At 40.7% G+C, this 127,454-nt stretch overlaps 2 protein-coding genes across 2 annotated transcripts; one reads left to right on the top strand and one right to left on the bottom strand.

Moving 5' to 3' along the window:
• Window positions 1-7,898: 7,898 nt before the first annotated feature.
• rfng (RFNG O-fucosylpeptide 3-beta-N-acetylglucosaminyltransferase) lies at window positions 7,899-50,749 on the bottom strand. The gene is made up of 8 exons (XM_078570979.1): window positions 50,006-50,749; window positions 29,812-29,860; window positions 27,535-27,637; window positions 24,685-24,838; window positions 23,490-23,575; window positions 17,606-17,771; window positions 15,222-15,307; window positions 7,899-11,575 (listed from the first exon to the last, which is right to left on the bottom strand). The coding sequence occupies exons 1-8, from the start codon at window positions 50,552-50,554 to the stop codon at window positions 11,512-11,514; spliced, it is 1,257 nt and encodes a 418-aa protein (XP_078427105.1). The 5' UTR covers window positions 50,555-50,749; the 3' UTR covers window positions 7,899-11,511.
• Window positions 50,750-62,156: 11,407 nt separating this feature from the next.
• Window positions 62,157-126,677, top strand: gps1 (G protein pathway suppressor 1). Its single transcript, XM_078570978.1, has 14 exons — window positions 62,157-62,264; window positions 76,334-76,426; window positions 78,247-78,428; window positions 79,499-79,663; window positions 81,134-81,269; window positions 83,383-83,460; window positions 86,953-87,013; window positions 92,312-92,397; window positions 98,401-98,495; window positions 103,512-103,617; window positions 107,648-107,728; window positions 109,114-109,251; window positions 116,782-116,916; window positions 124,803-126,677. Exons 1-14 carry the CDS (start codon window positions 62,220-62,222, stop codon window positions 124,875-124,877), a joined length of 1,476 nt encoding a protein of 491 aa, XP_078427104.1. The 5' UTR covers window positions 62,157-62,219; the 3' UTR covers window positions 124,878-126,677.
• The last annotated feature ends 777 nt before the right edge of the window (window positions 126,678-127,454 follow it).

Here is a 127,454-nt window from a genome sequence, read left to right as displayed (position 1 = left end):
TGCTCTAGAACCTTATTCGTCAGGCAAATTGAAGTCCAAATGCTTGTTTTAACTTCACTTTATATTTCCAAAAATTTGAAATGGAGATGGAGAGACTGTCTTATAAAGACAAAATAAAAAAGCATGTTTTTCTTGCTGCCATACACCCATGGAAATGAATCGTGCAAAGTAATCATTGACTATTGCTTTGAGAAATTGTGTCCTATAAGAGAAAAGTTCTTGATGATCAGCTCAACTCTCAAATCTGCACAGTTCTATACATAACAGCTAGCGTCTTTGGTAACTTCCTTCATGCAGACTGCATCTGCAGTTATCTAAATTGGAACAGGAGGTATTTGATAAGCACAGAAGAAATGCAAATGAAAAGAAGCATTGCTGCCATGCTCGGTGCACTCCCAATTCACTAATCTTACCCAAGTCACTAACATTTTGTGCAAATAAATTATTATGGTTATGTACAGGTGGATTTATCAGTGAAAGAAAGAATAAATTCTGGGAATTAATAAGACAAGGATCTTTGGACTGTTCTATAAGCTATTTATGGCAGAAATGAAGGCATAATACAGACTAATCCACCGACATATTTGCTTTTGGGAAAATAGAAAACTTAAGCTTTTGCTGGATGTTCACTTCAGGCGCAGCCACATTGATATGATTGGGGTTGGGCTCCTAGTTTATCTGCCCACGCAGGCAACGCAGAGGCATCAAAGTGCCACCAAGGACATTCCTGTAGATGACCGAGAACTAGTGTCGCCGAAGACTGCACATGTCTAGGGAACTTATCACTCACATCTGCCAATTGCTGCAGGATTTGGTGCCATGGGGACATGGAGGGCAGCCACTGCCAGTGCCTGTGAAAGTGACTGCGGTATTCAATTTCTATGCCAGTGGCTCCTTTCAGGGCTCCACAGGTGACCTCTGTTGGATCTCTCAAGCCTCCACCAAAACTGCATCCATGAGGTCATGGATGCCATCTTCATGAGGGCACACAACTTTGTGCATTTTGCCCGGGACCAGGACAGCCAGGATGCAAGAGCAATTGGATTCACCCTGATCTCGGGATTCCCACAGGTGCAGGGTGTGATTGACTGCACTCGTGTGGCACTCAGATCTCCATCACAACACACAGTGAACTACATCAAATGCAAGGGCAAGGGCCACCAGATACGCATCCTGCAGGTGTGTGCATGGTTTCTAGGGAGTGTGCACGAAGCTTACATCCTCAGTTGGTCACAGATCCCTGGAATCTTCCAAGGTCCATAGAAGCTACAGGGATGGCTCCTCGGGGACAAGAGCTACCCACAGAGGCCGTGGCTGATGACACCTGTGTGGCGGCCTCAGACTGCAGCAGAGTAACGGTATAATGAGGCTCATGCTGCAACTCGCACCTTGGTGGAGCAAACCATTGGAATGCTGAAGATGAGGTTCTGGTGCCTGGACCGGTCTGGTGGAGCCCTGCAATACAGTCTGCAGAGGGTGTCATGCATCATTGTCGTCTGCTGCACCCTTTACCTGGCGCTCCAACAGGGAGACGAACTGACTGAGGAGGGGATGGAGAAGCTGCACATCTCCTCTGATGAGGAGGATGCCGACGGAGATGAGGCTGAGGAGATCCTCAGAGGCGTTGACGGGGATGAGGCCCTTGCACTGGCTAGACGAGGCAGGTGTGTTTGGGAGGCCCTGATAGCTGCTAGATTTGTGGAGGATGATGACGACATGCAGTGAGGTGAGTCCATAGTTCCTCATTTCGCACTTGTGAACGTTTGACTCCAGTCCGGCTTATGGCAGCGCGAATACCCTCTGTGAGAATGCTCCTGTCATAGAGATGCAGTGGAGGGCCTAATAGTCACTCGAATGCAGGAGGATGATGACAACACACATTGAAGCCACTGCATAGATCTTCACACAGCCGCCGAGTGTCTGACTCCTGTCGGGCTGAGGGCAGTTCACTTGCGCTCCTTGATCAGGGTCATAAAATAGAGACGCAGCCATGAAACTTTAGAAGCACCCAATGCTTTGTCCACCTTCAGTACCTGAGCCCTTCAGGAGCTGGAGCACAGCATAAATGGTCACAGATGCTGAAGAGATGGGGGCCAGCCCTTCCTTAAAGGTGATGAAAGCACACCGAGAGAACTCTGTGGTGCCTGCCCATTACATTCTTGCAGCTATGACAAGCACCGCCAAGGTGCAGGCATCAGTAATGTGTCCAGGAAGTGTGAGGCCGGACCATCACTTTGGTCTGAAGGCTGCACAGAGCACAGGGAAGAGGCCCTGGACTGAGACACCTGCCTTTATCTTGTGCACATCTGAGTAACAAGAACATTGCTCCTCAGAACAAGGAGGCATAGGCAGGGAGAGATTCTTGGGAGTTTATTGACAATAATGAACATCATGTACAAGTGATTAACACCCATGTCTAGGCTTTGTAAATAATTTCTTTAACTGTCCTAATCCTTCCGCTATGTCTTGGTGCTCCCTGGACATCCACAGCAGAGGTGGAGGCAGCCTGCTGACTGTGACGCCCTGTTTATGATGACTTTGGCGGGCAGCCTCTAGAGGGCCAAGACTTGGAGAGCCCCGGCCTGCTTTCAGGGTCCTGCTGTGTGGCAGTGGCACCATCCTTGGCCTGTGGAGTTGGAGCTGCTGAGATCACAGGAAGAGGGTATTTGGTTGGACAAGACACTCCTGGAGTCACCTGGATGGATGGGCCCAGAGTATGCACCTGCGGATCCTCTTTCCCATGGGTGCCTGGGGGCCCCAGGCACACTCCTTGAGGAGCAGGGGTAGCTGGACTGAGATGGAGCTGCCCGGCACCACTTTCACGTACACACTGTTGGAGGCCAACTATGGCATCAGTGATGGAGTTGAGTCTGCGCAGCAATGCAGGAGTGAAGTCCTAGACCAAGGTCTCCATGGTGGCTGCCATCCTACTAGTGTTGACCTCGGTGCGTTGGCATGCCGGCACTATCTGCCTTCAGTCTGAAGGTGGATGGACTGCTCCATTGTGCCTTGCAATCTGAAGAGTGCAGTGGACATCCCTTCCTGATGTTCCTGAGCTTGCCTTTGCAGCTCTGGCAACTGTGACATGACCGAGTCCGGAGGCTCATCATCTGACTCGGACTCAGCAAATTTCTGGCCTCCAGCAGTCCTCCGAATGCTGGACACCTGGGAAGTCCCTGCTGCTGTCTGCAGTGGATCAGACAGTGCGGTGTGCTCACCAGATTGAGATCCCGGGGCTACTCTAAAGCTAGGTCCCACCAAGGTGTGTGTCTCTGTGCTGGTGGAGGGTGTAGGTGAGCGCCGTGATGGGACGTTAGGGATGGTGCCTCCAGACTCCTCGACAGAGGTTTATTCGGGACTTGATTGGAGGCCCTGCATCATGGACTCTGTTGGCTGTTTGGCAGATATGCCTGTGAAAGCAAGGGGAGATAATTAGTGCATGGCAGAGGGCTGTGAAACAGGACACATCACTCATGGCATGATTGGCTGATGGACGTTGCGCTGCTGGATCCTCACTTGGTAGAGCAGCGCCGACCTCACCGTCAGCACAGGACCGGTCCAGATCCTCGCCGGCCAGCTGGATTGCTCCATTTTCAAAGTCCGTGAGGACCTTGATTTCAGGCATTCTGCCGCCGGTCTGTGACCTCGCTCTCTTGTTGAGTGCCAGCTTGTCCTGCATGGATAGAGATGGAGAAAGTGTAAGCAGGACGCCTGCCAGGCCAGATGATAAATGTGCCTGGCCTGTGCCGGTGGTGAGTGGTCCCATGGACGGGATGAGGACAATGACAGCGAGCATGAGAGTGTGAATGGTGATGATGTCCCTTGTACTGGCAGTGAGCAATGGCCCTGTGGATGTGTGCTGGGTTTGAGAGTGTGCGAGTTGGGAGTGAAGAAGAGTGACTTACCCTGGCGAAAAGGAGATCATTCATCCTCTTGCGGCACTGAGTGGCTGTCCTCTTCTGAAGGGCGTTGGTGCTGACCACCACTGCCACAACCTCCCAAGCCAGATTGGTCACGTTGCTGCCCATCCTGTGGCCAGAACGGTGGTATAGGACATCAGGGCGGGCCTTGATGGCATCCAGCAGTCGCTCGAGGAACCCGTCATCAGTGGTGAGCTGAAAGCAGTGGGCGCTGTGCTTGCGGCTGCCCTTTAAACATGGCACCTGGCGTGATGCAAATACAGGGTAGTGGCGGGCAGGCGAACGAAGACCCCGCCTGCCATGGAAACGACGTGTTTCCCAGGACTGCATAAGTAATGAGGCGGATTCGGGACGATATGGTGTGAAAGCCCTGCATCACCGTTGGTGGGTAAAACGTTGTTTTACCTGCCTACTATCGCACTTAGTGCAAACCTGGGAAAATTCTGCCCATTGTTTCATGAGTCCAGAATCAAAGTCCAATGGTGTATTCCTTCACAGAGGTCGGCAGGCCTAAAACTGATGCTGAATAATTAACTTTTCCAGTTGAGACAACTTCCACAATGAGATAGGCACGCAGAGATGAGTTGGTCTTGTAGGCAATAGTATAGAAGCTCAGAAGTTCCAGTAGAAAGAGTATAGATGGGGCCAGGTATGCAAACCTGTACACAGCCCCTTTTCTGTGTTGCTGCTTGGTAGATGGAAAATGGCAGACTGCTTCTCCCAGCCGGAGGGTCATATCACATGATTCCCACTTCTCCACTTTGGCTTTGACAAAGGTTGTATATTCCTTTGTCTGGGTTGCTGAGATTGTTAATGTTCCAACCATTAAGAATTTGAAAAGGTTGCAGAGCTCTTTTGTCCTAACAGATGACTCAGCTCCAGTTGGCCAGGCCTGGCTTATGAAATGGAGATGGTCTTTGTATAATTCCCTTTGAATTTGGTCCACAGGGATTGTTAGTGTCTCGTCAGAGACAACCAGGTGCAAGTTTCTGTGATATTGCCAAATAGCTCTTATTGTTCGAAGGTCACAGCTAGACATGGTTACAGTCATTTTAAATGGTCATTGTCCAGTTTTACATTTCAGGAATTAGCCATGAGAATATATATATTTCATAAAAATGTAGTGTGAGGTCTTAGCCCAGTTACAGCAGACATTATAGTGAGTAGGTTAATGGATTTTAAAGTTGCAGTAATCTTCATTCAGTATTATGTACAAAAGTCTTTACTGTCTTCCAGTCGATCCATTCCTAACAATGGCCTTAGGATTCAGGCAAAACATAAGACAAGTCACTTGAAAACTCCCATTAAAGATAACTTTGAGGTTTAACTAAATATGACAAAGATACTGAGAGTGTTTAAATGTAATCATTTAATTCAACTTTTTTTTTTCCTTTTAACAACTGTCTACATTTTAGTGCAGCAAACTACTGGCAGTCCTGGTTCCAAACCAGTCTCCCCCGCATGCTTATTACCACTTGCATTATTTTGAATTTATAAATTTAAACAAACTAGGTGTATAAAAGGATACTCCAGTTTTAAAGAATCTGAGTTGTTATATCCTTGGCATTTAAAAATAACTTTGGCCTTTCCAGCTGAATGTAAACATACATGTTTATAACATAGTATAACACTGTTTATTAATGAGTGATTCTCCAACCTCACTGAGCATTTTTCAGTCTTTGTAATGGTATTGCACATGCTCAGTTGAACTGTTGCGAAAGTCCATCTGTGACCAATTCACGTTTTTTTCAGGATTGACCTTTTTAACGATGCTCACCAGCCTGGAGAGCAGTTGTTCAATTCACCCCTAAAGTCAGTTCTTCTGGTGGTGATTGTACCACATTGTACATCAATAACAGTGACTACTTCATTCCACTGTCTGCATACCAAAGTGATTACGTTTGTTGTAGAGTCCATTGCAATGGCCTGTTCATCCTCAGCAGGCTCTTTAAATTCTATTGAAACTGTTGAATTACAGTCAAAAAAGTGGTTACATTTGTTTTTCTAAAGAAAAAAAAATCAACTGTGCTGTCACAGAATCATACAAAATTTCAGAGTTGACATATAAGATTGGATCAACAATCTAGAAGAGACACATTATTATGCCTCTTCTTGAAAAACTGCGATAACAGAACAAACAATTTAGATTTACAATCTTCTTGGCTTCGGCACACTATAAGGCATAATCTACTAATGTCTACAAATATTTATGTGTTAACATATTTAAAAAGCGTTAATTTCTGAAAACACCCAGTTTTTTGTCATTTTTAGACTGAAAATTTATTTGTACTACTCATTAAGCATCTAAAAGCAGTTGAAATTCCTGGGGAAGAATCCTAATGGTTTACATCAGAATTTGCCCATTGGTACCTTGCAGTGCAGTTCCTGTGGGGCTTCACTTCACTCAGCTTTACAAGTTTCCATTGATACAGAGCTCATGCTATGAAAGCCCCCACCTCTGGCTCTGCCCCCTTGTTGTTGCTTGTCTTGTCAGGGGCATTTGGAGGTTTAAAATTAAGCAAGGAGTCAGGAGGGCTAAAAGGGGTCATGAAAAGTCATTGACAACCAGGATTAAGGAAAATCCCAAGATCTTTTATACATATGTAAAAAGCAAGAGGGTTGCCAGGGAAAGGGTAGGCCCACTCAGGGACAGAGGTGGGAATCTGTGTGTGGAGCCAGAAAAAATGGGAGAGATACTAAATGAGTACTGCTTATCAGTATTCACCAAAGAGAAGGACTTAGCGGTCGATTTGTCTAGGGAAGAGTGTGTAGATAGCCTGGATCATGTTGAGATCAAAAAAGAGGCGCTAGGCGTCTTGAAGAATATTAAGTTGGATAAGTCCCCAGGGCCAGATGGGATCTATCCCAGAGTACTGAGGAAGGCAAGGGAGGAGATTGCTGGGGCCTTGACAGAAATCTTTGTATCCTCACTGGCTACGGGTGAGGTCCCAGAGGACTGGAGAATGGCCAATGTTGTTCCATTGTTTAAGAAGGGTAGCAGGGATAATCCAGGAAATTACAGGATGGTGAGCCTTACGTCAGTGGTAGGGAAATTATTGGAGAAGATTCTTCGTGACAGGATTTACTACCATTTGGAAGCAAATGGGCGTATTAGTGAGAGGCAGCATGGTTTTGTGAAGGGGAGGTCGTGTCTCACTAACTTGATCGAGTTTTTCGAGGAACTGACAAAGATGATCGACGATGGAAGGGCAGTGGATTTAAACTACATGGATTTCAGTAAGACCTTTGACAAGGTCCCTCATGGCAGACTGGTACAGAAGATAAAGTCGCATGGGATCAGAGGTGAGCTGGCAAAATGGCAGAATTGGCTTGGTCATAGAAGAGGGTAGCAGTGGAAGGGTGCTTTTCTGAATGGAGAGCTGTGACTAGTGGTGTTCCGCAGGGATCAGTGCTGGGACCTTTGCTGTTTGTAGTATACGTAAATGATTTGGAGGAAAATGTAACTGGGCTAATTACTAAGTTTGCAGACCACACTAAGGTGGGAGGAGTTGCAGATAATGAAGAGGATTGTCAAAGGATACAACGGGATATAGATCGGTTGGAGACTTGGGCGGAGAAATGGCAGATGGAGTTTAATCCGGACAAATGTGAGGTAATGCATTTTGGAAGGTCTAATACAGGTAGGAATTATACAGTAAATGGCAGAACCCTTAAGTGCATCGACGGGCAGAGGGATCTGGGTGTACAGGTCCACAGGTCACTGAAAGTGGCAATAAGGTAGTCAGGAAGGCATATGGCATGCTTGCCTTCATTGGCAGGGGTATTGAGTATAAAAGCTGGGAAGTCATACTGCAGCTGTATAGAACCTTGGTTAGGCCACACTTGGAATATTGCGTGCAATTCTGATTGCTACATTACCAGAAGGATATGGAGGCGTTGGAGAGGGTGCAGAGGAGGTTTACCAGGATGCTGCCTGCTCTGGAGGTTATTAGCTATGAGGAGAGGTTGGAGAAACTCGGATTGTTCTCACTAGAGCGGCGGAGATTGAGGGGTGACTTGATAGAAGTTTACAAAATTATGAGTGGTATGGACAGAGTAGATAGTCAGAAGCTTTTTCCCAGGATGGAAGAGTCAATTACTTGGGGACATAGATTTAAGGTGAGCGGAGAAAACTTTAGAGGAGATGTGCGGGGCAAGTTTTTTACGCAGAGGGTAGTGAGTGTCTGGAATTCTCTGCCAGAGGAGGTGGTGGAAGCAGGTACGATAGTGGTGTTTAAGAGGCAGCTTGACAAATACATGAATAGGATGGGAATAGAGGGATATGGACCCCGGAAGTGCAAAATGTTTTAGTTTGACAGGCAATATGATCAGCGCAGGCTTGGAGGGCCACAGTTCCTGTGCTGCACATTTCATTGTTTTGCTCCTTGCAGCTCAACAGGAAATTCTTGGAGATGACCAAGAACTAGTGTAACCGAGTCTCCATAATTTTCATGGAAGTTCCACTGGCTCTGTCAGGAGACTGAGGAATATTGGGACCTACATTTTTACCTTCTCATTTATCACTTGCCATTCTTTGTTAAGTTTACACGATGCACATTCACTACATCCTCTTTCACGCTTTACAATTTCCCACAAAACTTTAGCTGAAAATTTGAATTGTGTGTGCTAATCAGACTTTAACAAAACACACTACTGGTAATTGAACATTGTCTCACTAGTCTTCAATTACAGGCAAGTCCATCATCTCTCAAATTTCTTAGCTTACAGTGGAAAAGCTAAGGCCTCATAGGATGAACAATTCTGGGAGGCAAAAAAGTCGTGAACAGAAGACCAAACCATATAATTAGGTCACTATTATCCAGTACAATATTCACATTTGTTTAGAATTACTTGATAATGATTATAAAAAAGAGAGTTAACAGTTACTAATTTAAAGCAGGTGTTTTAACTGTATACTGGGACAACCGAGCAGAAATTAAAGATTCAAATCCATGTGCTATAATATAACACACACTGAGCAATCTCTGGAAAAACCTTTGTTTGTATGTGCAGCCAGCGTTCCCACTGGGAGTGTTATGTGCAAACAATTCCAGTATAACCAAATTTATGGGGCCATGTGATGTATGCACATGCGACTAGAAGTGGAATTTTCTCTCTATTCTAACAATGTCAGCTTAGCACTCTAGCCTCCAATTCATGGACTTGTGCCCCACTCCTAGACACACGTAATCCAGGCTGAACGTTAGTGAATATCTCAATACCCATTCCTTGAGGTCGGTATATTTATGTGCTACAAACCAGGCAAGAGGCATGCTTGTCAAAATTCTTGGTATCAGTAATTGAGTATAGCATACAAGAAGAAGAACTGATAACCAAACTGACTTTTGGTTAATTCCAGGAAAATGTAAATCTCCACTACCCCAGCTATATAACCCTCTGGATCCCAACTTTGGGAGTTCTTTTTCTGGTGCAAACCAAACTGGCATTAGTTATTTATGGGGAGGTGGTGGCATAATGGTAATGTCACCAGCCTAGTGCTGTAGGGACATGGGCTTGAATCCCATCACGGCAGCTGGTGGATTTAAATCCAGTTAATAAATCTGGAACTAAAAAGCTAGTCTTAGTAATAGTGACCAATTATTGTGAAAGCCCAGCTGGTTCATTAATGTCCCTTAGCGAAGGAAATCTGTCATCCTTACCTGGCCTACGTGTGACTCCAGACCCACAGCAATGTGGCTGACTCTTATATGCCCAAAAATGGTCTAGCAAGCCACTCAGTTGTATCAAAATCGCTACAAAGTCTACCTGCACCACATGCAGCAGTTCAAGAAGGCAGCTTACTACTACTTTCTCAAGGGCAAGTAAAATGCCGGTCTTGCTAGCGATGCCCACATCCCGTGAAAGAGAAAAAAAATTAATGGGGAGGAAGCAGAGTCAGCATTAGTCACCCTGTGAAGGAAACAAGGCCAAATCAACACTTGTGAGATGTAGTTCTTTCAAACATGGCTGTCACTTTGGAGCATCAGAATCGTTCTGGACATGCCAAAAGAACCACCAAGGCAGCCCACAGTTACATTATTTTTGAGTTAGCACTTTGCAGAGTACTATTAAAAAAAAAATCACAAAATCCTGTCTAGAATAGCAGCAAATGTTGACTACTCCAAAAAGATAAATTGGTGACCGAGGTAACTGGTATACAAAGTTACATTTGTATTGGCGATGTTGGAAATTTTTGTTTGTAAAATTGAGACTATATATCCCTTCTGGACATTCATTCCAGGTCGAGTCAAGCCAGTTTATTGACCATCTCAAACTAGAAGATATGCAGTTATTTCACATGCAGTTCTGGTAGTTGTAATTTATCTAAAAAAAATGAAAATCAATTTAGATGACTTATCAGCTTGCATGGAGTTGGTTGCGTACTACAGACAACTTGGTTCTTCAAATATTGTGCAACAGAAATTGATAACACTGCTGCAGTAAAGTGAGTACCAAAACTTGTTTTAGTCTCTGTCTCACCAGATAGACTTTTGATGAAAGTTAATGCAATAGAACTAGATGAATTATTTAGCATGGCAATGTTAATATAATACTATACAGGTAATGCGAACTCATTTAATTAGGAAGTCAGACCATTTCACGATGATTTTGTTTGACCAAGAATGCAATCAAAGCATTTCAATAACCAATCGACATTCAATTACCAAAATAACAGCACTAATTTCAGTCTGGTTCAAATTCAGAAAATCAAGAATGTGACTCTACATGGTCAGTCAGTGCACATTTCAATGATTCAGTGGCAAATGTCCCAAAATCATATTATATGTCACTATAGAGCCACAGTGATATACATCTATAGAAAATCACGCCATCTCACAGAGATGTAAGTGTCAATTGCTACATTAAGGAACGAGACGTCTCTGTAAGAAAGCACAGAGTTTCACTGTTGACTGTCTAGAACTGCATAACAACCATCGACAATCTGCCAACGTGTTACTCCTAGAACTGAATTGCACACACTAAACGCATTTACACCAGATATGTATAGAGGACTCCAAGTTACCAGGATGGCACCATCCCATAACCATCCATTAGTATTTTGCCAAAGATCTTTGTATGCACAGGAACTATAAGTACGAGAAATGTCATTTTTGAGCGACTCCAAGTCTCTGCTTGTATCGAGCCAACTTATGGTTTAATTTACCACCCCAAACTATAAAGCAGAAGAGAAGATTAAATTTAGAAGAGGTAACGTTAGCACTTTGGCAGTCAGCTTTGACACAAATTAATTGCAGACCCACTCCAGTGAATCCTGTTATAACAGGCACACCTAAGGTAAAGGGTCAGGGATGTGAATGTCAGTTCAACTAAGACTTGAAATTTTCACTAGGGCAGCTAAAGAGTTGGTTTCTGCTTCCATTTGCAGAACACATGTAGTTGTTTTGGACCCACCAAAAAAACGTGACGTATGGTTGTGTAGGGATAATGTACACCAAGCAGTTCTTCATTTTGTTTTGGACCTTCACAGTCTTACTCTTCCTTGTTATTATAAAGATCCTTTCTGGCTCACTTGGAGTTGTTCAAAAGGAATGCAGCTGATGGAGAAAGGGTTCAGAATGGTTTTCATTAGTCAGTGTCTGTCTTTGGCAGGACACCAGGCATCATGATAGAGGAGGCAATGTATAGACTTGAACCTGCAGGAAAACAGGATGATATTAAGAATAGAATCTGATTTGAGCCATTCTATTTATTTATATACATACTTTAAGCAGGAAGACAGTAGGTTTGATCTTCAGATATGGGTACAGTACATGCCAAAATGGTTTGAAATGCTGGCCCAAAGTTCCTTTTACATTAAATTTTCATGGTCAGCTGATCATCATAATTACATGTAGCTCTAGGTGCTGATCCAGACACATGGAAGGAGTGCATCAGTGGTGAGAGTGGAACTTTCTGCATGTAATATTTATAGGGAAATGTCAAAAACCAAAGGGTAACCATTCTTACAGTGTTAGGAAATGCTCATAAGGCATTACAGTTCACTGGTAGCCTTTGCAGAAATTGAAAAGGAAGACGGCAAAAAAGTGAAAAAAAATGAAGGGAAAGGTAATCCAAGGTACAGGCATGAGTCCACAGGCAAGTGACCCTGGAGCCCAACAGCTGACCCCTGTTTTGACGCGACTGAAGTGGAGTTAGTTCTGCATATAATGGTTGCCAGAAGGGTGGCCCATTTTGCCATTCAATGGCAGCGTGCCCGTAAGGAGCTGGATTTCATATCGCAGCTGAGATTTACAATCACAAGCTGATCCAGCCCCATGCTGCATGGAAGTGACAGATCTCCTAGCAGCAGCTCTAAACCAGCTCATTACTGTCTTATCAACCTCCTGCTAATCATCAGCAGTGCCATCAAGTGGCATGATTAACATATTACTCGAAACACTCACTCCAGATCTCATCACGTCTTGCGACGTAACTTTGTTTTGTTTCGCAACAAAAATCCCGGTGCAACATTTAGTCTTTCCTTGTTCTCCTGTGTCAGCAACATCTATATACAGCAGGATGTGGAGAATGGAGCAAAGCTACTGTCATCTTAGTTTTTCACTCTACTGCCAGAAAAATGGAGATGAATTTAGCAATTGAGTCCCCTGGATTCTGAACTAAACTAAACATTAGTTTATAAAGAGCCAGAGACAATGGGCTGAGCACTCCTGGGGGTGGGTTGGAGGCATAAAATTGAGTGCAATGCCCAATAGGTCATATAATGGAATTAGATATTTACATTAGAAATGTTTTGTCCAACTCTTCCAGAAAGTATCACATCTCCAAGTACTAAGCAAATCCTTTGAAAATAATATTTATATTACACAACATTTATTTTCTTAATGTTGTGTGCGTTTGTTCTCATCTAAACAACCTCTTGGATGTTTTAAACTGATCACTTGGCTCCTTCTGTCAAAGATTTTCAAATTGACCCTTTCTGCCTTTTAGTTTTCCAAACTGCATTCTAAATGGAATAGCTCCTTTTATTTCCCAGGAAAGTGTTATTGGAAGCTCCTAGATTTTGAATGATTGATCACTCAAATTTAAAAAAGGCATTGTCAATTATGACCAATCATACAGACTTATTTGAGTTTGCGTTATTCCACTCTGAAGCCTGTAACCAACTAAGCTTGTAAATACTGAATTGCAACATGATGTGTCATCCCTGGGATGGCAGGATTGCCTTCTGAGGAGAGATGAGGAAACTGGGTCTGTATTCTCTAGAGTTTCAAAGAATGTGATGTGATTGCATTAAAACGTACAAAATTCTTACAGGGCATGACAAGGTAGATGTGGATAGGATATTTCCCTTGGATGGTGAGTCTAGAACCAGGGAACACAGTCTCAGAATAAAGGACAGGCCACTTAAGATTGAGATGAGGGGCAATTTCTTCACTTAGAGGGTGGTGAAACTTTGGCATTTTCTACCCTAGAGGGCTGTGGAAGCTCAGTCATTTTTCTGTCTTGAACATGCTCATCAATAGATTTCTGGATACGAATGACATCAAGGGATATGGGGATAGCAGAGAAAAATGGTGTAGAGGCAGGTGATCAGCCATGATCTGCTTGAATGGTAGAGCAGGCTTGACAGGCTGAATGCCCTACTCCTGCTCCCATTTCCTATGTTCCTAAGATTTCACTTTTAAGACGTTTACTGTAACAGACTAAAAGCACTATTGATTAAATACTATTTTTGTAGGCAGCTTATACTTTAAACTACAGAACTGAACTTTTAACACAGCCAAAAGAAAACACTATCAGGTATATATTGCACTGTTCTTTAAGTAGACATTCAATTCTCCCAGAATCAGTCCAAAATCACTCTTGGCTCCTGAGGGTTCACTTCCAATCTTTACCTTTCCTAGCCTGGAAACTTTTAATTCCAGAAATGTCTTTCACTGTGCGAGTTTTCCTGGAGATGTCTCCCTTTAGCTAAAGCTAGGCACATCTTCCAGCCTCATTTTAACTCTCCACAAATTTGGTCTTTTCAATCGAAGCATGAACTTCCAACCCGCATTCAGCCCCTAGCAGCTCCCTCAACCCCCATCCCTGGCAGACTAACTGTGTTTAAGTTTTCAGGGATAAGTCAGAAATCTTTCCCCTCTCAAAGTCCAATTCCATGGCAACGTGAATCACATGGGCTTTGTATCCAAGTAGAGATGCTGATTAGCATGGATAATGGGGAGGCGATGGCGCGTAGAGGTATTGTCGCTGGACTAATAATCCAGAGACCCATGGTAATGCCCCGAGGACCTGGGTTCGAATCCCGCCATTGCAAATGGTGGAATTTTAATTCATTAAAAATCTAGAATTAAAAGTCCAATGATGACCATGAAACCATTGTCGATTGTTTTAAAAAGCCCCACCCGGTTCACTAATGTCCTTTAGGGGAGAGAATCTGCCGTCCTTATCTGGTTTGGCCTACATGTGACTCCAGACCCACAGCAATGTGGTTGACTCTTAAATTCCCTCTAAACAAGGGCAATCCAGGATGGGCAATAATGCAGGCCTAGCCAGTGATGCCCACATCCCATGAATGAATAATTTTTTAAAAAGCTATCCTTGAAGGCCCAATTCTCTTCATCCTGGAACTAAATGGACAGCTAAAAGCACAACTGTTTACAACCTGATGTTCTCAACACTTGAGAGTTGGAAGACTCATGATATACCCTTATAAGACTCCACTGTTAGTACACATGCTGCTGCCATTGTCTCCAAGCATAAACACCTTGCACCTTCTTCCTAGTCAAACAACCTAGGCCCCCTTTAATCTTTAACAATCAAACCAACCAGGCTTGCTGTCAGGCAGACTTCAGAACAGGTCACTTGACCCCCTTCATTTTACCTTACAGACAGACACAGTCCTAAACGTTATTTTATAAACTTCATAATTGTAACATTTGCCAGAATTTTCCAGCCCTCCCCACTGCAGCGAGCCATTGAAATCTCCATTTACATCGGCGGGATCGGAAGATCCCATCGGCATGAGGGGTTGGAAAATTCCGGCCATTGCGTTTAAAGGAAGGGCCACCAACCAACTTGACAAAAATACTTTCTTTTTGTTAAAGACTCATTCTTAAACTGTTTCTGAAATGTCTTGCATTTAAGATGCCTAACCATGATGCTTTATAGATTCATGACATTTTTACTGTAGAAGTATACTTACTGCAAACTTTGAAACTTTTATAACTAGCAGCTCCTATGTACATCAGTTGATTGACAAGAAATCATTCCAGGTATCGGCAAATAACGTGATCAATTTGTCTTTAGTAGGTAAAAATGAAAAATATGTCACTGTACCGTGAAGGATCCTCCGCTAGACTGAAAGGTCCTTGGACTCTCAGTATGTTCCGCTTGATTTCTGAACTTCCATAACTTAAGGTGACCTAAAACATTTCCAATTAATACCTTAGGTACTGCATTCAGTCATTATTCAGAAAACTCAGAACATTGTGTTTCATTATGAATACAGCAAGAAAGTACATAATATTAAATACGTCATAGCCCTGAAATGCATATGCCTGCTTCAATGTGGGCCATTCTGCAAAGCTCCACTCCTGAGTATCAAGGGTCGAGGTGGCGGGGGATGGCATTAATTAATTTGAATAAATGTGATGGATTCCCACATCACTATGGTTGAACTTTTAGGGCCTTAATTTTTCAGGTGGCGGGCGGGCTCGGCGGAAGCGGGTGAGGGAGGTCGGCGATTGGCTCCACACCGCCATTTTACGGGGCGGGCCTATTAAGGCCCACCCAGTGTAATATGCGAACCATAGCACTCAGCGCTACCTGTGCAGGTGGGGGGAGGAGGGAGAGTCAGGGCACAGAGCTGCCTCAGGGAAATTGAATCGCTATTGAAATTATTAAATAAATAGTTTAAAAATTTAATTAAACATGTCCCCTCATGTCACATGAGATGGGACATGTTTTTATATTTAGGAAATTTAAAAAATTTTATTAATAAAAGCTTTAGGAAACCTCATCCCACTCATGGATAAGGTTTCCTAAAAAACGTGAAGGCCACTTGGCCTTTTCGCCTGCCCGCCAACCTTAAGGTTGGACGGGCAGCGTTAACAATTACATTAATAACTTCCTTGATGGCCTTAATAGGCCGTTTACATTTCGGCAGGCGTGCAGCCGACTCTGGCGCGTGCCCGCCAAACGAAACATTGTGAGACAGCACGATGATGTCGGGATGCATGCCCGATGCCATCATGCGTCAGCATGTTGGGCCCGCCTCCGCACGCCGACTGAAGAATCCTACCCGGGGTGTCTATCAGAGCAGGAAAAGTAGTTCCAGCAAGTTACTTGTTCATCTGCAGATGTCACTGTCCAGGGAATTTAATTTAATAGTGTCTGACTGGCATCTTCTGCCTTCCTCTACCCCCAACTCTAGAAGGTTGGCCATTTTACAGCAAGAGGCAGTAGTGTGATTAGGGCTCCAAGCCAAAACTCAGGACTGGATCCCATTTCAGCTGCTAAGTACGTATTTCTTCTTAGTAATCAGGGTGCTCAGCGATAGGGAGGCAAGATGTGGGGGAAATTCCGAGCATTGGAATTTCCTGTACTTGGTCTTACAGTCTCGAAGCCAGGAGTCATATGTCACATTTGAGAAGGGTAGAATTCTGCCTAAACAAGCCCCTGCTCAAATTAGCAGTCAGTTTATGGATTCATTGTAATACAAAAGCAATATACTGCGGATGCTGGAAATCTGAAACAAAAACAAAAATTGCTGGAAAAGCTCAGCAGGCCTGACAACATCTGTGGAGAGAAAGACAGAGTTAACGTTTTGAGTCCGTATGACTCTTCTTCAGAACCGGTTCTGAAGAAGAGTCATACGGACTCGAAACGTTAACTCTGTCTTTCTCTCCACAGATGTTGTCAGGCCTGCTGAGTTTTTCCAGCAATTTTTGTTTTGTTATGGATTCATTGTAACTGGTCCTTGTCAATTATTGCTTGTCGGTTGACTTACGCCAAGAGTTCACACTGGTTCTCAAGCAATTAAGAACCCCCTGTTAAGGTGAATTTTTTTCGCAAGCAGGTCCAGTTGGTTATGCCAGAAACACACCCACAGGTGCTTCTCCATGCTGACCCTGCTTGAGTCAATGCTGCTGCACCTAATAGTCTGATGAACAGAAGGGCCTCTTTGGGTGCAGCTTTGGTGCATGCCCACCTGTGTGCCCAGAAACTTAGGCCTCCATTTATCCATGGGGGTGGATTGGAGGTAATGCTTCAATATCCCAATAAGTATATGCACTATGTCCATGATACTGGGCCTTATAAACCACAAGGCCCAAAGTCTGACTCCTGGACTATGTCTAGTGGCAACTAGGGTAGTTGGGGGGGGGGGGGGGGGGGGGGGGGGGGAGGAGATGTGTGTGTGTGTGGTGTGTGTGGAAAGAGGTGGGGAACCTTAGCATTAGTTTTATTGCCTCTTGGTGGGGGAGAGCAGAAACATGTGATCTATAACCTATGACCTCACACTTTGCCGGAAAATGTGGATGTTTGCTAAAGCAAGGACAACATTGAAGTCAGTTGTCAGCTGACGAACAGTCAAATAATCTGTTATCATTCAAAGTCTAAGCTCAGGTGATGATTGATGATGTGGATGAGGTATTGGAGTACTGCTGGCACACACACACCAGTGATTGTTAGCAAAGTACGGGCAATTCTAAAAGCCTGACCTGTCTGGGGATAATAGGTGGTGGGATCTGCTGCAGGTTCTCTAGGTGTGAGTGGAACAGATCACTGTGAATCATCTTCACCTCCAGTAGACCTTCAATGATGTAGCCAATTGTACAATCGTCAGGGAGACGGATCTTCTCTGCCGTACTTATAAAGTTCCCAAAGCTGTTAACAAAAATTAAACAAAGGTGATATTTATACAAAATGGGAGTTTTGCACCATCCTGACAATGATGACACATTTGACTTTAGAGGGAACCTGATATAACCTTAGCTCCCAATACTGTTCCTTCACTCTAATAAGAGGAAAGAAGTAGTTATTAAGGGGCATAAGTAGTATGCTGGAAGGCACAAGGGCAAACTAACAAAAAGCAAGGAGGATGGCACCTATTATTCATATATAGAATTAACTTCCAGCAACTGTAAACATCTAGGAGGTTTGAATCAAGAGAAGCAAAGGGAAAAACAGCAGGAGGCATAAAGAGCTAAAGAAAGAACAGAAGAAAAGAAACACAAATGGCAAAGTGAAGAGATGGATTGGAGGGACAGAAACAATCTGAGCACAGACAGCAGGTTATAAATTAAACTATAGCCTTGTGCAAAAAAAAAAATCCACAGAGGGAAAAATTGTAAAGTACAATAGCAGTTTAAAGACTTCAATGCAAGTCAAAGGATAACCTTAAATGAAAAGTTTAAGTTATAATAAAACTTAACATTGAAGGTTACAATAATACTATTTTTCCTTTATGAGATGTGGGTGTCGCTGGCAGGGCCAGCATTTGATGCCCATCCCTAATTCCCCTTGAACTGAGTGGTTTGCTCGGCCATTTCAGTGGGCAGTTAAGAGTCAGCCACGTTGCTGTGGGTCTGGAGTCACATGTAGGCCAGACCAGGTAAGGACAGTAGATTTTCTTCCCTAAGGGACATTAGTGAGCCAGATGGGTTTTTACAACAACCCATGATAGTTTCATGGTCACCATTACTGAGACTAGCATTTTATTCCAGACTTATTCATTGAATTTAAATTTTACCAGCTGCCATAATGGGATTTGAATCAATGCCCTCGGAGCATCTAGATTATTAGTTCAGTACCACTACACCACTCTCTCTCCCTAAATAGTGGCTGACATCTTATTACATGTTGACCACTGGAATGCTGTAATTAATTCAGGGTTAGGAATGTGATATTGGGAAGCAAAGCATGTGCAAGTGTATATCCTGTGAGATGTGTCCATCTACTTCAGATGGTGTCCAAGTGCTTCCTTGGAAAACTGTAATAGTTGTGATAAATTTCTGATCATTTAAAATAATGTCAGTCAGAAAATCTAGACAGGGCATCTTGTTCAGTGCTCCATTAGAGATTTGGTTCAGAAAATAATCAAATTAGATTCTTTGAAGGACAAGAGGTATTTCAACTGTTTCAATCTCAGACAGAATTGTGCTTTTCAATCAACCTGGTATGTCAAAAGCAGACTATTCAGGCTCCAGGAAGTCTTAGTTCAAACGGACTCCAATTTGTCTACCGAAGTATTAAAAAGACGTAACTTTTTGATTGCCCGAATATTGACAAGAAATTGTTTCATCTTCAAGGAAGATGAAACCCTTATGAATCTCATGATCTTTGGCCTCCTACTTTGCCTAATGATTACAACGATTATGGATAAAAACTGGGTGATTATCAGTGATTGTGTTACAGGTTTGCATTTTGCAGTCAACAGAGAAGCAAAGGCACTTTGCTGCTGACATTTAAGAAAGCCACCCACAGAGAACAAGCAATCAAAGGGATGTCCTAGCGTGCTGCATCAGTGATGTCAGCATGCAGTTAAGCAGGCAATCACATTGACGTATTCACACAGCAAACAAGGAAGTTTACCCTTTACTGTTAACACACATTTCCAGATAGGAAATTAAATGATGTTGATTGGTTTATGATATTAAAATAAACAAACTTTATAAAAAATATACATTTTAAAACAATATGTGGAATTTATCAGAGAAATTTCCATTCCACACATATAAAATTAGCTTCTCAGGGCCTTTGAGGGCATTTAGCAATAATTATGAAGCTCATACGCCGTTAAAAAGTCAGTTACACCTCATTCAACAAGGTGATACCTTTTCAAGGGTTTTTATTGTGAGACTAACTTTGTAAGAATGGAAGCTCTTTTCAATTCAATAGATTTCCCACTGATTGCAGCCTAGGGGTGGTCTCAACAGCGCACCCTCTGGAGAAGCATAGAATCACTGACAGCAGGTCAGAGGTTAGGGATCGTGTGACAAGTAACTCATCTCCCGACTCCCCAAAGCCTGTCCGACATCCCTCCTGACTCCCCAAAGTCAGTCCACCATCTACATGGCACAAGTCAGGAGTGTGATGGAATACTCCCCACTTGCCTGGATGAGTGCAGCTCCCACAACACTCAAGAAGCTGGACACTGTCCAGGACAAAGCTACCTGCTTGATTGGCGCCACATCCACAAACATTCACTCCCTCCACCACCAACGCACAGTAGCAGCAGTGTGTACCATCTACAAGATGCATGGCAGGAATTCACCAAGGCTCCTTAGACAGCATTTTCCAAACCTACGACCATTACCGCCCAGAAGGACAAGGGCAGCAGATGGATGGGAACTCCACCACCTGGAGGTTCCCCTCCAAGTAACTCACTATCCGGACTTGGAAATATATCGCCATTCCTTCACTGTGGCTGGGTCAAAATCCTGGAACTCCCTTCCTAACAGCACTATGTGTGTACCTACACCACATGGACTGCAACGGTTCAAGAAGGCAGCTCACCACCACCTTCTCAATGGCAACTAGGGATGGGCAATAAATACTGGCCCAGCCAGCGAAGCCCACATCCTGTGAATGAATTTAAAAATAGAATCAGCCCAGCAGCTGTTGACTCCAGAAGTGAAGATATAACTCGTCAGTCAACATCTTTAAATCGTCTCGTAAGTGGTTTGCGATTATTTTAATTGGCAAGAGTCAACATGGAATATGTACAAAAATTGTTTGCTGCAGCAAAGATCCATAAATATTGACCAATGCCATTTATTTGCAATGTGGAGAAAATGTTGGTACAGTAATTGAGCTAATGAAAACAGTAAACTTTCAAATAAGTGTGATGATTGTAAATTATCTGCCCTCAATATTATTTTGTCTTTATTTCCTGAGAAACATATGTCATTGCCCAACCATTTTCATCTGCTTCATCAATGACCTTCCCTCCAGAATCCACAAAGACCATCCAATCCAGTCCGAAATCATCTAAGTCATCCAATTTAAAGATCCGTATACAACTGGCCTCTTTTGGACTCTTAACCTATCCTCCCACTTTGTAGCTAACTTGTGTGTGCATGTGTGGACTCTCGAATGCATGTGCATGACAGAATCGGAGCATTTCTATTATTTGTATTTAGATCTGGTGTTAAGCATAATAAATACTAGTTTTCTTTTAAAAATTTACAAGAAAACCAACGTGTGTTTTTTTTTACAGTCATAGCACTTAAACAGTTAAACACTCACTAAATTGGCAAGTGTATTAATTTTAAAAACACCTGTTGTGGTCAATCGAGGAGTGAAAAAAGCAGGGAACCTATCCACCATTCTCACCTGACCGTAACACTGAGCCACTGAATGGGATGTGAACCAGTTGGCTGTAAAGGTCTAGAAACAGAGTGGAGCAGCAAAATTCAGTTGAGAGCAAGAGAAGTTTTTGGATATGGTAACCAGACGGCAGAATGACCTGCAAGGAAGTAGTTGTAGCCAGCAGGAAAAACAGGCCTACGTTAGTTTGTTTTTATAGTACACATAGTCTAAAAGCTGAGTGAATGCAGCTGTGAATTCAAACAAGCTGTTTGTGTGTGGGCAGCCTCATATGTTGTTCAGTTTTCAGTAGCTTTGGCCAAGCTCAACAAGTTTTTATGCAATTTATGAATCTGCACTCTGTCTTTTACCATCACCTGCTTTAATTCTCTATGGAGTGATTGAGGCAGGGTGTTGAATACTTTCAAGTTGTACACACAGTGACCAAATAGTAAGTAGTAGTCATACATTTGAGTTTTTAAGATTGTGTAGCAAGTGGCACTGGGGATTTTAAAAAAATTCTTGTTAATCCGGTGTAGAAAATTTTAATTGGCAAGAGTAAACATGGAATATGTACAAAAATTGTTGCAAAGATCCATAAATATTGACCGATGCCATTTATTTGCAATGTGGAGAAAATGTTGGTACAGTAATTGAGCTAAAGAAAACAGTAACCTTTCAAATAAGTGTGATGATTGTAAATTATCTGCCCTTAATGTTATTTTGCCTTTATTTCCTGAGAAACATATGTCCTTACCCAACCATTTTCAGCTGCTTCATCAATGGCCTTCCCTCCATCATAAGGTCAGAAGTGGGGATATTCACTGATGATTGCACAATGTTCGGTACCATTCACAACTCCTCAGACACTGAAGCAGTCAGTGCCCACATGAAGCAAGGCCCGGACAATATTCAAGTTTAGGCAGGTAAATGGCAAATAACATTTGTGCCACACAAGTGTAAGGCAATGGCCATCTCCAATAAGAGAGAATCTAAGTATCTCCCTTGACGTTTACCAGCATTACTATTGCTGAATTCCCCTATCATCAATATCCTAGGGGTTACCTTTGACCAGAAACTTAACAGGGCCAGCCATATAAACACTGCAACCACAAGAGCAGGTCAGAGGCTCAGCACCCACTAGAACAAAGCAGCTAAAACAAAAACAGAATTATCTGGAAAAACTCAGCAGGTCTGGCAGCATCGGCGGAGAAGAAAAGAGCTGATGTTTCGAGTCCTCATGACCCTTCAGCAGACAAAGCAGCTGTTTGATTAGGCACCCCATCCACCACCTTAAACATTCACTCCTTCCACCCCCACTGCACTGTGGCAGCAGTGTGTATCATTTACACAATGCACCACAGCAACTTGCCATGGCATCTTCAACAGCACCCTCCCAATCTGACCTCTAAGGCCTAGAGGGACAAGTGCAGCAGATGCATGGGAACACCACCACCTGGAAGTTCCCATTCAAGTCACACACCATCCGGACTTGGAACTATATCACCACTCCTTCACTGTCACTGAACTCCCTTCCTAACAGCACTGTGGTTGAACTACACCACATGGACTGCAGTAGTTCAAGGTGGTGATTCACCACATTCTCAAGGGCAATTAGAGATGAACAATAAATGCTGCCTTGCCAGTGATGCTTGCATCCCATGAACAAATAAAATTCCTTAAGTATGTAGACCGGACATACAAAAATGCTGTGATAATAACCAAGTGGATCCCTGCAGAGTGCAGCTCAAATCCAGGTTTGACATGAGTGTAATTCTGTTCCTAGCAATTTGATAGCAAGGGAGGAATTAACACAAAACATGTAAACTAAATATATTGATACCAGTGCTAGGTACAGAGCAAAAGAAAATCTCAGAGTTCAAACAGGCTTTTTAGCCCATTAAGCTAGCTCTATTGTGAAGACCTGGAGTGAGCAGACAGGGCCTTCACTTTACATTCCATCTGAAGGACAGCACGACCAAAGACGCAGCACTCCCTCAGTACTGCAAGGAGATACGATCCGAAATATGTGTTCCAAGCTAAACTCATAGGTTTCAGCCTCAAAGCTGAATGATAACAACTGAACCGAGCTGACACCAACTCCACAGTGAACACCTTCCTGGCATTGGTAGATTTTATCTACTTCACTTCTTTGTCCACTAAGCAGATATAAAAAAGATCTTCAAACACAAGTGAAATAAATAGTCACCCAGAATTGAGGGGAAGCACATACAGCAAAAGTATTAATTGATTAATGCAGTTAACTAGAAGTTAGCGTATATCGAAAAAAGGTACCTGGCCCACGGACTCATCTTTAGTGCCAGTCCACGGCTGATACAGAACCCAGCTCCTCCTGTAGCAAACCAGAACTTCACGGATGTCTGAAGGACACAAACAAGACCATGTTTCTACTATACCATTTATAACAAATACAGAGCTAAACTGGTACAACTTGTCTGGTCAGGCAGTTCCAAGTTACATTTTTAATTTGAAAATTTCAAGCATCTGAGTCTGGATTTCTTCAGGGCCAGAATTCGAGGTGGAATTGTGACAGGGTCAGCCCAGGGAGCCAATTGTCAGAACTCAGACAGAAAATGGCAAATACAGACCGGACAGCTTGACACATCAGTATGTGGCTCAACTTCCTGCCATTAAAGAAACGTAACAGTAATTTTGACATTGGCATATGGATTCTTCTACCGAATTCTTACACAGGTCGAGAATCTGTTATCCGAAATGCTTGGGGCCGATCGCGTTTCAGATAATTTGGTTTTTGGATACCATATATAGGACTAGGCATACTTACAATAGCCTAAAGCCTAGGCTGGCTATAGTCTAAAATAAAGACGAGAAGATGAGAGCAAACAGAAAATAACAAGACAAAGAAAAGCTGGCAACGCCCAGTTCAAGTGTTTCAGGTACTCATACTGGAACTGGTGGAGATCCTATCCTAAAGTTTGTCTATTGCAAAATATATGAATTGTTTCAGGGAAATCATTTTGTATTGTACGCAGCATGGTTTCTGTTTCATAATATATTTTATATCATCCGATAAATGCTTACTGACAGATTAGGGAGCCTTTGAACTTTTATAACAAATGTCATTCTGTTTAGCATCCCCACACACCAACCTGTTTAAGTTCTTGTGCTTTAACTTTAATTGGTTGCCGAGGTTTGTGTTGGCTCAGTCAGGGGCTTCCTGTGCTAAAGGTCGGGTGTGGTCGACGAGGTTCGTGTTGGCTTGGGTCAGGGTCTTCCTGCGCTAAAGGTAGGGTGCGGTCAGTGAGGTTCGTGTTGGCTTGGGTCAGGGTCTTCCTGCGCTAAAGGTAGGGTGCGGTCAGTGAGGTTCGTGTTGGCTTGGGCCATGTCAGCTCAGTCAGGGACTTTCCACACTAAAGGTTGATGAAGTTCAAAAAAAGTGCGGTTTTTGAATGTTTTTGGATTTATGGATAATGGATACTCAACCTGTGTACTCATGTGCTACACTTACCGACCCATCACTCTTCACCCTCTCTGCAGCCTCCACCGGATGATCAAGACTTGGTCTACCAATATAAATATCTTGTGTGTGCGAGTATGCAGATAACAGGTAGACCAGACTGCGAATATTTACATAATTATCATCGTCAACATGGCAAAACCACCTAGAAAACAATGTTTAAATAGAAAGGGCTTAATATTTAAGACAATACACCGCTATAGGGATGAGTTTTATGAAATTGGAATAAAAAAATTCTAACTTTGATTTATTACAAAATAAATTAATCTGTTTGCAAAATTAAAAAAATGGAGACCTAGCAAGCTCCAACATGTTTCGCAGAATAAAAGTTGGGTTTTTACAAGAATTTAACAGCTTCATTATTACTTTTACACATACCAGCCTTTTGTTTTAATTTAGAGATTTCTTTCAAATTCTCAAACTGCGATGGTGCGATTTAAATTAATGTTCTCTGGGTTATTAGTCTATGCTCTGGATTACTGGCCCAGTAACATAAACAGTACACTAACACGCCCTTTTTAGCAGTATTATGGCGCAGCCAATAGTAAATGCTGAGTTGTTCAAAACTCAGAGGGAAACTTGAAACAACTACCACAACTAATTTTGCAATTTGTATGTTTTGAGATGCAGGCTTTGAATTCAGTAGTAATAAGACCAACTAATCTTATAGGTTTTTCCAAAACTAGATTAAACATTTATTGACAAGAAAAATGATTTTTAAGCACATACTTATGTCTACAAATTACTACTATAACAACCACTAAATCCCCTAATTAATCTGACTCCCAGTTACAACTCCTTTGAGGCATCATTAAGACACATAGATTTTAAAAGACTCAGGCAATGAAACATGATACCCTGAACAATCCAATTCAAAGTGAGTTTTCTTAACTTCAGTTCTTTGTAGACAGCAGCTTGAGGTGTAGATGCTGAAGGCTTTTCACACTTGTTAGATCTTAGAATGCTTACACTTACACCCAGCCTTCGCTCCTTTATACATATTTTCCCCTTTGAATGCAAATTCCCATCGTTTCACTATGTCTTTGGACTTAGCCTTTCTAATAATAAAAATCTCTCATAGTACTAAGTTTACCAGTAATCTTTGAGAAAAATAAACACACTGGGCAGAATTTTCCCCCCATCGGGAGGGAAGTTGATGGGCTGGCACATGCAGACGCACTTCCGATCGGTGCCCCCGATCGGAGGTGCGGCACCATTTTACGTGGGTGACCCATAAAGGCCCGCCCAGTGTGACGTCCGCAGGGAAGCGCTATGCGCTCCCTGCGCGGGCAGGGGAGGGGGGGGAAGAGAACCCCTAAAATCAAGAATGCGCTCTTTCGCGCACGTGCACGAAAGAGCGCACTCATCTCCCTGAGGCTAAGTGCTGCCTCAGGGAGATCGGCTCTACTTTCAACAATATTAAAAATAGAGAAAAAAAAAATTCCCTTACATGTCACCTAACGTAACAATGTCACATGAGTTGGGACATGTTCATAATTTCCATAACAACTTCATTAAAATTTTTAAAACCCTACATGAAACCTCATCCCGCTGGTGGATGAGGTTTCATGTTCTTTCTCCTGGCCAAGGCTCCTGGCCTGCCCGCCAACCTTAAGGTTGGACGGGCAGGTCCTTTAATTGCTTAATTGATCCTGTCAATGGCCACATTTCAAACCTAGTTCATCTTCTAATACATCAAAGCCTTCAGACCAGCTGCCTTTAGTCCAATCAAGTCTCACACACACACACATATATAGACACAGATACCACATGACAATAAATTCTAATAACATTATTACATCTTCCCGACAGCAGTCAACATTCCCATCTTTTGTGGAACAGTGCGTTGTAGTTTCAAGCATTTTATTCCTGTATCTCTTAGCTACAAACTGTTAATAAGAAAAGGAAACAACTAGCTTCCCTGATTGAGTAAGCAGGAAACATGCTAAATTAGTTTTGAGGTTGTTGGCCATTAGAATCTTTAAAAAAAAATGATTCTAGTCAACTAAACCACAAATCTTCCAAAGTAATTTGTCTGAGCTAAAGAAAACCAAGAGAAAACATATTTTGTTTGCAACAGACTATTTCCGAAACTGGAGTTATTAGATTCCTAAAAATTACACAGTGCATTTTCATAATGAAAACCCTTTTTCATCTATTCTTTTCCAGAACAGAGTTTTGTACCAGAGTTGTTTAACGCTTAATATGCCATTTCTTCAATTTAATTTTTTTTACAAAGGCTTTGTCACAATACAGCACTTTGGTATAATAGACCACTACAGTAAACCATGAAGGATGATAATAAGAGCCTCTGGAATAAAAACATTAGGTTGTCTAAATCTTTTAAAGCTAACTTAAATAAACTTGCAAAATCTGTCAACGTGTCTTTAGCTGGTTGAATAGCATCAGAAGCCACATAGCTCACAAGGCAAACACGAACGTCTAACTCACTCTGTCACTTTATTTTTCTATGAACTTTAAAGTCCTGTTGTTTATTCCTGTGGTTTTCAAACTTTCCTGTATTGGGAAGGAGTGGGGGTGCGTTTGAGAAAGGGGATCCACTAGGACAGCTCCCCTATCCCCCACAGCCAACATCTACCGCCCCCCGGGCCCCTAATTTGATGTCAGATAAGCATCGCCTACCCAAGAGATTGCAGGAAATATATATATTTTTTTAAATTGTACAGTAACAGAAAATACACTTGTAAGCCAATATTCACAGAAAAAAAATCAAACATGGATAATGTCAGGGCCTCCTGGAAGAGACCCCAGTCTGAAAACCAATAGTGCATCCTATTAGTTGGACACAAGCGTACAGTATAACTTTCTAAACATGCTTACTTTTTTTTGGATTCAATGAACTTGTCATATTCAACAGACATCTTACAACAAAGTGCTTGGCGTGTATGTGCAGCAGAGCAGTTTGTGTTAATCATGCGATCTCCTAAACAAAGAGAAAACAGAAAGAAAAAGTGATTAGTTCATCATTTGAACAACATCCAAAATTACTCTCATCCGGCTCAATCTGCTTTTAGTTGAACTCGTTGGATTAAAAAATTTTCTTCCTCTATTTCTAAAATATATACTTATTATTTACAATCATATACCACAAACACATTCTATTTGAAAAAAATAAATATTTGCTTTTTGAAAATAGTGGTGATTATAACTCAGTAAATTCATTAGCCTTTCCCCTCTTCATTTACAAGACTGTCTTGAAAGAACAGGCTCCCCATTATGAGCCTTTCCAACACACCATGACCTCCAATCCAAAATGCATGTTCTTTAAGGCACCTTGAGCAATACAGAATTGATATAAAACTGTACATTATGTTACCTTTTAAAATAACTCCCAAGATAGCTTTGCAAGAAAGAAAAAGAACTCGTGTTAATATAATGCCTTCACATTTTCTTAAAGTACTTCGCAGTCCAAGAAGTCACATGTTCACGGTTGTTATGTAGGCAAATAGCAGGGTCAGTTGTTTAAATATGATCAGATTTATGCTGAAATCAAACTGATGTTGCTACATTTAAAAAAATAAAGTACTGCAAGTACATCATTTTATAAAACAATCACCATTTTATGGAGCACAATGCTCAGCAAGTTCTTTAGCTGTTTTTGACATGGTAACTTAATTAACCTTTTTCTCACATAAAGAACCTACATGCAGCCATATGCAGTAGGGTAGAAGCAGATAGGATGGTACAAGCAATCAATTTCTCTATAACTGTTACTATCATCACAAGTAACTACCAGCAGTGGTTGAGTTATGGACCCAAAGTCTTCACCTTTGGACCCTTTCCAGACTGTTCCAAAGGATGAGGCATGTTGAAACTGAAACTGCTTTCCTTTGATGATTACTCAATGGGTTAACAAACATACAGAAACACTGCTTCCAATCTCTGTCTTACTGTGTCTTTGTTTGTTGTTGTGTATTATATATTCAAGCAATGCACTTAATAGCCCTTAACAGACCTGTGATGTTGCTCGTTCCTTGGCAACTAGGAAGCAGAGCCACAGTCATTTCATTGTGCCTGCTTAGTAAGCATTCCTTTCCTAAGGAGCATTGTGTGCATGGATTCGACTTGATGACTTCAGGGTAGGTTAGTGGGGGAGGGGAAGCATGCAGCACCACAATCATTGAGTAAACACTTAACTAATTGTGGAGGTCTACAGGTCAATGATAAGACTGGCAATGTCAGCGCCAGATGAGAATACTTCCCCACCTGCAGAAATACACTTCCACCATGAAACACTTCATCTGTAGCCTGTTGCAGAAATGATAAAATTTATCACTTCATAACTTGGGCACCAGTGATCTTCAGATTAAAAATTATGACTCTCCAATATATGATGGGAAGATTTATTGATATTAGAGTGTGTCTCAAATCCTTAGAAATCGTGTATGACAGTAATGAAGTCACTAGTTTTCAGACCACTCCATTATGCTCAACAAGGGAAAGTGTCTATACTGAGGATTGAGGTACCTGTCCAGGCACTACTCCATGAGAGAACTGAGACATGCCAGGTCAGATATAGATATACAAGTCTCATGCAAAGCACAGTTCCCTCTTCCCATCAGCAATAAGAAAAAGGCATGTAAGGCCAGTTAAAACCGTCTTCCAAGTAATATCTCTTTAATTTGTTTATGAGATAATTACTCAACCATCTGTTCTAGGAAGGTTATAGGATTCTTTTAATATTATTTCAAAATGTTTTTAAAGACTGTAAAAAATGGAAATAGGTCAGTTTGTGTGTACAAAATTTGAGCTATTTTTATTTTTTACGCAAAGATTAATTACACTTTCACATTGCCAGGCAATTTACAAATGAAATGCACTCAGGACAGATGTAAATGAAGAATAATTTATCATTTTTTTTACATCAAATCTCATCAGTGGCAGTTGCAGAACACAAACTGTAAGTGGTTTATTGAAAGTTTCTAGAGAATTTCAGCTAATCTGTGAAGGAAGTCAATGAATGGGGCTACTGAAATACTTGAAGGAACTAGGTTATACAGCTGAACAGCAGCCAATCCACTTCCCAGTGGAGTAAGGACAGCAGGCTTCTTCACCAGTTGGTAAAGTTCCAGGATAAATTCTTGCTTCTCTACTTACCAGCCTTTTCTCGCAATTCTTTGTCTTCCCCATCTGTGAATATGAATGTCTAGGAGAGAAAAAGAGTAGTATTAAGGGACCTTCTGGTCATCCCTGTTGAATTATTTAGCATTACCAAAGTCAACTATGTGATGATACAGACAGCACTGCAATTGATATTAAGAGTTAAACTCACATATGCCCATCTCAAGTGAACTGAAATTTAAGGATATCCGTCTCCATTGAAATGATCAATTGATCGACCTATAAACAGAGGTGAGCCAAACCACAAATACAAGGGCCTGGACTTTACATGGGATCTTAACAGGGAACTGCGTACGCCAGTATTATCCCCTGGAACTGACCGTAACTTCAGAATTTAGCACCAAGTGCAGATTAACGAGGAAATCCTGCAGTTTGTGGTCTGTCACTTACTGCTCCAGGGCATGCCACGCTGTAGTTTCCCCCTGCCGCATCCCCCCCATGACCCACCAGAGCCAGGAAATCAGTTGATATTGAGAGAGCTTCACCATTTCTGCTCTCAATCACTGTTTGGCATCCCATAAAACGTTACATCTTGTTCAATCAGTGTAACTAGGCTTTTAGCAACAATCAGAATTATAATAGATCTGAACACTGTATCTAGCCCTGAGAAAATTTTTTATATTTATGGACTGTTGTTGTGTCATCAGCAAAATTAATTACTAGATTTTTAAACAATCTTGGAAGGTTCTCTGTAATATTTCAGCTTCTACTGTCACCCAAGGTGCACATCCCAATCTTTATTTTGCTGCACGTACAATTTTTAAAAAGTTATTTAATTATTATTGCTTTTCATTTCCTGGCGGCTGTCTATTAGAATTCTTTAATGTGGTTGGCTGCCTCAGCAGCTTGGTGACATCACTGCAGCTCCACGCTGGGAATCCCCAGCATAGAACGCTGCGGTCTACTGCACGGTGAGAAGAGTAAAGTTCTCACCATGGGGGCTGCTCGTGTCTCTGTGAGGCTTTCTTCAAGGTCAGCAGTGAGCATCCTTGTTTCGCTGCTGACCACAAAATCCAAACCTACATTGTAATCTTTCTAGTCTACCTGTGGTACCCATGATTTGGTGATATCTTGATATGGAGACTGAATCCAGATCTGGTCAGTGTATTTAATGCTTAGTGGAACAGGATGAGAGGTTTTTTTTTCAATAAAGTAATTTGGACTTTTTTCCCCCCACTTCCCTTTCATCCATTGCATCACGAATAATAAAGGAACCACTTAGAAGTCCGCCACTAGTGAACTTTGACCTCTGGCAGTTTTATTCCTTCTGCCACCAATAGAATTATTTCTTTTCTTTGATTCCACAATTACCAAAATTCATCTGAAATAAATGCGATAATATATCACTACTACGTAAAAGCTGTGACCAATTTCAATTACAGGGCAATGTACAGTTTTATACAACACACACTTTAAGCATCACTCTGGGAATATTGCAAAACTTATGGTGGTTGGTTATAAATGGCAAAGGCTTTAACCCTTTTACAAATGAGGAACAATATTTCTCCGTAATGCAGGTTCTCCCTGTTTTTCTAGATGTTTGTTTTGTAAGAAGTAATGTCAATGTTCTCATAGACAAAATAAAATGGAGGAATGAGGTATAAAAGTAGTATAGTGGTTACTTTTTCAAAACCAAAAGTCTAAGCAAAAGCCTTCTTAGGAATGAACACCCTTGCAAATCTACCCAATTATACAAATGTTATTTAAAAATAGGTTACCAGAAATTCAGCTATGGTTACAGTAAGCGGTTTGCCTATGTTTAGACTGAGTCAACCTAATCCCCAATCTTGAGGGAGTTGAAGGATTTAACTGTGGATCATAAACTACTGCACATTTTTTTTAAAGAAAACGATGGCTCAAGCTAACCCTGAACAGCAAATAATTAAAATTTAGAGCCATTAATATTTGGTCATGTATCATATAGCTTATTTAATATTAGGTTGCTCCTCCTGGTTTTGGCCTCAAATCATATAACTAAAGTTCAAGGTTAGATGCACGGATAACACTATGTCTGTTCAAAACTCCACGCACCAACAATTATGCTCTGCTGCACAACATTTCCTCAGTACTGCGCTATATATTTATCTTTTACACATGACTTTCTGTAATGGTCACACTCCCACAATTCTTTGCTAGGATAAATATTGTACTTGGCAACAGAAAGCAAACATCTACATCACATGGCACATATCCCTGCCATGTTTAACTTGCAGAGTCTTAGCAGATGTAAAACTAACCATCCACTAGGCTTCCACGTGGAGCACTGAACAAATGTTTATGTTAACCCAAGGACTGCTAACTTCCCTTGCACTTCTAAAAGATGTACATTTGTTGGATGGTATTGTGGCATAGGACGATTAATGCACCAATTCACAATGCCACAGAATGGTAGGATGTGGATTTTTATTTACAGTGATCTCCTGACCTCGGCTGCAGCGGGATGGTGCTGGGCAGACAATAGTCAGAAAGAAAAGAAATAAAAAGGAAAGTTTTTTTTTTCAAAAATATACTTTATTCATAAAATATCTAAAAGAACATAATGTCCTAGAGGCCCTGTAGGAAAAGGAGATGGTGGATCCTGTCAGAGCAGACTATCAAAGTCATTTGGCAGAATGCCTCATCGCCAGAACTTTCAAACAAACACCAAGACATAGCTTGGCTGGTGGTGAGAAAGGCCCTGTCAGATCCTTCCTACATGCTCAGAGTCCTATCCCCTCTGAACATTGCCCTTGAGGTGCCTGTGATGGGGAAGAAGCTGTTGTTCACCTCCTTCTGGAATATGCCTTTGCAAAGAAGGTCTGGAGAGAGAGGTTTTGTTGAGGTTCATCCCGAGCAGTTCTGTGATGCAGGTCTCGGTGCTCTATGAACTGGTCCCAGGAACGCACACTGAAACAAACATCAACTGCAGCTGAGGGATCATCGACACAGTGAAAGACGCTCTTTGGTCTGCCCAAAACGTGTTGGTCTTCCGATGCAAAGAGTTGTCCTCGACCGAGTGTTGCAAACTGGCACATTCTAAGGTTCACGGCTACGCGCTGAGGGACGCACTAAAGCTTGGGGCAGGAACAATGGGAAAAGGTCACTTTCTAAGACCTTTCAGCCAAAGTGCACTAAAGGGCTGGAAATTGTATAGAATCCCACAGGCTGTATGGCTCACATTGAATGTATACAGTAAATATTATATGTATCATAATTGTATTGAAGCATATCAGAGTGCAACATGTTCTACGTAGAAAATTTGAATATCATTGCACTTTCTGTAATGACTATTTTGAAATGTTTTGTAATGTTCTTTTAGATAAAAAGGGGAAGTTTTTAATTTGACCATTTATGCATAATTCCTGGCACTTAGTCCAAAGTACCAGCGGCTAGGATGTGGTAAGCCTTTCTTAACTTAGGGGTTGGTTGCCCAAGAAGGACTAAAGTAACAGAAGAATATTTGAGATGGATAGAAGAAAGTTCAATTTTCTTTTAAACAAAGCTTCCATTAAAGTTTAAAAAACACAGCTTTTAATATCTCTTTTTAAAAGCTTGACATTCATTTTTTTCCAATTTAGCTTCTGTGAAGCATACTGGGATTTCTTTGTGTAAATACAAACTGTCATCCAAAATTCAGTCCCAACATCGCTCCCCTTTTGACTTAGTTTCACTCTATTTTTGTTATAATTTCTGTTCTTATTTTTCCTTACTTTCTCTTGTGTCACTATTTGGCCTTTTTATTCTCCTGTTCCCCATGTTTGTTTTTTTCAGCCTCTCTTTGTTCAGAGGAAGCAGTTGGAATGAACTTGCCTGGAGGAAGATGCTCCCCTGCAAGATAAACTCAGTACGATATAGGAAAACTAGGGAAAATCGGAAAGAACTTCAGTTTATGTGGCTTTCATCCTTTCCTTTCATGAAACCAACGACTAAAATTAAGTGTTGTGTGTGAATTTTCCAGTGAATATTAATCACAATCTTATTGTCACCTGCAATCTTTTTGATGTTGTTGAGCATGGATTCTGGCACAAGTATGTTATCATAAGGCCATAAGACATAGGAGCAGAAGTAGGCCATTCGGCCCATCAAGTCTGCTCCGCCATTCAATGAGGTCATGGCTGATCTGCTAATCCTCAACTCCACTTTCCTGCCTTTTCCCCATAACCCTTGATTGCCTTACTGATTAAAAACCTGTCGATCTCAGCCTTGAATATACTTAACAACCCAGCCTCCACAGCCCTTATGGTAAAGAATTCCACAGATTGACTAACCTCTGAGAGAATAAATTCCTCCTCATCTCTGTGTTAAATGGGCGCCCCCTTGCTCTGAGATTATGCTCTCTGGTCCTAGACTCTCCCACAGGGGAAACAACCTCTCAGCATCTACCCTGTCAAGCCCCTTAAGAATCTTATGTGTTTCGATAAGGTCACCTCTCATTCTCCTAAACTGTCATCTGTACGACACTGCTCTGCGAGTCCAGAAACAAGAGACGGATTACCTCCACACCATATTAAAATCGACTTCAGTACTTCACAAAGTGTAGCTGACAGTGGAAGCAATTAAAAATGAGCTTGCCTTAAGATCCTTAGCTTGGAAAACACTCCTGTGTATCCACTTACAACAAAATACTGTTTGGTTGGTAAACTCACATGTATTCAGTTTGCATTTCCCATCAGTGGGTATTGTGGCAGTCATAACTCTCCATACAGTTCATGAATGATGCTTTCTGCATTAATAATTGCTGACTTGGCGAATTACCACAGAGGGCTGCAGACTCCTGTGGAATTATACCCCTGGGTGAACCACTTGCCTGAGGACAGGAGAAAATTGGCAGGAACAAAAACTCAAATCCCTGGAGTTGTTCATTAAGCACTTTGGTGTGCAGCCAGTATTCTCACTGGGTTGGCTATTCCATAAAGTTCCCTAGGTCAGAAAAGAGCCCCCTTGAATAATCTAACTTGCAGCCCTCCCTAAGCATTTCCAGACTTTAAAAAAAAACATAGGAATAGCGCATGAGCGAACCCATCATTAGTCCCATGAATACACAAATAACTGTAGAATTAATTTTTTAATCCAATCATGACATTGATATTTTACATTTATAAAAATATAGTCTGGACTGGTTTCAACTCTCCTTCTTTTCCTTCCTTTTTTTTGTATAAACAAATGCTGGGCATCTCTCTCCCTCGTTAGCAACCTGCACTGACAGAGCCAACCAGGAAATTGCATTTGCCACCATGGTATTTTTAAAAAAATCATTAAATCATCCTTAAAAAAAAGCTTACACTGAGTAACCAAGGAGTAGGAGTGAGCCACAGTGCAGGATATACCAAAATTGAAACAAATAAAACAGCAGGCAATCTTAATTGGAAAGTAAAGATAAGGTAACAAGAGGTTTGGGTTTTAAAAGCACGCAGATTGTAGGATGAAAGAATGAAATGCCACCGTCTGGGGCTCATGGGACAGAATGAGTTCAAGTAGGGTTTCTGGATTTCAATAGGGTAGGGATATAGAGAGGAGAAAGAATTTTCCCAGGTATGGGAGCAGCATTCACTTTTTTTTGGCTTCATCCAGAGTTATCGAAAGAAAAAGCAGCTTTTGGCAAATAAAAAAGGGGAAACTGCTTCAAGGAGACATTGGCAGTGCTGACCAAAGGCCAGAGGAGGTACTGAAGTTTAGAATATCAATAGATGAAGCAGGACTAAGGGTGTAACCATCCAGCAAAAAGACGAGTTTGTTAGACTTGTGACAGATGTGTCTTTGAGATGCCCATTATTGAAGATCATGAAAGAGACAAGGTGTATAGATTCAGCCATGGTACTGCAAAAAGGACAGGTTGTGCAATGTAAAGGAGTTAATAAATTTAGAGTTCGATTATTAGCAAGACTGGATAGGATTGAAAGGATAAAAGCAGATGCTGGAAACCTGAAATAGGATTGAAAGGAGGTCATTGTCATGATGGGACAGATAGTGATAAATGGTTGTTCTTCAGATTGGAGGAAGGTTTGTAGTGGAGTTCCCCAGGGGGTCAATGTTGGGACCCTTGCTCTTCCTAATATATATTAATGACCTAGTGTGCAGGGCATGATTTCAAAATTTGCAGATGATATGAAGATTGGAAATGTTGTCAGCTGTGATGGGGATAGTCTCGATCTTCAAAAAGACATAGACATCTTGGTGGATTGGGAAAACAAGTGGCAGATGAACTTCAATTCAGAGAAGTGTGGGTGATTAGTTTTGGTAGGAAAGATATGGTGAGACAGTATAAAATAAAGGGAGAGCCTCTAAAGGAGGTGCAGAAACAGAGGGACCTCGATGTATACGTATATAGGTCATTGAAGATGGCAGGGCATGTTGAGAGAGCAGTTAATAAAGTATATAGTATCTTAGGCTTTATTAATAGGAGCATGGAGTACAAGGGTAAGGAGGTCATGTTGAACTTGTATAAGACACTAGTTAAACCTCATCTGGAGTACTGCATCCAGTTCTGGGCACCATACTTGAGGAAGGATGTGAAGGCATTGGCGAGAGTACAGAGGAGATTCACATGAATGATTCCCGGAATGAAGAACTGTAGCTATGAGGATAGATTGGAGAGGTTGGAACTGTTTTCCTTGGAGAAAAGGTGGCTCAGAGGAGATTAGATAGAGGTATTCGAGATCCTGAGGGGTGTGGACAGGGTAAATAGTGAGAAACTGCTCCCACTCAAGAGGGCACAGATTCAAAATAATTGTCAAAAAGAGTAAATGTGATGTAAGGAAAAATTTTTTCTCCCAGAGGGTGGTTAGAGTCTGGAACAAACTTCTTGAAAGGGTGGTTGAGGCAGGTTCAATCAAGATATTCAAAAGGGAATTGGATTGCTACCTGAAAAGAGAGAATGTGCAAGGTTACAGGGATAAGGCAGGGGAGTGAGACTAGGTCGGATGCTCTTTTAGAGAGCCAGTGCAGACTTGATGGGCCAAATGGCTTCCTTATGCACTATAAAGATACTGTGATACATAGTGGGAAGGAAGGCAAAACCCTACAGAATCTCTAGAGGTTAATGCAGAGTCAGTAAATAAGCAATCAGCTTCAGGATAGATAGATAAGTAAAGGCAGATAGTTAAGATAGTGATCTGAAAGGAAACCAGAAAGTCCATGAATGTAGTTTTAATAGAAAGTTACATAACAATAAATTATTTAGAAGTGTTTAAATCTTTGGAGATGTCAGAAGTAAAGGTCGATAATTTTACAATTATTAACCACAAAAATTATGAGACAGGCAAAGCAGTGATGATAAGGAATGGTCGTAAGGATGATAAAAATGTTTTTATCTGCGTATATAAAAGCTTTTAGTAGTTTTGTCCGTTAAAATCAAAATCAATTATTCTTTCATCTACTAAAACCATATTGAAATAGGTAATCTATGTTCATCAGTATTCACAACCTGTTATCCTCAAGTTTTATTTTTAATCTGAATATCCCCATTCACTGTTTCAAATCCATTACCATGGCAACTTATCCATCTACTTTATAAAAGGCATCTTGTATGTTTACACTAGATTCAGCCTTGAATTCAACTCTGAATGTGCCGCAGCCTCCAAAACACACAGTTAGACACCCTAGATTTCCAAGCCTCCAGCTTTCATGGTGCAGCTTTGTTTGTTAGTTTGCAATCGCTTTGCGTCAGCCGATGTTGAAAGAGCCAACAACAAGTGATAATAATGAAAGCTTCCTTTCCTATAAAGTGCATGTTTCTTTTGCAGTTGTTATGGAATTAGGGATCTGAAGCACTGGAGTCAGAGCAATCATTTTTAATAAGACCTGTAGTCACAGAATTGAAATTGTATTAAACTAGCAGTCCAGCCAAGTATGGATGAACACTGGATCACAGGGATTTAAATAATTCAGCTACAGCAGTAACATACTCAGTGACTGTAATAAGTTTGGGATGAATAATTAGCTAAAGTACAGGTGAATATTACCTCTTTTTTAAAAATGAAATGGTCATTTAACAATTCATTTTAGTGAAAATGTAGTGGTATTGGTGAATATAGGGAAATGTGCTTAAAGTTGGGTGTTGCCCACCTTTGGATGCCCCGAGTTCTGTCACGTTTCATGGATCCTGAGGCCAATTTTAAAGACAGAAACATACTATCCCAAAGATACTTCATTCCTGCAGCATATCTAACTGAAAAAGGTCGTGAGCTCTTTGCTTTAAAAAGAAACTCATTAATGGACAGTATGACAGAGGCACAAGTACAAATTCCAGACTTGACAGACACAAGTCCTCTCCTAGGGATCAGGTTTGCCAATCTTAAATTGTAATTGATACTACTTCAAATCAGTTCAATGGATCAAATGGTTTGCAATCTCTATTTCCTGTACTAGAGTTTCAAACAAATTGTTAACCTTAGTTCAGGGGGAACTTCTCTTGCTCGTGAACCAAACTCTGTCTCCTGACATACTGAACCAAACATTGGCATGAACTACTACCCTGAAACTCCAAAGAATGGCTATCTAATTCCCTGAACTGAAGAACACAGGATCAACTGGAGAACTAAAAAACAAGGGGAAATATTGAGAAACATTTGTTTTTAAATAAGTGATTACTAGGCAGTGAGTCTCATCAGGTGGTTCAGGCGATATCATGTACTGTGCAGTATAATTCAACTAGTTTAACCATCATCAAACCCATCCACACCCGCAGAGATGAGATTACAGCCTGGTGTCACTCTGTATATCAAGAAACACAAGAAATAGATGTAGGAGTAGACCATATGGCCTGTTGAGCCTGCTCCTCTATTCCGTACGATCATGGCTGATTTTGGGCTTCAACTCCATTTTCCTGTCAATTCCCATATCCCTGGATTCCCTGAAAGACCAAAAATCTGTCCATCAAGTATCCAGTAAAAAAGAAACTGTTGGATTGGTAAACAGAAATGTATTCAGTGTTTATTTTCTACAGTGGGCATTGCAGCAGTCATAGCTCTCCATACAGCTCTTACATGATGTCTTCCTCGTTAATAATTGCTGATGTGGTGAGGGACCCATACCACAGAGAACTGCGGACTCCTGTGGTTGCCCTGAGGACAGCAGAAAATCGGCGGAAGAGAAAACCTTCTCCCAGGAGTTATTCATAAATGAGTCTGGCATGCAGCCTGGATTCTGACTGGATTGGCCATTCCAAAATCATTCCCTGGGTCAGAAATACTGAATACACTAATACACTGAATATTGTATATTGTATCAAAGTTGTCAGACAGGTAAGGAAGTATTGCCCAGTGAAAATTCTAAGATTTTGGTATGTTTCTTTTTATTTTTATTTCTAATTCCGACAGTTCAAATTTCATCCATGTAAGCAAAATACACTGGGCACTTGTCATGCTGTTAACGCTCTCGGACGTTCACGTGTGCACAGTACCGGGTTCTTTGAGGCCTTATTAAAAGTAGCTTTTAAAAGTCCTGATGTTTTAGCTGAAATCCGAGAACGTGCAAAAAGAAATGCTTTAAGGAAAATATCCAGGTTGATTGCTGAGCCAGTCTAAACATCTCTACAGCTCAGCGCAATAAAAGTCTATTTTTCCCCTCTCTCAAGTAGATTTCTACTGGACAAAGAAGCACTCACAAGCTACTGAAAAACAGGCAGAGCTGCTGTGTTCAGCCAGGGCAACTCATAAGACAATAGCACAAGAAACAAATAAGTGAGGTAGCTTTGAAAACTGGTGAAAAAATTTGTTTACTGGATAATTTCCTTTCGCTAATTCATACAAGCATTTGTACCACCATTTGGACAGTTTAATAATTTGCCTGGTCTCTGCTTCAGAACCTTTGCAGGTCCCTTTTTGGACAGGTACCTGGAGAAATTGCAGTCAAGGTCACTCGAGCCCAACTGCAAGGTGTGCAATACATTAAAAATACAGAGCCCACAATCTCATTGTGCAGGATCTTAGGCAGAACAGCAACATTGTGAGGTCACATCACCGTCAGCCTTGTTACCTGGTGACAAGCAGAGGGTGCCGTCAACTGGTCTGGTGACTGGACACAACAATGCAACGTATACTACAGAACATAGATGTAAGATGCCAGTAACGTGTTCACCGTTGTACAGGCACGGTATGCAGCTTAGTAAGACTTAAGATCCCAGCTGATGTTACTACTAGACAAGTCAGATCCCAGGGTGGAACTTGACTTGATAGATCCTAACTTTTATTTTTTGTTTAGAAACATGGAGGGCAGCTACTGAACAGAGTCACAGGAGTCAGCTGATGAACTTTTACCAAAAGAATGAAACATATATTAAACAAGAAAAGATGAACTATATTACAATACTCCTTCACCCACGCCTATACCTTAACAGATATATTCAGATTCGTAAGGATAACAAGTTACAAAAGCTATCTTATACTCTAATGTTCACAGTAAGTACACAGTCCATGTAAACCAATAGGTGACCTGTGGTCAGGCACACCACACTCTGAAACCAAGTGACAGATGCCACCCTGAAAAGACGCTATGGATCTCATCAACTCCCCCCAGACACTTGTTACACCGTGAGCCAACCAATCTCACTGAACTCCATCTTGCACCCGAGGGTTTCCAATCACCACTCTCAAAGAACCCGCTTTGGAATCTTCTCCCAAACGATGCTTTCTCTTAGACGCCTTCCACAAGGGTCCACCTCCAGGGTTTCGAACTCTCCTTCCAATGTTCCCCTCCCCTGGATTGCCACGTGCATTCAAGCTTCACCTTCTACGCACTCTCTCTCAGATACTCAGTCGTACCCACAGAACACCATTGCTTCACATGCCTCGAGTAAAAAGATTTACAGGCCTTCGGCTGTCTCCTTGGACCTTCTGGCTTCTCGTAAACCTATGTTGCTTTAAGTCTGCTTCTGACAGCTTTCTTCTCTTTAATTTAGAGCCCTTGCCTCTGCCCCTTGCTTTCAAGTCCACTGAACAGGATCTTGTTCCAGATTCCTGTCCTTGTCCTTTGACTTAACTTAAAGGGCTTCTTGGGTCCTTTCTCCTTTTTCCTTAGCAGCTGCTCCCTGCAGTTCCCTCTTCCAATAGATTGCTGACAACTTGGTGTAACTTTAAAGCAACTCGTCTAAGATTCTTAGATTTATTTTCCTCAGCAATCTGCTAGTATGTCCAGCTAGAGAGAGACTTAAACTGCTTCCTCCACCTTGGAGCATAATCACCAATTGAAGTCAAACGGCTTTTCTGTTTCTCCCTGTGTGTGGGGCTCCTGTTGCTAGGCAGCAGCCCAGTTTTTCTACCTTATGTTTGTTTTAACTCCCCTTCAAGAGTCATAAAACCTTATTAAAATGCAGGCACCTTTTAAAATTAAACTAAAACTCAAGATCCCCCCTTTCTTAACACACAAATACAGCAATACAAACCAAACAAACTTAAAACTAAACTCAGTCCTAGTACACGTAAAGATAGATACAACTGACTTAAAACTCTCTCTATTTCCTAGCAAAAGAGGCGAACAGTGTCTATAAAAATGGACTCATCATGACTCCAACATGTATTAGATGTAAATATACTTTCTCCAATGCCAATTCAAAAAGCTAGCAGACTGGTACAAAAAATAATTTAAAGGACTCTTGGAATGTTAGCCTTCATCTCAAGAGGGCTAGAATACAAAGGAGTGGAAGTTATGCTACAGTTGTAGAAACCTCTGGTTAGGTCACATCTGCAATACTGCATTCAGTTTTGGGCCCCACATCTCACCTCAGGAGGTGTATACTGGTCTTGGAGGGAGTGCAGCACAGATTCATAAGAGTTAAATTATGAGGCCAGGTTGAATGTCTATTCAATTTGTATTCCCTGGTATTGAAGGCCAATGGATGATCTAATTGATATTATTAAAATGATTAAAGGAGTTGATAGGTTATGTGGAAACTATTACTACTGGTTGGACAATTCATATCTTGGAGGCATAACCATTCAGGAGTGATGCCAACATGCAACTCTTCATACAAAAGGGTTAGTGGAAATCTGGAACTCTCTGCCTCAAAAAAACCTGTTGATTCTAGGTCAGCTGAAGAATTCAGAGCTGAGATTGATAAATTTACATTCAACAAAAGTATTAAGAGATATGGAACAAAGGTAGCTACCAACACAACTCCTCCTTCATAATTGCAAGACGAGTAACCGACCTCTCCAGTGCTATGTTACTTACTTGTGTTAGTGAGTTACTCATCGCTATAGTCCCTTTGAATTATCAATTTAGACCACTCACTTGGTACACATACCATATCTGACAGCTCTTTGTCCCCATTGCATTCAAATATAGGCAGTAACACAAGCTGGCAAAGCTGGTGTGTATTTTTCTTTTCAAAAGAAACACTGCCAATAGTACTCTGTAATTAGCCAAGTGAGATGGTCGGGTATGACTCTCTCCCCCACTGATTTTCATTCCCTTCCTGCAGACAAGCAGCTGGCTCTGCTCTTTACCTCCTCTCCCTCAAATTTCTAGTTTCAATCAGAAACTTGATATGTAGAGCATCAAGGATGAGAATTCATGCCATGTCTCTCTGTGATGCAATGCACTGACACACCAAACTGCTGTACCTCTGGCCTACGCACAGTTTAAGGCTCCTAAGGCAAGGCACTTAGCAAATGATTAAAATAATACAATTGGCAGGAAATCCTTGTTTACTGCAGTCACAGTCGGTTCAGCAATCCTGGAAGTGAGTGGATAGGGATGTGCGGTTTTGGCGATGAGGTAAACTCAGGGAAAAAAAATATTAGTAGGTACCCTTTTTTAGGCCTTATGGCATCGGTATGATCAACTTACACCAAAAAATATCTGGCATATATCATTTGCTGAAAAGAGGTTTCCCAGTGTCAGGCTCTTATTTCCCTGCTGTATAAATCAGTCAGATGTAAAAATGTTGCCAGGAGAGGAAGCAGCTTCTTTCAAAAAAAATTATTCAATTCACAGTACAGGAAAGGGCCATTTGGCCCTTGCATCAAATTACTTGATCTCTGGCCTATCTCCAGTGCATGGCACATAAAGGCTAGTGCTCACTCTTCAAATGCAGCCGTCTTCTCAACTCCCATTTCCCTATTCTTACCCTGTATCCTTTTAAATTCTCCCTTTTCAGGTAGGTTTCCTCCACTGCTCTTTTGAATGAAGTTATTGTCAAGGCCTCAATAACTGCTTGTCTGAAGAATTCCATGTTCTTTACATGTGAGTTTTTACAACAATCTGGCAGCTCCATAGTCTATTTTTTGTCGCTAGCCTACAAGTTACAGATCTGAATTCATTTTCACAATTTGCCATGATGGATTTTGAATGCCTAATATTATAGAAACAGAGTGGTTACAGCACAGAAGGCAGCCAATTGGCTTGTCACGTCTGTACTGGCTTTCTGAAGAAGCAATTCACCTAGTGCCACTCCCCGCCTTCTCCCTGTAGCCCTGCAGATAATTATGCAATTTCCTTTTAAATGCCTCAATTGAATTTGCCTCCACCACAATATTAGGCAGTACATTCCAGATCCTAACCACTCGCTGGGTAAAAGATTTTCCTCATGTCGCCATGGTTCCTTTTGCTAATTACCTTAAATCTGTGCCCTCTGGTTCTCGATCCTTTTACCAATGGGAAAAGGATCTCTCTACCTACTCTGTCCAGACCCCTCATGAGTTTGAATACCTCTTATTAAATCTCCTCTCAATGTTCTCCTCTACAAGAACAGTCCCAACTTCTCCAACCTATCCACGTAACTGTTCCTCATCCCTGGAATCATTCTCATGAATCTTTTCTACACCCTCTCTAATGCTGTCACATCCTTCTTGAAGTGTGGTCCGCAGAACTGGATGCAATACTCCAGTTGAAGCTGAACCAGTTTTTTTTAATACAGATTTAAAATCTTGCTTTTGTACTCTATTGATAAAGCCCAGGATACTGTATGCTTTATTAGCTGCTCTCTCAACCTATCCTGCCACCTTCAATGAATTATGCGCATATACATCCTGGTCCCTCTGCTCCTGCACCCCCCTTAAAATTGTACTCTATTTTATATTGTCTCTCCATATCCTTCCTACCAAAAAGAATCACTTTACACTTCTCTGCATTAAATTTCACCTGCCAATTGTCTGCCCATTCCACCAACCTGTCTATGTCCTTTTGAAGTTCTACACTATCCTCCTCACAGTTCACGATACTTCTAAGTTTTGTATCATCCACAAATTTTGAAATTGCGTCCTGTACACCAAGATCTATGTCATTAATATATACGAGGAATAGCAGGGATCCTACCACCAATCCCTGGGGAACCCTGCTATGAATCTTCCAGTCCAAAAAACAACTGTTAACCACTACTCTCTGTTTCCTGTCACTCAGCCAATTCCGTATTCATGTTCCCTTTATTCCATGAGCTCTAACTTTGCTCACAAGTCTGTTGTGTGGCACTTTATCCAATGCCTTTTGGAAGACTATATATACCACATCAACAGCATTACCCTCATCAACCTTCTCTGTTACTTCATCAAAAAGCTCAAGCAAGGTAGCTAAACATGATGTGTCTTTAACAAATCTATTCTGGCTTTCCTTAATTAACCTGCACTTATCTATATGACTATTAATTTTAACCCAAATATCATTTCTAGAAGCTTGCCTACCACCAAGTTAAACTGAATGGCCTGTAGTTGCTGGGCTTATCTGTGCACCCTTTTTTGAACAAGGGTGTAACCATTTCTAACTCTCCAGTCCTCTGGCACCAACCCTGAGTCTAACGAAGACTGAAAAATTATGGCCATTGCCTCCACAATCTCTCTCTCTATTTTATCCACCGCTGCTGCTATCTCCAATCAGGTCGGTGCCCTTCTCTCGCTCTCCCTTTCTCTATCTCTCTCTCCCCCTTTTATCCACTGCTGCTGCTGACTCAATCAGGTCTGCACTCTGCTCCACACTGATGGAATTTTCGTTCACTCTCCCTCTTAGCCTTGCAATCTTTTTTTTTTTACTTTTATAATCATTCCTGCAGTTTTCTTCTATATTATCTCCTGCATATTAATTGCATGCTTTTTAAAATTTATTTTTTGCCCTAATGTCTCTATTTATCTCCAAACCCCACCACCCGCTGCCTTTTACTCCTGGTCAGAACGTTTTTAACATATATCTATCTATTTTGTATTTAAATATCTCCCATTGCTGGTCCATTGTTTGGTCTGGCACTTAAGCAGGTAACCCAGGTTAAATCAGCTTTCATCCCACTGAAATTGTCTATTTTACTTTGGACTTCTTTCCATTTTCAATAGGAATCCAATTAGGTGATTATTGTTGGATACTGTTTAGTAGGTTTTAATGACGTCTTCATAGTCTTAAGTAGGTCAAGTGTATGTATTTCTTAACTATGAGAACTGTGCATATATACGGTAAAGGGTTCAAGCTAGGAGCTGTCTCCATGCTTGCTTGTACACACAGCTCTTTCCAATGCTAGACTGACCCCTAGGTACAGGTCATGTGTTTTCTTACATCTCTGTGTAGGTGGGGCTGTACTCAGTCCCACATTAGCCCTATATGTGCCAGACTCTTATACTACAATTATGGTCATAAAACATAAATATTAAATGTTGGAAATACTCAGCAGGTCTGGCAGTATCTGTGAAGAAAGAGGCAGTTAATGTTTCAGGTCTCTGACCTTTCATCAAACCCTGCGCTTGCCATTTCTGCAAGGGAATTACCACTGGCTCTGTTTAGATGAAATTCACCCTGTCTCAGGGCTTCTGCACTCCAAAATTTGTCCAATGCCCTTGAAATCTGAAATATTCCCCTCCACACCATCTATCAAGGCATGGGTATAATCTACTTGTCACCAACTGGCTGGGCTGTGGAAGTGGGAGGACCTGCTTTCAATCTGATATCTAATTAGATCTTAAATCTAATATCATGCTCCTCAAAATCCCTTTGCAAGACTATAATCTTGTTCTTTCCTATAACATTGCTTCCAAAGTGAAAAAGTTACTTTGGTTGCTCTCTCTCCCTCCGCAGAATTCTCTCCATCCACTCTATTATGTCCTTTACATTCAAACTTGAGAGGAAACAGACTATTCAGGACTCCTCGTCAATGTTGCAGAAAAGGCTCTTGCTCTATCCTTCCACTTCTGGAGGATTATATCAATTGTTTTTCCTTGACACCATCACATCTTCCTCACCTACCCCATTGCCTCCCCCACCCCCCAGCAACTCTAGCTAATTATTTACTATATGGTAGTGTTATTCTGCTCATGACTTTGCTCCTTGCAATCGCAGTCAAAAAAGTCTCAACTTAATAGTAATGAGCATAGCAAAGTAAACAAATTATTAATTACACAAGAGATTTTTCATTAAGATTGCTGCATAAAATTTAGAGCGTGCTACGCTGAAATCGAAAAGCAGATTGTAATAATATAGGCATGTATCTCAAAGGGTTCTGATGAAGAGATGAACCCAAAATGTTAACCTCTTCTCTTTCAGATGGCGATTTATCTACTATGCAATTCCAGGATTTTCCTTTCAGGTTTCCAACATTCACAGCTTTTCTTTTTATCTCATATCATTTAATCTAACCAACAGTTCTGGAATGCCACTTCACTGATTGACACTGCAGCTACAGATTCTAAATCACCCTAGAGCTTATTTAGGGCAACTCTTCTTTAAATTTCCCTTTTGCTCTATAATATTTGGAAGTTCCACTGCATGTGATCAGAACGCACCACTCTGCTACAAATCTGTGACTCTTTACCTGTTGACACAATTCTTGCACTTCACTTTTCAGCATCGGGTGTAATGTATCTAGAATGTTAATGTTGAAATTGTGTTGCACTAGAATACATGCTTTAAGTTGGTTATTAAGCACAGCTGTCCCCAATTGGGAAAGGATTAGGAATCATTGCAAGAGTATATAAACCAGATCGAGGTGTCAGCTGTGGCTCAGTTCATAGCACCCTCGCCTTTGAATCAGAGGGTTGTGGGTTCATGTCCCACTCCCGGAAACCAAGAACTGTGATTGTACTCAAAAGAGTTGCAATCTGTGACTGTTGATAACTCGAAAGAGTTTCAAACATCTGAGTGTCTGGGAGAGTCCGTGACTTTGCTTTGCTGTCTTGGAAATAAATCTGTATCAGAGAGGAATTGGGAGAGTCTGTGACTTTATCATCTTGTTTTAAGATACATGATAGCTTCAGGCTCATTCTTCCCCTCATTGAAATTAACACTAAACCCCTTTCATTGTGGATTGTCAAATTCACATGAACACCCTGTTATCGTTACATCCTAATTTTGTTCTTTTTGGACTTACAAACGAACAAAAACAAATCAAGGGATCACTAATATTTCTTCTCTTAGTAAAAAAGGTTATTTAAACATTCAACCCCGTCACAAATCTATCCATCCATGTTCTGAGATTTGGAAGTGTCTGACTAAATTAGGATTGTGTTCATCTTCCTGCAAAGAAGAATTAACAGTTTGTGACCACGTACCTGCCTCACTGTGGTTATGGAGGGAGATCTCCTCACAGAAACAACACAAAAGTTTAATATGCTTCTCTATCTGACAGTCCTCAGCATTAACTAACATCTGGCATTCATTTAAAAGAAAGGAACCAGCAGGGGATGGGGGAAGGGGAGAGAGAGGAAGGTACAGAAACAGAACAAAGAAAAACAAATTTAAAACAATGAGGCATTTTGAAAATCACTTCTTGCACAGACTAGGGCTTTAGATTCCGTTCAAAAACAAGTGAGTGATTGATAACACTCAAAGGGGGCTTAGGACGCTTCATATTAAAAACAGCAGAGAACCTCCTGTGAAGCTACAGCTTTGATTTTCCATGTGTTTTACTCTCAATTATATATTTTCTGAGAACACAGCACTCTGAATTTTTTTTATTTTATTCCCCTTCTTTCAGCAGGGTACAATGATCTGATATTATATGGTACTGCAACAACACATAGTTCAAACCATAGTTTGTTCAATTTGGAGTCTTTATCTGCTGAAAACAAATAAAATAAAACCTGAGAGTCGAGGTCTATGGGAAAAAAATGCTGCGAGTGACACTACTGTTCACTCCTGAACTCTTGTATATGACCAACATCAAATCTCCAGGGGTTAAAACAATTCTCAAAATCAATTGAAACATTCAAACTATAGTTTATATTAAATCGGTTGGCTATTTTTCTGTAAATATGGTTGATCTAGCTTTTTGTGTAATTAAAAAAGGAGAATTCTAACGGGTTATCCAGCCTAATAGGCCAGCGCTGAACTGACAACTTCTCCAAGTTGTGGCAAAGAGGGTCAATCCTACACATCCAGCTTGTAACTGTTGTATTTAAATTATGGTCTAAAATATTTTATGGTGGATTTGGGTTGAATGATATTGGGTTTCTCCACATCTCCTTTAGATTTCTATATAACTGCAAAAGGATGGAATTATCATGAAGTGACCAGAATGTAAATGGACATTATGCAAACACAAGCATTTCTTCAACGTTGTTCATGCCTAAACATGGGCAGGTAGATCGGTTCTGCTGATGATTGCTGTAAGGGATTAAATTATGTGTTTCTCAAATCAGCTTTTGCATATATTCTAGTTGAAAGATGTTCTCTTGGAGATTAAATTTTTGAACATTAAGGAAAGAAGAGCTCCCTGAACCTTTCTGAAAGTATTTTACCAGTTTGCTACCTGTGACATTATGAAGAACTTCCATATCAGGCACAGCAAGAGCCATATGCAGCATGTGTTGTCAAGACCTCCTGGCTCCAAGTGGCTGCTGAAATAGCAGCTATAGTGAGGGTTGCAGATAATTCACAGCATCTGCAAACCAGTCATGATGATGACTATACTTGTTTATAATGACCTTCTCCTAAGGGTGGAACAAATAGTTCCTAACTCATCCTTTAGTAAAACAAATAAATCCAGTGTTAATAGCCAACCTTCATATAAAAAACTAAGCAATCGGCTAACTGAAATCAAAATGCATGAGACTCAGACAGATCATTCATTGTTAAAGCAGTTAGTGTATTTCAAAAGCCTGCTAGTTGCTTTGTGCCAAAAAAGACTTACAGTAAGAAGAAAAATCTTTGGCTAATCATGAAATGTAAATGCCATGGTACAAATTTAACCAGGCAAACAACAAGAATTAGATCTAGGGTCACAAGGATTTTGTTCGTCTCATCATACTAAAAGCACTAAAAATATCAATGGCTCAGTTTTGTCCATTACTCTCCTGTATAATGATAATGTACTTTTAAAATGATCTTAACACACTATTGCTTCCTGGAGGAAGAGTGCCACCCCTAGGAAATAAACAACAGCATTATTAATACTCCACAATATCAATTAGAATTGGCTTAGCAATTCTGACACTCAAGAGACACTCAATGGAGAGTGCCTGCCAATACCATTGTATAAATGTTAAAAACCATTTCAGGGGCAAGGAAAGACACGATGAAAGATATGATATATAAGAGCATATTTTCCAAGTACCTCTCTGCTCATTGGGAATGTTTTGTATGATTTGGAACAAGCGTTTTGGTTTGACCAGGAGTAGTAACTTGGAAACACTACAGGATGGTCAAACAAACATTTGGATAGGGTTAGAAGCAAAGAGGTTTTTATATTGTACCCAACTCATCATGCACATTGGCAACTTTCTTCCAACTTGATTCTGTAGCAAGGTTCAACCATTAACTTTTGCCTTAACTAAATTAAATGGGAAGCTGCTGCAAGCTGTATACTGAATAAAGGTCTTAACTCTGTTTCCTGTGCCATCTGAAAAGCAATGTGGAATTGAGCATAAAGGTCCAAGTTTGGTTCTTGGTCTATGCTGACTAAGCGGATGTGAGCAAAGATGCCAGCAGAATGATTTCAAGTAGTCTCAATATCCCTGAGCTAGGGCGAGGGAAATCGATTAGGATATCCACTCTTTATCAAAGATCCCGGCCGGAATATGTGTGTCTGAGGATGTTAGTTGATGATAGGATCAAGGACAGTTGTGATCGCCTCCACAATCATGCAGCCTTCCCAGGATTCACAGTCTAGATCACATAAAGAATGATTCACTGAGACCAGATACAGCACATAAGTTGTGGCTGTGGAATGGACACAGTCAGCACCTTCGAGAGGGGGGGTTTGGGGGGGCTAGTAAATTCTGGAGAAGCAAAACAAAATCTGAACTGTCTGGACTGTATCTGTACGGCTTCCAAGCAAAGCACTCACCTGTTCCTGTACCAGTGAGATCCAGGTCTGAAAGAGCAGATCCAGTCTGGCTTTGTGATACTTCCGAGTCGTTTTCACAGCAATAAAAATGTCACTGAGTTGCATTTTATGCTTGCTGTGCAGGGGGGCGTCCCACAGCAGCGCTGCAGCTTTCTCCTCGGATCCAGGACCAAACTGAGCAGTCACTGTCGGGCTCTCCGCAAAACCCTGCAGCTCTTTCTCATTGACACGAGTCCGAAGAAGTTTGGCTGGTTTTGTAACTTGGTGCCGGCTAGACTCCCTTTCTATTGCGCTGCTGGAGTCAGTCATGAACCTCCCGGCTGAGGGACGTCTGGCGGTTCCTGTTCGTGCCTCCAGCTCGGAGATGCTTCTATCCTCGGTTGCATTGCCAGGAGTTTTGGGGGATTGTCTCAAGGGCCGCAGGGGTCGCGAGAGCTGCAGATCCGAGGGTCCCCACTGCTGGAGTCCCATCAGGAGCAGAAGAGAGGCGCAGAGAGTCAGGGAGAGCAGGAAACAGAGTTTACTGTTTGCACTCCCACGTAAACGCATCGTCTGTGCTCAGGTCTCAGCCCCCGGGGGCAGAGGATCTGCGCTGGGGCAGGTCCAGGACCGCTCCCATGTCTGGTGGGACCCCTGAGCACCTTCTCTCCCCAATCTCGCACAGCCTGCTGTCACAACCGCAAACCCTCAGCCAGACTAGTTCGCTGGCAGCAGTGTTTGTTTCCAACTCCGAGGATCAACAAGCAGACAGCGAACATGCAAGAGCTCACAACAGCTGGGTAAGTGCTGCCCTTCCTTTGAACTGATCGCCACCTCACGTGGAGGACTAGTCTGCTTCCAAATCTAATTTACACAAGTCAAAACTGCATCCCCCCCCCCCCTCCCCCCTTTGTTATAGTTACTGGTTTCAGGACACAACTTTGCTCCAAATTATTCAGCTTTTCACGTTTTGTATTTTTCTCCATAAAGTGAAAAAAATCAAAAGTATTGAAAAATTGAAGCATGATGTTTTGCTAAATAATTGGGAGGGGACGGTTTGGGGAATCAGTTCCTCCTGGTTGAGACCAGTGCAGTCTATTCAATCCTCTTTTGTCCAGGGTAATGGTAATACCATCAAGTAAGCCATCACCACTGAGTTGGAGGCAGTGGCATAGTGATAATGTCACTGAACAAGCTGTCCAGAGGCCCAGGCTATTGGTAGCACCACCACTGACCAAGCTGGCAGACTCCTAAAGGACATAGCTGCTAGACTGGGTCTGTGATTGGTAGTGAGGGAACCAGCAAGAGGGAAAAACCTACTTGACCTTGTCTTCACCAATCTGCTTGTTGCAGATGTATCTGTCCATGACAATGTTGGTAGGAGCTAGTGACCACCTCACAATCCTTATGGAGATGAAGTCCCAACTTCATATTGAGGATACCCTCCATGGTTTTGTTGGCACTACCACTGTGCCAAATGGGATCGAGTTCAAACAGATCTAGCAACTCAAAACTGGGCAGCTATTAGGTGATGTAGGTCATCATCAGCAGCAGAACTGAATACAACCACAATCTGTAACCTCGGGGCCCAGCATATCCCCCACTCCACCGTTATCATCAAGCTGGGAGATTGACCCTGGTTCAATGTAGAGTGCAGGAGGGCATGCCAGGAGCAGCAGAGGCATACCTAAAATTGAGGCGTCAACCTCAATTGAACAATACAACACAGGACTACTTGCATACCAAACAGCAGAAGTAGCATGCAGTAGACAGAACTAAGCAATCCCCAACCAACGGATCAGATTTAAGTTTTGCATCCTGCCATATCCAGTCATGGATGGCGGTGGACGATTAACTAACCGAAAGAGGAGGCTACACAAATTTCCCCATTGTCAATGATGGTGGAGCCCAGCATATCAGCACAAAAGACAAGGCTGAAGCATTTGCAACCATTTTCAGTCAGAAGTGCAGAACGGATTATCCATCTCAGCCTCCTCCTGAGGTTCCCAGCATCACAGATGCCAGTCTTCAGCCAATTTGATTCATTCCATGTGATATCAAGAAACAGCTGAAGGCACTGTATACTGCAAAGGCCCTGACAGCATTTTGGCAATAGTTCTGAAGATTTATGCTCCAGAACTAGCCACGCCTCTAGCCAAACTGTTCAGTATAGCTACAACATTGGCACCTAGCAATGTAGAAAAATGGCCAGGTATGTCCTGTCCACAAAAAGCAGGACAAATCCAACCCGGCCAATTACTGCTCCATCAGCCTACTCTCGAGCATCAATAAAGAATGGAAGGTGTTGTCGACAGTGCCATCAAATAGCACTTACTCAGTAATAACCTGCTCACTGATGCTCAGTTTGGGTTCTGCCAGAGTCATTCAGCTCCTGACCTCATTACAGCCTTGGTCCCAACATGGACAAAAGAACAGAACTCTTGGACAAAACATGGACAAAAGAGGTGAGGGGAGAGTGACTGTCCTTGTCATCAAGGCAGCATTTGACTGAGTGTGGCATCAAGGAACCCTAGCAAAATTGGAGTCAATGGGAATTAGGGGGAAAACTGTCCACTGGTTGCAGTCATACTTAGTACAAAGGAAGATGGTTGTGGTTTTTGGAGGTCAGTCATCTCAGTCCCAGGACATCACTGCAGGAGTTCCTCAGAGTAGTGTCCTAGGCTCAACCATCTTCATCAATGACCTTCTCTCCATCATAAGGTCAGAAGTGGGATGTTTGTGGGTAATTGCGCAATATTCAGCACCATTTGCGAATCCTTAGATACTGAAGCAGTCCATGACCATATGCAGCAAAACCTGGATAACATTCAGGCTTGGGTTGATAAGTAGCAAGTAACATTCACACGACATAAATGCCAGACAATGACCATCTCCAACAAAAGAGAATCCAACCATCTGCCCTTGACATTCAGTTGGATTACCATTGCTGAATCCCCCACTACCAACATCCTGGGAGTTACGATTGACCAGAAACTAAACCGGCCATATATTTACTGTGGAAACAAAAGCAGGTCAGAGGCTGGGAATTCTGTGGCGAGTAATTCATCTCCAGACTCCCCAAAGCCTGTCCACCATCTATAAGATTCTAGTAAGGAGTGTGTTGGAATATCCTCCACTTGCCTGGATGAGTGGAGTTCCAACAACACTCAGAAGCTTGATATCATCCAGGGAAAAAACAGCCTGCTTGATTGGCACCCCATCCGCCACCTTCAACATTCAGTCCCTCCACCACCGACGCACAGTAGCAGCAGTGTGTACCATCTATAAAATGCACTGTAGCAACTCACCAAGGCTCCTTTGACAGCACCTTCCAAACCCACGACCTCTACCACCTGGAAGGACAAGGGCAGCAGATGCATGGGATCACCACCACTTTCAAGTTCCCCTCCAAGTCACTCACCATCCTGACCTGGAAATATATTGCCGTTCCTTCACTGTCACTGGGTCAAAATCCTGGAACTCCCTCCCTGTACCTACCCCACATGGACTGCAGCAGTTCAAGAAGGTGGCTCATCACCATTTTCTCAAGGGCAATTAGGGATGGGCAATTGGCTAGTGATGCCCATATCCTGTGAAAGAAAAATAAATCACCTGGGCCCCAAGTACCCCTTTACAAATGTGGCCCATTTAAAAAAAAATGTTCAGACTGAAAAAAAATGTGAGAATGCATTTTTTTTTTGTTGAATTTTGGAAGTTTGGCCCACTAAAGCTGTCAAGATTTGCTATACCAGTCTTGGGCAAGTCCTGCTCAGAAAATTCTGTTGTCAGTGATGTGCCCTCACTCACAGATGTTAAACCTTAAATCTGCTGATGAGGGAACAGTGCTGAGAACAGATTTTTCCAAGTTGCCAGTTTCACAAAGCCCAAACAGGTGAAAACCAGTGGCATACAAAAGTAACAAAGTAGAAATGAATGGAGCAGTGAATTCAAACAGTTCTGTCAAATTAATTTGTAACTCAATCTGCAAGAGAGGGAAAGTATTTATGTCATTAATTTAAATTATTAATTTTTAATCTAGAAGAGATGGTTAGTTGGTCACAATGGATCTGTAATGGCCTGAACCCTGGAAAACATATTTTGGATGTGGTCTTTGGCACTCAACAAATTGATGTACTAAAACAAAATATTTGGATGCAGTTTTCATGTAGGATATCTAGAATAGTTTAAAAATCTTGCAACTAGCATACACTTCCTGTTTGTCAGACTTGGAGGATCTCTACGTTAGTGTCACATGTCTTTGGCATGCTATAAATCACTTAAACAAATACTTATGTATACCTTTGATTGGCTGGTTCTTCCAGTGTGACCTCTGATCCTCTTGGCTATATTTTTACTGTTTTCAACCATCAGCTGGCCCTTGCAAGTTCTCAGTCAGGATGAATGTGTAATTTATTTTGCAGCTAAGTCGACCTTGCCCCTAGGTTTGAAGAGTATTCAAACATTTTTCATTTGGCTGAGCAGACCTTTGCCCCCAGGTTCCTGCCGTAGCAGTGATTTTGCATTTACGTTTCACAAGTTTAGCATTGATGCAAAATGGACATGGCTTTGCACCATTATTAAACTTATATGTAAATAAGATATGAAAGTCTTAATTGACACCAAGGCAGAATGAAATAATCTCCTCTAGGGCATCTCATTCCATTTAATTCCAGAGTCAGGCCGCCTGCCAACAGATTCATCCTACATATATGCTACAACTGCAGCAAATCAATACTATGGTTGGAGTGCAAATGCATATTCATTTTGTATTTAGCCGTGGCCTCAGAAGAATATTTCAATTTTTATTTTTATTAAACATTTGATGCCTCACTGCTAGTCACTATCTGGGAACAGAATATAGATACTTTTTGTCTATGAACTATCCTCTCCTCTAGGTTCCTAGTCCTGCGCAAGTGGAGTCTGACACTGTGTTTAAAGTTCATTTTTCGGTCGCAAGGCTGCCTATGCTCCAGGTTCCTGGCAGTGTATAAAATGTATTGTTTCCTTGTTCAGAATGCCTCCTGGAGTGCTGTTAATAGACGTTTGTAAAACAATTTTTTCTCTATCTGGTATTGTAACTATGAAATGCTTTGGTTCATTATCTCGAGTGTAATGGGCTGATGGTTGGAAATGATGTCATTTTCTTTTGTTTCTTTAAGTCGCACTCTATTATTTGTGTATATAAATCTCACTGTGGTGTTTTTTAAATCTCGCTTCACTGCTTCCAAATCACTGCTTCCAAATTCCATTCTTCAGTTCTCCCTGCTCTCATTACTTCACATCCTGGTCTTTTTTCTCTTCCCAGTGCTCGAACAACCCATTCTATCTCCCCATTCTACCCCAGTATTGCAACATCCCACAACTTCTTTTCCCAATACTCCCAGACTACCAAATCAAATTTTTGGATTCCATATCCCCACTATACTCCCCCACATTCCAGCTCCCCACCAATTTTCACAGACACACACATCACTGCCATATCTGTACTATACTCAGAAATATCATTTATATTTCTTTCTTTCTAACCCCTTCCCAAATCCCAGGATTCCTCTCTCTGTTCTCATCAAAATATTTTTTCAAACTTTTCTTCCGGTGCAGACACGATGGGCCGAATGGTCTCCTTCTGCACCATAACAGTTCTGTGATTCATATGTTTTCCTTCATCATTTTATTTCATTGAATTACTCTACCTCCGTGCTTTCCACTCATCTGATCCCTCTAACAGGATGGAATAGAAGGTTATACTCATAGGGTTAGATGAAGTGAGAGGAAGCCCATGTGGAACTTAAACACTGGCATGGATCAGCTGTCTACATTCTGTACCATACATTTTGTTCTAGTTCTAGTCATTATATAAACTAGACAATCTCCTGTGACATTACATACAGGGAGTCAGGCGACAAAACCAATGAAGTACTTTTTAAGTACAGTTAATGTGGGATACAGATCAGTCAATTTGCACACAATCCTACAAAAAGCAATGAATTAATGACCAGATAATGTTTTGCTTCCAGCAGTATCACAAGGTATTTTATGTTCATTTGAAAGGGCAAACGAGACCTCAATCTCATCTTGTGTCATCATTAATACATTCTCCCATAGTCACATAATTTTCATAATATATTCAAATAATATATTATCCATTACATCATATAATCTTTCTCTTCCTCTCCTTATGCATTTCCATTTGAATATAATATTTCCTTTCCCGTCATAAAATAGCAAAATTGCTGATTCGCTGTGAGCAATACCATTGGACATCTGCTAGTAATGTATTACAAATCCTAAGACTGTGCATAATTTCTGTGTTATTTTTCCATTTTCCATTTCCACGTCCACATTTAGATTAAAAATAGCTCTGGAAATTTGTCATGCTGTAATTAAACGCTTTCACTGATTGTTTCCCTGAAAAAAGGTAGGGCTCTCCATGCGTATCAGAACCATTGATGAATGAATGCCCTCTGCAGCTTTAAAATAATGCAAATTTTCTAACATCAACTTGGAAGTGTAAAACATCTTTTAATGTAGGAAAATAGCCCAAAGTGTTTCAGAGAAGTGAAATCAGACAACAATTGTCATGAAGATGAAGGATATATCAGGATGGGTAAATAAAAGCTTGATCAATGATGCAAGTTTTAAGTTGGGTCTTAATGGATGAGAGAGAGCTGGAAAGACCGGGAAGTTTAGGGAGGAATTCCAGAACTTGGGACCAACAGCTGCAAGCATAACCGCTAATGGTGGAGTGAAGGGAGATGGACAAGTGTAAGAGGTCAGAGTTGGAGGAACGTAGAATTCTCGGAGGGTGAAAGGTCTAGAGGATGTTACAGAGACAGGGAGGAGCAAGGCCAAGAAGAGATTTGAAAACAAGGTTCAGAATTTTCAAAAAGAATGTGTTGGTCAACTGGGAGCCAATATAGGTCAGCAAAGACGTGATGGGTGGGTGGGATTTGGTACGGATTAGGATATGGGTATTAGAGTTTAGGATGGTCTCAAGTTTGTGCAAGCTGCAGGATGAGAGGTCAGCCAGAAGACCATTGGAACAGTCAAGTCTGGAGGTGAAAGAAGTAATTAAATGAATTTCAGCAGCGTACAAGATGAGGCAGGCAATTTTATGGAGGGGGAAGTAGAAAGTTTTTGTGATGAGAGGATATGGGATCAGTAGCTTAGCATGTGATCAAAATAAGACAGCGAGCTTGTGAAATGTTTAGTTCAGCCTGAGACTGTGGCTGGGAGTAGTAATGGAAGAAGTTTAAAGGGAATAAACTTGTGATGGGGGTCAAAGATAAAGTGTTCCTAGTGTTTAACACAAGGAAGTTGTTGCAGGCTGACAACACAGAGGCAGTGAATGGGTTGAGAGAGGTGATGGAGCTGGGTGTCATCAGAATACATGTAGAACCCAAAATCATATCTTTGGAAGATGTCGCTGAGGGGCAGCATTTGGACGAGGAATCAGAGGGTGCCAAGGATAGATGCTTGGTGACCTGCAGAGGGAACAGTGAAGGTGCAGGAAGAGAAACCTTTGCTAGAAATGATCAAGCTATGATTGGTTAGATAAGAGTGGAACTATCTTAGCTGGACAACAGAGGAGAGGCACTGGAGGTAGATGGTGTGGTTAACTGCCTTAAAGACTGTAGATAGGTCAGAGATGAGGAAGGATAGTACACCGTGGTCACTATCTCAGAGGATGTAATTTGCAACTTTGAGTAAGGTGCAGATATGGCAGGCAAATTTAAGGGCTTTGGAGAGGAAAGGGAGGTTGGATTTGGAACAAAAGCAAAATACAGTGGATTCTGGAAATCTGAATTTTAGACTGTAGTTTTTAAGGGCAGAGGGTTCGAGAGTGAGATATTTTGTGGAGTGGGGTGATGATGGCTGTTTTCAAAAGGGGGCAAAGAGTACCTGAGAAGAGGGAACTGTTACAGTGTCAGCTAGAATATGGGCCAGGAAGGACGTTGGGTGGTCAATTATTTAGTGAGAACAGGTCAAGAGAGCAGGTTAGCCTCGTGGGCAAGGTGAGCTCAGAGAAGGCATGAGGGGAGATAGGAGATCAACTAAATAAGGCCATGGTTTCAGAGCTATGGAAGGGGGCAACATTGGGGGGAATTTGGGTTGATGGGCAATGTGAAGGAGGAAGAGAAATGTGGCAGGTGATATTGAACAGATGGTCTTTTTCTTGGTGGCAAAGAAGTCCATTAGCTCCCCATACTTATTGGAGGTGAGGATTGGCAGGGGCATGCTTGGAGGGTTTAAGACTTAATGTCCTGTAGAAAAGCCAGGAGTTATCATTGTGTTCTAGGATGATCCTGGAATAATGAGCCGTTTTGGCAGAGGAGAGCTGGGCTCGATAATACTCAATGTGATCTTGACAGATCCTGGCTACATCTGCTTTTTACCCGTCTACACTGCTTTTTTTTTAAACCATATAACATCTGGAAAAATTGTTTGCTATAAATCTGCAACACTGACTCTTATAAGATAGAGAAGCCAGAGCTGCGTTTCTGTGTTCAGTGAATAGTTAAAATACATTTTGCATCCTGGTTTATATTCCATTTTGCTCCATTAATAACTAGGGATCGTTTGCATAAATACACATTTATTCAGGCATACTTTTCTTCAGCATTTACCAATTCTCAGTGTAAATCAAAAAAAACCAAATTGTATTGATTTATACATCTCCATTTTCATCCCCAGTCTCCTTTGTCTTCACAATACTTTCTTCTTATTTAAGTTTAGTCTTTTTTTTACGTTATTTTTCTTTGCTTCGATTCTCATGTATAGTATTCAGTTCAGAGGTTGAGACATTCCAGCACTTCTACGGTTGTTATCAATATTCATTAGCCAACAGAAACTAGATTTGTAATGAGATGGGTGGCCAGCTGTTTTCATCCATTAGGTGGAAGATCCTGCTTCTGAGAAACACTCCATCTAGTGTGCTGTCTGAGAGCTGGACAAAGCTCAAATTTATTTTTATTATATAGGTTAAAACCAAAAAAAAAAATTGAATAAAGAATGTCTATTGAACTGTCAAAACTTGGAGTTTGCCTATCATGGGCTCTGATTACTTATTTAAACTGAAGGATGGAATGAAGCATTCAAGAAGGTGAGGCTTTATGAAATTTCAGAATGGCAACCTAACCTCACAACCTACATTTTTCAGCCCTGACCAACAGGATTCTACAAATGTCATTTTCCATGTCCCCAGAAGAACAGGAACCATTTGTGTTCCATAGTATTCAATCGTCTGCATCTGTAAATCAGACCAACAACAATAATTATGATGTTTTTTAAAATTGAATTTGTGGGGTGTGAATGTCGCTGGCAAGGCAAGCATTTATTGTCTATCCTTAATTCCTCGTGAGAAGGTGGTGGTGAGCCACCTTCTTGAACTGCTGCAATCCATCTGGTGTAAGTACACCCATAGTACTATTAGGGAAGGAGTTCCAGGATTTTGATCCAGCAGCAGTGAAGGAATAGCGACATAGTTCCAAGTCAAGATGGTTTGTGACTTGGAGGGGAACTTGCAGATGCTGGTGTTCCCGCGTGTCTGATGTCCTTGTTCTTCTAGGTCGCAAGGGTCACAGGTTTGGAAGGCAACGTTGAAGGAGCTTTGGTAAGTTGCTGCAGTGCATCTTGTGGATGGTGCACACTGCTGCTACTATGCACCACTAGTGGAAGGAGTGAACGTTTAAGCTGGTGAATGGGTTGCTGATGGGCTGGTTTGTCCTGGAAGGTGTTGAAGTGTTGAGTGATGCTGAAGCTGCACTCATCCATGCAAATGAAGAGTATTCCAGCACACTCCTGACTTATGCCCCTAGATAGCAGACAGGTTTTGGGGAGTCAGGAAATGAGTTACTCTCTGCAGAATTTCCAGCCCTTGACCTGCTCTTGTAGCCACCGAATTTATGTGGCTGGTCCATTTAAGTTTCTGACCAATGGTGAGCCTTAGGATGTTGATGGTGGGGGATTCAGCAATGGTAATGCCATTGAAAGTCCAGGGGAGATGGTTCAATTCTCTCATGTTGGCAATGGTCATTGCCTGGAAATTGTGTGGCGTGAATGCCACTTGTTACTTTTCAGCCCAAGCCAAAATGTTGTCCAAATCTTGCTGCATGCGGACGTCTTCAGTATCTGAGGAGCTGTGAATGGTACTGAAACTGTGCAATCATCCACGAACATCCCTACTTCAGACCTCATTTTGGAGGGAAGGTCATTGATGAAGCAGCTGAAGATGGTTGGGCCTAGGACACTATCCTGAGGAAATGCTGCAGTGCTTTCCTGGGACTGAGGTGATTGACCTCCAACAACCACAACCATCTGTCACTGCTCTAGATATGACTCCAACTAGAGGAGAGTTTTCTGATTCCCTTTAACTTCAACTTTGCTAGGGATCCTTGATGCCACACTTGGTCAAATGCTGCCTAGATATCAAGGGCAGTCACTTTCACCACACTTGTGAAATTCAGCTCTTTTGTCCATGTTTGGACGAAAGCTGTAATGATGTTTAGAGCTGAGTGGCCCTGGCGGAACCCAAAATGAGCATCGGTGAGCAGCTGACTTGATAGCACTGTCAATAACGCCTTCCATCACTTTGAATGATTTACAGTAGACTGGTGGGATGGTAATTGGTTGTGTTGGATTTGTTCTGCTTTTTGTGGACAGGACATACCAAGTTTTCACATTGTTGGGTAGGTGTCAGGGTTGTAGCTGTACTGGAGCATCCTGAATAAGTCTTCAGTACTGCTGCTGGGAGGTTGTCAAGGTCCATTGCCTTTGCTATATGCAGTGCATTCACCCATTTCTTGATATCATGTGGAGTGATTCAATTTGCCTGAAGGCTGGCATCTGTGATGCTAAGCATCTTAGAAAGAGGCTGAGATGGATCATCTACTCACCACTTTCGGCTGAAGGTTGCAAATACTTTAGCCCTGTCTCTTGTGCTGACATGCTGGACTCTGCCATCATTTAGGATGGGGATCTTCATCAAGGCTCCTCCTTTGGTTAGTTTAATTGCCCACCACCATTCACGACCAGATGTGGCAGGAGTGCAGAGTTTTGATCTGCTGGTTGTGGGACCGCTTAGCTCTGTCTACAGCATGCTGCTTGCATTGTTTAGCATGCACGTAGTCCTGTGTTGCAACTTCACTAGGTTGGCACCTTATTTTTAGGTATGCCTGGTGCTGGTCCTGGCACGCTCTCCTACACCCCTCATAGAACCAGGTTTGAACTAGGTTTCCTGGTTCAATGGTAATGGTAGAATGAGGGATATGCCTGGCCATGAGGTTACAGATTCTGGTTAAATACAATTCTGCTGCTGATGCCCCATGGTGTCTCATGGATACCCAATTTTGAGCTGCTAGAACTTTTCTGAATCTATCCCATTTAGCATGGTGATAATGCCACACAACACAATACAGGGCATCCTCAGTGTGGAGACTGGACTTCGTCTGTGCGGTGGTAACTCCTACCCATATTGTCATGAACAGATGCATCTGCAACAGGTAGATTGGTGATGACATCAACTAGGTTTTTCCCACTTGTTAGTTCTCTTTTCCCCAGTGACAAATTTCATATGTGCTGCTAACTACTTATTTTTATTTCTGTTCCTGAATCAATAGTGCCTTACCCACATAACTATTTTAAAATTGACATATTTAGGTTACCACACTTCAAAAATAATTAATTAGGTGCAAAATGTTTTCAGACGCCCTAAAAATTGTCCCTTTGAAACGTGTCAGCTAACCAAAACCAATTGTAGAAAATGTTTTCAAAAGTTTCGGTGCACAAATGCAAAATGAAACCTAACGACAGATTGACGGCGATTCTGATTATTCCTCTGACCTCCTGAGAACGCCTCACATACCCAATAGTTATGAATTCTTGTATTTTGATTATGTACACCTATAATGAGTAAACGAGAACCAGTTATATGCCCTTTATGATTCCAAACCCGATCTTTTTCTGAAACCGTTTTAAATCCTCTTTTATTTTATTGCAACTGGCTCGCGTATAAAATGCTGAAACCGCAAAATTAAGGATGCAGGTTTACCAACCTGGAGCGCTGGTCAGAAAAATAGGGCTGCGCCGCCATGTTTGTGCGGGGCATCGTTCCAAAGACACGCAGACGTTTCTGGGGCCAAAGACGTCATGACGCGCGGGCGTGCTTCCATTGACCTTTCACCCCGGTGATGAGAGTGCCCGGATGCGGAGCTGCTCTGTGGCTGCTGAGAGTTGCTGAATGAGGGAGAAGATGCCACTTCCCGTTCAAGTGTTAAATTTTCAGGTAAAAAGCCCCGCTGCCGTCCGATCAAAGGGTAGATTATAGTGCGGTGGGAAGAGGAAAGGAGGGTCTCCATGTGAAGTAATAAGAAGGGATTGTGCCGTGGCGAACGATGCTGAACTGAGGGGAACATGACAGTTGGTTGCTGGCTGATAGAGCCAGAATGAACCTGTTACCAAGGCACCTTTTGCTGTTTCTGCGCTGTGGATGCGCACGGTTTTGCTCTGAGTCCCGAACCTGAGTGCTTGAGACCCCAGAATCTAGTTTTGGTTCGTCTTAACCTGCTTTACCAGATAGAGCCTGGAGAAAGTGTTGCCTGAGAATGGGCCTAAAGGTACAGGCTTCCTGGCTGAGCTCCTGCATCCTGGAATAGAACCTTAAAGCTACGGTATTTCTTGTCCACAGTTTTATATGGCTTAGTGTTCAATGTAATTTAAGAAAGACGGTGATGTAGTGGTAATGTCACTGGACTGCTGGCTAAGGCTGTGGGGGCACAGGATCAAATCCCTCTGTTACAGCTGGTGGAATTTAAATTCAATTAATAAATTCAATTGATTAATAAAAAATTCTGGAATTAAATAGCTAGTCTGATAATGGTGAACATGAAACTATCATTAATTGTTGTAAAAACCTAGCTGGTTCACTAATGTCCTACCTGGCCTGGCCTACATGTGACTCTAGATCCAGAGCAACATGGTTGACTCTTAACTGCCCTTTGAAATGGCCTAACAAAGACTAGTGACCAGTTCCAGGCCAATTAAGGATGGGTGACAAATGCTGACCTTGTCAGCGACGCCCACACCTCATGAATCTATTTGAAAAAACTAATTGCCCTTTTTTTGTTTTCTCTGTTTAAGAGACGCTAAATATTATGACTCATGTAAGGTATCCTAGATCATGGAAGTCCCCTGCGAAATGCCTAGTAAAATCCATGAAATATTTTGTAATGTGGGATAATTGACTGAGGAATGTGCTAAGTGTGATTACATTTTCTGACATAAGATTACCTAAATATGCCCACTTGTGTCATTTGGCATTGTGCCCTTATTAAATTAGTTCTATGCTGAGAATTTCTTTTAACACAATTTCAAAACCTCTCTTTATAATGTAAACAATGTGCATGGTTGTCACTGAAATGCAAAAACAATTGTATTTTTGGCTTTGTAATTTAAACTGTGAATATCTTTATATTTAATGAGACTGCCGTGTTTTGCATCTATATTTTTGGGCTAAGGTGTTTAACCTGTTTAACAAAGCTCTCTTACTTCCCCACTTTGCTGTTGAATTTATGAAGAACAAGTAGGTAGTTGAAAAGGGGATCCTGCTACTCAAAATGGAGCAAACTGCAAGCCTATCTGGAGTTTGAATATAAATTTTCAGTCAGGCTTTATTCTTGGAATTTGTTGCTAATATCGTGTAGTGGTATTGAAGTGAAAACTTTTGTCCTGGACAGTTTTTATTGGATAAGCAACTATTTCTCCTAATTATTCTGTTGAACAGGGATGGAAGGAATTGTTTGTTTTTTAATAAATGCAACTCTCTCGTTATATGTCTAGAAATAAAGTCAGTGTTAAAATATTTTGTAGGAATGTGTAGCCGTTTTACTTCCCATCGCATCTAATAGGTCTCTGCTATGTCGGTGTGTCACTGTCTTCCAGTTCCATACCTTTCTCTGCCAAAACTTCCCATTCAAATCCCTCCAGCTTGGGCCTTGCCAATGTCATGAATGACATCATCTGTTACTGAGATACCTTTTCCTCTAGTGTTTAATATGGTTAATAAGGCCAACCATTAATGTGTGTTTTCCACATCCAGCTCCACGGAAGTCCCATGGTTCCATTCCTATCAATCCAACTGCAGTCAGTGCATCTCTAGCAATTACTTTTCTTCCCTCCCTCATATTGCCACCTTTGAGGCCCCTAACAATCCATCTTTGGTTCTCTCATTGTCCTTTTCTAAACACTGGGCCTTGGTAATATCATCCATAGGCAAAGCATCAGCTTTCACATAGAAGTTGATGATAGCAAGATCTACCCCTAGTGTACTTCTCTCGACTGTCTCCATGCCGTCTGACATCCAGGATTAATCATTATTTCCTTTAGCTCAACTTTAAGAAGACTGAAGCCATTAGTTATAGCCCCCACCACAAATTCTACATGCTTGCCATTGATTATGGCAATGTTTGCTATCTACTATGGTTAGTGTCTCAGGCTGAAGCAGCAGGACCACTTTTTCTACCGGCTACCTGCTTGCAGGCCTGTGATTTTGTTTGTCACGGACTTTTGTTTTAAATTAAAGTTTTTTTTCTATCATCTAGGGTACTTACTTTCATCTCCACAATATTAAATCATGCTATGATCTGGGCCCACTACCTAATCCAACACGATATTTGAAACTCTTTGAAACCCCTTCCCTAAACCTTGGCCTTTGCACTTCTCTCAAATCATCTTTTCGACGGACCTTGTTCTTCCCTCCTATCTCTTCCTTCTGTTCTCAGTGACTTTTCTCATTTTATTTATTTGTGAAGGGTGTGGTTTTTTCACATTAACTTGATATTATGGCTGTTCAGATGCCTCATGATTTAAAGTGGGATATATTGTAGAGAAAGTTTATTGCAACGTTCTCAGAAGGAAACCATAGACAACTAATGTTTAATGCTACTGAAGTGGGGTCTTGAACAACTTTAGTGACTATCTCAACAGTTTAGCTACTAAACATTTAACAGCACAGCATATTGTGTAAGAGTGACAAGAATACCTCTTGAATTTGTGGTTGTCTACCCCTCTAACTAGTACTATCAGATATTAAATGAAAAAAAGGTTATTTTAAAAAATGGCAATTCTCGCTCCTTATATGGCATGTAAAGAGTGATCATCAAATCAACTTATGTTTATATAACACCTTTACTGTAATGAAAGGTCCCAAAGCGCTTCAGAGGAGCTTTATAAAACAAAGTGTGACACTGAGCCATATAAAGAGATATTAGGTCGATGACCAAAAGGTTAGTCAAAGAGGTATGTTTTAAGGAGTTTCCTAAAGAAGGAAAATGAAGTAGAGAGGCAGAGTGGTGTAGGGAAGGTATTCCAGAGCTTGGGGCCTAGGCAACTGGAGGCATGGCCACCAATGATGGAAGGAGCATAATTGGGAATACATGAGAGGCCAGAATTTGGGGAATGCAGATATTGTGGATGGTTATGGGGCTGGAGGAGATTAGAGAGGTAGGGAGGAGTATGGCCAAGGAGGGATTTGGAAACGAGTGAGAATTTTAAAATCAAGATGCTGCTTGATCGGGCACAAATGTAGGTCAGCGAGCTCAGGGGTGATCGGGGACTGGGACTTGCGGGTTTATACACGGGAAGCAGAGTTTTGGATGGCCTCAAGTTTATGGGAGCTAGAATGTGGGAGACCTGCCAGAAATGCATTGGAATAGCCAAGTCTAGAAGTAACAAAGGCACAAATAAGGGTCTCAGCAGATGAGCTGAGACAGGAGCAAAGTCAGGCAATGATATGGGAGTAGAAATTGGCAGCATTAGTGATGACATGAAGATGAGGACGGAAGCTCATCTTGGGATCAAATGTGGTGATGAACAGATTGGCTTAATCTCAGACTGTTTGCCAGGGTAGCCAGGGAATGTATTTTGGAGGAACTGAAAACAATGGCTTCAGTCTTCCCTATATTTAATTGGAGGAAATTTCTGCTCATCCAGTACTATGTGGTGGATAAGCGGTCTTGTAATTTAGCAACAGTGGAGGAGTCGAGAGAGATGGTGGTGAGGTAGAGCTGGTGTCATCAGCGTACATGTGAAAATTAACGCTATGCCTTTGGATGCTGCCACTGAGGGTGGAAAGTGTAGAACAGAGACTATATTTGATATAAATGAAGATTTAAACCTACTTCAAACTTAATTATTGAATATATTTTGTTTCTATGGTTTTAGAGGGGGAGGCAGTGGCAAAGTGGTAACGTCACTAGACTAGTAATCCAGAGACCCAGGCTAGCACTCTGGGACATGCGTTCAAGTTCCACCATGGCAGCTGGTGGAATTTAAATTCAAATCTGGAATTAAAAAGCTAGTTTAATAGTGACCATGAAACCATTGTTGATTGTCGTAAACACCCATCTGGTTCACTAATGTCCTTCAGGGAAGGAAATGGCTGCCCTTACCTGGTCTGGCCTACGTGTGACTGCAGATCCACAGCAATGTAGTTGACTCTTAAATGCCCTCTGAAATGGCCTACACAAGCTACAAAGTCTAAAAGGAATAATGCAACTGGGTGGACTGCCTGACATTGACCTAGGCACCGAAAATGACAACAGCCCTGTCGACACTGTAAAGTCTCAGAAATGACCTAGTAAGTCACTCAGTTGTATCATACTGCTACAGAGAAGTGAGAAAGGAAAGAAACCAGACAGATGACAAGGAATTAAACTAGGCACCGGAAATGACAATGGCAAACCCAACCCTGTCAACCCTGCAAAGTCCTTCTTACTAACACCTGGGGGCTTGTGCCAAAATTGGGAGAGCTGTCTCCTAGACTACTCAAGCAACAGCCTGACGTAGTCATACTCATGGAATCATATTTTACAGACAATATCCCAGGCATCACTATCCCTGGAATGCCATGTCCCAATGACAGGACAGACACACCAGAGGTGGCAGCACAGTTGGGGAGGAGTTGCCCTGGCGGTTCTCAACATCGTCTCTGGACCCCATGAAGTCTCATGGCATCGGGTCAAACATGGGCAAGGAAACTTCCTGTTGATTACCACCTACCGCGCCCCCATCTGATGAATCAGTAGCCCTCCGTGTTGAGCGCCACTTGGAGGAGGCAGCGAGGGTGGCTAGGGCACAGGATGCGCTCTGGGCGGGGGACTTCAATGTCCATCACCGAGAGTAGCTTGGTAGTGTCACTACTGACAGAGTTGGCCGAGTCCTTAAGGGCATAAATGCTAGACTGGGTCTTCAGGTGGTTAGGGAACCAACAAGAGGGAAAAGTATACTTGACCTCACCCTCACCAATCTACCTGTCATGGATGCATCTGCCCATGACAGCTCATGGGCGTGACCACCACACAGCCCTCGTGGAAACGAAGTCCCTTCTTCACATTGAGGATACCCTCCATGTTGTGTAGCACAATGCCATGCTAAATGGGATAGATTTCAAATAGATATGACAACACAAAATTGAGTAACAGTGATGTGCTGGGGGCCATCAAAAGCAGCAGAATTGTATACAAACACAGTCTGTAACCTCAAGGCTCAGCATAACCCCACTCTACTGTTACTATTAAGCCTGGGTTGATCAGCCCTGGTTCAGTAAAATGTGCAGGAGGGCATGCCAGCAGCAGCACTAAGCATACCTAAAATTGAGGTGCTAATCTGGTGAGGCTATAATACAGGATTACTTGCATGCCAGACAGCGGAAGCAGCATGCAATAAACAGAGCTAAGCGATCCTATACCAACGGATCAGATCCAAGCTCTGCAGCCCTGCCACATCCAGTCGTGAATGGTGGTGGACAATTAAACAACTAACTAGAGGAGGAAGCTCCACAAATATCCCCATCCTCAATGGTGGGGGAGCCCAGCACATCAGTGCAAAAGAGAAGGCTGAAGCATTTGCAGCCATCTTCAGCCAGAAGTGCCGAGTGGCTGATTCATCTCAGCCTCCTCCTGTGATCCCCAGCATCACAGTTGCCAGTCTTCGACCAATTCAATTCACACCACATGATATCAAGATATGACTGAAGGTACTGGATACTCTAAAGGCCCTCGCAACATTCCGACAATAGTACTGAAGATTTGTGCTCCAGAACCAGCTGCGCCCTAAGCCAAGCTGTTCCGGTACAGCAACAGCACTGACTTCTACCTGGCAATGAGGAAAATTGCCCAGGTATGTCCTGTCCACAAAAAAAATACCAGGACAAATCCAATCTGGCCATTTACTGCGCCATCAGCCTACTCTCCATTATCAACAAAGTGATGGAAAGAGCCGCTGACAATATTATCAAGTGACATTTACTCAGCAATACAAAAACAGAATTACCTGGAAAAACTCAGCAGGTCTGGCAGCATCGGTGGAGAAGAAAACAGTTGACGTATCGAGTCCTCATGACCCTTCGGCAGAACTGAAGTATAGTTAGGAGAGAGGTGAAATATAAGCTGGTCTAAGGTGGGGGGGCGGGGGGAGAGAGAAGTTGAGGGTGGGGTGGTTGTAGGGATAAGCAAGCAGTGATAGGAGCAGATAATCAAAAGATGTCACAGACAAAAGGATCAAAGAGGTGTTGAAGGTGGTGATATTATCTAAGAAAAGTGCTAATTAAGAATGGATGGCAGGATACTCAAGGTACAGCTCTAGTGGGGGTGGGGTGGAAAGACTAACAAAGTATTAGTTGTAGATTTAAAAATAATGGAAATAGGTGGGAAAAGAAGAATCTATATAAATTATTGAAGAAAAAAAAGGGAGGGGGAAGAAACGGGGTGGGGATGGGGGGAGGGGGAGTTTAAGATCTAAAGTTGTTGAATTCAATATTCAGCCCGGAAGGCTGTAAAGTGCCTAGTCGGAAGATGAGGTGCTGTTCCTCCAGTTTGCGTTGGGCTTCACTGGAACAATGCAGCAAGCCAAGGACAGACATGTGGGCAAGAGAACAGGGTGGAGTGTTAAAATGGCAAGCGACAGGGAGGTTTGGGTCTTTCTTGCAGACAGACCGCAGGTGTTCCGCAAAGCGGTCGCCCAGTTTGCGTTTGGTCTCCCCAATGTAGAGGAGACCGCATTGGGAGCAACGAATGCAGTAGACTAAGTTAGGGGAAATGCAAGTGAAATGCTGCTTCACTTGAAAGGAGTGTTTGGGCCCTTGGACGGTGAGGAGAGAGGAAGTGAAGGGGCAGGTGTTGCATCTTCTGCGTGGGCATGGGGAGGTACCATAGGTGGGGGTTGAGGAGTATGGGGTGATGGAGGAGTGGACCAGGGTGTCCCGGAGGGAACGATCCCTACGGAATGCCGCCAGGGGGGTTGAAGGGAAGATGTGTTTGGTGGTGGCATCATGCTGGAGTTGGCGGAAATGGCGGAGGATGATCCTTTGAATGCGGAGGCTGGTGGGGTGATAAGTGAGGACAAGGGGGACCCTATCATGTTTCTGGGAAGGAGGAGAAGGCGTGAGCTTTTTGTTTTTACTCAGCAATAACTTGCTCACAGATGCTCAGTTTCAGCTCCGCCAGGGCCACTCAGCTTCTGACCTCATTACAGCCTTAGTCCAAACATGGACAAAATAGCTGAACTCAAGAAGTGAGGTGAGAGTGACTGCCCTTAATATCAAGGCAGTATTTGAAGCCTGAATAAAACTGAAGTCAATGAGAATCAGGGGGGAAACTCTTCACTGGTTGGAGTCATACCTAGCACAGAGGAACATGGTTGTGGTTGTTGGAGGTCAATCGTCTCAGTCCCAGGACATCACTGCAGGAGTTCCTCAGGGTAGTGTCCTAGGGCCAACCATCTTCAGCTGCTTCATCAATGACCTTCCTTCCATCATAAGGTCAGAAGCGGGGATGTTCAGATGTGATTGAATAATGTTCAGCACCATTCGTGGTAGAACACTGTTCACTTGCCTGGATGAGTGCAGCTCCAACAACGCTCAAGAAGCTTGACACATCCAGGATAAAGCAGCCTGGTTGATTAGCACCCAATCCAGCATCTTCAATATTCACTCCCTCCACCACCAATGCACAGTGGCAGCAGTGTGTACAATCTACAAGATGCACTTCAGCAACTCACCAAGGCTCCTTTAACAGCACCTTTGAAACCCTTGACCTCTACCACCTAGCAGGACAAGGACAGCAGATGCATGGGAACACCACCACCTGCTAGTACCCTTTCAAGCCATGCACCATCCTAACTTGGAACTATATCGCAATTTCTTCACTGTCACTGGGTCAGAATCCTGGAACCCCACCCCTCAACAGCACTGTGGACTGCAGTGGTTCAAGAAAGTTGCACACCACCACCACTTTCTCAAGGTCTGTTAAGGATGGGCGATAAATGCTGGCCTAGCCAGCGAGATCCACATTCCATGAATGAATAATAAAATAAAGTTCTGGCTGACCTCACAGCCATATAATTGAAGGCTATTAATTTATGCCTTTCAAAATTAAATATTTCCTCATCACTGTGCTGTAATATGATTGAGACCATGTCTTGATATTTGTAGTTGAAAATTTTGATTACTGTCAAATAAACAGATGAAGGGCTATGCTCACAACTAACAAGGGAGTGAGTCTGAATGACGGGTGGCCAGCTTTGAAAGTTGTTCACAATAATTATCAGACTTATGTTCAAAGTGCAGCGACAACCAACACATCTGGTAAATGCTCAGAGTTTGTCTCATCGACTAGTGCTATTTTCAATCAGAAATTTGTTTAGCATCAGACTCGTGAACTCCTACAGTGTCAATGAAAGTTCAGTGCTTGCCAATGAACTGTCTTGTATAAAAGGAACAAGAAGTACCTTTTTGGCTTTTTATTATGTCAGAGTGAAGTTTATAGTGATTTTTCACAAGCTATCTGCTTCCTAGTGGTTCTTTGGGCTTCTTAATTCATACCCATTTCAGGAGTTTGAGTTTGAGAAGTTGAGGTTTCATGCTTTGGTGCACATTATGATGTAATGACAACAGTTGTACTAACTATTTTAAAGCAGTTATAGTATAGATTCAGTATCGGTACATAAATAAAGGGCAAAGTCCCTTAAGTTTTCTTCGCCTCGGTACATTAGCTAATAAATTAAATGCTAGTTATCAATATCAATGTTGCAATCATTGTGGTGAGATTGGTGCAGTCTTAACTGAGTGATGTGCTGTGCCTGTATCATTTAGTTAAATAATATTAGTTGTATGTTTGTCTACTTAAAGAAACAGTCTTTAGAGTTTTTGCAAATTGCTTTCCAAATTTTACATATGGAATCAAGACTTCTTTGTTATTTTTTGATATTACGCCTTTTGCTATCAAATAATTCACATGTCTGCAGCAGAATGCATTCTTTCAATTGTCATATTCATGCTGCTGACTTCTATCCTTTCTCCTGAGTTCTGGCAATTTGATTGACAACAACTTGAATATATTGAGTGGGGGTTAGTTATGTGAATACACCAACCATACCTTTCCAATCATGGCCTTCTCTGTTGCTGGCTGTTGCACGGTATCTGAAAGACGATGGAAAATTTAATTTTTAATAAGTAGCAGATTTCATATTTAATTGGAGGATATGCTATTTTGTAACAATAGAAATGTAATGGAGAAAGTTACAAGGAGCAAATATATTTGCATGAAGTGCATACTATATGCAAGTCATTTAATATATGAATGGATAATGGATTTTATGTTGTAAATAATATAGTTGCAATTGTGTACATTGTAGCTTTATAATGCTAGATAACTTGAATTTGAATTGCTATAGCTGGATTATATTTGAATTCTGAGCACAAGTGTAGAACTGTAGTAACTGAGAATTTCATTCCTCTTTCCCAGGCAAGCACTGTTTCAGGGGCAGGGAATGCAGATAGTCAGGAAGGGTGTCGAGATAGCTCCACTCCCAGCTCAGCCACCTCTTCGCTGTCAGACCTTTACCTGACACCTCACAGCAGTAGATCAGACTTGTTTCTACATAGCACGGCAGGAGATTTCAGCCTTAGCGCCAGCTTGTCAGCCTGCACTCTGCTCTATGAGGTACCTCGATCACCAGGAAAGTTGATGAAGAAAGCACACAGCTCATGCGTGATTTCATTTTGGTTTGCAATAGGAGACCATACTGTTAATATGAATATGTTTCAGAGTCAATGTTGTTTATATCATATATGTGTTAATGCCAGAAAAGCAATTCATACACTGTTCTATTCTTTGGTGATTGATAAAGCTTTGAGTTCCTTCTAAGACCTTTCATATGGCAGCAGTTCCTGAACGCTACTACCAGTTTACCCCTCAGCTTGGGCTAGGAGGTGAGACTAGGTCCTAGAAGAAGCTTGAGGTTTGAATAATGAAAATGAGCAGAAAATCCAGCTGTAAACTTTAGGACTCATAGTCCAAATGAACTCTGACAAAAAGATTAAACATTACATTAGAAGTGGTATTGATGTAATGCATTATCTCAGTCTAGCACGAGTGCTATAAGAGACGGAGTATCTTTGAAGCAGAGCTTCCCCTGGCTTTTTACCCAAGTTAAAATGCCACAATCCAATTAATTGTTCTGTACACTGCCATTTATTTGTAAAACATTAACAAAGTGCCTGATGGGTTTGCTGTGATGCTGTTAGACTTTAAGTTAGTGATTTAATTGGAATAGAGGTGAGAATGACCTGAGTGAAGGGGCTATTTATATCTTGGAAGAAGCTTTGTCTAAGTGTTGCAATACAATTATTCATCTAATTTGAATTATTTAATTATCTAATTGGGTAACAACAATTTATTGAAAGAATCAGTGTAAAAATGTCAATTTATATGGAAGAGCATATTTATTATTTGCAGTTTAATAGTCAGAGGAAGCAGTGCTTAAAATTCAGGAAAATGTCTGAAAACCACAAAAACCTTTTCAGAGCAAAGCTGATAAACTTGTATCCTGAAGAAAACCTTGGAACCATACAGCTCAGCTTATAGGTTTATTCTTTAATCACTATAGAATATGGGCGATGTGAAGGAGCCTTGAAGAAGTGAGCATCCTTAGCTCACATACTACTGGTCCACTGATACATCTCTTGTAGTTTTCTTCCAGGAGGCTTAAGGCCTTTACAACACTGTATTTGAGTCAGTTACAGCATCTTCCTTTTTTTTCCTGGAATGTTTTGTGAACAGTTTATAGTGTTTCTACCCAGGTTGCTAAACCTTATTGGCATCTTTACCCGATGATGCCAAGTAAGTTTTGTTTCTCATCAATGCAACTTTTGAATTGTAATTAGTATTGATACTACAATCCTAAAGGCTGAAGATGCTGCAAAGCCACCTAAGTGTTGAAGGCAGCATGCATTTGCAGGATACATTTTTGTTGTTATTATTGATTAAAATGAATTGCTTTTTTAAGTGTTGTCTATATCCCAGAAACACAAATGAAAAAATGATGGAATTGAGACCATTGGTTATCTCACTACATCATCTATTAAGCTTGTATAACTTTCAAAAAATTCTCATCACACTATTACCCAGTTTTTTAAAAATTAGGCAATTAAATATTACAGGTTAATAAAAAGAGCATTTTCCTTTATAGGCAATTTAAAAAAATAAAGCAGATAGTTTTGATCTAAATAGGTCCAGTTTCTCAGGTAAATTTAATCAATTTTTGATGCCGAAGCCACACACCAGCCAAAATGCTGAATGTGATTGACTTTAGAGTTGTAATTGTTGTTTGCTAATTGTTAGAATTACACCAACATTCTTCAGTGAGGGGTGTCATGTCAAAATCAAATATTGAAGAGTCATACGGACTCGAAACATTAACTGTGTTCCTCTCCGCAGATGCTGTCAGACCTGCTGAGTTTTTCCAGGCATTTTTATTTTTGTTTCAAATCGACTATTGTTTGTTGACACTACAAGGAACAAGGTATTGTCTGCTAAATTGGGTGGAAAATATTTCTTCCTTTTTTAAATGTAAGCTTTTCATCTAAGGGTGGAATAAAGCAAAATTTATTTGCTTATTGAGTGTGTAGGTAAACTTTTGTCTCAAGTTATAGAACAGCAGTATTATGCTGTGAATTCTGCAATCCTCAAACTGCCCTGCAAATACTGTAATTTTGTTAATGATTTATTGCACTGTTGCTTTATGGAGCGCAATTCTTGGAATCTTGTCAACAGTGTACATTAAAACAATGCAGAATCAATAACTTATTAAAATCATGCCTGTTAGCAACATTGCTTATATCAGCAGCTTAGTGTTGCGATACTGAAGTGCAGTTATTAATTGTATACTTTTAATTGTCAGTTCCACATTTATCACTTACTCTAAAATTTCATTGCTAAATGCCATGTTATAATGTGGATCTTTTTTAAATGTAAAGATACCAATGACATCTATTTTCTTTTTAGTATTCTCCCTCCTCAGGTACCTTTCTCCTCCCTTCCAAAATTGCTGCCAACACCCCCTCCTCTTTAAAAGAAAAGTCCTTAATCTGCCACCCTAACACCAATCTTCCTTTCCTCTCCAAAATCTTTATCATGTTGTCGCTTCACGAATCCATCTTTCCTACAACTCCATGTCTGAATCTCTCCAGTTTGCTTTCTCCCCACCTGCCACAACATTGAAACGGCCCTATCCAAAGTTGGAAATGACATTCTCCATGACCGATCATTGTGCTTTTTCGTCCTTCACCTCTGCAGCCTTTGATACAGTTGACACAACTTCCTCCAATGCCTCCCCTACATTATCCAGCTCATTAAGACTGCCCTTCCTTGTTTATGATCTTAGTTACCCAATCATAGCCAAATCACCCCCAGGAATGACTACTTCTCCCACCAGCATGCTGTTATCTCTAGGAGTAGCCCCAATGATCTGTCGCTGGCCGCCTTCATTCTCATCTACATGTTGCCCCATGGCAACATCATCTGAAGACAGTCATCTGGCACAACATCCAGCTTTTCACCACACCTTTTGCCCTTTCCACTTCCTCTGTGTTGTCAGATTGTTTGTCCAGTGCTTATCATTGGAGGAACTGCAATTTCTTCCAGATTAAAATTAGGAAGACTGAATCTGTTGCACCCCCCTCCCCCCACCCAACCATCACAAACTCTAACTCTGTACCCTTACCACTTTAATTCTCCTGCCCAACTGCCTTTTAAGGTTGAACCAGTCTTAGTAGCCTTTGAATCCAACTGACCCAAGGCTGAACCTCCAACCCATATCCTCTCTATCACAAAGTTTGGCTACTTTGACCTTTGTAACTGCTTGCTTTTAGCAATTGGAAACATTAACTCTGTTTCTCTTCACTGATGCTGCCTGACTGGCAGAGTATTTCCAGCATTTTCTGTTTTTATTTTGGATGTCCAGCACCTGCAGTATTTTGCTTTCTTGTGAATTTAAAATTTGCACCTTTTCTTTATGTTTAAATCCTCTCAAACCTTGCTCCTTCCGTAGTTGGCCCTAAAATCCTTTAAATCTCTGTTCCTCTTATTCTGGCTCCAGTACCCATTGCCCTCAACTCGGGTGGCTGCATACAGCATTATAACTCAGATTTGAGCTCACTGGTGTTAGGACAGAAACTGTTTGATTCCCATCATCCACAACATGACCAAATAAAATCTTGAAAACATACTCAAGTTTTGGCTTACTGGTAATGGGAAGAATAGAGACCAGGTGACTGCTAAGGTAGTATCTGAATTGGCAATATTCATAACTCTTTTGTTGCAACCAGCAGCTTAGGTGGAGTTGTGATATTGAAAGTGTTTTGAAACATTTAACCAGTTCATTTTATTTGTTCTTCCAGAGCTAAAGCAGGATTTCACTAGGACATCGAACTGAACAATTGATGGTGATCAGGGAGATTTAATAAAGCAGCTTTTTTAGGCAGTTCCATTTTATTTGTTGATGAATCTAGTGAATGACCTTGGCACCTAATTGCATTTTCTGTTCAATTTGCTTTCACTGAAATGTCAACGACTGAATTTTCTCCCCAGTTGAATGTTGCTATCCATTCAACTTTCAGTATTGTATTGCACTGGAAAAATTTATGTACCAAACAACTTTGCAGTTATGCTGTTTTATGTCTGGCCTGAAGACATTTTGCTGCCAGTATCTGATTCTCTGGGTTCATAAGAAATTGAACATGCTTAAAAAAAACACATTCCCAATTTCTATCAGGGTACTTTAATAAGTTCATTTTCATTACTGTGAATTAAAATTATACAAAAATATGATTTAAATTTCTATTTTCTATCCTAGTGATGACCAGTTTTACAATAAAAATGTAAATTTTTATTTTTTGTATTCTGTCATTTTGTTTTAATGTGTCAATTAGAGACGAGAATGTATTTTTTTTGAAAACCTGACTGATCAGTTTTTAGAACTAACTTTGTTATTCCTCTGTCTTTTTCTGTGCCTCCCAAGGGAGCGGTAGAACCAATGCAAATAGATGCTGACCCTCAGGATGATCAGCAGAATGCACCTGACACAAACTACGTGGTGGAGAATCCTACACTGGTATGTCAGTACTTTTTAAGATAATTAGCAAAAGAACCAGAGAGAATTTCTTTTACCTAGCAACTGTTATGATCTGGAATGTAAAGATAGTAAAAGGAAAAACTTGTGGGACAAGAGCAGGAGAGTGGAACTAATTGACTAGCTCTTTTGAAAAGCTGACACAGGCAACATTTGCCAAATGGCTTTCCTCTGTTGCTGCATGATGCAATGATAGCACCCACAGTACTTCACTGTAATTTTCTTAAAACTCCCACCCAAATATGAGAAATTATAAAAGCCAAAATCTCTTCTCTTCATATTTTGTTACAAAAGACAATATATCTCTAAAAGACGATTTTTAAAAAATCTTTTCGCTTTGCACCACTTCTCCCCAACCCCACCCCCTCTCCGCGCACACAACCATGAAGCCGGGATCCTGCTTGGGAGATTGTGTACCGCTAATTTTGGAGTGTTTTACACACACATGCACAGCTGCCCATCATTTTTTTTGTCAGCTTTGCTCTGATTCTGAAAGGATAGTGAGAACTTTGTTCTGGCTGCAAAGTAATAGATAATCTAGTCTGGATAATCTAATCCATTGTAACACTGAGTGTTGGTTGTTAGAGGTACCATCCTTCAGAGGAGATATTAAACGAAGTCTATTCTGCCAGCTTTGGTGATTCTTATAATGGACTCCCCTGGCACTATTCAGAGAGGACCAGGCTACTTTTGTTGTTTTTCAGCTAAAGTTAGCCTTGATCAATACCACCTTAAAAACAGACAATGACCGTTGATCACATGTCTGGAATAGTCCTGAAGCTGAATGGTTGTCATTCTTACCTCTATAACAACCGTTATGTATTTCAGAAAATAATTCATTGTGTAAAACTGTTGTGAGACACTGTTCCATACAAAGGACTTTGTAAATACAATTACCTATTTATGACTGCAAGTGAGAATCACTAATAACTTTGCACTTCTATGTACTGAAGTTTTTGATTAGGAGATATAGTACTTGAGTTGTACTGTGCCATGGCATCTCTTAGATATTTTTCACAAATTGAGGGTCTGCAATTCTGATAAGCATATCTACACCCCATTTATAGCATAGAAATTTAACTTTGGAGATTTATATTTATGCCCCTTAAAAAAATCCACTTAATCTCCTGTTTACTTTTCCTCCTCTTTTTGCATGTTTGCTTCAGTGCACCCCAAGATTGCAGCCTAGCCCCCTCTGAATTTATTATCTACATGTTTCAACCTTATCTTCAGCACCTTGCTTGTCTAATTCAGCTTGGCGATTGTCCCTTTTCCTCCACCACCTGCAGGAATATTTTTGGGAGTTTTGCTATGCTAAAGGTACAACATGGTAAACTCCATGAGGTCTGTAGGCCTGATATTGAGTTTGAGATTTGTGGGTTCAGTGTGATTAATTTTTCTCTGAGCCATGCCCCAATCTTGGTGGTCATATAATATTTAATTCAATTTTAGTTCAATATTTATAAGTGTCAAAATGATGTTGCTCTCTCTGTTCCATGATAGTGTTTTTGGTTGAATCTCATTATGTTCCCTGTGTTATACATTCCTATGAAAAGAACAGCAGTATTACTTTGATAACATCTTAAGATGTGGATTTAGGACAATTGTTGTGGTTTATATTAAGGAATCTGTTAATTATAGTGTTGTAAGTTTCCCATTGGATGAGGGTTAAATGGCAAATTAAATGTTTTAAAAGTTTTTTTTAAAACGCAGACTATTAAGCCTGACACTGTTCCACTTAATTTTAGATCTGTCTTTCATGGAAATGCATTAGTTATGTGTTTGTTGTGTGTCTTTTATAGGATCTGGAGCAATATGCAGCCAGTTACAGTGGTTTAATGCGGATTGAGAGGCTCCTGTTTATTGCAGAGCACTGTCCACAACTACGCATCGAAGCCCTGAAGATGGCACTGTCCTTCGTTCAGAGAACATTTAATGTAGATATGTATGAAGAAATTCATCGTAAGCTGACAGAGGCCACTAGGTATAGCTGTAAATGAGAGAATATAGCTGTAGCAGTTTAATCTTACTAAAAGCACTCCCGAATTCATGTTTCACACTGTCTATTGCTTAAGTGTGCCAGCTTCATTTGTGATTTGTGTTTATTCTTAGTTGGATTGTTGAATAGATTATCTTGTGATGCAGACATTTAATTCAATAAGTGCTCCCACTCTTTACAAGAATCTACTCTTCTTTCCAGTTTCTGCAGTCCCTTGCATCTTCCATGTGTCTTCTGTTCTTTTGCTTTCCTTCTGTGCTTCTTCGCTATTCATCAGAACATGTTGGCTGCTCTCAACTGCTCATGCTGGAATTTGGTGCTCTTCCCTTTACAGAGAGAAATACTATTGTTAACTGCAGTGGACCATAACATTAATAGAGGTCTTTCATTCATGCTATGAGGGGCTATGTCCACCTAAAAATAAAGGATAGTTTTCGGATCTCATGATGTTGTTAGGGAACTTCATCTTGGGAAGCATCGAACGGAAATTGAGGTGCACACTGTGCATGACTTTCTGACTGTTAATCTAAATAGTGTAGAAATAATGTGCAGCATGTGCCTAAAGTTTCCCATATACATTGCCACCATTCCCTGCCAGATGTGTAAAGTTAGGAAATTGCTTTATTAATTTTCCCCTTTTTTTCTTTCACTGGTGAACGAGAAGCTGCAGTGGTGATTCTCTGTAATTGCAGCCAGTTGGGTTGAGTAATACAGGATGGGAATAGATCACAAGTTTAAGTGGATAGGGAATGAGTGGCAGGTGCATGCAGTGGGAAAGGTGATGGGGGATGGAGAGATTTTGATTGACCCCTTCAGAAGGTTGACAGATACATTGAAGTGGATCATGCGCAACATTGCAATTCTTTGTCTTTACATCTTTCTATTCCCATTTCTTCTTGGTTGGACATTGTGATCCTATGATGACTGACGCTCAAAGTGCAGTTTTTTTGCTAGTCATTTAAAGCTTAGTTCAAGTTGTTCAACTCTGAACCCAGTCATGAGTAAAATACTCATTTATAAATGGAACTCTAAAGTCTAAAAATGTCTTACTGCAGGGAATCTCAGGGTGTACCAGATGCAGTGCCAGAGACAGGTCTGGAACCCCCAACACTGGACACAGCTTGGGCAGAATCGACACGGAAGAAAGCGTTGCTAAAACTGGAGAAATTAGATACAGATCTAAAGAACTACAAGGGCAATTCTATTAAAGAGAGCATCAGGTAACACACCTCCAAAAAATGTACGGAATTTGCCTTCCATGCTTAACTTGAAAATCAATTTGATTACAGCTCAGTAATGCCTGAACCAGGCCAGGCTGCCAACCACCATACAATACACATCACATCACTAATTAGACCAAATAGCTCGTTTCTGTGCTGTGATTTCTATGTAATCAGCCCAACTTGGTTCAGGTTCCCTTGACTGTCTGTTAATTCAAATAGTGTTGCTACTGCCAAAAATTTGAAACAACTGAGACAGTAATGTTGTGGCATCAAACCATTGCTGGTGGCTTATTCTAATTAAAAGGACAAATGCTACCATATGTTGTTCAAAGTGAATCAACTTTCAAATAATTAACATTTAAATGCATTTATCCTTACTGATTGCTGTGCTAACATCAGGAACTAACTCGTATTTGGTGGCTGCACTATATTTGTACAGAATGTCGGCTTAGCAGTTACTATTGACTAGAGGTAAAGGTACTAAAACAAGTGCCGGCTTGTTTCAGTGATACCTTTTGGGTTGGAAGATCATGAGTTCAACCTCAATTTCAGGACTTGAGCACAAAGTTTAGGTTGATTCTTCGATGCAGTACTGATGGAGTGCTGCATTGCCAGAGCTGTTTTTTTCTTCGAATGAGACATCATTCTGTGCAACTATTCAGAAAAGAGCTGTGAATTCTCAATGTTCCCAACCAAAACAGACCAGCTAGTCATTTAGCTCATTGCTGTGTACCATTGAAGTCAATAGAAAAGAAGTTCAGGCAGATTGTAAAACAGGCTGACTATTCATTACTGCCTGTCCTGCAGTACCCCCAGAGACTAATTTAGCCCCTGAGATTTCCCAGGAAACTGCTGATTTGTGACAACATTCTGTCTATGGAGATTACATTCAATACTATTCTAACTCTGTTTGGCTGAGGTAGATGAGCAGGAATGTGCTGACGGATGTAAAGTGCAATCAAAGATGTACTGTCTGGACTCACCATTATGTTACACATTGAGTCTTTTGTCTCAATCACAGCTCATGAGATTTACTGAAGAGTAGTATTTTAGTGAGTCACTATAATCCCCGAATAGTACACTAAGAGCAATTTCTTGTATTTTTGTTGTTCTACATAGACCTTGATATGTGTGTGGTATTGTGCATTACTTGAGGTGATATACGCTGTAGTCGGATTTAAGAATTCTGAATTTTAGAAGCTTAAAATTGTAATAGTATGTAAAGAACAAAAGAATAGAATTTTGTCGCATGAAGTAAATGTTTTGGTCAGTCTTCTTCACTCTGTCTCTGTTTTTCATCTATTTGTGCTAAATGCACTAATATAATTAACAGGTAGTTTTTCAGTGGCAAACAAATGTCCTCTTTGGTGTGACTAGAGTGTTTTATCATTTTATCTGGAAAAGGAATAAATAGTTTTGAAGTGATTGTATCGTTTGTCATTTTTAAAAAAAAAACTTTGTCCTTAGGAGAGGACATGATGACCTCGGCGATCACTACCTAGACTGCGGGGATCTTAGTAATGCACTGAAATGTTACTCACGAGCCAGAGACTATTGCACAAGTGCAAAGCACGTCATCAACATGTGTCTAAATGTCATTAAGGTATGGGAACAAAGACCAATTAAATGATAGTTGCATTGTTATGACTGTAGTTGACACTGCTTGGTAAATATAACTGGAAATATCAATACAACATGGCCAACTTTGACCATTACTTGTATATTAACTGCAACAAAATAAAGAACAAGGGTCATGTTGTATGATCAATGCTCATTGAATTTCAGCCAACCTTTCCAAATGGTATTGAGAATCATTTTGTTTTGAGCTGAGAATAATGGTATTAAATTAGATTTCCAGCACAGCACCTTCCCATAGAAACTTTCTGCTTGGTGTATTATTCAACAAAGCAACTTCAGCTCAATTTATTTTCCCCCCTCTGGTATGAAACATCTTGATGATGCAAGACACTCCATCTAATAAGCAAGATAAGAACTAAGAATTCCCTGCCCAAGTTGAGGAAGCCAGTTTCAAGCATCAGGTAGTTAAGTAAGTAAAGGTGGGAATTGGAGGCAGATATTTAACTAAAATAAATAACTAAAATGGATGGCTTTATGTTTTTGGAATATTCTTGTTTCTTTAATGTCCTTGTATTGATATTTCTTACCTTGGTTTTTAATACTTGCAGTGCAATCAGTTTTGTTTGCTAAACTTTCTGATCACACTTTCAACAAATATAAAAGCTCTTTTTACAGCTGTTTGCCAAGAAGTTGTAGAAATTACAATTCTGACCTTGCTAGGACTGTTCAGTCTATATACTAGTAAGTTATCCTGAAGACAATTGTTGCATGTTGGGCGTTGACAAAATCATCTGTGGTAAAAACAGATAAGTCATAGGACCATGGGGGTATACCGTTAGCTCCAGATAGTAGTATTACAATTGTCTTCAATGGTGACAAAATCCATTTGACACTTTATTCTAAATTCAGCTGGTTTGCTTCATGTGCGACTGTTTCCAGAAACCAGATTTGTTTATGCCTCATTCTATCGACCTAATTGTCCCACAAGCCATGTGATCAGTCAAGTACAGTTTTTTAAATTTGTACCTGCTTTACCTCTTCTACAATTTCTTTCTTTCTAGTCCCTGGATGAGCATCTTAGCAAAGATAGTTTTAAAACCTTTTAATTTTATTTTAGTTTCGATAACTTTCCTGCTTTCTCTGCTTCCTGACAATATTTTCCTCTCAGGACCTTCTGGAAATAGAAAGCAATGGTTGAAATAACTGAAATGTGCTACTGGGGAAAAGAAAATTCCAATAAAGAGCTGTAATTCACATGTGCAGTACAACAACTCTGACTGCTCCTTATCCCCATGATGTTCTAAATAAACATAACTGCATTAAATGTATAAATACAATGCTGTTTATAAATTTTTAAATATTGTATTTAACATTGTTTAATTTCATCAGCAAGAATGCATTTCGAGTATTTACAACTTTTTGTATAAACAATTAGGGAAATCTATTTTTGAAGCAGCCGGATCAGCATATGGGAAATCAGTTGATGTGCTGATCCTACTGCTGAGTAAGCCTGTGCCTGTGCCAGTTTAAAGCCACCACTGCACTCTGCAGCAAATCTTGCTGTGCTTTACAGATGTACGCCCTCTGCCTCCAACACAAAAATATCAGCATTAGAATGGCCCAACCTGCCTTCACACACCAAACACTTAGCATAGAAGTGTTGATTACAAGTGTTGTCTAATCTTCCATCCTCATGTCACATCAGCCTGGTGTCTAGTCTCACACTGAGCCATAGCCTCAGCTTGGAGCCTCCACGTGGACCCACGTACTGAACCTCACCAGACACAAAACCACAGAAACCCTGCTTCCCCACATGTAGAAAGACCTTGACCCTAACCTAGCTGTAACATCATTCTGAACCTCAACCTTGATCTGCATCCTCCACCAAAATCACCACAGCCAACATCACTGGAAAAAAATATCAGAACTTTAACCTTGTTTCATGAGGAATGCAGCAGCAGGTACACTCAAAGTTCAAAACAAATTTTGGTTGTAATGGATTCTGCTGAGCTCCCAATGAAAGCAATGGATGAAATGCCCCCAATCAAATATTTATTGTCAATTTGGAAGATTAGTAGGTAGTGCTAAAGAATCAAGTCTGTTGAATTTTTTAATTGCATATAATTCTGTATTGACAGGTCAGTATCTACCTCCAAAATTGGTCCCACGTTCTCAGTTATGTAAGCAAAGCGGAATCGACACCAGAGATTGCAGAGGTCAGTCAATATGCCTAAGCCTGTGTTCATATTTACCTGATTTAATATGCAACGAAATGTTGACAAATCTTGTATTAGCAAAGAGAATGTAACTTTTCCATCTCCCACTTGTTTTGGAATCAGTATGTGATATTTGTTGGACTCTTAATAAATAGAAGTTCTTGGACTATTCTGGAATTTGCAAATAATAAATTGCTGTGTTAAATGTGGTAGGGGTTGAAATAAAAAAGTGTAAAAGTGATTCTTTGCTTATATGTAGAGTATTGACTTTCCAACCTGTAAATTTGTTTGATCACATGATGGGACTTAGCAGTATTGCATTCTTTTACAGATTATTGGAAAATTTGTTATGTTATTCCAATGTTTTATTTAATTGGATTCTGACTTTTGTTACTCGTTGAAGTAATTAGTGTCAATGCTAGTGTTATTTTTTAGATAACCATTAAACAAATGGCAGCATATTGACAATATACTTTGGTTTGTAAATTAAAATATGTATCAATTAAAAAAACAGGTAAAATTCTACTTGTCCTAAAAGATTTCTCTGTGTGGCCACCTCACATTCTAATTAGCTCATTGTATAATTTCTGAGCTGCCTTCTTCAATTCCACTCACCCTTCTTGTCTTGGTATAATTTTCAATTTTCCATTTGGCTTTGGAGTGATGTAATTTAGAAGTCAGTGATGTGATTCAGAAACTGTAGTAATCCTAACACTGATCCCTGGAGCATTCTACTCGGTATTGCTTTCCCCTACTTGACAACTCCTCTGGGAAGTATCTATTGTTTCCTATCCTTCAGCCAATTTCTTATTCATACCCAAAATTTTCCTGAATTATCACAGATTTGAACTTTGTTTTTGTGTAAAACATTCTGAAAGGTAAAGGTACAACACATTGGGGCTTACCACAGTTTACTTGGGTTGTCACTTCCTCAAAGCATCCATTCTAATTCATGCTTTCTACAAAGCATTTGGGCATCTTGAGATCCATGAAAGCCATTTTCTCCTTCGTTTATTGCATTCACTATCAGGCTTGCTAGGAAAATTGTAGCCGGTCTACATTGAGTTGAAGGTGGGAGGAAAGAAAGCAGATTATTATCTGACCATGAGTTGCAGCAGTCAGCAGAAACAGTTTATAGGACATATGATTATTTTAGTGGAGGATAAAAGGAAGAATTAGCTTTGGACTGTACAGCATAATTGTATGTAATGTGATTGCAGCAGCACTGGTGCATAGGTCATTAAATCTCTACAGCAAACTTTGATTTATAGACTGGAAAATATTGCAAAGAAGGGATTTCCTTTTAGGATGATTTTAAGAATACTGGAGAACAAATAGCTTGGTTATTTTAAGTTAAGTTGGGTTATAAAGGTTACTTATTTGACTAATAGGATGAGAAAGGGCTTTCAGATGCATTTCAAGCCTCATGGGTGTTCACCTTTTGAGTTTAGCTTTACTGATTAGAGGCAGAATTGACACTTGAAAACCGCCATCTTCTATGTGGGATGCCAGACTACATTTATATGTTTCAATAATGATGTGCATTCTTGGCATTGAAAACACTTGTCACAATGCCATCCACAAACATACTGAGTACTAGATGGGTTTGCCTATAGGAGCAAGGTTGTCACAAAAATTTTTGAGGCATATCAGGATGCATCATGGGATTACCCAGAACAAAAACAAAAATACCTGGAAAAACTCAGCAGGTCTGACAGCATCTCTGCAGGTGCTGTCAGACCTGCTGAGTTTTTCCAAGTATTTTTGTTTTTGTTCTAGATTTCCAGCATCCGCAGTGTTTTGCTTTTATCATGGGATTACCCAGATTTGGCCAAGCTGTGGATATAAGTTTTATAAGTGCCTGCAGTTAAAAAAAAATAGAATGAATATGACCTTTAATGACTAGCCAATGGGTTAGTCCATGATAATGAATGTGACCTTTGGGTCAGGATGGAATAAGTGGATGAGCGGTCTATGAATTATACTGTAATAAACTGATAGCTTGACTTCAGGGTCAAGATATGCAGGAGAATTGGCACTGCAGCAAAATATCAGGATAGATAAGCAAAGTTTATGTTTTGGAGTGAACAGTGAACATTGTTTGTGCTAAAGGTCAGATCAATCCATCATTGTTTTGCAAATTCTTCCAGAACTGCAGACGTGATGGACAGGTCATTCCGTGTTTATGTTGTAAACTCATTTGTAATTGAGGATGTAACAATTAGACATACAAGATAAGAACATTGTGAGTTAATGATGAGTTATCCCAAAGATGGTATATATAACCAACAGAAATTGTGTAACTTTGAATTGCCTTTTAGAACATTCTGAAAGAGCATTTCCCACTTGTACTAAATAAAGAACTGCTGCTGAACCTACCTACAGTCAACTCTGTGCCGAGTGTCTTTTAGATACTCCACAACAATTAAAACACATATCCAAAGTACTGAATTTAATGTATAATAAATGTATATATGTAATTGCCTGTGCCGCTGACCACGATCAGTTGATTAATACAAGCTTTTTTATATAAAAGAAAGTGATAGCATTGGGGGGGCGGAGGAAAACTTCAGAAAGTTACACCACAAAGCTATGTAGTTGTTCGTACCTTCAGCCACATCATCTCGTAACATGGCAAAATTGAAAAAAGAAATAAATGTTGATGTAACAGTTTATAAGATGTAGCAATTTAGAATGGTAAATGTTGACCAAAAATCATTACAACTAGAATTAAGATTTTTAAATAAAGTGTGTCCTTTGCAAGATTTTTAATATAATATAGACCAGTATGAATTTATAAATTGTATTTCAATGAGTTTGTGCAATTAGAGGCCACTGATGTTTTTATATAGCATGAGATTTTTGTTTACCTCTCACTTGTTAGATACAGATGAGGTAGCTATTTGACCCATCCTAGCTCATTTGTCCAGCAAACACCTACAGTTACCTTCCTATCAAGGCATCCAACTATTTCTTGAATGATTTCAGGGCTTTGACTTTGCTTCTATATCCAGATATTAGTTGCTGTGCTGATTACTGTGTGTGAAGAAGAACTTTCTGACATTAGTTCTAAATTTGTCTTTATCTAGTTTTAACCTTTGGTCTACTCTTTGTTCAGTTTGAAGTAGTGTTCCAGATCTGCCTTTTCTATACCCATTTCTATCTTGTATACCTTCATGAGATCAATTGAAATGAGCCTTCTTCCAAAACTGATAAACCACGTTTTTTCCAGATTTTTTCTCTCTGATTGTAGAAATCAATCTTATAGCTCTTTAAATTAACCTCAAGGTTCAGTATGCCATTTGTGACTCATTGACCACAGCTTATTTTGAGCAGCTTGCACTCTGGTATAAGCTCAACAGTATATTCTAGGCATATTTTGTCTTTTGTTGTAGCCATATCTTGGATTAGTAGAACCTTTTTAACACTCATGTGATATAATGGTGTTTATTTCCTTTTCTTGTGCTCAGACAATGTATTCTCTCTTTACAGCAAAGAGGAGAGAGAGATAGTCAGAACCAGGCCGTGCTGACCAAGCTGAAATGTGCAGCAGGTTGGTGAAAATTTTGGTATTTTCCACTGTCCAACCTTTGAGGAATACACAAGTATTATAATTAGATAACTGTGTCCCTGATCAATATCCAAACCTCTAAGTAGGTGTTTTGGAATTAATTTCCTCCAGCAAATTAGATTGCTGCTTGTGCCCAGAAATACTCCGAGGGTCATTATAGCAGTAACCATTGACTTTATATAGAAGTGAACATCTTTGGTGGAAAAGTATTTTCTCAGTTGGATGAGGTGTCTCTTGTATAAATTGGGGTTGCTATCTTGGGATTTATTAATACCGAAACTTTCTAACTACATTATTACTAGTTTCTTGACAAATTTGTATGTCAGGTTAACAGTAGATTTTTCGCAAAACAAAATTAAATTTTATGATAGTACTTCAGCTCACTCATGTTACAGCAGAATTCAACTGAATCACTGTAAAGAAAACATTTTCTTAACAGAAGTTATGATTTTACAAGGAATAAAAGGTGGTCAAGCTAGGATAATGGGTATAAGGTTATGGATCAATTCAGAAATTCTACATAATAGTGAATGGATGGTGATTTATGGGAAATGTATGCTTGATGGGGTCATTGATTAAACACGGAATAGGTATCAGTTTTGTCCCTCAAATCATTATCTACCTTAAAAATATTCAAAGATCATATCTAAATATCTGTAAAACATAAATATAAATTTACTAGTTGAACTCCTGCACCACTGGACAGGAAAGCCAAGACCAAGTATAGTCTTCAGGTGAAACATGATGTTGGGTGGGGATAATTAATCTAGGGCATGTAGATATAATTGAACCCATATTTTAAAGCCATTCTGTCCTAATTTGTATTATTATTTATTACTAATCGTAAGTTTGGGGAGCAGAAAGTGTAATTGGTTGGAGCATAGATGTTTCTCTGCAGTTGAGACTGAGGAGTTGGGCGATAAAGAAAACTGAGGTGCTAGAATAGGCTTGTCCAACGTACGGCTCGCAAGCTGGTCACTGCCCCCAGAGCCAGTTTTCAAACAGGCGAGTTTCAATGGATGATTCTGCATGGAGCTGCTCCTCAAATCAGAGACTGTTTCTCTCCTGCGTTGGCTGCTGATAGGCTCAAGCCTATCACTCAAGGGAGTGCGAGTCTGCCGTGTGCCCAGGTTTCTCACTCGCTCCACCACCACCCAACAACACACACACACATGCACCCACTGAGTGGACGAGTGAGTGAGTGAGCTATCTGAGTCTGAGTCGGACACACACTTTGACCCTCTCACACACTGGTCGTTTTTATTAATTACTCTTTTTTAAAATTAATTTATTGCTGTGACATTGCTGTACTTTTGCTCAGCAATTGTTTCTTTCCTTAAAACCCAACCTTGTTTTTTGAAATTCAGTTTGTTGTTGTGCCAAATCTTATCTTTCCAAAATTTGCTTATTGGTCCTGAGTGAGAAAAATATGCAAATGTGCCCTGCCCCCGAGTGAAAATGTTGGACAAGCCTGCTCTAGAATGTTGTCAGAGATGTAATCTTTACAATCAGTGGAATTACCATCAACGAGGTTAATATCCTGAAGATGACCACTGGGCTAGCCACACAAATGCCATGGTTACTAGAGTAGTTGAGAAGCTGGGTATTCTGCAGCGAGTGGCTCACCTAATTCCTCAAAGTGTCTGTACCAGTTACAAGGCACATCAGTAGCGTGATGTAATGTGTAACAGTATGTTGGCTGTGTCCAGCTCCTGTAACATTTGAGATGCTGAGCATTATCTAGGACAAAACAGGCAGCCTTTCCCATTCCTTTTTCTTCAAATATTTTGGGCAGAATTTTGCCGTCGGCGAGCAGGGGCCGGGGCCCACTCACCGATGTGTAAAATGACGCAAGATGACGTCGGGCGTTCCACCCGACGTCATCCCGGTCCATTTAAATTTTCAGGAAGGCGGGGGCACAGCAAAATCAGCTGCGGGCCCGCTGACCTGTCAATGGCCAATTGAGGCCATTGACAGATCAATTAAAGTACTTAGTGTACCTGCCTGCCCAACCTTAAGGAGCCCCGGCGGCAAACAGATAAAACATGAAACCTCATCCAGCGGCGGGATGAGGTTTCATGCAGGGTTTTAAAATTTTTAAGAAAGTTATGTTAATTATGAACATGTCCCATCTCATGTGACATTGCCACATGAGGGGCACATGTTAGGGAATTTTTTTTTCTATTTTTAATATTTTTAAAAGTGTAAGAGATCTCCCTGAGGCAGCACTTAGCCTCAGGGAGATGTGCGCTCTTTCGTGTGCATGCGCGAAAGAATGCACTTCGCTTTTGGGGAACCCCTCACCGCCCGCACAGGAAGCGCATTGCACTTCCCGCCGGACTTCACGCTGGGCGGGCCTTAATTGGCCCGCCGGACAGACAGAAAATTCTGCCCTTTATGTTCATTTCCTGTCATGCTGAATTCATTTTTTTATGATCTATTCTTGCTCAGATGTTCCCAATTTCCCCCCACCCCCCACATATTTTCTTTGCCAGTTTTCTTCCCTCTTCTGTATTGAGTCATTGACTCCTTGCTGAGGTTTAGTTTTGTGGATAGCAGTTACTATCCAGTGCCTCACTCAAATGACCATGAGTAATACATGCAGCTCTAAAAATGAGTAAGTTGGCAGAAAAGTAGAGAATAATCCTTTCTTTACCCAACATCCACGCACGTACAATTCCAGGGAGATTTCTTTGTAGCAATTCTGGTCAATTTATCCATCCTTAAGCTAGGGTGCCGAGGTCAAATGTAGCATCACTAACAACCCGGCTTTGACCAACTAACTCAGCACAGACTTTGAATCAAACCTGGGACTTTTCTTTAATCTACATGGCTGAGCTACTAATTAGATCTTCTTCAGGTAGCATCCTTGATTACTCGAGGGTCGCCAAACCACGGTTTATGCCATGATCCTTACTACAGAGCAGGGCGAAGAGGCAAGCCCCAAGGCTACCTTAGCTGGAACAGGGATCGAATCCCATGCTATTGGCATTATACTGACCCAATCACTAGCCGTCTAGTTAACTGAGCTAACCTATCTCCACTCATTAGACAAACCTACTAACAATAATATGTCCCAATGTTGTATCTCTCGTATGGGTGCAAATTAATTTCTTGACATGCCCACAAATATATTTACCCATTAGATTTGTTGTTTTTTAAAGTTATAGTCTTGTCAGTGTTCCTGTGAAAGGTGCTATATAAATGCAAGTTCTTTCTTTCTTCATTGACAGCCTTCAATCTCTAATGGTGATGGTTTGCACCATGGTGGTCAACGCTGTGTTAAGCATCACCTGGGGTGGCTCAGGTGCCCCAGTAGCATGTCAGTCTCTGCCACATTTGCTGCAGAGGGAGAAAGCGGACTGAAAAGGTGCAGGATTCGCTGACCCCTGTTTTTGCTGGGCCCTCTTCTCGGCCAGCTGAGCTTCTCGTTTCTGTTCAGCTCTCCCAGTGCCCTTCCAAACAGTCAGCCTCCATAGGCCACAGTCATCAGCGTTTGTCTTCCAATTGTCAGTGTCACTGTCTGCCATCTTCATACCTCGCTTGTAGGTGTCCTTAGAGCAGAGGTGTGGGCGCTCAGGAGGCTGTGATCCAGTGGCCAGTTTACTGTACAGATGTTCTTTGTGTCTATGGCTGTCATCCATCTGATGAACGTGGGCGAGCCAAGGCTGAGGTTGTTGGCTTAGCAATAAGCCTGTGCTGATGGAATTAGCACGTACCAGGACCTCCTGAGTTGGTGACCTTGTCCTGCCAAAAGATGCTGTCAGCAAACACTTCTACATGTACTTTATGATCAACCCACAGAGATTTTCTCTGAATTACATTACGTTTCTTGTTCAGCCCATCAGTTTCCAATGGAGTTTTGAACAGATCTTAAACCTCAGTTTTTCCACTATTCAGTTCATAAAGCCTACATCATTAGTACTCCGGCAGAATTTTGCCATCTGCGAGCAGGGGGCGGAGCCCCCGACGGGAACCCCTGACATCATCCCGCCCCATTTAAATTTTCAGGAAGGCGGGGGCGCAGCAAATTCAGCTGCAGGCCCGCTGACCTGTCAATGGCCAATTGAGGCCATTGACAGGATCATTTAACCAATTGAAGGACCTGCCCGTTCAACCTTAAGGTTGGCAGACAGGCCAGGAGCCCCGGCGGTAAATAGAGAAAACATGAAACCTCATCCAGCAGCAGGATGAGGTTTCATGTAGGGTTTTAAAAATTTTAATAAAGTTATTCTGTAAATTATGAACATGTCCCAACTCATGTGACCTTGTCACATGAGGGGACATGTAAAGGATTTTTTTTTCTATTTTTAATATTTTTCAAAGTCCGGGCGATCTCCCTGAGGCTGCACTTAGCCTCAGGGGGATTTGTGCTCTTTCATGTGCATGCGCGAAAGAGCGCACTCTCACTTTTAAGGAATGCCCCCCCCCGGCCCGCACAGGGAGCACATAGCGCTTCCCGCCAGATGTCACGCTGGGCGGGCCTTAATTGGCCCGTCCACGTAAAATGGCGGTGCAGCCTGCTTCACTGGCGGGGATTGGGTCGAGCCCGCCCGCCCGACAGCAGAAAATTCTGCCCCGAATATAGCCTGGAGGAGTGTTTGTTGCTCCCACGTGTCTTGGGGCTCCATTTACAAACCACCAGCAATGGGATGGTGTGTGAGCTGAATTCAACACAATAAATAAGGGAAGGAAAGAAAGAAGTACTTACATTTATTTAGCACTTTTCACATCGTCAGGATGTCCCAAAGGCAATGGAGCACTTTTGAAATGCAGTTGCGTTGGTTAATAGGCAACCACAGCACTTGGTAGTAACTTTGCTGTTTCTAACATTTTGTTCTTGGCAGTGAGATAAATGATCAGATGAATCATTTTGGTGGTGATTAAGGGACGAAAGTTAGTCAAGAGACCAGTAAAATTTCTTAGTCTTTGAAAAGGTTTCATGAGGTATTTTACATCCACTGGAACAGGAAATTTTAATCTTTCATCTGATATATGGAACCTCTGGCAGTGCAGCATTTCCCTGGTGTTGCAATGAAGTGTCAATCTAGATTATGTGCTCAAGTCTTGGAGTGAGACTTGAACTCACCCTCTAAATCAAGAGACAAGAGTACTACCACTGAGCCAAGTTGACAGTTTTGATTTTGATTGAGACTCTCGACAGGAAGTTAATGAATATACCCTCATAATTTGCTTGTTTGTTTGTAGCAATCGCCTAAGGAAATCTGTACTTGATGTCTTCATGCCTTTCTTCTGAATTGTGTAATGCTATATCCATAGGTCTGGCAGAATTGGCAACTCGAAAATACAAGCAAGCAGCCAAATGTTTCTTGCTGGCTTCTTTTGATCACTGTGACTTTCCTGAGGTAAGGTCCAATTTAATCAATGCAGTTATAATTTTAACTTGGAGATTGTGGACCGGCTGAGATACAAAAACTAGCTGGCCATGAAGCCTCAATTTTAAGTGGTCAACCAATAGGCAAAAACACTTTGACATTGTCGGAGTTTGTAAAAAATCAAGGAAGCTTGATAAACCCAACCTTGCTGTTTAAATTTATTGTTTTTGTTGGTTTTGATAACTTGAGTGGACCAACCTTTCCCTGAAGTTTTGATAATGATTTTCCTGTAACCTGTTAACATATTTGAGGGGTGGGGTTGATAATTCATCAGCCCATTAAGGACCGTTTCATTATGTATATTCCTTGTTGTCTGTTACAATATGTATTCCCGAAAAATCATTACTTGTGCATTAAAATCCACTCCAAGCATTAGGACATCTACATAATATATTTTTGCTTGCTGTATCTCCTTTAAATTCGTCACCTAGATGCACATTTTTAAAATAGAAACCATAATTAAACACTGTCTGATTTTTCTTTGAACATTACTTACCCCCATTCCATTTTGTATCCTTTCCTTTCTAAGGCCACCATTTCCCAGCTGAGAGCAAACAGGTAACAGTCTCCTACCTCACTGCTCATTTCCCTTTCCAGCCAGTTATTAATATGGGAGCAACTCAAAACTATAACTTTTTTTCAATTCTTTCACAGAATGGGGTCGCTGGCTAGACCAGCATTTTTATTGCCCTTGAGAAGGTGGTGGTGAGCTGCCTCCTTTAAGCACCGCAGTCCATGTGGTGCAGGTACACCCACAATGATGTTAGGGAGGGAGTTCCAGAATTTTGACGCAGTGATAGTGAAATATAGTTCCAAGTCAGATGGTGTGTGGCTTGGAGGGGAAGTTGCAGTTGATGGTGTTCCCATGCAACTGCTGCCTTCGTCCTTCTAGGTGAAAGAAGTCATGGGTTTGGAAAGTGCTGTCGAAGAAGCCTTGGTGAGTTGTGCAGTGCATCTTATAGATGGTACACACTGTTGCCACTGTGCGGTGGTGGTGAAGGGAGTAAATGTTGAAGGTGGTGGATGGGGTGCCAATCAGTCAGGCTGCTTTGTCCTTTGTCAAGCTTGTTATTGGAGCTGCACTCATCCAGGCAAGTGGAGGGTATCCAATCACACTCCTGACTTGTGCCTTGTACATGGTGGACAGGGTTTGGGGAGTCAGGAGGTGAGTTAGTCTTTGCAGAAGTCCCAGCCTCTGACCTGCTTTTGTGGCCACAGTGTTTATGTGGTTGGCCCAGTTCAATTTCTGATTAATGGTAATCCCTAGTGGGAGATTCGGTGTTGGTGATGCCATTAAATGTTAAGGGAAGATAGTTGGATTCTCTCCAATAGGTAGAATATAGTGGTTGTATACAACTCTGCTGATGGCTGATTGTCATTGGGAGGGAGTTACTGTATGCTGTGGGAGCCGTAATGGAACAGAAACTTAACACAGTGCCTAGATTTAAGAAATGGGACCATTTCACTTCTGGCAACTATTCCAATCAATTTTCTGATATAACAATAGAATTGGTCATCGAGACCAAACATGAAGACTACCTGAAAGAGTTTATTAAGTAACAACCATATGACTTTTTTTAAAGATAAGTGACATTCTAAACAGACAGTGAAAACCATGTGATTTGATACATTTGGATTTCCGAAATGTTTCTCATGAATGGTGAAACTGGGAGTAGCTGTGACACAAGTTTTGAAATCTAGAAGTGGAAGGAATTGGCTGAAAGAAAAAAAGCAATGGATACTTCTTGGGAATGGAGAATGAATACCCAGTGACATCAAGGTAGCATTTGAATGGGTGTGGCTTCAAGAAACCAAAGTAAAATTGACATCAGTAGGAATTTGGGGTTGTCGGGGGAGCTCTCCTCTGGCTGCAGTCATATCCTGAGGGCAAAAGGAAATGGTTGTGGTTGTTGGAAGCCAATCATCTCAGCCTCAGGACATCGCTGCAGAAGTTCACCAGGGCAGTGTCCTGGACACAACCATCATTAATGACCTTCCTTCCATCATAAGATCAGAAGTAGGGGTGTTTGCTGGTGACTGCACAGTGTTCAGTTCCATTCACAGTTCCTCGGATAATTAAGATGTCCCTGTCCACATGCAATAAGACCTAGACAACATTTATCTTAGGGCTGATAAAGACAAGTAACCTTCGCGGCACGCACGTCTCAAGCAATGACCTTCTCCATCAAGACAGAATATAACCACCTCTCCTTGACATTTAATGGCATTGCCATCATCAAGCCCCCTATTATCACCATTGATCAGAAATTTAACTGGACCAGTCACATAAATACTCTGGCTACAAGAGTAGTAACCTCCAGCTAGTGATTCACCACCTGCCTTCCCTAAGCCTTTCCGCCAATCTACGAGACATAAGTCAAGAATGTGAAAGTATAGTCTCCACTTGCCTGGATGAGTACAGCTACAAAGACACTCAAGAAGCTCGACCCCACCCAGGAAAAAGCAGCCTAGTTTATTGGTACCCTATCCACCAGCTGAAATATTCATTGCCTCCACCACAAATACACTGTGGCTGAAGTGTGTACCATCTACAAGTAATTCACCAAGGCTTCTACCTATCAGCCTGTGGGAGTACCTTCATCACAAGTGTTCAAGAAGGCTGTTGTTCCCCACCAATTTTCTTGAGGGTAATCAGGGATGTTCACTAAATGCTTGTCTTGCCAGTGAAGCCCACATCCCATGGATGAATAAAAAAAAATCTATATGAATGACTTCAATTCAGAAGCTCAATGCAAAATTTGTAGATGATACTAAATTGGGATTAGGGGATGGTTAAAAACCGTTGGGCTGGTGAAAGCTTCCAGGAGTTAAGTAAAACCTGGAAATCAAAAAAATCATAAAATGATGACAGCACGAGAGGGGAGGCCTTTGGCCCATTGTGTGTGCTGGCTCTCTGCAAGAGCAATTCACCGAGTGCCATGCCCTGCCCTTTTCCCTGTAGCCCTGCAAATTTGTCCTTTTCAGATAATGATCCAATTCCCTTTTGAATGCCACGATTGAATCTGCCTCCACCACACCCTCAGGCAGTGCATTCAGTGGCAACAAGGATGGGGGCATGGGGAAATCGTTGTCATAGGCATACTAAAGATGGCAAAAACAGGTAATTGGATGTAGTGGTAAAGCACTGGCCTTCTGCCTCTGAAGCCTAGAAGCATGGGATGGCACTTAACTGTCTTCTCGCTGTAAGGGTCCAATATGAAAGGAGCTTTGATTGTCTCAGTCCAGTTCCTTGGAGGTCAACGGCTAAAACTATCTGTAATTCAGCACTCACAGGATGTCTGACACAGAGAAGTCTCAGAATGGTGTGTGAAATGTAAAAGCTGTCACACCGACTCAGTGCTGGTTCTGAAGTTGAGGCAGTCCTTCTTGGTCAGAGCATGGCAAGCTTTAATCTGCATCTAGCTGTGCTATACCTAACCTGAAAGTACTTGACACTGGGTGCTTGAAATGGCAAGAGTTTAATTCCCCAGCACTAGCAATCCTCACATTGATGAGCACATACATGTGAAGCAGAAGCAGATCCAGATTTTGTACTAGATTGGACAGGAAAAATGTTTTATAACTGTGGAGTAGCAATGAAGAAAGCAAACCAAATGCTAAATTATGTTGTTAGATCAGTAGAGTAAGAATCGGAAACTGTCATGTTAAAACTGTACAGTAATCTGGTCATTTTGCATCTTGAAGGGTGTCTTGGTTTCGGTCAGCAAAACATAAGGAAAGCATTTAAGTTTAGGTAGTACAGAGAAGAAGCACAAGGCTGATGAATGACCCAGGTAATAGAGGAGACTTGGTATGTAAACAACAATGCAGTATGGCTGTCTTCAGAATCCTAAAATCATAGAATTTTTGTTTCTTACATGATATAAAGATTCATTTAATTCTTTGATTGAATATTGACTGGCCCATCCTATAACAGGCTCCAACCTGTGCACATTCTGCTGCTGGTACTACCTTATTGGCCCCACATCCAAGTACTTAAATATGTAGTTCCCCATGAGAACAAAAGCCTTAATTGAAGGAGTCAGGAGTGGTTAATTAAAAAAACATTGTTGGTACATCATTGGATTTTGCGATTGCTGCTTTTCCCCAAAAGGTTTGATATATATTAGATTGTTACATGTAATTGTGATATTGCTAGGCAATATAATTTGTTCCAATCTCCAATAGCTGAAAATGCATAAATCAACTAATCCTGTTGCTAGAAAAGGTAATTTGGAAGGGATTTAACTTGCCTTTCACGCTGAAAGTTTTAACTTTCAAATGTTTACAAAGCTTCTATTCAATAATGTTTTTTACATGTTTAACATAGCAGAATTCTCTTGTTGCTTTGTGAAAACAAACCAGTATGATGATTCAGTCCAGTAGGATGCAAGCTTGAAACATCTTGTAATAAAAACCACGATAGAATCATAGAAACTTAGGAACAGGAGCAGGCCATTTGGCCTTTCAAACCTGCTCTGCCATTTGATAAGATCATGCCTGATCTGATTATGGTCTCAACTCCATTTTCATGTCAGCTTCCTATAACCCTTGATTCCCTTGTCTATCGAAAATTGTTTAACTTGCCTTGAATAAATTCAATGACCCAGTCCCCACTGCTTTCTGAAGAAGAGAATTTCACAGACTTAACCCTCAGAGAAAGAAATTCTCCTCATCTTGGTCTTATTTTTAAACTATGTCCCCTAATTCTAATTTCTCCCACAAGAGGAAACATCCTCCTGGTATCCACACTATCAAATCCCCTCAGGATCTTGTACGTTTCAATAAGATCACCTCTCATCTAAACTCCAATGGATATAGGCCCAACCTGTTGAATCTTTCTTCATAAGATAAGCCCATCATCCCAGGAACAAGTCAGGTGAACCTTCCCTGAGCTGCTTCTAACACAGTTATATCCTTTTCCAAATAAGGGGGTCAAAATTGTATGCAGTACCCTGGGTATAGTCTCACCAAGGCTCTGCACAGCTGTAGTAAAACTTCCCTACTTTTATATTCCACTTCCTTTGCAATAAATGCCAGGATCCCATTTGCCACTTTAGTCACTTGCTGTACCTGCATTCTAACTTTTTGTGATTCATGAACCAGGACACCCAGATCCCCTTGTACCAGAGTTCTGCAATATCTCTCCATTTAAATAATATATTGTTTTTTCTATTTTTCCTGCCAAAGTGGAAAGTTCACATTTTCCATCATGAAACTCCATTTGCCAATTTTTTTCCCACCCATTTAACTTAACCTATATTCCTTTGCAGCCTCCCTACCTCCCCTCGGCAACTTGCTTTCCCACCTATCTTGGTGTCATTGGCAAATTTAGTTGCCATACATTTGGTCCCTATATCAAGCCGTTGATATAGATTGTAAATAGCCGAGGGCCCAGCACTGATCTCTGTGGCACTCCACTAGTTGCAGCTTTCCAAACCGAAAAAGACCCATTTATCTTTGTTCTCTGCTTCCTGTTAGATCAATTGAAGATTTTTTTATAAACACTTCTAGCACATGTTACTTAAGACATTGATTCTATTATCCATTTAGATGGAATTATGAGGACTTCATCTGTTTTGTAAAGACAGATATAATAACATTATATGTGGGAGTTGGATAACACTAGAAGTTTGAACAGGTTAACTTCAAGTATATTGTGAGTTTGTGCATCCTCAAATGTTTGAATGTGGTGCAAAGTAGGAGCAGTGGATGCTTAGTATCCCTTCATAATTAAATTTAATACACTCTGACCTCTCCAGTCCAGAATGCTTGCGATCAAATTTTTTTAAGGGTAAAGGGAGAAATGTGTTTATTGCAATTACTTCGATCAAAATTTTAAATTTAAACTACCTTTAAATTTTGATTTTTCATGATTTTGAAATGGTTGAATCGTGAAAGAAAACTTTCTTGAAGTTTGAAAAACATCCTCCTGGACCTAAGTTCAACCTGACTGTGTTTGTTTTCTTTCAGCTGCTGTCTCCCAGCAATGTAGCAGTTTATGGAGGACTTTGCGCACTGGCCACTTTTGATAGACAGGAACTGCAAAGGAATGTCATCTCCAGCAGGTGAAGATAATATTGGTTTCTTTGCAAATGCTCCAAGGATATGAGCCTCATTTCATTTTACAAGAAGCAAATTATTAAGGAGGCACACTTTTATTTAATAAAAGTGGCTTGATCCCCTTCGTTTATATTGTCCCCTATCTGGGGAAAAAAACAACAGAACTACCTGGAGTTCTATGTAATTTATGAGGTGCTTTTAAAAAAAAAAAATCACTGGAGCAAGCAGTCTGGAATGATGATTGCTGAGCATGTGATTTCAATAATGAAAACAGAAAAATCAGCCAGTGGCTATATGCCTGTATGCCCAACGTGTCTCAGTAGTTTATGACCCATTTAACTGGTGATAAATATCAAACTTTTTTGGCTCAGTTGTGGAGGGGAGTGCACAACTGTTGTGTAAATTGGCTGGATGAAAATCTGAAAGTCTGATCTTTCAGCGCAGCCCATCAAGGTATTGGTAATTGCCGTAATAGAAAAACATGAGAGCATCTTGGTGGCATTGGACAGTCCCCAACTGGGCAAAAGAGGCAACAAGTGTGCCAATTTGCCTCAGATAACAAGTAAACATGAAGGACCTGGCTTTAAGAAAAGCATAAAAGTGAAAAATAATTACTATTATAAAGTAGCAACACAGGAGATCTATGTACACAAAGAGAAATATCAAGAGGCTAATACCAAACATTATACTAATGCACAAAAACATAAGTGTACAACAAGTACGGTAGAGGTAGCTGAAACAATAGGCATTTTAAAAAATTCATTCACGATATGTGGACATTGCTGGCAAGGCCAGCATTTATTGCCAGTTCCTCATTGCCCTCGAGAAGGTGGTGGTGAGCGTTACCTTGATAGGTGTTTTCCATGATGCTATTAGGAAGGGAATTCCAAGATATTGATCCAACGACAATGATGGAACAATTATATAGTTCCAAGTTAAGATGATGCGTCATTGGAGAGGAACATGGAGGTGGTGATGTTTCCACTACCTTGTTCTTCTAGATGGTAGAGGTCATGGGTTTTGAAAGTGCTTTTGAAGAAAGCGCGCACCGTAGTGCATCTTGTGGACAGTACTCACTGCAACCATGGTACACTGGTCATGGAGGGGCTGAATGTTTAACATGGCGAATGATGTCCCAGTCAAGCAGACTGCATTGTCCTGGATAGTGCCAAGCATCTTGAGTGTTTTTTGGAGCTGTACTCTTTCAGGCAGTCAAAAGTATTCCATTATAGTCTTGAAGATGGTGGAAAGGCTTTGAGGAGTCAGAAGGTGAGTAACTTGCCATAGAATTCCCAGCCTCTGACCCACTGTTTTAGCCACAGTATTTATGTGGCTGGTACAGTTAAATTTTGTGTTAATGGAAGCCCGCAGGATGTTAATGTTGTGGGTTTTGTTGATGGCAATGCCATTGGATGTCAGGTGAAGATGATTAGACTTTTTTTTTGAAGATGTTCTTTTCCTGGTATTTAAGTGACAAAGTAACATTTGTCCCACTTATCAATCCATGGCTGAATTTTGTCCAGGGCTTGCTACATGCAGGCATGGACTGCTTCATGATTAAAGGAGTTCAGAATGAAGCTGAACACTGCAATCATCATCGAACATCCCTTCTTATGGCTTTATGATGAAGGGATGGTCATTAATGAAGCAGCTAAATATGATTGGGCTGAGGAAACTGCGTGGAGGAACTTGTGCAGCGATGTCCTGGGGCTGAGACAGTTGGACTCCAACTCAACCAACTTCTTTTTGTGCTAGGTATGACTCCAACCAGTGGAGAGTTTTCTCCCAATTCCCATTGACTTCAATTTTAGTAGATCTCTTTGATGTCACACCTGGCCAAATTCTGCCTTCATGTCAAGGGCAGTCACTCTTAACTCGCCTCTGGAATTCAGTTCTTGTTCATGTTTGGACAATATGTACTGAGGTCAGGTGCTGAGTGGTCCTGGTTGAATCCAAACTGAGCATCGGTGAGCAAGTTATTGGGAAGTAAATGCCACTTGATAAGAATGCAACGACACATTTCAGTGCTTTACTGAAGATTGAGAGTAAGTTGTTGGAGTGGTAATTGGCCAGCTTGGATTGTCCTGCTTTTTTGTGGACAGGGCATACAGGGTGATTTTCCACTTTGTTGGGTGGATTGTATAGAAGCTGTATTGGAACAGCTTGATTAACTTGGCATAAGTCTTCAGCACTCCAGTAGGATGTTGTCAGGTCCATAACCGTTCAGTACCCAGTACTTTTCGCCTTTTCTTGATATCATATGGAGTGAATCAAATTGGCTGAAGACTGTTTTCACCTGGTGCTTCTGGCTAAAGATGGCTGGAAGCGCTTCAGCCTTGTCTTTTGCACTCGCATGCTAGGCTCCTTAATAATTGAAGATGGGAATATTCTTTAAGTGTATATAGTGTATGGAAATTACACTATATGCCATAATGAAAGGAGAATGTGCATATGAATTTTTTGATGTATGTCATGTTGTATTACTGTCTTTGGGCTGCGAACATGTTTCTTGAATGAAATACCATTGTTATTATTATCACATATATCTTTCTCAGTCATCATTGCGATTATGTGTAAAAGCAAAATTGAGCTGTAACTGGAGGGTATAAAATGGAATATGTGCTGATCGCATATGCAGCATATATGGAAAGAATAATTGAATTTTTTCCGGAGAAGGAGCTTGGGAGTCTGAAGTCTCCAGCGATTGGAAGAGAGGGCAACATTTGTGGTATGTATCATATTTTTGTGTTCCGTGTTTTGCATGATGACACGTCATTGTGTGTTTTTGTCCCTACAAATTAGAGTACCAAGTCGATAGACATCTGTTTATTTACTCATTGTACCATCTTCTATCTTGACAGAACAAGGAGAGTCCCCTTGATGTCCAGCTGAACCTGAAAAGTATAGCTCAATAAAACACCAACTTTCATCATTCCACTTACATCAGACATCAACACAGATACACACACTGCAGGAGAAGTAGATAGTGATGTTCAGAAAGGCCTACCAAGTGAGTCACCACAAATTGGTGGGAAAGTACCACCAATGGTGATGTTAGATAAGGGGCCTCTTGGTACAGTGCTGAGGGTCAGCGTGCTTTGAGTCCCTCCTAAGCTTTTATGTGAATACAATGAGAGTGGATCTGCTTTTTAGAGAAGCTTGTATGGCACAGGATTTACACTGAGTCAGTGTCTCTTTGCAGATGGCAATGAAAGGTAGGTTGGAGGGGGTTTAACACTCATCCATTTCCTGCAGAAGTAATGTAATGAAGTTGCGGTTTTATGCACTGCAGTCTGATATTGAAAGCAGGACACCAGTGCCTTCTGCACTGGTGACCTCAGTTACATGAGTCATGCGCACCGGGTAATTACCTCTCATGAAATTTCCCATTTTGGATTTGGAGACTTCAGGATCCAAGCTCCAAGATGGAGTCATGGCTGGCTAAACTCACTTAGAAAAATTTGCCGAACACCATGATAAGTGATTTTGAGACGCTATTGATGTTTGCTATTTTGTACCATCGGATTGAACAGCCTTGAGTACCTTTCAATGTTGGCATGCTTGGAGTAGAAAATGAACAGCCAGATAGCATTCAACTTAGTGGGAGTTCTGAGCCACCGAGTAACCTTGCAGAATTGATGGTTATTGCCACCTATGAAAGTGGTGGCAGCAAAAGAAATCCCAAGCACTTCTGCAGTACATGGGTTTTCTCCTGTGAGTTGGTTATGGAGCCCTTGAACATTGGGGCTTTTTCTGTATGTTCCCTGCTAAACTTCTTTAATTAGAGAAGTGTGCAAGGAAAATCTTACATAGTGCCTGATCGTGTCTCTGAAACATTCCTAAATGCTTCATACATCATGAATTATTTTGAAGCTGTGTTTCATAGACACACTTTCTAATAGCACACGCAAACAACTAGCACAAAGTAAATTGCAAAACACAAGAGTTATGTGCACCAGCAAAACACATTAAACACTTGCACCACTACAATTGTACGACTGAATAAAATTAATTCACTTTTACTATGCCCTGCAGATTATGATTCGTTCAGCAAAGAAAATGTCACTTGTCCAAAAGCAAACAGGGTGACTGTTTGGCCAGATGCCTGACTGAAGTTGACCGCAGTAATGCCCTTCACTGCTTTTGGTGGTGCATTGCAGATGGTTGACTGTACCTCCCGGTCTTTGGTCATAGTTTATTTTGAGTCTGGGTCATCTCATGCACTTTTCATACCATTTAGTGGTATAGCTCTCACCTCATGAGTTAGAGGGCTCTGATCTGAAACAAAATACTTTCAATTTAGCATTTTGGAGTATGGCACAAGCTCGTCATTAATTACATTGCAGTAGATATTCTCTAGGTACAGTGGTGCTAATTACTCTTCTAAGCAGTTTGAGTGTCCTGCATTAATGATGTGCCCATGCTGCCTGATATCTGTTTGTACAACTGTATAACCATGCATATACACTCTGTCATACAAATCAAATATTCATGTCTTTTGCACATGCCTCCACAAACCACTTTCATATCCCTGCAATAACACTTGGCAAAATGAAGCCTGCTGAAAGGTTATCACAACGTTCCACTATGTAGTACAAGAGTAACAGACTTGAACTTATGCATCTCCTTGTTTATGTTAACATAGGTTAAATTTATTTGTGCAATAAATGACAGTCTGGAATTTTGTACATCTCCTTGCTGTTGGCAGAAGGGTGGTGTACAAAAGCCCAGAAACTAGTTGCCTGTTTCTCCTTTCATCTGAAAAATGGTGCATGCCTGAAGCAACCTGAAAAGGAGGAAAAAATAGAAGAGGTTAAATTGTGATACAGCTGATATAATTTATCTGTCCCAATGTAGAATAAATAAATGCGAAATAGAAATCTGCAAAGAAAGACCATTATGCTATACCCTTGTTACTGCAAATGAAAAATTAAATTTGGCACTGGATATTGCATTGTTAGTAAACTGATGAATCTTTAGAGCATCTTCTGATCTTAACATTTATTTTTCTCCCCTGCAAGCTCTTTTAAGTTATTCCTTGAATTGGAGCCTCAAGTTCGAGACATCATCTTCAAGTTTTATGAATCAAAATATGCTTCCTGTTTGAAAATGTTAGATGAAATGAAGGTGAGTCAGAATCTGAGTAAATCAGAAAATTTAATCTTTTTGTAAAAACAGGATGATCCAGGGTGGGTGCCTTTTGATGATCTATCTTATAAATTCTCCCCATTCACATGTTACTTAACAGGCCCATATATGCACATATGAAATAGTTTGCATATTTTCTTTTGGTTGCAAATGTACACAGCGCAGATGTTGGGATTTATAGCCCCATTATCTTTCAATGCTGTTGCATGTGGATAAAGAAGCAAATAGTATATATTTGAATATGTGAAGATACAGTCAGTAGTGCATGGTGCTCTGACGCTGTCACATGGACCATTCAGTATTGTAGACATATGTATGTGTGAATAACGGATAAGCTTGTTGTACTATCTATGGAAATTGATTTAGAACCTTTACAAAAAACTTTAGCAAAGTAGAAAATTTGATTTATCTCCAAGTTTCTCTACTGTTGGGTATTGGTTCATTTTGACAATATTATGTTTACATTTAGCTATTTAGCTTGTCCTCTTTGTATTTTAATACAATGTATTATTATGACACAGCCGTTGGTAAAGGCTGAGTTGTTCAAATCCCAGAGGGAAACTTGAAACAACTGTCATAAACCATTTTTAGCAATTTGTATGTTTCGAGATGCAGGCTTTGAATTCAGTAGTAATGAGACTGCCGAGTCACAAGAGGTTTTTTATAAAATTAAATTAAAAATTTATTAATACAAGAAAGATTGTAAACACATACATATGTCTACAAAATTACTGCTTTAATAGCTACAAAAATCTCCTAATTAATCTGACTCTCAGTTACACTCCTGTCAAGGCAACAGTAAAACTCATAGATTTAACAGACCTCTGGCAAAGCACACCCTGGACAGTCACATTCAAAATGAGTTTCTTTCAGTTTTGGGTCCTTGTAGACAGACTTGAGGTTTACAGGCTGGCGCCTTCTCACACTTGTTGGAACTTAAAATGCCTCTCCCTTACACACAATCTCCTTTATACATACCTTTCTCTTTGAATGTAAATTTTCCATTGTATCAGTAGCCTTTTAACTTTACTTCTTCTAACAATAACATCCTTTCATCCCACCAATTTTATTAGTAAGCAGAAAAAAATACATTGATTGGCATCTTCTAGCTTGGTGTAAGATTTCACCTGCAGTCTTGAATGGTTTCTTTTAACAAATGCAGATTTACACATTACCTTCTACTCTCCTGACATTTATCTAATTACCATCTCAAAACTGCTATACATCAAAGCACCCAGACTAGCCGGCTTTAATTCAATTAAGACACACACACACACAGGCACAGACCCCATTAGAACTCTAATTTAAGAATTAATTTCTAATAACATTATAGACATGAATATATCTTCATGACTTTTTTTTACTGAAAAATTTTCACTTTGAATCCAAGAAAGATTAATAGGAATATTGTCCTAATGGCGAGAGACTAAAAACTAGAGGAACAGAGGTACTCGTGGGTGTCAGGTGCACATATCACCTAAAACCGGTGCACAGATACAAAATTTAATCAAAGAGGCTAATGAAATATTGTCCTTTACTTTAGACAATTAAACTACAAAGGGGAAGAAATATACTTCAGCTGTACAGAGGGTTGGTATGAGAAATACTGGGCTTCACCACATTAAAGCTGCGCAGAGTTTTCTTCATATTTAACCTGGGCTCCACATCTCAGGAAGAATACAATTTTGGCCCAGTTCAGATTTCCCAAATTGTTGCCAGGGCTTAGTTATGAGGGCTGGTTGCTGAACTTCGGTCTTATAGCCTTGAGTGTAGAAGGTTGAGGGTGATCTAACTGAGGTGCTTCAAATGATAAAATTATTTGATAGAGTAGATACAGAGCAGTTATTTCCTCAGATAGGGTAATTCAGAGCAAGCGGGCATGATAAAATTAGAAGCAAGGCCTTTTAGGAATGAAATCAAGAAGTATCTTATCATACAAAGGGTAGTGGAAATGTGAAGTTTTCTTCCTTAAGAGGCTGTGGCTCTAGATCAATTGAATGTTTCAAGACAGGTCGACATTTTTATTAAACAAGGATGTCGAGGATTATAGATCCAAGGCAAGTAAATTAAGTTAAGATACAGGCAGTCTAGTTGAATAATTGAACAGGCTTGAGGAGCTGAATGGCCTATTGCCCTGTTCCTATTTTCCTTTTTAAGCCTTGGCTTCAGAAGGTAGCTTGAGAGGCTGATAACAAGTTGTTTCCACTATTTAATTTTATGCGGTGAAGCCCAGTACTTCTCGTTCAACCCTCAAAGAAAACTAGTAAATAATTGAAAGATGATTTCAACTCAGTGTTTGCCATTGATTTCACGGCATAGGGAAAGTTTATGTAGGAATTCAAACAGCAAGGTGAGCTGAATCTGGTACTGATCCAGATTGAGCCTGATTCTCACATCAGGTAGTTCTTCACTGTCCAGGGAATGGGTTACGTTATTTTGCAGCTAAACCTGATTTTACATAGTGAGATAGTAGACCATTGTTCCCGTTTCTCACTTGTGTTCCATGAGTTAGACCCAATGCATTTATTGAGAGAATTCCAAGAGTAGAATATGGAGTTTGTAGCCTTCTATCTATAAACCATGACATTTCTAAAGTAGTAAAAATGTTATGTAATGGCGAGGAACTGAGACAACATTTGTGATTACTTAGTAATGCCTGAAGACCATGAGCTACTTGGACTGCATTTATGCTTGTTTCTGCAAGGATTCAGTGCATTTTACAATAATTAACTAGGTTCTCACATAGGTTGTAAGCAATAGTATCAGTGATTCATTACGAAACTTCCTGCCCATTTCAAGCTAGCTGCACCAGAGGACATCTGGAAAGTGACATATGGAGTCATCCTTGCATTTTAATCAAGCATTGTTTGGATGTGACAGTAAAGGGCATTTTATGAAGATTTTAGCCACTTAATTTTACTTGAGCATGACCTAATGCCCCATCTCCAAAAGAGGATAGCAAATGAATGGGAAATGCAGATTTACTCCACTTTAGATATGTTGCCTATTCTGCAAATCAGTTCATCCTCCACAAAACTATCTTCCCTTCATTTAGATTTTACTCTGTTAATCCCTGGATTTTATTGTAATTCTGTATGTTTATATTATCCATAACTTTGCAGGTTTCTTGTTTTTATGGAGAAAAAAACTGGTAAAAATTCTATGTTGAGTTTATAACTTTAAACTTTCTTTAAAAACTCTTCAGTTGCTATATGAAGCATATATCTGCACAATCTGCCTTTATCTGCCATATTTGCCATAACGTTACCTAATTCATATCTACCTCAGCTCATCTGCTGCTGAAACCCTCACCCATACCTTTGTTAACTCTAGGCTTGACTACTCCAATGTACTCCTGACCAGCCTCCCATGTTTCATGCTCTATAAATTTCAAATCATCCGAAACTCTGTTGCCTGTGCCCTTCCTTGCACCAAGCCCTATTCACCCATCACCCCTGTGTTTGCTGATCTAGATTGGCTTCTGGTCGAACTGCCTTATTTTTACTATTTTTTTTTTTACAATTCTCATCTGTCTTTTTAAATCCCTCCATGGCCCTGTAATCTCCTCCAGCACCACAACTCTTCAAGATGCCTGTGGTCATCCCTTGAACAGCCCCGATTTTAATTGCTCCACCATTGATGGCCGTTTCTTCAGTTACCAAAGCCCTAAACTTTGGAATTCCCTTCCTAAACCTCTCCACCTCTTCACTTTATTACGTTCTTGTGAAGCACCTTGGGATATTTCATTGCATTAAAGGTGTTAAGTACAAGTTGTTATTGGATGAAGGGGCCAGGAAGTGATAGTTGTGGTTCAGGATGAAAATCTCTTGACTGAATAGATTTCCCCAGTGGTTTTCCATGCTGTGTTTTTTCATGAGTCTATGTGACTAGAGAAAGATTTTAATGCAACAATGCTGGCTTACTTGCTCATTGATTGCACGTGTCTTTTCTTTTTTTTCTTCCCCCGCATGCTCTCTTGCTTTCTCCTTCCCTCCCTCCCTTCTCACAGGACAACCTTCTATTGGACATGTATCTAGCTCCCCACGTGAAGACACTCTACACACAAATCAGGAATAGAGCCCTCATTCAGGTATGTGGAGAAGATGCCATAGAGTTTTGCTTAGTACCTAAGACTCTTAATTATTTTTCAGCTATAAAATATTTTGCTTTTATTATCACTTTTTGTAATATTCAAATTATTTTCAGTAAGTCCCATTCTTTGTATTCCGATTGTGCCACTCCTAGCTGACCACCCCAGCCTGATTTAAATTTTGGTAGACTGTTTAAATTGTGGAATGTAATTTTTAAAAAATCTCTCTAAAATTAGATTGTAATAAATCCTTTTAGTTCCCTTCATTTAGTTATAATCTATATGCAATAAAAATTAGATGATAGTTAGGGACACAATTTCCTTCCTCCTCCAATCTTCAGGCTTTTAAACTTTTCACCTAATGACAACAAATGGAATAAAAGCCCTCCCCACTGTTAGTGTAAACAAAGAGGCAAACATACCGAGGAGCAGTCCATGATGGCACCAAGGTGTTTATTTTCACATTGTTTGGTTTATTTTCATTGAGCAGATCACAGCATTTGTGAAACATTTAGGACAGGGTAACTTCTTGTAATTCTAAAGACAGTGAAATACCAAGTTTCTCGAAAATGCAATTCTGAAATCAGTTTACACTTTCAATAATAGTGGGCCGTGCTGAATCTCAAGTAGTAATGGTAGATTTAGACAATTTAGGAGATTAACCAGTAGAGATTCCAGTGTAACTCATTGCATATGTGCAGTTAAATGTAGAAATCAGAAGTTGCAGTTAGTGATTTTATGCTGCCTCATAAGGTACGCTGTTGGAGTCATCCCAAACTTCTATCAAGTAGAAATCACTGAACCGATGAGAACTTGCCCTTTTACATTGTTAGTCTGGCTGTAAAAAAACCTTTGAAAAAGCCAACATCTTATTGAATGAGGTGTAACTGGGTTTTCAACAGCATGCTAAGATCATAATTACTGCTGAACATACTCACTGGTCTTGAAAAACTAATTTTATATTTGTGGAATGCTAAATTTCTCCATTATAATAAATTTGTTTACAATATTTCAACATCTACCTTAACGCATGGGTATGTTGAATCACTTATTTTGCTGTCTATAAAATTTGAAGTAAAAGAATCAGAACATTTTATTTCCTGGTTTGTTGTCCATGAGAATACTTGAATGTAATTGGCTGTCTATCCTGCTTAATGACATCACTGTTGCTGGATGCCTGGAGATCCACTTAACTTGGTGACAGATTCAAACTGATGTTGGGAAAGGGGAGATCCAGAGCTTATTAGATCTTTGTTGACAGCTTTCCTCAAGGCCAGGTGATCACTGTCACTTTGGTGCTGACCGTGATTACCTTATTAGTAAATATGTGATCTTAAAATGTTGGATTTTGCTATCCCTGCCTAAAAGCCATTGTGTATTTTTAGTATTTCAGCCCATATGTTTCTGCTGACATGAACAAGATGGCCATTTCTTTCAACACCACAGTGGGTGCACTGGAGGATGAGTTAACACACCTTATCCTGGAGGGATTAATCAATGGTAGAATTGATTCACATAGCAAGGTAAGTCTATGCTGTAATCTCCATTTTATATGGGTTCAAATTCATAGGAAATACTGTGTATTCATGGATCGCTATGTCAAATACTGCTTTTGTACCTTTATAGCTATGCAGAAGCTCTATAGTGTTAATTACATTGAGGGTTTATGCAATTGCTGACTTCTGCATTTGTAGTAATTAAGATGGATTGTTCTTCCGTTATCATCTCTTCTCTTGATTTAGTTTGAGAATGTGGAGTTGCTGTTGCAAAGGTTAAGTTCAATTTGTAGTGTTATAAGCTTTTATGTTGGAAGAATTATGAGTAGCTTCTTTTTATGATCTTTCTGTTCCCCATCAATATCTCTGAGAATTCAAAACGGTGCAAGGCAAGACTTGACTATCTTTTTATCTTTTCTATTTCTTACGTTTATTCTGGCTAACTGCCTAGCTGAACTGATGGAGTTCCCCAGAATACGTGAACTTTACTATAATATCAAAAACTTAATATGCAAAGCTTGAAGTAATTATTTACCATTTAATGAATCTATAGTGGATCTTAGAGTGCTAGATAATTGGAATAATTACATCCCAAATTATAATCAACTCAATGATTGAGCATTATAATATTATAATTCACTTTTCCATTCTAATGCTCTAAGAAGGTCCATAAAGATTCTAGGCTTTGTAATTGCTTTCTAGATTGTAACAATAACTGCTTGAGCTGTGAGGAAATACTTTCTTTTCATAATGCTAACATCTTCCCAAGTTGGTATGTCTAGATTTCCAAAAAACATTTGATAAAGTTCTACACACAAGTGGGCTTCCAGGTTAAATCTTGGAAATGGGTAAGAAATTAGCTGAAGGGTAGCAACCATCAGGTACTTGCTATTGTCAGTGTAGATGGGGAGAAGCATTGACTAAGCTACCCTCTGGATCAGTGTTGAGAGCACTATAATTCCTTATTAAATCAGTGACTTGGATTCAGGAGATCAATACAAAGTAGTAAATTACAATTGCAGATGTTCCCAGATTAGATGGGGCAATGGAATTAAAGGAGATGGACTCAGAAATTGCAGAATATTTTGTGCAAAATAGGCAGAGAAATTTAATGCAAGCAGATGTGAAGCACTGCACATAGGAAGAAAAAATAGGTGTAATACACTTAATCAAAAATGGTGTTTTAATTGCTGCAGATGAATTTGAAGGTGTCATAAAGTTCTTGGGATACTTAATGTTCTACATGTCTAAGCAGTGCTGAACAGTGAATTCAATAAAATGATTGAACTATCAAGGCTAAGGAAAAAAACATAATGGGTTGAATTTATGACCAACTGTAAATACTCTGAGCAGATTTTTCCTTGAGTCATGTAACCAGTTCCGGCCCTCAAACAAAGGAGATACCTAAGTGCTGGACACAGAGCAAAAAATTGTCATAAGCTGTATCAACGGCTTGAATTGTGAGGAATAACTAACAAGAGTTGGCCTTTTCAGCTTTAAAAAAAGTCTCTGAGAGGTGACCTTATAGGGGTAATACCATCAGGAGACCCTACATAGTCAGTATGACGAGCTAGGCACCAAATTAAGAAGCAGGACCTCAAAGGTAATAATTTTTGGATTATTACCTGAGCCACGTGCAAATTGGCATAGGACAAATAAGATCAGAGAAATGAATGCGTGGCTGAAAGACTGGTGTGGGGTAAGTGGGTTCCGGTTTGTGGGGCACTGGCACCAGTATTGGGGAAAGTGAGATCTGTACCGTTGGGACGGTCTACACCTGAACCGTGTGGGGCTGGCGTCCTCGCGAACCGCTTAACTAGAGAAGTAGAGAGGGTTTTAAACTGAATAATGGGGGAGAAAAGGATCAAATTTGGGAAGATGTGGTAAACCAAAGATCTGAGACAAGGCAAGAGAGACAGGTATTAATATGGGAAATTATAAATAGACCGTGACAGGAAGGGGCAGAGAGTACAATTCTTAATCAGGTAAGGCTAGACGCTACAAAAATAATAAAAGAACAAAACCACAGGCTCTGAATCTAAATGCACGTAGCATTTGAAACAAAACAGATGAACTGATAGCACAAATAGAAATAAGTAAGTACGATCTGATAGCCTTTACAGAGACATAACTACAAGTTGACATAGGTTGGGACCTGAATATTAAAGGGTACATGACGTTTAGGAAGGGCAGGAAGTTAGGAAAAGGTGGAGGGGTGGTTCTGTTAATTAATGATGGTATTAGCACATTAGAAAGGGATGTCCCAAGTTCAGGAAACCAGGATGTAGAAGCGGTTTGGGTTGAGATGAGGAATGATAAAGGCAAGAAGTCACTTGTGGGAGTGGTGCACAGGCCTCCTAATTGTAACTACACAGTAGGACCGATTATAAAAGAAAAGATAATGGGAGCTTGCCAGAAAGGTAGAGCAATAATCATGGGGGATTTCAATCTGCATATAGACTGGAAAAATCAGATGGGTAAAGGTAGTGTAGATGAGTTCAGAGAATGTTTTCAGAATAAATTCTTAGAGCAGCACATTTTGGAGCCAACCAGAGAGCATGCTATACTAGACCTGGTATTGAGTAACGAGATAGGATTAATTGATAACCTCCTAGTGAAGGCACACCTAGGTAGCGGCGACCATAATATGATTGAATTTTACATTCACTTTGAGGGAGAAACGAGTGCATCCAAGGCTAGTATTTTAAACTTAAATAATGATTATGAGGGCATGAAAGCAGAGCTGAATAAAGTGAACTGGCAAATGGGGTTAAGGGATATGTCAGTAGAAGTTCAGTGGCAGACATTTATAGGGATATTTCAGAGTACACAGAATATATACATTCCAATGAGAAAGGAAAAATTCCAAGAGGAGGGCCCAACATCAGTGGTTAACTAAAAAAAGTTAAAGACTGTATCAAACTTAAAGAAAAAGTATATAATCAATCAAAGATGGGTGGCAAGTCAGAAGATCGGAAAGAATATGAAGAACAGCAAAGAATGACAAAAAAGATTAATAAGGAGAGAAAAATTAGAGTATGAGAGAAAGCTAGCTAGTAATATAAAGACGATTGTAAGAGTTTCTATAGATATTTAAATAAAAAAAGAGTTAACAAAATGAGCGTTGGTCCTATAGAAAGTGCATCTGGGGAATTGATAATGGAAAGTAGGGAGATGGCGGATGAATTAAACAGGTATTTTGCTTTGGTCTTCACTATAGAGGACGCAAGTAACATCCCTGAAATAGCTGTAAATCAGGAAATGGAAGGGAGGGAAAAACTTGGGAAAATTACAATCACGAGAAATGGTAGTGAGCAAATTGTTGGAGCTACGGGCTGACAAATCCCCAGATCTGGATGGACTTCATCCTAAGGTCTTGAAAGAAGTGGCTAGTGAGATAGTTGATGTTCCCTACATTTGGGGACGGTTCCATTATATTGGAAAATAGCAAATCTAACTCCTTTATTCAAAAAGGGAAGCTGACGGAAAGCAGGAACCTATAGGCCAGTTAGCCTAACATCTGTCATAGGGAACATATTAGAAGCTATTATAAAAGATGTTATAGAAGAGCACTTAGAAAAATTAAAGGCAATCGGGCAGAGTCAACATGGTTTTGTGAAAGGGAAATCATGTTTAACCAATTTATTGGAGTTTTTTTGAAGGAGTGACATGTGCTGTGAATAGAGGGGAACCTGTGCATGTACTGTGCTTAGATTTCCGGAAGGCATTTGATAAAGTGCCACATCAAAGGTTATTGCAGAAAATAAAAGCTCATGGTGTAGGAGGGTAACATATTGGCATGGAAATAAGATTGGCTAGCTCATTGGAAGCAGAGAGTTGGCATAAATGGGTCTTTTTCTGGTTGGGAGGATGTGACGAGTGGTGTGCCACAGGGTTCAGTGCTGGGGCCTCAGCTTTTTACAACTTATATAAATGATTCGGATGAAGGGACCAAAGGAATGGTGGCTAAATTTGCTGACTCTACCTATCCAGAAATAGCAAGGGTCAGAAAACACTGGTGGTAGTAGTTTATAAGCCCTCTAACAGTGGCTATACCATACGAACGTACGAATTAGTAGCAGGAGTAGGCCACTCGGCTGCTCGGTCCTGCTCTGCCATTCAATAAGATTAGGACAAAGATAGGTAGGAAAGTAAATTGTGAAGAAGACATAAGGAGGCTACAAATAGATATAGATAGGTTAAGTGAGTGGGCAAAGATCTGGCAAATGGAGTATAATGTGGGCAAATGTGAAATTGTTCATTTTGGCAGGAAGAATAAAAAAGCTTATTACCTAAATGGTGAGAGATTGCAGAGCTCTGAGATTCAGAGGGTATGCAGGTACAGCAGGTAATTAGGAAAGCTGATAGAATTTTATCATTTGTTGTGAGGGAAATTGATTACAAAAGTAGGGAGGTTATGCTTATGTTGTACAGAGCATTGGTGAGATCACATCTGGAGTATTGTGTACCGTACTGGTCTCCTTATTTAAAGAAATATGTAAATGCGTTAGAAGCAGTTCAGAGAAGGTTTACTAGACTAATACAGGAATGGGCAGGTTGTCTTATGAGGAAAGGCTGGACAAGTTAGGCTTGTCTCCACTGGAAAGTAGAGTAAGAGGCAACTTAATTGAAACTTTTAAGATCCTGAGGGGTCTTGACAGGGTGGATGTGGAAAGGATGTTTCCTCTTGTGGGAGAATCTAGAACTAGGGGTCACTGTTTAAAAATAAGGGATTGCTCATTTAAGATAGAGGTGAGGAGAAATTTTTTCTCTCAGAAGGTTTGAGAGTCTTTGGAACTCTCTTCCTCAAAAGGCGATGGAAGCAGAGCCTTTGAATATTTTTAAGGCAGAGCTAGATGGATTCTTGATTAACAAGGGGATGAAAGGTTATCAAATGGGCAGGAATGTGGGGTTGAGGTTACATTCTGATCATCCATGATCTTATTGAATGGCAGAGCAGGCCCGAGGGGCTGAGTGGCCTACTCCTGCTAATTCATACGTTCTTATGTTCTAGCCACTGTTAGAGGACCTATAAGCTACTGCCACCAGTATTTTTCTGACCCTTGCTATTTCTAGTTTCATGATTCTACTTCATGATCTTGAGGCCAGTTCCCTTCTCTCAAAAGTCTTCATGTCATCCTTTACTGTCAGGGCTACCTGTCCTCCTTTTCCATTTCATCTGTCCTTCTGAAATATTGTGTACCCTGGAATATTTTTTTCCTTAATTACCTTGTGACCATATCTCTGTAATGACGATTAGATCCAAAGCATTTACCTCTATTTTTGCCACGAGTTCATCGATCTTATTGCAAATGCAAAAAAGAACCTTTAATTTCATTTTTTTTAACTTCTGTTCCCTGCAATGACCTTATTGATTGCTGTAAAATTTTTGTTAACTCTCTGTCCCTCCTTGCCCCATTCTGCTCGTCTTTACCCACATTGCTATACTCCTCCAATGCCTTGACCTTTCTCTTTGGATTTCTAAATCTTCCTTCATCTGAACCCTTCCCCCCACAACTCCACCTCTGCTCTGTTAGTTTAAAGCCCTGTCCACAGCCCTAGTTACACAATTGGCCAGGACACTGGTCCCAGCCTGGCTCTAGTGCAGCCTATCCCAACAGAATAGCTCTCTTCCCTGAATACCAATGCCAGTACCCAATGAACCAAAACCCATTCTCCCCAAACCACTTTTTGAGCCATCCATTTATTTCTCTAACCATCTTGACCCTGTGCAAATTGGTGCGTGACTCAGGTAACAATCCAGAGATTATACCTTTGTTCTGCATTTTGATTTGGCCCCTAACTCCTCAAATTCTCTTAGGTAGGACCAGGAATGATGTTCTGCTATGTAGTTGGTTCCACCCCATGGACCTCAACAGCTGGATCTTCCCCCACCTGCTCCAAGCTTGTTTCTAGCCATGAGATATCCTTAACCCTGGCACCAGGCAGGCAATGCAACCTTCGGAGCTCCCGGTCATGGCTGCAGAGAACATTATCTATCCCCCTGACTATACTGTCTCCTATTATTACCACGTTCCTCTTAACTACCATAGATAAGATAGTTAATGGTATGGAAAAGATAATTCCAAATATTACTTTAAAGTAAATTACAAGTGTAGGACAACGGGGCACGTGTTCAAAATATAAATTTTGGGCTGATATTGGGACATTTTTCAAAGTGATTAATACATGGAATGGACTTCTGAATAGAGCAGTGAAGCAAAAAATACCATAATTATTAAAGAAACAGATTTTCTAGGTGGATGAATTATAATTGCCCACATGATCTTACTCATCAGTAGTTATCTTGTGAAGTTGTCCTACTTTAACTCCCTATTCATTTTTGTGAACCTCTGCCAATATCATTCCAAACCAACTATCAGAAGTTCCACAAATGGCCCGTTAGAGCTCTTGTCACATAAGGTTGCAGGTTCTTTGGACTGTATTTTACAGTACCAGTACTCTTCTAAGGTCAATTCTCAAAAGATTTCCTTACTTTAAAAAAAACTCAGGCTAATTCTAAAAGAATTTGTGCTAAGTGTTAATGACCTTCCTTCACCCCCAAACATCTCTTCAAAATAATTGCTGGTAATTCAGAAAGTGCTGGAAAAACTCAGCAGGCCTGACAGCTTCTGTGGAGAGAGAAACAGAGTTGATGTTTTGAGTCCGTAAGACTCTTCTTCAGAGGTAATTCAGAGTCTGCTCTACATAAAGGGTGGGGCAAGGTGTAAGGCAATTATCAATTCTTGCATGTATGCTCACAGGTATTGCAGACAGCTTGCCTACATTAATCATACTCTTTTTCACTTTCTAAAATTTGCTAAATGAACCCAGTGCTGATCTTTAGAGGTCGTTCTACAGCATTTCAATTTTAAGTAGTTTAGTGAGTATATCTCATTTTACTTGGGAAAAATGTATCCCAAGGTGTGGTTACAAACATCAACATTCATCTTTTTAGAATCACTACTTTCTAAAATGGTTTGATTATGCGATATAGTCAATTCATATGCTTAAATGTTATAGGTGGATGACATTAAATTTTACAACTTTTGGGGAAAAAAAATTCGAATTGCCTCTGCAAGATGAATCTTTAATAATTATTTTGGCGTTAAACAACTAATACAGGCCTAACACCAAAAATAATTAGATCAAGCCTTGAGGTTTGAGCTATATGGATTGAATGCCTCTTTTATTCCTATAGTTTCTGTTTCTAAATAATTCTGTCAATGAAGTCACTCAATGATGTTGGACATCTACTGAAGAACAAATGAATATTGATTGGGCATCTTATGCAAAACAATCTCACTTCAAGCAACAAAGCACTGAGATTTATTTCGCATTTTTATTTATGTAATATGTGAAATGACCAAGAATGTAACCTGCCCTACATGGGAGCTGAGCATTTAACCATGTTACAATATTGCTTTTGGTTAATCTACAAACTTAGTCAACCAACACAATATTGATGTTGTATGGATTGTGGAAGAGTATCTTTAATTCAGAAACAAAAATGGACTAGAGGATATTTAAACTGATTTCTTTTATTATTGGTCATAGATTCTGTATGCCAGGGATGTAGATCAACGCAGCACAACATTTGAAAAGTCCTTGCAGATGGGCAAAGAGTTCCAAAGAAGAGCAAAAGCCATGATACTCCGAGCTGCTATTCTGCGCAATCAAATCCATGTTAAGGTACTTGGGCATTAAATGATAACTATATCAAGGTACTATACAGTTTTCAGTATCAGCCTAACTGTTAGTGTAATTGCTATAAAGCAAACTAAATGCAGGCATTAGCTGTAAATATTAGCTGCCTGAAAAAGTACAGATGGTTTCAATGTCTATTCTGTGTTTCCACTAATTTAAAGATTATAAAAGCAAAATATGCAGATGCTGGAAATCTGAAATAAAACAGAAAATGCTGGAAAAACTCAGCAGCTCTGGCAGCATCTGTGGAGAGAGAAACAGACTTAAAGTTTCTAGTCTATGTGGGCCATCAGAGCCAACGAGAAGTAGAAATGTGATGTATTTTATACTGTTTAAGAGGGTGTGGAGCAAAATAAAAGGTCAGTGACAGGTGGGAGCTCAGGAGAGGTTAACAAAGATTTGGTAGACACAAGACAAAAGGGACTGTTAAAGACTACAGAAGGTGCTGATAGTGGCATAAAAGTAAGATAGATGAATGTTTTAATAGCAGAACAAGGGTCAGTGCTCTGTGAAACAAGTGACAGATAGCCCTGTTGGGGTGGGGGTGCAGGTGGGGGATGTTTCAAGAGTTTTTAAATTAGTAAATAAATAAATTAAAAATATTTTTTTTTTAAAAACTGGATTTAAAAAAGGGGTAAAGATGGAGGAGAGAGTTCATGGTCTGAAGCTATTGAACTTAATACTAAGCCCGGAAGGCTGTAAAGTGCCTAATCGGAAGATGAGGTGCTATTCCTCAATTTTGCATTGGGCTCCACTGGAACATTGCAGCAGGCCAAGAATGGATATATGGGCATGAGAACAAGATGGTGTGTTGAAATAGCAAGCGCCGAGAAGGCCTGGGTCATGCTTGCGGACTGTGCGGAGGTGTTATGCTGCCACTGAGTGCTGATCCTTGTTCTGCTGTTAAGACATTCTGCTATTTTACCTTTATGCCACTATCAGCACCCTCTTTAGTCTTTAACACTACCATTAACACTCCCTTTGTCTTGTGTCCATGACATCATTGTTAATCTCTCCTGAGCTCCCACCTATCCCTGACCTTCATTTTGCTCCACCTCCTCCACCCCATCTTAAAACAGTATAAAACCCATCACATTTCTACTTCTCATTTGCTCTGAAGAAGAGGCATATGGACTGGAAACGTTAACTCTGTTTCTCTCTCCACAGATGCTGCCAGACCAGCTGAGTTTTTCCAGCATTTTCTGTTTTTATTAAAGATTGTAAAGTTTATTCAACGAGTACTTCTGAAACAGTTAAATATTAACTTTTGTAAAAAACATTGTTGCTTTTTTTAAAAAAAACATGATTTTTTTCCCCCATCTAGTTCATTTCAAATGTTGGAATCAAATTCACGTATCCTCCGCCAGAATTAAACAACATTCACATTTGATGACTACTACACATATGCTTAGAGTAATGTGGAATAAAAAATCAAAACAGAATGCAAATTTTCAAGTTTATTTGTTTTTGATGCCATTTCAATATATCTTTCCTTGTTTAAAGAATACACTGATTTTTTTTTGATACCTTCCAAAAATGTTACGTGCTCAAGTTTCAAGGACTATAAGTATAGGTCCTACTAATTAAAACTTTTAAATAAATTGCTTTTTACACTCTATAATGTGTGGTGGTTACTTGCTATTGCAGATTTTTCAAAATATTAATGGGGATGTGTTCTTTTAAATTTTACAAAATATTCTAGATAGTAAATGAAAATTAACATCACACTGAATCAAGTCTTCTATTATCAAAATGTGAGTTAGTTTTCAAAATGCCAGTTAGTTTTCAAATGCCAGCCTCCAGAGTAGCAAATCTCAAAAATCATACTTCACTTAAGAAAAACAATCAAAATGTTCATCATTTATAGCACAGAAGAAGGAGACCGGTCTGGCTCACTGTGCCTATTCCAGTGTTACCTTTTCAGCTGGACCTCTGGTTTCATTACTTCTTCCTCTAAGTATTTACCCAATTTCCTTTTATTGACATAGACTTTGCCTCAATAGGCACACGTTGTAAAGCATTCCATGTTCATATCTATCTTCCTATTTTGCCAGTCCATTGATAATTCATGTGAACCCCATTTTTGCTTATTCGCCAACTAAAGATAACCTTTTTTCACTATTTACCCCCTCAAAATCTGTCATAAGTTTTAAATAACTTTCAGAATTCCTGCCTTAATATTCCTCTGTTTCAATGGAAGAAAACTGCTATTCAAACCTTTCTTCAAAGTTTAAAAACAAAAAACTACTGCGGATGCTGGAAATCCAAAACAAAAACAGAATTACCTGGAAAAACTCAGCAGATCTGGCAGCATCGGCGGAGAAGAAAAGAGTTGACGTTTCGAGTCCTCATGACCCTTCGGCAGAACTGAGTAAAGTTAGGAGAGGCTCACTCCTCTCCTAACTTTACTCAGTTCTGCTGAAGGGTCATGAGGACTCGAAACGTCAACTCTTTTCTTCTCCGCTGATGCTGCCAGACCTGCTGAGTTTTTCCAGGTAATTCTGTTCTTGTTCTTTCTTCAAAGTTGGTGTTCGAATATAATATCTATATAAGGAGACCAAAACTATACACAGTACTCCAGGTGTAGTCTCACCAATGCCCTGTACAGCTGTAGTAAGACTTCCCCACTTTTATACCCCAACCTGCTTGCAATAAAGGCCGACATTCCATTTGCCTTCCTAATTAAGTACTTGCTGTACCTGCATGCTAACTTCTTGTGATTTATGTACAAGGACACCCAGATTTCTCTGTACTAAACATTCTTCAGTGTCTCTCTGTTTGAATAATGTTCTGCTTTTCCATTATTCCTGCCAAAATGGACAACCTCATTTTCTCACATTATACCCCATCTGCCAATTTTTTGCCTACTTGCTTAAACTTTCTATATCCTTTTGTAGACTCTTTGTATCCCCCTCAAAGCTTGCTTTCCTACCTGCCTTAGTGTCATCAGCAAATTTGGCTACAATATTGCCTGTCCCTTCATCCAAGACATTAATATAGATTGTAAATAATTGAGGCCCCAGCACTGATCCCTGCAGCACTCCACTAGTTACAGTATCACCCCCTCATGTGCACTCCCATTTCACAGCAATTTAACACCTGCCAGGGCATAATTGCCAAGTGGTGAAAGTTCTGCCCCCATCTAGGGAGGAGGACCTGCCTCCAAGCTTTCTGGTCCCAGCAGCATCACCGGGAGTGGTGGCTACTGCTAGGACTGCAGCAGTCCCCAACTAGGATCATTGCTAGAGTCACATGGAAAGTTAAGTGGTCGTGGTGGCATGGGAGGGGGGTGGGGGGTAGGTGTGCAGTGAGGGGGCAGTGTTTTATTGCCAGTGTCAGAGTGGCAGGCCAGGGTGAGGGTCTCAGGAGAGTGTTGGACAGAGGTGGAAGGGGAGATGTGGGGCTGATGGCCTCTGGTGGAAGCAGGGGGGCCCCGTAAAGGAGGTATGCCCTTCCTGCCATATACCCAAGCGGTGTTAACTTCTGGGTTTCCTACTCACTGCTGGCTTTAGCCTGCCACCCATGCAATAGTAGTGGAGGTAACTGGCCATTAAAGGGCCTCAATTGGCACATGGGTGGGAAGGCAGCTTGATGCCTCCCCTGTTATCTGTAAAATTGTGGCACAGGTAGGTGGGTAAACACCGGGAAAAGTACCCATTTACAAATGGGGTGCCATTTTACACCCCCCACCAGCAAACCAACCTGCAGGAAGCATAAAATTCTGCCCATAATGTATAAATGAATAGAAAGAGATGGTGTATAAATTAGGATAAAAGATGTACAGAGAAAAATAGAGAGACATGCAGAAATCCCAATGAGGTAAAAAAAAAAGATGTGCACAAAGAAAGAAAATAAATATTGGAGAAGTACAAAGCCAAACTTCCCATTAGGTTTCCCCTTGCTCTAGCACTGAACTCTCAACTTGCTTCAGGTTCTCCTCTATCCCGCCTCTTGACCCCCCAAACTCATCTTGTCCGTTAAATCCACTTCCTGCTTCTCCAACTTTCCCCACTAACCTGCTGACCACTCAACTTCCTCCTTTTATGCCCCATGCTAGCTGATAATGCAGATGGTTACCTCTTATCTGGTACTGTTCCCTCTCCCTTTCAAATGCGTTGTCACCACTTGCTCCTCAAAAGGCCCACTGTTCACCTCTCTGTCATTGCAGACTATTGCCCTATCACCAACCCCACTTTTCTCTCTAAAGTTCTTGAATCTGTTGTCATCTTGTGGCACTTTTCTGCAACTCCTTGTTTGAACTTCACCAATCTGTACAGTTACGGCACTGAAATGGCCCTAATCAAAATCACAAATGACATCCCTGTAAGCCTGTGACCATGGATCACTGCTACTCCTTCCAACTGCCAATCCCCACCCAAATCATCCTTCTCCACCTATCTGTAGCCTTTGACATGGCTGATCACATCGTTCTCCTCTTAACACCTCTCCTCCATTTCCCAATTAAGTGGGACTGTACTTAGCTGGTAGCATTTTTCTATTTCCAGCTGTAATCAGAGAAACTCATGCAAAGTTTCTCTTCCCTCTCCTACACCATTGCCTCTGGAGTTCCCCAAGGATCAATCATTTGCTCCCTCCTATTTCTCATCTGCATGCTGCCCCACAGTGACATTATCCAAAAACACAGCAGGTTCAACATGTACGCTGACTACTCCCAACTCTGTCTCTCCTCCATCTCTCTCGTCCTTCGCTGCTTCTGTGCTGTTACACTGCTTGTTTGACATTAAGTACTGGATGAGGCAAAATTTCCTCCCATGCTATATTTGGAAAACCAAAGCCATGGTTTTTGGCCCCACCACAAACTTTGCCACCATTTCCCTCCTCCTCCTTGGCCACTGTCTCAGGCTGAACCACAACATTCACAACCTCAATGTCCAAGTTGACACTGAACTGAGTTTCCAACACCATATCCTCTTCACCATCAGGACCAACTACTTCCACATTGTGTTATTGCCTTCCTCCACCCCTGCCTCAGCCCATCATGTGACAGATCCTTCATCCGTGCTTTTGTTGTGTACAGACTTGACTATTCCAAAACTTTCCTGGTCGAAGTCCTGTTCTGCATCCGCCGATTAGTTCAGCTCATCCAAATCTCTGCTGCTTGTGTCCTATCTTGAACCAAGTTCCATTCACCCATGAGACCTGTGCTCATTGACCTGTTTTGACTCCTGGTTCCTGATTATTACAACTTTAAAACTCTCATTTCCCTGTTCAAATCCCTCCGTTCCCTCGCCCCTCCTGACCTCTAACTCCTCCAACCCTGCAACCTTCTGGGAGCTCTGTGTACCTCCAACCCTGACCTCCTGTGAATCCCACTTCCTTCGTCTCATCATTGGCAGCCCTGCCTTCAGCTGTCTTGGACTTCAGCTTTGGAGATCATTCCCTTTGCATCTCCACCTCCCTCCTTTAAGACAGTACATAAAATCTACTACTTTGATCAAGTTTTGGTCACCTACCCTAATAGAAAGAAAGACAAAACTTACATTTATATATCATCTTTCACTATCTTAAGATGCCCCAAAGCACATCACAGCAGTAGAAGTAGTTTTGGAAGTGTAGTCACTGTTGTGATATCAAAAATAGCTTCTTTGATTCAGGGTCATTTTTTTGTCTGCTGTTGCTCCTTGGGACAATTATATCATTGTCGTATGTTCACAGAATTATATCAGTGCAAGTTGTTGAACAGAAGAGGAGACAATCGGGGGAAACAGCATATACAATATATGAAGAGACTAGGACAAATTTACTTAAAATCAGCATATCATAAGATGCAAGTATTTCAGCCCACCAAGCATTGAAGCAGCTTTCCAGATGCCTACTGTAACAGCTGTACAGCTTACAGCTCTTCAGAACTTTTTAAAATTAAAGCTTAGATTAAATGTCAATAAGCAGAGCACGTGGTACAGGGAGGAGGTGGCCACATGCATATATGCAAATTACTGAACTTTGTTGACTCAGATGATGTAATTCTTAAGAATACAAATTAACAGAACGATAGGGGCTGTGACAATCAACAAATAATAAGTAGGAAAGAAGCTCAAATGTGAAATTCAAAAATGACCAGTCAGCAACAGCAACTGATTTTAAAACAAAAACAAGATGTCAAACCCAATCAAATTGCTTCAAATTTGTTCTGACATTCATTTCCACTGCCACTTGCTTTCTTCACTGGGCTGAAGAGGTAATAAAGTTTATAGTGCCCGTTGTATATTAAAAGTGCTGAGTGGGTCCCCCCATTTCAAAATGTGGGGCAAACTGCTGTGCCAGGCTCTGTCAAATATAAACATCAACATTTTGATGCAATACCAATTATGCCTGTAGATGGCACAGTGATCAAGGTTTTCAATGTCAAGTATCACACATTGATAACTGCCAAAGCAATAGCTGAGTCAAAATAAGTTGCAGGAGCACATTTCAAGTCCCATTCTCTCAGCTGGCAGCCATGTTGATTAAGGTGTTTAATTTTAAATCCGTTAACCCTGTACAACTCTCATGACACCCAACCCTGCTGCATGACTTTTCCACTTTCCGACAATGACCAAAAAAATCCCTCGTCCGCTCACTTGATTGACTAAATTAACCCAATTGCACCCCGCCTACCAGTGCACTTTTCTGACTCCACCATCCGTTCAACTGTGCCTGAAGTCCACTGAATCTTCAGCTCTTCAAACTGGGTACCTGCCAGCCTTCCAATGGTGCCTGTATTCTGTTATCCATTTCAGGCTGCTGGTCAAATGAGATCTTACTGTGACCCAGCAATATCTGTAGCCACCTCCCATCAAACAGCAGTCTGCTCTACTGCTCCTCCTATTTACAAGTCCTATAGTTAACCGTAGGAATGAGCATTTTATTCAGAATTGCTTCATTTTTCAAAGAGTTTTATGTTATGCAAATGTCACTGTACTTTAGCTAGAAGATTTTCAGCTTGGTGGGGGACGGGTGGTGGAGCTCTATCATATTTAAATCAACCACACCAAAGTTTCATAGACCTTGGACTGGGTGATTTCTGCTTTACAGTCTGAGATTGGTAACATGAAAACAAATTTGGGTGACTTTGATTTGCACAATTATGTACTGCTTTCTTTTTGTTGATTCATAATCACCAAATGAGATTGTGTTTGATATGTTTGCATTTAATCAATCAGATATTTGATTGGTGGTCTTAACAGGTAAGACCAAGTTTCAGACAATCAATAATTTTTGCTCTATGAATGAGTGACACCCTGAAATGTGATGCTTTCCACTGGAACACCTTTACAGTGGTAGATGAAAGAATTTTAACATCAATGTAAATATATGCAATCATGAACACGCCCTGATTGATGTGCTATAATTTGTGTTTTAGTAAATAATTCAACAAGCAGCTTTGTGGGAGGGGATCTTGCAACACCACAGTAGTTATGTGATGCTGTTGTCCTTGGGATTGAACTCCACAATCAGCTAAATTACCCTATTCTCCTATCTTTTGCCATGTTTACTTTTAACCAATATTTAATGTTAATATTATTCACAAAATGAATTTAATTAATATAAAACTTCTGGAGGTAAACTTGTAAAACGATTCTAAGCTCTGATAATACTCACAAGGTACTATTGTTTTGGCCTGGCAGTTTTGACCTGATATGTGTAAGTTTGAAAGGTTGTATGATATTTCCTTTATTTTGTTAAAGCTCAATTTTGCATTCGTGTCTGATCATGTAATCACATACATTGGTTTATGACCTTGTCATTTATTTACAGTTATTTATTAATAAAGGTGTGTTCCAAATTGTCTTGGATACAAATAAGCAAACAACCCTGGTACCAAAATCATGACTGTCCTCTGTTAATTGTTTTTTTTAATTTCTCTACAGTCCCCTCCACGAGAAGGAAGCCAAGGTGAACTTAATTCTGCAAACAGTCAAACTCGAATGAGCACCAATATGTAAAGAAATAAAGACCCTATTAAAGAAGAACCAGCGCCGTGTGCTTTGCCTTCCACAGTTCTGTCAACAAAGAACTGCTTTTTGGCTTTAAAGAAATTCAAACAATTGTAGAAGTGAACCTCTATCCTGCTGTTTTTGGGGGCACGAAGAAAGTTTTGTTGTTTAAATTGAACAAAATATCCTTTGGATTAAAGAGGAAGATGAACTGTGTACCACAGGATCCAAGTCTTTACTTAAAAACATTTTTTTTAATTATTTTCAGGATCCTAATTGTGATCTGTGGGAGAGGGCTCTGAACAGTCGAGTGGCAAGGTTTTAGTTTCTACAAAACTGTGAAAAGCGTGCTGGAATAATAAATGGAGGATTTTGTACCAGTGAATGCGTTACTGTTAGTTCATGAGTAGTAAAGGCCCATGACTATGGAATTGAGCGAGTATGAATGGGTTATGGGAGCCTTTCGCACAAGTAAAGTAAAAAAAAAAGCAGTAACTATCATTGGTGCGATATTCTACTCATTCCAGGGGCATTGTTGAAAAGTACTTTTAAAAGACCTGTCACAATGGTATAAGTAGTGATTATGCTGAGTTTTATTAAAAAGTTCCTTTGCTTAATCCACCATTTTAAAATTAATCTTTTCCACTGCCACATTTTTTCCTTCAGCCAAGAGGTTGACGTGGCTGTGCCATAAATTCCTGCAGCTACCGTCAGTGTTGTTTTGTAATTGATGAATGCTTACTCTTCTGGGTAGACTTGCAAGCATGATTCCTCTTTTATTCCTCTTTTATTCCTCACCACTGCTACCTGGTAGTGCTTTGTAACCATGAGAATCGACATAACTGTTTCATAAAAGGTGCAAAGTTCAAAATTCAGTCAAGACAGGAATTCAATTGTACAACCTGTTATCCCAGTAATCAACTGCTAAAACATCAGGGCCATCCTGAGCTATCCATTTCAATTTTACTAGTTATCAGTCTCCAACACTTTTCAACAATGCCCATGGAAAGAAAAGTTCCCTTTCTTCATTATTCTAAATGTTATTGACTGGTGTCTCTGATTTTCCCATGAAAATGTACGATGTCATAGTTGATGATCAATAATTGGTTGTTAGATCGCGACAGTAATTGTTGGCTCAATCTTACGAGTATTTAAAAAAAAAACTCAAGACTGGTATGAATTCTCCATTAGTTTAAACTTTAATGCTCTATGTATGATACAAGTTCTTCAACTCTGGCATCACTCCCAAGCAACATTCAAAATAAAAGTATGGTTTATTTTATTTAATAAAAGGAAATTTAATTACAAATTTGCAGTAGTAGTAAAACACAAAAATAGAAATATAGAGAATATATAGAGAGAATGTCTTGCTATTATCAGTGACTTGCAGGGTTTTTTTAAACAAGTATGAAAGGTAGTGACGTGGGGGTGCTGACAGGACTTGTTGCTTTAACACAAGTGAACCCGTGGAGCTCACTGTTACTGGTGAGAGATTTGGTTTCTTCTTTGGGTGTGCGTTGCCTCGTGGAATTTCAAGCTCTTCAAACTGCTCCTGAAGCACTACATTTGCAAGTTATTGTTTTCAGTTTTGACCTTTGTAAATTATCTTTGGAACACACCCAGAGAATAAACACATCACCAGCAAAGAGGAAAGCTTTGTCCCTTGATCTTTTAACTGTTCTGTTTACGGGCAATACAGTAACTAGTTTGACATTTTTGTTCCTGTATGTTCCTTTTTAATTGTACAAACTGTGTGATGAGGACTGACTCATTGTCATGTCAGAATAAAAGAAATGGTATTTCTTGTTACAGCTGTAATACATTACACATCAACAATACAATGTTTTCCATACCAATTTAGAGTCAGATTTTGTAATTATATGAAAAATATTAGTTATGGAGGCCTAGCTAACATTTTAAGTGACTGAGGAAATTACCTGAAGTCAAGTTTATTTGCCATTTAAAACTGGAAAAAAGCAGAAATAATCACCCTTTAATTGTTATCTCTTTGCCTACTTAGCTATCCAGTTGCAATTACAGTTCCTGGGACTGAGTGGAAGTGTGTGTACTGTTGCGCTTTCCTCCCTCACTGTTGGAGCATAGATGATGAAATCCTTACCTCTTTAATGGGAGGGATGGGCAGTGGTAGATGCAACAGTGCCAATCCCACCTTTTGATCCAGGCTTTGGCCCCATCTCAGACAGGAGATAAAAGTATCTTTTTCACTCTTTCTTTCAGCCAAAAATGCAGCTATGACAGTTTGCATGGTGCTGTATAGTGTAAATGGCATGGAGTAAATTGACAAAAGTAGAAATTTGACCCATGCAGCCCAAATTTTAAGCTCTGCTTTGCTTTGATTTGATCTTTGGCAGAATGAACTCTTCATTGCATAGAGATCAAATGAGTTGCTATGTAGAGTCTTGGATGAATACTTCATATACTTGCAGGGTGCCACATTGAAAAGCCAGTAAATGGTTTGAATAGATGCATTGGTAAATCGTACTATTGTTTCTTTTCAAGGCTTTGTTTTTGACACGTTAGTTTCTGTTGACAGTACAGAAGCATCTTCTAATTGGCAACTAATCA

The sequence above is a fragment of the Cetorhinus maximus genome, chromosome 24 (genome assembly GCF_964194155.1).
Source record: "Cetorhinus maximus chromosome 24, sCetMax3.hap1.1, whole genome shotgun sequence".
Lineage (NCBI taxonomy): Eukaryota > Metazoa > Chordata > Chondrichthyes > Lamniformes > Cetorhinidae > Cetorhinus > Cetorhinus maximus.
Note: the sequence above shows the minus strand (reverse complement) of the source record. Positions and strands in the feature narration are given on the sequence as shown.

What these genes read in the sequence shown, in the direction of transcription:
- rfng (XM_078570979.1), bottom strand. Translation starts at nt 50,554, where the DNA reads ATGCGTTTACGTGGGAGTGCAAACAGTAAACTCTGTTTCCTGCTCTCC. An exon ending in GGGTGAAGAGTGATGGGTCG is followed by an intron (nt 23,576 to 24,684) that starts GTAAGTGTAGCA and finishes TGTGTCCTTCAG; the next exon opens with ACATCCGTGAAGTTCTGGTT. An exon ending in AAGATGAGTCCGTGGGCCAG is followed by an intron (nt 17,772 to 23,489) that starts GTACCTTTTTTC and finishes TTTTGTTAACAG; the next exon opens with CTTTGGGAACTTTATAAGTA.
- gps1 (XM_078570978.1), top strand. Translation starts at nt 62,220, where the DNA reads ATGAGGGAGAAGATGCCACTTCCCGTTCAAGTGTTAAATTTTCAG. An exon ending in TCTATTAAAGAGAGCATCAG is followed by an intron (nt 79,664 to 81,133) that starts GTAACACACCTC and finishes CTTTGTCCTTAG; the next exon opens with GAGAGGACATGATGACCTCG. An exon ending in TGTGTCTAAATGTCATTAAG is followed by an intron (nt 81,270 to 83,382) that starts GTATGGGAACAA and finishes CTGTATTGACAG; the next exon opens with GTCAGTATCTACCTCCAAAA.